Genomic DNA, 121,896 nt, shown 5'->3' on the forward strand with positions numbered 1-121,896 from the left:
ACTGATCAGAAAAGCTTGAAATGGTTGTTGCAACAGAAAATATCAACTCCATTTCAGCAGTTCTCGTTGTCTAAGTTGATGGGATTTGATTATGTTATCCATTACAAGAGTGGATCTGAGAATGTAGTGCCTGATGCTCTTTCTAGAGTTTCTGGTTCTGAGGTATTATGCTTAGCATTATCAGTTCTAGACTCCAATTTGAGCTCTCTTATTCAACAAAGCTATGCTTTAGATGATAATCTCATACATCTCATCTCTCAGTTGCAACAAGGAGTCACAGTAAACAAGTTCACTTATATTGATGGCTTATTGAGAAAGAATCATAAGCTAATAGTAGGTCCTGATGATGGATTGAAGATATAGATCCTAAAGTGGCTTCATGATTCAGGACAAGGTGGCCACTCTGGTAGGGATGCTACTTTACAAAGCGTTAAGTCTCTTTTCTTTTGGAGAGGTATGACTAAGTTTGTTACAAGCTTTGTAAGAAACTGTCAAGTTTGTCAAGCCAATAAAAATGAAGTTGTGGCTTCACCTGGACTCTTGCAGCCTTTACCTGTTCCTACAGCTGTATGGGTAGACATATCTATGGATTTCATCACTGGGTTACCTAAGTCACAAGGGAAGGAAGTTATCCTTGTTGTAGTGGACAGACTTAGCAAATATGGGCATTTCCTAGCTCTTAAACATCCCTACACAGCAATGGAGGTTGCACAGGTGTATTTAGACTCAGTATTCAAGCTTCATGGTTGGCCACAATCCATTGTGAGTGACAGGGATCCTGTATTCATAAGCCATTTTTGGTAGGCTTTATTCTCTATTCAGGGCACAGACTTGTTACTTTCTTCAGCTTACCACCCACAAACTGATGGTCAGACTGAGATTGTTAACAAATGTGTGGAGAACTTCCTAAGGTGTATGTGTTGTGATAAACCCAGGGAGTGGTCAATGTGGCTACCTCTTGCTGAATGGTGGTATAATACCAATTACCACACTTCTGCTTGTATCACACCTTATGAAATAGTCTATAACCAGCCCCCTCCATTACACCTTCCATACCTACCTGGTGAAACTAAGGTAGCAACTGTAGATAGATCTCTTCAAAGGAGAGATGCTATGATTAAATTGCTGCAATTTCATCTACAGAGGGCACAGCATAGACAGAAGGTCCAGGCAGATAAAAGAAGATCAGAAAGGAGCTTTGTGGTGGGAAATTGGGTATGGCTGAAGCTACATCCCTATAGGCAGAAGACACTGAGGAATATATACAATGAGAAGTTATCTTCTAAGTATGCAGGCCCCTTTGAAGTCATTGCAGCAGTAGGAAAAGTTGCCTATAAACTAAAGCTACCTGAAGATGTAGCTATTCATCCAGTGTTCCATGTATCCCAATTAAAAGCTTGTAGGGGTCCCTTACCAGCAATAGCTCATATTCCCTCCTGGTTACAAGGCCAGCCAGAAAATGTATCTCTACAGCCTTTTGCTCTTCTTGATAAAAGAATAGTCAAGCACCTCAATACAGCTCAGGTTCAATATCTCATTCAATGGGAAGGCATGAGGCCAGAAGAGGCTACTTGGGAGGTTGCTGAAGCCTTTGAGAAACAATTTCCTTCATTTGTTATTTCCTAAGTCATATTACTTGATTGATTGTAATAAACTAGGGGACTAGTTTTGTCTTAAGGAAGGAGGAATGTAACAGTAGCTTGTTACATCTGTTACATAGTCTGTTATTCTGTTATAACATAATATTGGCGGGAAAATTAGTTGTAACTAATTTTCTATAAATACCTGTTGTAGGCTGTAATTTGGGTATCTCTGAAATATATCTGATGATCCTCCTCCTCTATCTTTCTCTCTCTCTCTCTCTCTATCTCTCTTATCTCTCTAATTGAGGTATTCTATCTCCTAAGGTCAAGATCAACTCAAGTTGCTTGAGTTCTTGATTAATCTGATAGTAGCTAAACTAAGCTACTGTTACATAAGATACCTCTGTTCCTTTTAAATCTACACAATTCCTTTTAAGGTCACTCCTTTTTAATTGTTACACTGTTACTTTATCTATTTTTTTTATAATTTGTGTTGGTTTTTATTGATTAGATAAAGCAGTACAAGAGGAGCAGAGTCATATTACAAAGGCACTTCGTTGCTTTCTAATCTTTGACAAGATTCATTCTAAAGGATAATACATTTGATCACCTTCTACATATTGATCTTCCTGCCATAAAGTGAGAAGTAGATTTAGCACCATGCCAGGAACTCGTCTGCTCTGCTTAGGCTTATTTATCCCTGCTTATTATTTATTAGTATCATGTTATATTAGATAACATTATATATAAAAGGATAGAATAGTCTGTAACTAGTCATAGGCCTGTATAAAACACTATATATATTGAATGCCAGGTTAACCTACTCAGGTTAACACAATTATTCTCCACACTCGTACATCGTGTCAGAGCCTAGGTTTTTCTAAAAAAAATTTTCCCCTCAAAATAAAAATTTCTTTCTTGATGGATTTTTCCACTCACTCTTCCGCCCAACCGACCGCCGCCCAGCAGCCACCGCCGGCGTCGACCTCCGGTCAGCCGTTGCCTCAGCCGGCGGTATCCCACGCTGCCCTGTCGTCGTACTACACCACGACCCCAGCCTCTCTCGCTGCTGCCGTCAGCTACTCCAGCCCACCGCCAGCGACCACCCTCGCTGCTGCCGCCGGTCTCCCTGCTTTCATGTCGTCGTTCTCGTCGCTCTACACAGCCGGTCTGAGCACGCCGCGCCCCCAGCACCGCTCTACCTCGCGGTTCCCGCCTGGCTTCACGCATCATGCGTTACATTTTCCGTCGACTCCTTGATGATGGCCGGCCAATTTGTTCCCTTACATATGTGCAGTCTTCCGCAGTTATCTGCTCCTAATCTTAAGAATTTGGTAACCATCACTCTTTCTTCCCCTGAGGATTATCTTTTATGGAAAACTCAAATTACTTGCCTACTGTTGTCTCATCAATTACTTGGTCTTGTTGATGGTACTGCTATTATTCCTCTTGCTACCGTACTTGATGAATATGGTAATTCTGTTCCTAATGTGCACTTTTATGAATATCTGCGTATTTTGATCAGCAAGTAAAATCATGGATTTTTGCTACTTTATCTCGTGATTTTTTTTTTGATGTTCATGATTTGCACACGTCTGTGAATATTTGGAATAGATTACAATCTCGGTTCATGCATGCAAGTATGGCTCGTTCTATAGAGTTAAAGGGACGTTTGACTCATGTTAAAAAGAACGAATCTCAATCTATGGATGGTTATTTAAGGGAAATAAAGGTGATTGTTGATTCTCTTGCTGCTATTCAGTGTCCTGTGTCGAACCAGGATATAGTGCAGTATACTCTTTTTGGTCTGGATCATGATTTTGAATATGATCATATTGTTACTACATTGCTGCATTATCCCTTCCATATTAATTTTGATGATCTAAGACCTAAGTTGCTCCTTCATGAACAACGATTGAAAAATTCGAGGGATGGATCTGATTCCTCCTCTCATCATGCCTTACTTGCTGTTTAATCTACTGGTTCTGGATCAAGTTCCTCCACCAAGCTAGTCTAACTCTGGAAGGAGGAATCGGGGAAGAAATAATAGAAATCGTGGGGGGTAATAATAATTGTGGTGGTAACAATAATCAGAATGCTCGTGGTAATAATGGTGAAAATGGGGGAAATAATAATTCTCGTGGCTCTGGAAACAACAACAACAACAACAACAATGTTAATCGGGGACGCTCCAATGGTATGAGTAATTATTCTAACTTGTCATCCTATAGTATGCCTTGCATAGATTATATTACTAATGATTTGTCCTCTGCAAGGAGTAATCCATCAAGTAGCAATGTAAACTCTACCCCTACTTCCAATACTTGTGGTTTATGTTGGTTTCTAGGTCATCAAGCTGTATATTGTCCTCAACGCTTCAATTCCAGCTTCGTTCCCTCTTCCTCTGAAAGTGTCACTCGAGCCTTAGCTGCACTGTCTGTTGGTGGTGAAGCTAATGATTCAGTCTGGTACCTGGATTCGGGAGCTGTATCTCACATGACTCCTCAGGATGGTACGTTTTCTGCTAAAACTCCTTATACTGGGTCTAATTCTGTTATAGTTGGTAATGGTACCTTACTCCCTATTAAAAGTACTGGAAATTTAACCTTAAAAACTACAAGTCGTCCCCTCCAGTTGTCATCTGTCTGTCATGTTCCTAACTTCAAACATAATTTATTATCAGTTAACAAGTTATGTCATGAAAATGATTGTGTTGTGAGTTTTGATAAAAATTCTGTTTATGTTAAGGACCAGATAACGGGGGAGGTTCTGCTTCAGGAAACCAGTAAGCAAGGTGTCTACCCTCTTCAGCCCAGCATTGTCCCTCCTGAGCCTTCAGTTCCTGCTTTTCTAGCCACTAAGGAGTCGAGTGACATTTGGCATGCTCGTCTGGGGCATACTTCTTCTAGCATTTTAGGATCTTTGTGTTCAAATAAATCTATCACATGTACCTCTAAGTTTCATGATGATTGTGTTGGATGTAAGCTAGGATAGATACATCGTTTACCTTTTGATTCAGTTGAACATATTTCTACATATCCATTATATAAAATTCACAGTGATCTTTGGCAATCTCCTGTTTTGTCCAATCAATTAATTCGCTATTATGTTGTGTTTGTTGATGATTTTTCGCGATATTCATGGATATATCCATTACGTCGCAAATCGAAAGCTTATCTAAATTCCTTATGTTTCAAAAGATGGTTGAAAATCTATTTAATTGCAAAATTGAAATAATTCAAAGTGATGGAAGAAGGGAATTTGACAATTCTCCTCTTCTCCAACATTTTTCTGATCATGGAATAATTTTTCAAAAATCTTGTCCCCACACTCCAGCTCAAAACGGTGTTGCTGAACGCAAACATCGTCATATCATTGAAATGGCTCGTACTATGATTATTCATTCTGACTTTCCTGCTGAATTTTGGGTTGATGCATCATATACTGCCACTTACACTATCAATAGATTACCCAGCTCGATTTTAGGGGGTGTTTCTCCCTTTGAAATATTGTTTCATCGTCCTCCCTCCTATCAGTTTTTGAAAACATTTGGATGTGAATGCTTTCCCTTGTTCCTGAACTCTAAAAATCACAAACTGTAACCTAAATCTAAAACCTGTCTTTTTATTGGATAAGCCCTGGATTATAAAGGGTATGCCTTACACGTCGCCCAGGTCTTAGAGTTAGATTGGAATCCCACGAATGTTGCGTTGTCATGTGTGTCTGGCATTTCTGTGTCACATCCGGGACCATCGCGTTCCCCTCGCCCCCTGCACCCGAACCAACTCGTTTTGCCCACAGCCTTGGCCTCGTCAGCTCTTCTGTCGCTAGCCCCCCGCCTCCACCATCGGGTCTGCTGGCCGGTCCGCTGGATCACCAGTGCCCACTGACCCAGCAGCTTCACCCGCTGGCCTCGCCTCGCCTCTTGTGTCGTCTATCGCCTCGCTCGCTGGCTCGTCAGCACTCGCTGGCCTGCCTCGCGAGGCCGCTAGCTCCCCCGAGCCCCTTGGCTACGCGTCTCCCCTAGCGTCCTCTCCCCCTCCCTCGCTATCTACTCCTATGTCTTCCACTCCTTCCCCGCCTCGTCAGTCTACCACTGTTGCTATCCACCACCCCATGGTTACTCGTCTTAAGGATGGTGTGTCTAAGCCTCATGTCTTAATGAACTTAAACACTGAAATTATAGAGTCTGAACCTACTAAGTTTAAACAAGCTTCTAAATTGTCACGTTGGCGTCAAGCTATGTTAGATGAATATAATGCTTTGATTAATAATGACACATGGGAGTTGGTACCTCGCAACTATGATAAGAATTTACTTGGTTGTAAGTGGGTTTATCGGATTAAATATAATTCTGATGACTCTGTGGAGCGGTTCAAAGCTAGATTTGTGCTCTTTGGCAATCATCAGCAGACAGGTATTGATTACTTTGAAACCTTTAGTCCTGTTGTCAAACCTCCTACTGTTCGCTTGGTTCTCACTATTGATGTTTCTCTTAAATGGTCTATTCGTCAATTAGATGTCAAAAATGCTTTTCTTCATGGTTTTCTTAATGAAGAGGTTTATATGCATCAACCTCCGGGTTTCATTCATTCATCTAAACCTACTCATATTTGTCATCTCCGAAAGTCCATTTATGGTTTGAAACAAGCTCCACGAGCTTGGTTCTCTAGGTTCAGTAATTTCCTATTATCTATTGGTTTCAAGTGCAGCAGTTGTGACACTCTATGTTCACTCTTGAATATCGTGGTCATCTAATTATTCTTTTGTTATATGTTGATGACATTGTTCTTACTGGTAGTAGTCCTCCTCTTGTTGCCAAATTTATTTATGTTCTTTCTTCTCAAATTGTTGTGAAGGATTTAGGGGATCTTCATTACTTCTTAGGTGTCCAGGTTGTGCGTACTCCCTCCAGTTTATTTTTGTCTCAACATAAGTATGTTTCTGATTTACTCCGTAAATTTCATCTTCATACTGTTAAACCAGTTAGCACTCCTGTTGTCTCTAGAGTAACATTGTCTCTGCTTGATGAAGAACTTCTTGCTGATCCCACAGATTATCGTAGTATGGTTGGTGCATTGCAGTACTTAACTATGACTCGTCCAGATATTGCTTATGATGTTAATATGGTGTCTCAGTTTATGCATGCTCCTCGTACTACTCACCTTCATGCTCTGAAAAGAATTTTCAGATATCTGTAGGGCACTTTGGATTTTGGTCTTTTCTAATATAGCAACAGCTCTCCTACTGTTGTTATTGCCTATTCTAATGCAGATTGGGCAGGATGCCCTGACACGCGGCGATCTACTACTGGCTATGCTGTTTTCCTTGGGAAGAATTTAATTTCCTGGCGTTCGAAAAAGCAACCTACTGTCTCCAAGTCCTCCACTGAAGCTGAATATATGGTTGTTGCCTACACAGCTGCAGAAACTATTTAGCTCAAGCAACTTCTTGCTGACATTGGCCATTTTCTATGCCGTCCTGTGATTGTCTATTGCGACAATCTCTCTGCTACGTATCTCACTGCTAATCCAGTTCATCATGATCGATCATAGCAACACATATTGATGTTGATTATCACTTTGTTCGAGAAATGGTTGCCAAGGGAGGTCTTATTGTTCGACATGTTCCTACACAGTCTCAGGTTGCGGACATTTTTACTAAGGGTCTTTCTTCTGACTTGTTTACTAGACATCGTATTAATCTATCCGTTGTATCACCCCGTGAAGATTGAGGGGGTGTATTAGATAACATTATATGTAAAAGGATAGAATAGTCTGTAACTAGTCATAGGCCTGTATAAAACACTATATATATTGAATGCCAGGTTAACCTACTCAGGTTAACACAAGTATTCTCCACACTTGTACAATGTTAGAAATCTTTATTTATCATTATGTAATACTCAGCTTTGCTGATTACGTGTTTTGTTTGTATGTGTTGATCATGACTTTGCCTTATTGATCCTGTGATGACCCATTCTTGGTGAGCAGATTCTTTAGTGCATTGACATCTACAGGTGTGCAGATGTTGTATCATGGGAATTTGGGAATGGAAAGCTTCTGCGGTAGATTGATTTAACTATTGTTTTAGTAGATACTTCATATTTAAGTTTGGTTTGAAGTTAACATTGGTAGTGTTGTTTGGTTTTAAAGTTACTTTGATTATTTATTATATTTCAATTCTAAAGTTTAGTTATATGTTTTCCGCTGCAAATTTTTGAATAAGCCAATACGTTATCACACGGGCGACAATGGTTTAATGATTCTCTAATTTTATATTTGAAAAGTATTTTTGCAAAAGAGAGAATTATTGGGGTGTTACACTCAGTCGCCTCTCTCGCCGCCGGGTTCTTCGAGTTCTTAGCGAAGGATGCAAAATATTCTTTCACATCTGGCGAAGGATTTGTAATTGTTTGATTTTCAGTTTCTTATTTTTTCTTTTTAGGATCTCTTTTTGATTTTCAGTTTCTTTTTTTTAATATATTTTTCGTAATTAGTTATAACTGTTGTTTTTTTTTATTTTTACTTTTTCATTTTAATTTTTGATCTTTTGTACTATCTATCTAACTAGTTTTTTTATCGTTATATATTAATAAGATTCATTTGTCATTTCATCTTCAGTTCGTCGGTGGATAGTGGCTGGGTTAGTTGCCCTGTTTTAATCTTTCAAATTTGATAGCAAAATGCAAAAAAAAGAAAAATTACCTGTACCAGGACCTATCGCTGCGGTTTTGGCCAACAACCGCAGCAATAAGTCAAACATATTGTTGTTGTTCCTAGCCAAAACTGTAGCAATACATTGTATTTTTTTAATAAAAAATAAACCTACTGTTGCGGTTTTGGCTAGGAACCACAGCAATAGCTTGGCAGCAAAAACCACAACAATAGGTTAATTACCTATTGTTGCGCCCTTAATTGTTGTGCGGCCAAAATCACCGCATGCAATAGGCCACTTAATGACCACCGCAATAAGCATTTATTCTACTATGTTTCTAGTTATAGTCGTGAAAAATATCATGACTTACCCCTAAGGTTAAGTATATGTTACAATTATTATGACCTCTCCCTTAATCTCTCTACTTCCTTTCATGGAGACACCCACAATCCCAACCCTCTACAACCACCACTATCACTGAGCTAGCAAGCCTAGTCTTCCTAATCACAACCTAGCCAACGCCACCAATGTCTCCACCACAATCCTTGTGGAGGTGGGATTTATGATAAAGGAGGTAGGTAAAACGACAAATTTGAGTTACGATGGTGGTGGAGCGAGTGAGAAGAGAAGGATGAAGGAGTGAAGTTTAGGCAAAGGGTTTGGGGTCTTCTAGTTGAGAGTTGTGAGTGAAGTTCCAGTAGAAGAGAGATATAAGATAGTGAAGAGAAAATGGAATTTGGATAGAAATGAGGAGAGAAAAAGAGCTTATATGGCAATTGGTTGAAGGTGTGCACGGTTGCACGTAGAGGGAGAACCGCACAGTTCAAAACGCGGGTCAACAAAGCATAAAAGCAGCTTCATTATTCCAACCGCGCACGTAAACACCGCTTATGATTAGGAATGACAATGGGTCGGAATTGGACCGGATTATGCACAATCCGACTCCGACCCTACAAGAAGTCGAATTTCAATTCTGACTCCGAGAACTCGAATCCGACCCGACTTCAAATTCGAATATCCGACTCCGATCCGAATCCGATGATCCGACTAAAAATCCGAACATCCAACTCCGATCTTTTTTATTTTTTCACGATTTTATATTATAAAAAAAACTTATATGTATGTCAAATGATAGTTAAAAATCTTCCAAATTACATAATTAACTAAAATTAATTATTATAGATGAAATGATATGTGTATTGTGTCTGATATATATATATATATATATATATATATATATATTGCCACATATATTTTATATAGCATACATAAAATAAGATTAATATAAAATAAGATCAGTTGACTTGAAAGTATACATACATAATACATTAATATATAAAAAATAAGACTAATTGCCTCAAAGTCGGAGTCGGATTATGTCGGAGTTGGATCAGATGAGTCGGAGTCGGACTTTTTAAACGGAGTCGGATGGAGTCTCTCTCTTCTTCCTAAATCCTCCAACTTCTCTCTAGCTTCTATCTAACTTTCTCTTCAACCCCTCTCATCAAAATCTTCAAATTATTTATATTCTTGCACAATCTCATTGTAATCCCCCACATTTTTAAAGGATTTTCATAAATATATTAAGTTATTTATGTAATTATATTTAAATCCAAATGAGTTTGGAAAATGATTTGACTTTTAAATAGGGTTGACTATTTTAAAAGTCAACTAAAAATATTTTTCTTAGCTTAATAAAGTTTGTAATATTTTAATTAAGCGTGTTTAAATAAGAATTTAATTATTAAAAGCACATTTGAAAAGAAAACTTAATGGAATCAAAAGCCCAAAAGTAATAAAAAGGGAAAGGATGATTTGATGACTAAAGTCCTAATAAGCCCATCTTGTTAGTCATCAAAGTTTTAATTATTGAAATTCCTTTTCCTAAGCCCAATAGGATTAGCCTATTTAAATATCTTAAAAACCCAAATGTTTTGCCCTACACTTTATTTTCTCTCTCCTCCCTTGCACGTGACTTCCGAGTTTTCTCTCTCTCCCTCGACATTTTCTCTCTCCTCTTCCTCTTGAGCGTGAGTTTTATTTTTCTCTCAAAAATCGTTTCTTCTTCGCTAAGTAACGTTTCTTGTTGAACAAGAAACGTCACGAATAATTTCTTGAAGCCAAAACCTGCTGCCGCCACCTCCTTGCTGCTGTCACAGCCGCGGCGCTGCCCTTCCTCCTCTTATTTTGGTTGTTTTTCTTTACTTCTCCTTTAAGATTCCATTAAAGTTCTAATTTTTATTGTTATTTTATTATTATTTGCATGATTATGATTTGAGTTATTATTTTTATTATGAAGTATATATTTTCGGATCATATGTATAAAAGAAAAAAATTTCAGATTTATTATTTTTAGTTTTAATCATGAAAGATGTGATTTTTAGGGTTTTAAATCACTAGAAATCGTATATTTAAAGTATGAATATGAATTTGATTGGAATACGATTTTTATATGCATTTAAAATATTTTCAGAAGTTTAGAAAATTTTATAGATGCTGGAAATTCAGAAAGTTAATATTTTAAGGTTTTTAATGGTTTTTAATCACTAGAATAGTTGATCTATACTAGGGATTAAAAATAATGAGAGTTTAAATTATAAAAACGATTTTTAAAGAAGTTTAAAAGGGTTTGGGACGTTTTAAAGTTGCTGTATTTTTTTTAGTTCAAGTATTTACTTGATTATTTATTGTTCTAGGCGGAGATTTCATTTGGGGACTTTTAGAGCTTAAAAGTGGCCTACCGTTGCGTTTATACAAGGTACGTACATAGTCTACGTGCTATATGGTTAGAAACATGTCTAGGGATGTTTTTAATTTGTAGTATCATGTATAGGACCTTGTTGTTCATATATATGATTTACTGAGATGGTTTACATGTTATTTGCTTGTATGCTACATGTAAACTAAGAATATGTATAAGTAAGATTGTTTGTATGGAAGTTTGATGCAAGCAGCTAAGTTTAGTTTGGTATTAATTCGTGAGTGAATTAATGTAAGTAAATTGGAATCATGTGTTACATAGATTCTTTGAGATTATCTATTTATCTTATAAGAACCGAGGATCTTATTTGGTAAATATGAGTTATACCTATATAAAGGTACAGTTTACTGTTGGCTAGGTTCAACAGGCAAGTTAGTAAAGAATAAAAGAAGTAAAAAGAGTCTTGAATGCTAAGTTGTGAACACTTATTGATTCTAAGATTAAAAAGGAGTTTTTGTGATGTTATGTGATTATTAGTTGTGAGTATTATGTGCTTGGTTGGTGTCAACACAAGTATAAAATGAATGCAACGTAAAGTGAAACGAGAATAGGTTATAGACTTTAGACTGGTGCACGTATAGAGTTGGACACTAAGGGTTGGAGTACATGGTGGTAGCCCATGGCTTTCCTGGGATTGGTTTGATCACCTTTCCTCTTTAGCTCAAAGGTTCCTCGATATTGCAGGTCAATTTGGTTTACGGAGTCATGACCGTATTTCCTATTTCAGTATAGACAACTCGTCCCATAACTATTCCATTTAAAGGAGAAATAAAAGTTAGAGTCTAGTTCAGTAAGAGTCATCTGCAGTTGTTATGTTATTATTATTTTATTCTACAAGTTGTGTTGTAGTATCATGTTTAGGATTATTTTTGTCTGATATGTAGTACTCAGCTTTGCTGATTACGTGCTTGTTTGTGTGTGTGATCATGGCCTTGCCTATTGATCCTGTGATGATTCTTCTGGTGAGCAGAGTCAGTATTGCATTGACATTACAGGTTTGCAGATGCATCACATTGGGAATCTGGAATGGAGAGGCTTATACTTAGCGTAGTTTGAGTTGTTTTCGTAGGGACATCTTTACTTAAGTTTGAGGTTTATTTAGTTGGTGTGTTTTAGTTTTCAAACACTTGTCATTTATTTAATGAGTTTCAATAAAGTTGGTTTTTAGTAAATTGTTTTCCGCTGCAAAATTCTGAGTAAGCCGAAACGTTATCACACGGGCGATAATGCCTGGGTAATTCTCTAGATTTGTTATGAAACTATTTTCTAGAAAGAGAGAATTATCGGGGTGTTACACTCATACATGAAGTTGAAAACAATAAGCTGCAAAGCGAAATTGACAACATAAGGTACTAGATCTATGGATTTGATAAGAAACGAGAACATTTACATTTAAATTTTTCGTTTCTTTTGAAAATTGGATTTATGATGTTGATGTATGTTTGTGAAAAAATAAAAACAATAACCTTGCAATTGATGTCTGAATGAACAAAGGAGAGAGCCCAATGAACGAATGTGAGGAACGAGTTGGATATCAGCAAAAAATAACATGTAATATTCTTTACTATTCATAAATTTGCTTTGTATTATTATAATGTGTTCATTGAATTTATATTGGTCTTAAATTTGCTTTGTATTATTATAATGTGTTCATTGAATTCATTTTGGTCATATGCTCATTACATTATTTAGATATAAATTCATTGAGTGTTTGTTCATATGTTAGGTACAGTTGGTCATATGTTCATTGTGTGTTTGGCATATAGTAGCTGAATTAAATAACGTGTATTATGGCATATGTTCATTGTCAAATTAACATGTGTTTGCTAAAACACATGTTGGCATTTCAGTCATATGTTCATTATGTGTTTTAAATATATTGAATGAAATAATATGAATTAATGATGGACTAATTATCATGTATTTGTCTACAAATGTTATTTGTATGATTATATGATGTTTATTGTAGTATTTACAAATAATACAGCAACATGTGCATTTTTGGGCTAGTGATCATTGTATTATTAACATGTGTTCATTAAAATCATTTTAGTCAGATGCTCGTTATATTTGATCATATATTCATTATCTGTCTAGGAACATGTTTATTATATTAAGGAAAATTTGTCAATATAAATACCTTACTTTGGACACTTTTTTGAAATAAATACCTAGATCGTATGAAATTTGATATTAATACCAAAGTTAACTAAATTTTTTTGAAATCACTACCACTTACTGGAATCTTGCAGAAAACCTTACTTTTGCTCCGTCAGTGACATGTGAAATTACGATTTTACCCTTCCTCCACCATTACCATCGCCCCTATAACATGCAACAACCATAGTTTCCACTATTGCAGCCACCACCACCCACACTTATCCAAAAATCGACCCACCCACAACCACAACAAACTACAAAACCATCACCACCACCACCTCCACCCACTCAAAAATCACCCCACCCATCAAAAAATCAACCCACCTCACGATACTAACCAACTATGAAACCACCACACCTCATAATGGTGGTTAGGAGAGAGAAGGGGATCACAAGGGTAGTGAGTTTCGTGGGTTTGGTGGTAGTGGTGGTGGAGGAGATTAATGGAAGGTAAGAAGGTAATTTCACAACATGACACTAACGTAGCAAAACTAACGGTTTTTCGAAATTATGAAGTGGTAGTGATTCCAAAAGACATAGAAAATTGGTATTTATATAAATTTTCAAACAACTTAGGTATTTATTTCAAAAAAGTGTTCAAAGTGTGATATTTATTAACAAAATTTCCTTCTATTAAAATATGTTCAATATGGTGTGTTTGAAATATTAAGTTCATTGCATTATAAACTTAGAATTTTGTTTTAACTTCAACTATTTTCTTTCTTAAATCAATTAAGTTCGCCAAGATTAGACAAGTAAGGAACTTATGGTGTCTAGATCTGATAAATCAAATCAATCTGAAAAGCAAGAAGTTCGGAAGCAAGAATATATCTGTAATGAACTCAATAGTTTACAGTTTAATAAATGTTCTTTTGTAAGGCCCTAATGTTCATATGGGACATACTATATTATTTTAGATATATTTATGCCTAATTTGGATAGAAACTGCATCTTGAATGTACCATCTTTTGTAATTACTATTTTTTTTTGGATATTTATATAATTATTCAATTAGGATATTCATTACAGATAGTACGTTGTTTATCATATTTATTTATCACAAAGAATAATAACGACAACATGAATGTTCACCAAAATGAATATATAACTAATTTGGAAGAACATTTTGAATAACTCGAATGAACAAACTAACAATTTGAATTAACAGTTAGCTGAATGAACTGAAAATTGAATCAAATGAACAATAGTCAATTTGCGAAAATTCGTTAATGTTTTTTATTTTAGATTTTGAAAAATTCGTAAATATTATGGATTTTGAATTTTGAAAATCAATAGTAATTTTGAATTTTGTAAATTCATATACATACTGAATTTTGCAATATTTCGAAAAGGTTCATTCTAAAATTGCAAATGTTCATTCAACAAATAAAATTTGTTCATTAGACTACATTTTTTTTTTTGGAATCAACTAGATGTTCTTTTGTTTGAAAACATTTTAATATTTGAATATCTAATTCATAAATATTCATAGCAAAGTTGAAAATATTTAATCAATAATATTATGTGTTCATCATACTACAATGTTCATTGAAATAAACTGTATGTACTTACTTTTGTTTGCTGAGCACATGGAGTGAAAAGTTGAAAAAAGAGAAATTGAGATGGGTCATTCAAAACATAACAAAACGGTACCGTTTTGTATCGTGCGCATCTAAAGGAAGGTGCAACTGTGTACACATTCGAATTTGCGCTATGGCCATGAAAATATAATAAAGAAGAGAACAAGAAAGGAGCTTATTAAGGGTTAATTAGTCGCTAGTTAGATTTAATTGGATTAATTAGAGGTTAAATTATTTAAGTAAGTGATTAGGGTGAATGACTCAAGGAGGATTGAGGATCCTCTCAAATTATTACACCAAGGGTTGGGGTGTTTGGAGATTTCATCACAAATTCATCCTCTTCTCAGAGTGTAAATAGGAGTTACGGACATCGAGTGTACTAGAGAGTATCTTCACTCCTAGCAGAGTTGACTGTCGTTAGTCATTTATGTTATTATGATTATTTATATAAAACTTGGGAATATCTTGTAAATATTGAAAACGTCAAAGATATTTGGTGAATAAGTCGAGAACACGAGGGGGTGTGGTAGAAAAAATCCGACTTTTATGAGTCAAATCGGATATTCCAATTGCCCTTTACGATACTCATTTGCTAAAAACCGCCCTGTTTTTTCCTACTAACGCCCTGTATTTTTGTATAAAAATACAAGGGTCTTTCCTTCTCTTTCCCCTCCATTCCCCATTCCCTCACTCATTCCTTTTCCATTCCCCCCCCCTCCATTCCTCCTCACCTCTTCCATTCCCTCTCATCTTTCACTCTCTCTCTCTCATTACTTCCATTTCCTCCATTGAAGGACTACGAGATTTAAAAGATTTCCGACAAGTTCACATCTTCAAGTTTTTTTTTACCATCTTGTTATATTACGGGAAAATGCTAGTATAATTAAAAAAAATTCGAATGAAATTGATAGAATGTCTTAGACATGGTGCTTCGAAAAAATTAGCACGGGAGTCTCGCTGACCGGTCAGCGAGACGGGGTCCAAGGGCGAAATGCCCTGGTTTGGGGGTGTGGGGGTTTGGGGGTGTAAGCTGACCCCCGATGGGGGTTCGAGGGCAACACCCCCGAAACTTACGATACATGGGATTTAATGTAATCATTTTTTGTTTCAGTCTCTATTTTGGCTGATTTTATTTAGCTTTATTAGAACATCTCAAAGTAGAGTAAAATTTATCAGAAATTGACTTGAAAATGCCGAAAAAGTACATAAGTGCCTATTTTAGGCACCCAACCACAGGAACAGACACCTATTTTAGGCGCCTGAACCTGTGGTTAGGCGCCTAAAATAGGCTCCCAACCTCATGCGCCTAAAATAGGCACTCGAACCTGTGGTCAGGCGCCTAAAATAGGCGTCCAACCCCATGTACAAGCATTTAAAATAGGCGCCCAACTAACGGCACAGGCGCCTATTTTAGGCGCCTGACCACAGGTTCGGGAGCCTATTCCTGAGGTTGGGCACCTAAATAGGCGCTTGTACCTGTGGTTTGGCGCCTATTTTAGGCGCCTGTACCTGTGGTTGGGCGCCTATTTTAGGTGCCTGACCACAGGTTAGGGCACCTAAAATAGGTGCCTGGCCACTTTTTTGGCATTTTCAATTTTCGAAAAAGTTGCATGTATTGTAAACTCAAAGGTTGTCGGAAGAGTAGCAGCGTGATGATGCCATTCAACCTCCTTCATTATGTGATGAAAGAGAGTGGCCAGAAATTTGATCGGAAAAGTCGGAGAAGTCCTTGGATGATGAGATAGTGTGACGAAGTATGAGAGTGGGAGAGTGAAAGAGAGTGAGAAAATGTATATGTATAAATATATAAGAAGTATATATGTAAGATGTTAGTTGGAAAGAATAGGACGACATTTAGCAAAACTCGAACGATATCGTTCTGTGTAACATGTGGAGCTCATAAGATTTTGAGTTCGACACTGTAATGTGGACCATAATTCGAGTTATTCTGAGTTCAAAACTCCTCTCTCAATTCTCATTGCCATCTCTTCCCCTATTCCACCAAAACCCAGGAAAACCTGCATAACAGATTGCAACTCCAACTGACTCCATGGAACTCACACTTTTTTCTCACCACCATTCCCATTTCACCAATAAATCCACCCTTTTTCCTTCTTCAAGTACTCATCTTTTTCCTTCTCCTGTTATTCTGTTTCTTGTAACTCTTGGTGTACTGATTAACTATGATAATTGACATGCAGATAAGATACCCAGTTGTAGAAATGTAACAGTATTATGTTGCAGTTGTTCATCAAATCATACTGCTAAACCAATAACATTATCATTGTCTAATGACGGGAGAAGGGCATTCATGAATTGTTTTCTCATTGCAGGTTTTTTTTTATTATTTTCTGAATTTTCCCCTTTTTGATATTGTTCATGATTATTCGTTTTCATTTGTCTGTCAAATTATGTTAGATTGTGTGGTTTCATTTTGCAATGTTTTAAAAAATTTGATGACCTTTTTTTCTGCACTTATTAGAACCTGTTGAGGCGTTCGTGTTCATTAGAACTTAACTAAACATAATATTGGAACTAATTAGAGCTTATTGGAACTTATCCGAACTTAATAGACTTCAGATTGTTTTAAGGTGAAGAGAATGTAATCCATGTGTTCTTAAATTCTTAGGGTCATATGAAGACACCTCATTGCTAGTTTGCTGCTGGCAGTCTATGCTACATGGACTTTTCATTTTACCTCAACTACCCGATGTTGGATCAACCCGCTGACATGAGTATGAAGACTTTGAGACTGCATTTCTAAGTATGAACTTTTGTATTTCAATTGTGACAGTTAGAAGTGGACCACAAGTGGACCACAAACACAATTACCTCGAGTCCGAGTAACATAGCTGGTAGTACTTTTAGAGTACTGAATCCTTTGAGAGAGTCAATTCAAGTCATTGAGGATGTTAGTTTATCTCAGTGATCAACATCAAACCTTAGAGGATTATCACATTAGATTGGAGATAGGATGTCATTTGGAGGAATATACACATAGTTCTGCAAGTATCTTCGCCATTTGGTGTATAAGTAGATGCTGGGGCAGTGGAGCTGGAGTAGTAATGCTTGGTTTGTTTATGCTATAGGGATTAAGTATTCGTTGTCATTGTTAGAGTGGCCAGTGTCATGGTATAACATATTGGTCTACACATATAGGATAATCAATGTGTCATACGTTACTTCACAAATCTTTATGGACCACTGGATCATTATGTTGATACAGTGCCATCAAGACTGATGCAAGCTGACTACGAGTTGCTACGACCGAGATGACCAATATAAATAACATTTTCTATTACCGGCAACTCTTTTAGGTGACACTGGTGAATGACTCTTCTACTATGTGCCCCGATTAGTCGATTACCATGATTGGCTAATGTGCTCTGCTTTTAGTTGTAGTCCCCAATATTGTAATTTGGGAATCATAACTGGAAGAAGAAGATTTAGGACGTTGTGGTAATGAAACAACTATGATACTTAGAGAAGAATTCTAACTGTTGATGGATTTAGTAATCCTCAAGGAAAAAAGGAACCAGGTTTGTTAAAATTATTATCTCTTCAGAGATTTTGCCACACTACTTTCGCACACATCTTAAGTCTAAATTTATGTTCTTAAGCCTCTTCACTATATTACAGGGTCCTGCATCCTGGATAGATGTTTGATAGTCTTTCTATACTATCTCTGCTGAACATCATAGTTATTTGATGTACCACCAAGTGACTTTTTCATATCATGCAGCTGCTGGGTTGTGTATTGCTGATGTGGCTGGGGCTGTCAGCACAAGCAGAAGAGCTGTAAGGTTTCTGTATGCTTCTCCAATTTTATTTTTACTACTGCAAAATACCCCTATAGTTTCAATTTTCAATGGGCTTATGGATCTTTATTCTTACCTGTTTCACAGCTCAGAGGAGCAAAAATACCTGAGAGCGAATTTACAACCCTTTCCAATGGTCTAAAGTTGGTGAATCCACCTAAATTCTCTTTCCTATTACATCTTTCTGAATACCTTCAACTTTGTTGCATTATGAATGCTTTATGGTCCAATCTTATCTGCTGCTCATACATCCCTTTGCGTTGTACTAATGGATAAATAATTAGTTGTAGAATTTTGATGTAATGTCAAAGAATTTTGGCATATTGCATTAGTATAAATTTCATTTCTATGTATATAAAAAACCTCTAAAGTTGATATAGGCTTTCGAAGTTGAACTCTTGGCTTGACTTGTATTCAAGAAGTTAATTATTTGTTTATCTTGTTAAAGAACCGTTTTACAAGGTCTGTTTCTTTGCTCCTTCCCTCAAGTTTTCATGTATCACATTCTGTAGGTATTATGACTTGAAGGTTGGAGGCGGGGCACAAGCTGTAAAGGGATCTCGTGTAGCAGTACGGTTGTGACTCAATTGAATTAATTCTGTCACTTGTTATAAATGCATGATACTTCTTAAATATATACTTTGTTATGCTGAGAAATTAAATTATATTGGCATTTTAAGCAATTCATACAGCATAATTTGTCGTAGTAATATTCAATTTAGCGTCACATTATTCCAAGTTATCATATTTTTTCTCCATCTGTCCAGATATTTGTGTCTTTTTCTTCTCAATGCCGATCACTTAAGAACTATTGAAGCAAAATAGGGGCTAAAAGTGAATAATGCATATAAGGGTATATAAGTAGACGTTCCTCACTATCTTCTCATCTCAACTTCTTCAACTTGTTGTGTCCTAATAAGCTGATGACTAGAAGAACAAATGAACAATCTTAGAGTTGACAGTAATGCAAGATTTTGTATAACCACAGAAGGAGCGATGAAGCATAAGCGCTTTTGATAAAAGCTCCTAAATTGTAATTAAGTACTTTGGCTTTGGTGATGCATGATGATGATCTATCTCACCCAATACGAGACCTGTGTCTGCTACCTTGATAGGTTTTCTGCTTACAATTGTATTTTAGGCCTTCTTTGTGTTGTCAACTTCACTCACATAAAAGGTAGCAGTTTGTCAGATGCATTCAGTATGTTCAACTTGATCATGCGACTTTTTTGTAGAGTCTAGGCTATTTTGCGAACTATTTTTTTTACTTTTGTTGATCTCACCTAACATACATATCAATTTTTGTACTTCTAATTAAGCCTATATTTGCACATCCAAAACATATATTTACACATCTAGATAGTATGTCACCATATCGAAACTACACATTTGCACATCAAAACTACATATTTGCACTTTCAAAAACTATATTTGCATATCCGAAAAATATGTTTGGACAACCGGTAAGTATTCTTGTATATCCAAGAAATTAAATTGCACATCCATGCTGCATGTTTGCACATTCAAAGACTTGCAAATCTAAAAGTTATGCTTGCACATCAGGAAAAAAAAATATGTTTACAAATCCAAAGGTATGTTTGCACATCCAAAGACTATATTTGTACATCTTCAACTTAAAAAATTATGTTTCAGGTCCAATAAGTTCAGATAAGTTCAGGTAAGTTCAGAGAAGTTCAGATAAGTTGCAATAAGGTCTAATAAGTGCAATAAGTTCCAATCAGGTGCAATAAGTTCCAATCAGGTCTAATAAGGTCCAATAAGTTCCAATCAGGTCTAATAAAGTCCAATAAGGTCCAAATAGTCAATGTTTAATAAACATTTGTATTATTGTCCATTATTTTGTTATTCATAATTTCATATCACTATTAGCGGATTATGTTATTATTAGAATTTTAATTAAAGTACCACAATGATTATATAGTATAATACTTGTATTAGTGTCTATTATTTTATTATTTATTTGTATTATGTCTATTATTTTATTATTTATTTGTATTATGTCTATTATTTTATTATTCATATTACTATTAGCTGATTATGTTTTAGAATTTTTTATTAAAGTACCACAATGTATAGTATTATAGAATTTTTTCTCTTTGTTCTAGTAAAATTCACATAAATGAAAGGAGAAGAAAGTTGAAGAAATGAAGGAAGGAGTTGTTGTTAGCAATAAATGGTAATGCTATCTACTTACCTTCACATTAATGAAAGTGAAGTGAGAATTTTTATTATGTGCCAATTTTAACTTGTTAGCAATAAATGTTAATCAATTTTTGATTTTCTACTAGTATTTTATAAAATTAAAACAAGACTATTAGATATATTAGTGATGAAAGTTATGTATATGCAAATATATAAATAGTAAAAATTTTTTGTTAAATTAATTATCATAAGAGATCATTAATAATCATTATTTTTTACAGGACAAATTATAATAATTATTACTCCATAAAAAATTTTGAGGGGTAGTATTTACGTTAGTGGTAATATTTATGTTATTCATTGTCAATGTTTTTGTCTAATAAGGTCAAATAAGTTTCAATCAGGTTCAATAAGGTCTAATAAGTTTCAATCAGGTCCAATAAGGTCTAATAAGTTTCAATCAGGGCCAATAAGGTCTAATAAGTTTCAATAATGTCAATAAGTTCCAATAAGGTCCAATAAGTTCCAATCAGGTTCAATCATGTCCAATAAGTTGAATCAGATCCAATCAGGTTTAATAAGTTCCAATAAGTTCAGTTCAGGTTCAATAAGTTCAGTTCAGATAAGGTCCAATAAGTTCAGGGCCAATAAGTTGAATAGAACGCACCCCTAAAGGTTGATTTGTGAGTTAGTGAATCCGCTGATGTGCAAACATTGTGGGTGTATGTGCATCACATGTGTGCACTTATGCAAAATAGGAGAAATAGTTGGGGTCTTTTTATTCTAACCAGACATAAAGGCATAATGGTCTTTTCGTCCATTTTGTTCACCACTAAACACTTTGAAATTTAGCCTTTTCTATAAAATCGTTAAAATCAAAAAAATCCGCTTTATATTTTTGTTAGACAGAATAAATTTTTATACGATGTTTTTACAATGTACCCCTAAGGTTTACAATAACGCATAGAGTGACTCGTGCCACTAGTAGAATTTTTGCTTATTGCTGCGGTAGATTTGCTATGGTTTTACCCATACGCAGCAATAAATCGAAAATCAACCTATTGTTGTGGTTCTGAGTAGAAACCGCAGCAATAGATGTCAACGGGAATATTTCAAATTTTGTTGACTAGTTTGACCAGATCTATTGCTATCGTTTTCACTCAGAACCACAGCAATAGATTAAAATATTATATTTTTTTATCATATTTTGACTTATTGTTGCGCAATAGAGTTATTAGGGTTTTTTATATTAGTAGGTGTCATTCACTCCTCACATTATCACGCTTCCTCCCTCAACAAGTCTCTCTTTCTCCTCCTTCAAACCTCGAGTTTCCTGAATCTCACCTTGCCATTTTTTTTCTCCTCGTTGTCTTCAAGTCGCCAATCAACTAAGCGCGACGTCCGTCGTCTTCAAATATCGAGAAATCATCCCTCGTCGTTTCTCCATCACCTTCGCCTCTCTCACCGCCTCCCTCGCCTCATTCTCCCTCAATCTCGGTCGCCTCTCTCGCCGCTGGGTTCTTCAAGTTCTTGGCGAAGGATGCGAAATCTCCTTTCAGATCTGGTGAAAGAGTTGTAACTGTTTGATTTTCAGTTTCTTATTTTTTGTTTTTAGGATCTCTTTTTGATTTTCAATTTCTTTTTTTTAAATATATTTTTTGTAATTAGTTGTAACTATTGTTTTTTTATTTTTACTTTTTCATTTTAATTTTTGATCTTTTGTACTATCTATGTAACTAACTTTTTTTATCTTTATATATTAATGAGATTCATTTGTCATTTCATCTTCAGTTCGTCTGCGAATTTGGTGGATAGTGGATGGGTTAGTTGCCCGATTTTAATCTTTCAAATTTGATTGCAAAATGCAAAAAATAAATTACCTGTACCATGACCTATTGCTGCAGTTTTGGGCAACAACCGCAGCAATAAGTCAAACATATTGTTGCGGTTCCTAGCCAAAACTGCAGCAATACATTGTATTTTTTTAATAAAAAATAAACCTACTGATGCGGTTTTGGCTAGGAACCGCAGCAATAGGCCAAAAACCGCAGCAATAGGTTAATAACCTATTGTTGCGCCCTTAATTGTTGTGCGGTCAAAATTGCCGTAATAGGCCACTTAATGACCGTAGCAATAAGTATGTATTCTACTAATGTGTTTTCAGTTATAGTTGTGAAAAATATCAAGTATATGTTAAAATTATTATGACCTCTCCCTTAATCTCTCTACTTCCTTTCATGCAGACACCCACAATCCCAACCCTCCATACCCACCACTATCACTGATCTAGCAAGCCTAGTCTTCCTAATCACAACCTAGCCACCGCCACCAATGTCTCGACCACTTTTATTTGGCTTTAGCTACTGTTGTTTATCATGAAATGAGGAAAGGAGAAACCTAGTGGAGGTGGGATTTATGATAGAGGAGGTGGGTAAAACGAAAATTTTGGGGTACGATGGTGGTGGAGCGAGTAAGAAGAGGAGGATGAAGGAGTGAAGTTTAGGCAAAGGGTTTGGCGTCTTCTAGTTGAGAGTTGTGAGTGAAGTTCCAATAGAAGAGAGATATAAGATAGTGAAGAGAAAATGGAATTTGGATAGACATGAGGAGAGAAAAAGAGCTTATATGGCAATTGGTTGAAGGTGCGCACGGTTATATGTAGAAGGAGAAGCGCACAGTTCAAAATGCGGGTCAACAACGCATAAAAGCAGCTTCATTATTAATTCAACCGCGCACGTAAAGACCGCTTATGATTAGGAATTGCAACGGGTCGGACTTGGACCGGATTATGCATAATCCGACTCCGACCCTACAAGAAGTCGAATTTTAATTCTGACATCCAGCTCTGACTCCTTGAACTCAAAATCCGACTCTGCAACTTTTTTTATATTTGCACGATTCTATATTATAAAAAAACTTGTATGTATGTCAAATGATAGTTAAAAATCTTCCAAAGTATATATATATATATATACGAACCGTGAAAGCGTGGCCTAACGATCCTTTAGACCTTCGGAATTTGAAGCTAGAGGTGTCAGAAAAGTTACCACATGGATAACTGGCTTGTGGCAGCCAAGCGTTCATAGCGACGTTGCTTTTTGATCCTTCGATGTCGGCTCTTCCTATCATTGTGAAGCAGAATTCACCAAGTTTGGATTGTTCACCCACCAATAGGGAACGTGAGCTGGGTTTAGACCGTCGTGAGATAGGTTAGTTTTACCCTACTAATGACAGTATCGTGATGGTAATTCAACCTAGTACGAGAGGAACCGTTGATTCGCACAATTGGTAATCGCGCTTGGTTGAAAATCCAGTGGCGCGAAGCCACCGTGCGCTGGATTATGACTGAACGCCTCTAAGTCAGAATCCGGGCCAGAAGCGATGCATGCGCATGCCGCTTGATTGCCGTCCTACAGTAGGGGCTTCGGCCCCCAAGGGCACGTGTCGTAGGCTAAGCCAGCGCGGCAGATGCGCCGTGGGGGCCACCTTGTACAATTCCTACTGAGCGGCGGGGTGAATCCTTTGCAGACGACTTAAATACGCAACGGGGTGTTGTAAGTGGCAGAGTGGCCTTGCTGCCACGATCCACTGAGATTCAGCCCTATGTCGCTTCGATTCGTCCCTCCCCTCCCATCCCTCCAACAACCCCCCAAAAATCCTAAGTAAATATGACGTGAGGTTCGACTCTAACACTTTGTGGCACCAAACTTAACTTTTGTTATATGGCGAAGTACTACTTAGCACCAAAAGAATATAATGGACGTTTTGCATAGGCTATCTCAAAACAAGGGTCCAACCCGCGGGGTTCAACCGCTTTTTGATATTTCGACAGTATCTTTTGTACAACCATATACTTAGAACTTACCCCTTGGCAATGATTGCAATATACACGCATATGACATAATTACAATATACATATAAAAAATCACACACCCGTGTTGTAATACTCCGTATTTTTGGAATTAATTCGTAATAATTAAGAAATACCAAGAAGTTAATAAAAAGGTATTTTAGCATTAGTTACAGAATAATAAGAATATAATAATAATAATACGAGTCGGTTGTGTTAATTTCGTATTTATAAAGGTTAAACTGAGTTCACCGATCTAGGGATACCAGTTTTAGAAGGGTATAAAAAGGGAAAGTAAGAGGAGAAATTTTGTGAAACCCTAATTTTCCCTTTCTCCTCTTCAGCCGTCATCTCCCTCCCTTTCTTCTCTCTCCTCTCTCGCTGCTCTCCTCTTCTCTCTCGCTGTTCTCTCTTTCTCCCTCTCCCTCTCCCTCTCCCTCAGCCGCTCTGACTCTCGCTCTCCTCCCTTTTCATCCTTGGACCCTTTTTCCCTCTCTTCGTCCCTGATTTGTCGACGAGGGTGGTGCGAGGTTGGAGTCGGGTCGAGCGTGCGGGTGTGTGCGAGTGACTGCTGTGCGTGCGTGGGCGAGAGCGAGGTGTGTGCGACGAGGGTGCGAAGAGTGTGTTGTGTGTGCGAGGGTGTGCGACGAGGGTAGAGCGAGTGTGCGTCGTTGCGTGTGCTACGAGCCACGAGGGTGGACGAGTCGAGGTGTGCGACGCTGCGATTTGTGCGTCGGTGGTTCGAGGGCTGTGCGAAGAGTGCAGTGTGTGTGTGTGTGTGTGTGTGCGCGAGCCTTCGACGAGGCTCGAGCGGTGGTTACGCGAGGCTCGCTGCTGCTGCTGTGCGAGTCGAGTTTGTGCGGTGGTGCGAAGGTTGTACGAGGCGAGCGTCGTGCGAGCAAGTGCAGCGTCGTGCGAGCAGTTCACGCGACGAAGTTGTGCGCGGGTGTGTGCGAGGGGCGGTGCGAACCAGGCGGGGAAGTGCGTGGGGCGGTGCGAACCAGGCGGGGCTGTGCGTGGTCGTGGGGTCGTGCGACGAATCTGGTTGTGCGCCGTTGCCGGAGGTGGTCGCCGGAGTTTGGTTGCCGGGTGGTTAACGGTATAAAATATTTAATGTATTGAATATTATATTAATTTAATTATAATTTCTGTTTTCACAATTATGTTAAGTTATAATTAGTTAATTAATAATTCAAGTTAATCAGTTTTAATTTAGTTTGACTATAGTTGCGGATCTGACTTTTGGACATAAGACATGGTTGGACTTATGACTTAATTGGTTTGGTAAAGGTAATGGACTAATGACACTAACTTTGACTTCTAAAAGACGCTAAACTCATTTTAATAGAAAAGTAACGAAAATTCATGAACAAGGGGTTTAGCTATCGTCTAATTCAAATTATTAGATCCTAGTCTTAGTTGCACAGTAGTTGATAATGTTATCAACGACATAGCACTAAAGTTTTATTTAACGGTTTAGGTTCCAATTTCATAAGCGGCATGTTCGATTAAGACAATGAAAATTCTTTGTTACAAGGTACGTACGCGTACCAGTTTAATCCCAAGTATTAGTATCATGAGTAGGTTGCAATCTATGCTATTGGAACCTAGAAGCATGATAGGGATCGTTTGATTGATTGAGATGGTTTGTTAGACATTTGTAATTGGAAATCGATATGTTGCATTGGAATGCGTAATTCTATCGTAGTATAAATATGAGCATTATTAATCTTATCCATAGTGTAACAAGAGTGTTAAGAGATATGATTGAGCATTATAACTAAGAGAACATGTAAATGATTCTATGTATCCATAGTGTAACAAGAGTGTTACAAGAGATACGAATTGAGCATTGTAACTAAGAGAACATGTAAATGACTATGTGTTTATGACATGAATGGAAAGTATTAAAGAGAATTATGGCAATAGCTTGTAGCTAGACTCCCTACAAGTGATGAACAATGGGGGGGAATGTGGGACTTGTCCTACGCTCCTACGCAGGTCTACTGTGACGATTGTAGTGTTCTTATTTTTTTGACACTCAAGTTGGCGGAAGGTTCCGTTCGATCTTGGGGGTATGCATACTAAGGTGATGGGTGTGAGACGGAACAAAACCGTATTTGCATTTCATCTAATAGACCAAGTGTCTATTAAGGATTCAGTAGCCCGTATGATTCTAGTAAGATGACGGTGTCCGTTCGATGCCAAATAAAGATTAAAGATTAAAGGTTAAAGGTTAAAGGTTAAAGGATGTAACATCATGTATTATCATGCTTAAGGTTGCTCATGCGTGCATCATTTATGTTTATATGTATTCAATGGTTCATTACGTACTCAGCATAGCTGATTGTGTGTTATTATGTGTTTATTGAACTGCGATGAACCATTGATGCTACAATGGGGAGCAGACTAGGTGAGCTGGTGCTGCTGCATGATATCGAGCATACGGGGACTAGTTTTAGGTATTTGCATTTAAAGTATTTTGAAATAAGTATTATTGGTTTTTCTAGGATTTACATAAATGGTTTGTGGTTTGAATGAAAGGGGTCGTTGATGATTCCCGAGTTGTATTTATATTTTAATTCTGCTGCATTTTAGTTTTTGAGACAATGTTTTAAGTTATCGTTAACTCTTATTATGCCTTGCGTTCCATCGCGGCGGTAACACTCCCGAAGTCAATGCGACGTAGCAGTGGTAGACGCGTATGGATTTTGGGGGTGTTACACGTGCCTTAGAAGGGGGGGCATGGGAAGCCATTCGGAAGCCCTTCTAGGGCCGAGCGTGGGTCGAGCCACGGGAAGGCAAAAGTGGGAAGGAAATGAAGGACCGAGACCATATGGAGGATCCTTGGGAACCCCGGGGACCTTAGGGAGGTCCGGGACCAAAAAACTCATTGGATCTCGGGAAGTCGGAAAATGGCCCAAAAACAGGCAAAAAACGTGGATTATAGTACACGAATCCGGGCGCCCACGGGGCCCGGGCACCGGGGACCATGGGGTGCCTCCCAAGGTCATAGGAGGCCCTTTGAAGGCACACTTGTGTTGTGGAAGGGTCATATGGTCCCGTTCGGAGGCCCTCCCAAGCCTAGCAAAGATCGTGCCGAGCGAGCCACGGGAAGGCATAAGTGGGAAGGAAATGAAGGTTTGAGGCCCCATGGGGGATCCTCGGGAACCCTAGGGAGGTCCGGGACCAAAAAACTCACCGGGCCCCGGAAAGTCGAAAAATGGCCCGAAAACAGGCAAAAAACGTAAATTATAGTACACGAAACCAAGCTCCCGCGGGGCCCGGGAACCGGTGTCCATGGGTTGCCTCCCAGGGCCATGGGAGGCCCTTTGTAGGCACACTCGTGTCGTGGAAGGGTCATGTGGTGCCGTTCGGAGGCACTCCCAAGCCAAGCAAGGGTCGTGCCGAGCGAGCCACGGGAAGGCAAAAGTGGGAAGGAAATGAAGGTTTGAGACCCCATGGGGGATCCTCGGGAACCCCGGGGAGCCTAGGGAGGTCCAGGATAAAAAAACTCACTGGGCCCCGGGAAGTCGAAAAATGGCCCGAAAACAGGCAAAAAACGTGGATTATAGTACACGAAACCAAGCTCCCGCAGGGCCCGGGAACCGGTGCCCATGGGTTGCCTCCCAGGGCCATGGGAGGCCCTTTTAAGGCACACTCGTGTCGTGGAACGCTCATGTGGTGTCGGTCGGAGGCCCTCCCAGGCCTTGCAAGGGTCGTGCCTGGCGAGCCAAGGGAAGGCAAAAGTGGGAAGGAAATGAAGGTCTAAGGCTCCATGGGGGATCCTCGGGAGCCCCGGGGACCTTAGGGAGGTCCGGGACCAAAAAACTCATCGGGCCCCGGGAAGTCGGAAAATGGCCCGAAAACAGGCAAAAAAACGTGGATCATAGTACACGAATCCGGGCGCCCGCGGGGCCCAGGACTTGGTTCCCATGGGGTGCCTCCCAGGGCCATAGGAGGCCCTTTGAAGGCACACTCGTGTCGTGGAAGGGTCATGTGGTGCCGTTCAGAGGCCCTCCCAAGCCTAGCAAAGGTCGTGCCGAGCGAGCCAACAGAAGGCAAAAGTGGGAAGGAAATGAAGGTCTGAGGCTCCATGGGGGATCCTCGGGAAACCCGGGGATCCTAGGGAGGTCTGGGACCAAAAAATTCACCGGTCCCCGGGAAGTCGGAAAATGGCCCGAATACAGGCAAAAAACGTAGATTATAGTACACGAATTCGGGCGCCCGCGGGGCCCGGGCACCGGTGCCCATGGGGTGCCTCCCAGGGCCATGGGAGGCCCTTTAAAGGCAAACTAGTGTCGTGGAAGGGTCATGTGGTGCCGTTCGAAGGCCCTCCTAGGCCTAGCAAGGGATGTGCCGATCGAGCCAAGTGAAGGCAAAAGTGGGAAGGAAATGAAGGTCCGATGAATCCGGGGGATCATCCCGCATCGGAGGGGGGGCTTTGAAGTTTTTCCGAGGCGTGAAATATTTTCCAAGTAATTTCCCCTTATATTTCACTGTTGTTTGGCCTATTTTTGCCCATTTCACGTCAAAATGTGTTATTTTTCGAAAAAAAATATGTAAATTAAGTATATTGCTTATGAACTGACTTATTACCAAAATATTACTTGATACTCCATGAGCTTTTATTCTAAGCAAAAGGGAGAATATGAGAGGGGAATCACTGAGATTAATCATCTTTTGCTAACACATAGTTATCAAAATCAGCATCATACGAAAAATTACCTTATAGAGCACATTGCTCCCTAGCGATCTGCGTCTCACACTTTCCTTTCTTGGTTGACCTCTTGGATGCACGCTTCTGGCGGCGTCGTTTCTTACCTCCAACTTCTTCATCTGAGTCCTTTTCTGGATCACCTCGATCATTGCCTGATCTTTCCTCAAGCTCTTGCTTCATCTCTTCCAGGAATCGTTCCTCGTCTGCACGGTGTTTCTCCTCTGTGTATGGATGACCAATCGCTTTACTCCAAATGAGAAATCGCTGGAATTCTTGGTCTCTCAGTACCTTTCTTTTCCTTTCTCTTAGTTCAAAGGGAAAAGAGGAGAGGTATTCCTCAACTCTTGACCACATTAGACCTTTAAACCCTTGAGACTTGACCTTACTAACTACATCAGACCGAAAATCCATCGTTGGCTTAGAGGTTGATTCAACAAGAATCAAGAAAGAAAGAGACATTGAGAAAGATTTATCAAGGACAAATAATCAGAGATGATCAAACAACTCTTTTAGAAGGTAGGAGCGAAGTCTCTTAGCTGCCTTTGGCGTTTTTATAACGGAGCTCATCCGCATTTAACATGCTTCACCAACTTTTGCACTCTTGTAATTTTGTCCATTTAACAAGGGTAGAGAAGTCCTTTCCATGATTCACTTTTCATTAGTCAAACCTTCTTGGTTTGAGCGACACATACAAAACTACAAAACGCCATCATTCGATTCATTCCTCTTTTTAAACAACAGTATTTCTCCAGAGCCTCTCTTTCCTAATTCCACACATAAACCGCTAAATCCATTTCTATCTTCATCAGGGAATTATCGCAAGAAGCACTCCGCCAATGCAAAATCTCATCCCTTCCAATTGACCAGGCCTTGTTGTGCCTATTTATTGAACATTACAAGGATTCATTTCGCCTAGATTTATTTTGGCGAATTACTTGCTCAGGGAAAAATGGCATGGCCTCCATTGGTCCTCCATTTTCATTTCGTTTTGAAAATGAAGAAGATAAAACAGGAGATGGCCCCAACACTTTCCAAGTGTATCCTTAGCAAGGACGGTTCTCGGGCAGCCGCATATACTCATTTACGGTATGTTCAAATAGAGAAAGGAACACATGCACCTCGTGGGCGCGGCGCACCATCGAGCACCACGCAATTCGAGGAATCAAGCTATCATGCGCCACCAAGAACTAAATGGGTCTCAACCGTTTCATGCACCGCAAGGGCACCACGCAAGGTGCAAGCACCAAGCACCAATCACCAAGCAGCCATGGCCCATGGGCAGGCCTAGAGCATCACCAATCACTACCCCCTAAAGAGGTTTAGTGGGGAATAGGGCTATTCCCCTAACGAAAACACTTTTGACAGTAGAATCACACGGCCTTTTACTCACAAAAATCGTCCTTGCTAAGGATACACTTGGAAATTGTTGGGGCAATCTCCTGTTTGAAGTTCTCCTTATCTTCTTCATTTTCAAAACGAAATGAAAATGCAGGACCAATGGAGGCCATGCCCTTTTTCTTGAGCAAGTAATTCGCCAAAATGAATCTGGGCGAAATGAATCCTTGTGATGTTCAATAAATTGGCACAACAAGGCCTGGTCAATTGGAAGGCATGAGATTTTGCATTGGCGGAGTGCTTCTTGCGATAATTTCATGATGAAGATAGAAATAGATTTAGCGGTTTAAGTGTGGAATTAGGGAATGGAGGTTCTGGAGAAATACTGTTGTTTAAAAAGAGGAATGAATCGAATGATGGCGTTTTGTAGCCTTGTACGTGTCGCTCAAACCAAGAAGGTTTGACTAATGAAAAGTGAATCAGGGAAAGGACTTCTCTACCTTTGTTAAATGGACAAAATTACAAGAGTGCAAAAGTTGGTGAAGCATGTTAAATGCGGATGAGCTCCGTTATAAGAACGCCAAAGGCAGCTAAGAGACTTCGCTCCTACCTTCTAAAAGAGTTGTTTCTTGATCATCTCTGATTATTTGTCCTTGATAAATCTTTCTCAAGGTCTCTTTCTTTCTTGATTCTTGTTGAATCAACCTCTAAGCCGACGATGGATTTTCGGTCTGATGTAGTTAGTAAGGCCAAGTCTCAAGGGTTTAAAGGTCTAATGTGGTCTAGAGTTGAGGAATACCTCTCCTCTTTTCCCTTTGAACTAAGAGAAAGGAAAAGAAAGGTCCTGAGAGACCAAGAATTCCAGCGATTTCTCATCTGGCGTAAAGCGATTGGTCATCCATACACAGAGGAGGAACACCGTGCAGACGAGGAACGATTCCTGGAAGAGATGAAGCAAGAGCTTGAGGAAGGATCAGGCAATGATCGAGGTGATCCAGAAAAGGACTCAGATGAAGAAGTTGGAGGGCAGAAGAGACGCTGCCAGAAGCGTGCATCCAAGAGGTCAGCCAATAAAGGAAAGTGTGAGAGGCAGATCGCTAGGGAGCAATGTGCTCTCTAAGGTGATTTTTCTGATGATGCTGATTCTGATAACTATGTGTTAGCAAAAGATGATTAATCTCAGTAATTCCCCTCTCATATTCTCCCTATTGCTTAGAAGAAAGCTCATGGAGTATCAAGTAATATTTTGCTAATAAGTCAGTTTATGAGCAATGTAATTAATTTACGTATTTTTTTTTCGAAAAATAACACATTTTGACGGGAAATGGGCAAAAATAGGCCAAACAATAGTGAAATATAAGGAGAAAATATTTCACGCACCGGAAAAACTTCAAAGCCCCCCCTCCGATGCCGGATAATCCCCCGGATTCATCGGACCTTCATTTCCTTCCCACTTTTGCCTTCCGTTGGCTCGCTCCGCACGACCCTTGCTAAGTCTAGAAGGGCCTCCGAACGGCACCACATGACCCTTCCACGACACTAGTGTGCCTTTAAAGGGCCTCCATGGCCTTGGGAGGCACCCAATGGGCACCGGTGCCCGGGCCCCGCGGGCGCCCGAATTCGTGTACTATGATCCACGTTTTTTGCCTGTTTTCGGGCCATTTTCCGACTTCCCGGGGCCCGGTGAGTTTTTTGGTCCCGGACCTCCCTAGGGTCCCCGGGGTTCCCGAGGATCCCCCATGGGGCCTCAGTCCTTCATTTCCTTCCCACTTTTGCCTTCCCTTGACTCGCTCGGCACGACCCTTGCTAGGCCTAGAAGGGCCTCCGAACGACACCACATGACCCTTCCACGACACGAGTGTGCCTTCAAAAGGCCTCCCATGGCCCTGGGAGGCACCCCATGGGCACCGGTGCCCGGGTCCCGCGGGAGCCCAGATTCGTGTACTATAATCAAAGTTTTTTGCCTGTTTTCGGGCCATTTTTCGACTTCCCAGGCCCCAGTGAGCTTTTAGGTACCGGACATCCCTAGGGTCCCCGGGGTTCCCGAGGATCCCCCATGGGGCCTCAGACCTTCATTTTCTTCCCACTTTTGCCTTCCTTTGACTCGCTCGGCACGACCCTTGCTAGGCTTGGGAGGGCCTTCGAACGGCACCACATGACCCTTCCACGACACGAGTGTGCCTTCAAAGGGCCTCTTAAGGGCCTGGGAGGCACCCCATGGGTACCGGTTCCCGGGCCCTTCGGGCGCCCGGATTCGTGTACTATAATCCACGTTTTTTGCCTGTTTTCGAGCCATTTTCCGACTTCCTGGGGCCCGGTGAGTTTTTTTGGTCCCGGACCTCCCCGGGGTTCCCGTGGATCCCCCATGGGGCCTCAAACCTTCATTTCCTTCCCACTTTTGCCTTCCCTTGGCTCACTCGGCACGACCCTTACTAGGCCTGGGAGGGCCTCCGACCAGCACCACATGGCCCTTCCACGACACGAGTGTGCCTTCAAAGGGCCTCCCATGGCCCATGGAGGCACCCATGGGCACCGGTTCCCAGGCCCCGCGGGCGCTCGGATTCGTGTACTATAATCCACGTTTTTTGCCTGTTTTCGGGCCATTTTCCGACTTCCCGGGGCCCTGTGAGTTTTTTGGTCCTGGACCTCCCTAGGGTCCCCGGGGTTCCCGAGGATCGCCCATGGGGCCTCAGACCTTCATTTTCTTCCCACTTTTGCCTTCCCTTGGCTCGCTCGGCACGACCTTTGCTAGGCCTGGAAGGGCCTCCGAACGGCACCACATGACCCTTCCACGACACGAGTGTGCCTTCAAAGGGCCTCCCATGGCCTTGGGAGGCACCCCATGGGCACCGGTTCCCGGGCCCCGCGGGCGTCCGGATTCGTGTACTATAATCCACGTTTTTTGTCTGTTTTCAGGCCATTTTCCGACTTCCCGGGGCCCGATGAGTTTTTTGGTCCCGAACCTCCCTAGGGTCCTCGGGGTTCCCGAGGATGCCCCATGGGGCCTCAGTATATATATATACTAGCATTTTTGGCACGCGATGCGTGCGTGCATAGATTTTAGCATTTGTTTTGGGCACGCGTAATCATTCACTTATGCTTAATCATAATTTTATACGCAACATAATGTGCATGGAATAAAAAATGTCATTTTTGAATTGACATGTTTTTACATGTAAAACCGTAGATCTTGAACTATTGTGTTCTTTAAAACAAATTATAGTGAACTTAATATGTTTAAAGGGTAGAGTGCTAATGTTTTATAACTAATATCACTACCTTACCATTCCTTATATGATAGAAATTGTAAATAGTAGGCAATAAGCAATATTTTATGAGTTGCATAAGTTCGATATTCTGCAAAACAATATGCGGTGAAAATGTAATGTTATTGTTATCAATAGTTGGTAACCATTTTTGAATTGAAGATTCTCATTTTATCAATGATCTTGAAACTTTCATTTTTTTAACTTGTGTCTTAATTAGGTAATTATTTGTTTTAATCTTAGCTTGTTTAATATGGAAATAGCTTCTATCTTCTTTCTTTCCTAATATTTTCTTTTTCTTAAGAATATTTTTGTATTTTCAAATGAGGACACCATACCTCCCCCTTCATTTATATAACTAGCCTTTTGTGCACGCGATGCGTGCGATGATATTTTTAGGCCTAATACTAAGTAGTAAACAAACTGAAAATGCAAGTTAGTATGTAAGTTCACCTCTATTTTGTGAATAAGATTCTTCCATGTTCTTTTTCTGTTGTCATTCATTTTTGTGATTTTGAATAGTTTTTTGTTTCTCAAGTCTTATATGCGCATGTTCTTTTATAATCAGTATGATGTTCTTTACTATATATCGTCATGTTCTTTTTTTTTTGGTTTTATTCATTTTTGTAATTTATAATAGTTTTTTATATGGATTTCAGTAATTTCTCTATGATCCCAAAATTGTAACCGAAAAGTATAATACAATTTTAGTTTTTTTTCCTTGTCTAACTTCTAAATTCTGATTTCACAGATATTTAAGAATTTTCATCATTTTAATTTTTTCTCCTTTTCTAAATGTTCACACTTTGAGTTTCAATTATATTTGAAAGGAAATTTAAGTTTTTCATACACAATCTGATTTTGCATGAAATGGTCGTTTTTAATTTTTCTCCTTTTCTAAATTTGAACACTTTGATTTTCAATTATAGGTGAAATGAAATTTCAAATTTTTCATACACAATCTGATTTCGCATGAAATGATTTTTGCAAAGCATTTTATAGAAATAAAATACCGTTATTTGTTCATTATTTATACTTATTTATTAAAGTGTTTTTAAATAATATTTGATTGTAGTTCAAAGAATCTTATTTCTACAAAATGGAGGTGAACTTAAATACTAACTTGCATTTTCTTTTTGTTTACTACTTAAAATAATTAGGCCTAAAAATGTCATCGCACGCATCGCGTGCATAAAAAGCTATGTATGTGTAGTCGTCAATGATAATAACATGAAACATATTTGTTGATCAGTGAAAGTAGAAGCTAATCAAGCAGGTATTTTATTTCTATAAAGTTATAATAAGAGGAAACTTTAATTTTCCTCATATAAGCTAATCAAGTAGAAGCTAATCAAGCAAGTATTTTGTAATTTAGAAAGGAAAGAGGGGCAAAATAGTCAGTTCAAAAAAGGACACCGTTGCTCCCCCCTTCCCTTATGTAATAGAGATATATATATATATATATATATATATATATATATATATATATATATATATATATATATATATATATATTATATATATATATATATATATATATTAACTAAAATTAATTATTATAGATGACATGATATGTGTATTGTGTCTTGCTAATAGCTATATATATCTTTTACCACATACATTTTATATAGCATAAATAAAATAAGATTAATATAAAAAAGGAAAAATTATTTTAAATAAGTCAACCTTTGCGTGGTCTTCCCATTTTAAGTCTACCTTTTGATTATTCCTGACCAAGTTTACTTTGTAGATTCATTAACTTTAATTAGGTTAGATTAAAATGTTACCTAGATTAAATTTTTGGGTGGGCATTTAGTTTTGGGTGGGTTTTTGGGTCGGTTTTTGGGTGGGTATTTCATTTTAGTTGGGTCTTGGGCTGGTCAATGGGTTTAGTAGAAGTCAAACTTGCAACTATTTTTTTTTTATGACCAGCTAAACCGGTAAACGGTCATATAGCTTAATCAAAGTTAACTAAGCTACAATGTCAACTTGCTCAGGAATAATCAAAAGATAGACTTAAAATGGGAAGACCACGCAAAGGTTGACTTATTTAAAACAATTTTTCCTATAAAAAAAAACTTGAAAGTTAAAATCAAAGTTAGAGTATACATACATAATACATTAATATATATATAAAAAAATAAGACTAATTGCCTCAAAGTCGGAGTCGGATTATGTCGGAGTTAGATCAGATGAGTCAGATTTGTTATGAGATCCGACTCCTAGCCTACTCCGACTCGGAGTCGGACTTTTTAAACGAAGTCGGATGTAGTTTTTCTTCCTTGAAGTCGGCTTGGATTTTTTGCCTCGGAGCGGATCGAACCATGATAGGATTCGGACTGGATTGTCATCCCTACGTATGATATTCAGTGAACACCTAAAAAACATAAAAGCTATTTTTGAATTCATTACTTTGATTTTCCCATATATATTTCCAGAGACTTTCTCTCTCTTCTTCCTATATCCTCCAACTTCTCTCTAACTGCTATCTAACTTTCTCTTTAACCCCTCTCATCAAACTCTTCAAATTCTTTATATTCTTGCACAATCTCATACATGAAATTAAAAACAACAAGTTGCAAAGCGAAATCGACAACATAAGGTACTAGATCTATGGATTTGATAAAAAACGAGAACATTTACATTTAAATTTTTCATTTCTTTTGAAAATTGGATTTATGATGTTGATGGAGGTTTGTGAAAAAATGAAAACAATAACCTTGCAATTGATGTTCAAATGAATGAAGGAGAGTGCCCAATGAACGAAGGTGAGGAACGAGTTGGATATCAGTAAAGTAACATGTGATATTCTTTGTAGTATTTATAAATTTGCTTTGTATTATTATAATGTGTTCATTGAATTCGTATTGGTCATATGCTCATTATATTTAGATAATTCATTGGGTATTTGTTCAGATGTTAGATATAGTTGGTCATATGTTCATAGTGTGTTTGGCACATAGTAGCTGAATTAATAACGTGTATTATGGCATATGTTCGTTGTCAAATTAGCATGTGTTTGCTAAAACATATGTTGGCCATATGTTCGTTACATTTCAGTCATATGTTCGTTGTGTTTCAGTCATATGTTTATTATGTGTTTGTAATATATTGAATGAAATAATATAAATTAATGATGGACTAATTATCATATATTTGTCTACAAATGTTTATTGTAGTATTTACAAATAATACAGCAACATGTACATTTTTGGGCTAGTGTTCATTGTATTATTAACATGTGTTCATTAAAATCATTTTAGTCAGATGCTCGTTATATTTGGTCATACATTCATTATATTGTCTACGAACATGTTTATTATATTAATGAAAATTTGTCAATAAATACCTTACTTTGGACACTTTTTTGAAATAAATACCTAGGTTGTATGAAATTTGGTATAAATATCAAAGTTGACTAATTTTTTTGGAATCACTATCACTTACTGGAATCTTGCAGAAAATGTTACTTTTGCTCTGTTAGTGGCACGTGAAATTACAATTTTTCCCTTCCTCCACCATTACCATCGCCCCTACCACATGCAACAACCATAGTTTCCACTATTGCCGCCATCACCACACACACTTATCCAAAAATCGACCCACCCACAACCACAACAAAGTACAAAACCATCATCACCACCACCTCCACCCACTCAAAAACCATTCCACCCTAACACCCTAACCAACTACGAAACTACTACCACCTCCACCCATCAAAAAAAGTCAAAACACCTCACGATACTAACCAACTATGAAACCACCACACCTCGTAATGGTGGTTACGAGAGAGAAGGGGATCACAAGGGTAGTGAGTTTCGTGGGGTTTCGTGGTAGTGGTGGTGGAGGAGATTAATGGAAGGTAAAAAGTTAATTTCACAACATGACACTAACGTAGCAAAACTAACTGTTTTTCGAAAATATATGGAGTGGTAGTGATTCCAAAAGACATAGTAGAAAATTGGTATTTACATAAATTTTCAAACAACCTAGGTATTTATTTCAAAAAAGTGCTCAAAGTGTGGTATTTATTAACAAAATTTCCTTGTATTAAAATACGTTCAGTATGGTGTGTTTGAAATATTAAGTTCATTGCATTGTAAACTTGAAGAATTTTGTTTTAACTACAGCTCTTTTCTTTCTTGTATCAATTAAGTTCGACAAGATTAGACAAGTAAGAAACGTTATGGTTTCCAGATCTGACAAATCAAATCAATCCGAAAAGCAAGAAATTCGGAAGCAAGAATATGTTTTTAATGAACTCAATAGTTTACAGTTAGTAATAAATGTTCTTTTGTAAAGCCCTAGTGTTCATATGCGACATACTGTATTATTTTAGATATATTTCTGCCTAATTTGGATAGGGTCTCCATCTTGAATGTACCATCTTTTGTAATTACTGTTTTTTGGATATTTATATAATTATTCAATTAGGATATTCATTACAGATTATAGTATGTTGTTTATCATATTTATTTATTACAAAGAATGATAATGACAACATGAATGTTCACCAAAATGAATATATAACTAATTTGGAAGAACATTTTGAATAACTCGAATGAACAAACTAACAATTTGAATTAGCAGTTGGTTGAATGAACTGAAAACTGAATCAAATGAACAATAGTCAATTTGAAAAAATTCGTTAATGATTTTTATTTTGAATTTTGGATTTTGAAAATTTCGTAAATATTATGGATTTTGAATTTTGAATTTTGAAAATCAGTAGTAATTTTGAATTTTGTAAATTCATATACATACTGAATTTCGCAATATTTCGAAAATGTTCATTTTAAAATTGCAAATGTTCATTCAACAAATAAAATTTGTTCATTAGACTACATTTTTTTATTGGAATCAACTAGATGTTCTTTTAGTTGAAACTATTTTAATATTTGAATATATAATTCATATATATTCAATGCAAAATTGAAAATATTTAATCAATAATAGCGTGTGTTCATTATACTACAATGTTCATTGAAATAAATTGTTCTTTTGTTTGCTGCACACATGGAGTGAAAAGTTGAAAAAAGAGAAATTGAGATGGGTCATTCAAAACATAACAAAACGGAACTGTTTTGTATCGTGCGCATCTAAAGGAAGGTGCAACTTTGTGCCCCTTCGTGTTTGCGCTTCTATGGCCATGAAAAAAATACTCCCTCCGTCTTTTTTTATTTGCTACATTTTGCCATTTAGGGGTGTTTCAATTTATTTGCTACATTTGCAAATATTTCCATATATAGTACATAGGTCCCACATTTTATTTACAAATTTGCCATCACTCCCTTCTTGATTTTGTAAATGTTTCCATATATAATACATAGGTCCCACAATTTACCTATTTGCTTTTTTGTTAATTCCATTTATGTCAATGGTCCCCACTCCCTCCTTGGTCTTTGTGAAAAAGTGCTTGTAGCAAATAAAAAAAGACGGAGGGAGTAATAAAGAAGAGAAGAGAGAGCAAGAAAGGAGCTTATTAAGGGTTAATTAGTCGCTAATTAGATTTAATTAGGTTAATTAGAGGTTAAATTATTTAAGTAAGTGAGTAGGGGTGAATGATTAACAGAGGAGTGATGATCCTCTCCAATGATTACACCAAGGGTTGGGGGTGTTTAGAGATTTCATCCCAAACTTATCCTCTCCTCATAGTGTAAATAGGAGTAATGGATATCCAATGCATTGGAGAGTAACCTCACTTCTAACATAGTTGACTGTCGTTAGTCATTAAGATTATTATGATTATTTATAGAAAACTTGGGAATATTTTGTAAATATTGAAAACATCAAAGATATTCGGTGAATAAGTTGAGAACTCGAGGGATTGTGGTAAAAAAAAATTCCGACTTTTATGAGTCAGATCGGACCATTCCAATTGCCCTTTACGATATCGTTCTGTGTAACATGTGGAGCTCATAAGATTTTGAGTTTGACACTGTAATGTGGACCATAATTCGAGTTATTCTGAGTTCAAAACTCTTCTCTCATTGCCATCACTTCCCCTATTCCACCAAAACCCAGGAAAACCTGCATAATAACAAATTGCAACTCCAACTGACTCCATGGAACTCACACTTTTCTCTCACCACCATTCCCATTTCACCCATAAATCCACCCTTTTTCCTTCTTCAAGTACTCATCTTTTTTCATCTCCTCCTGTTATTCTGTTTCTTGTAACTCTTGGTTTACTGATTAACTATGATAATTGACATGCAGATAAGATACCCAGTTGTAGAAATGTAACAGTATTATGTTGCAGTTGTTCATCAAATCATACTGCTAAACCAATAACATTATCATTGGCTACTGATGGGAGAAGGGCATTCATGAATTGTTTTCTCATTGCAGGTTTTTTTTATTATTTTCTGAATTCTCCCCTTTTTGATATTGTTCATGATTATTCGTTTTCATTTGTCTGTCAAATTATGTTAGATTGTGTGGTTTCATTTTGCAATGTTTTAAAAAATTAGATGACCTTATTTTCTGCACTTATTAGAACTTGTTGAGGCGTTCGTGTTCATTAGAACTTAACTAAACATAATATTGGAAGTAATTAGAGCTTATTGGAACTTATCCGAATTTAATATACTTCAGATTGTTTTAAGGTGAAGAGAATGTAATCCATGTGTTCTTAAATTCTTAGGGTCATATGAAGACACCTCATTGCTAGTTTGCTGCTGGCAGTCTATGCTACATGGACTCTTCATTTTACCTCTAACTACCCGATGTTGGATCAACCCACTGACATGAGTATGAAGACTTTGAGACTGCAATTCTAAGTATGAACAACTTTTGTATTTCAATTGTGACAGTTAGAAGTGGACCACAAACACAATTACCCCGAGTCCAAGTAACATAGCTGGTAGTACTTTTAGAGTACTGAATCCTTTTCGAGGAACCCTAGATGCTGTCGGAGTAAAGGATCGTCAACAAGGGCGTTCTAGTGCGTTGTAGATTCTTATCCAATACTTGTACCATTTGATGATGCCATGTCAATCGCTAGAAACATGTAAAGTGTATGGCTAACCCAATAACGAAAGTTTCGTAAGGGGACTGGAGCAGGCTACCATGAGACGAAAGATCTTCTTTCTAAAGGGATTTTGAGAGAGTCAATTCAAGTCATTGAGGATGTTAGTTTATCTCAGTGATCAACATCAAACCTTAGAGGATTATCACATTAGATTGGAGAAAGGATGTCATTTGGAGGAATATACACATAGTTCTGCAAGTACCTTCGCCGTTTAGTGTATAAGTAGATGCTGTGAGCAGGGTTCAATATGTAAACTTTTACCATGGGAAAGTTGGTACTATTTGAATGGTGTTAGATGGACAGAACTCAGAAGGGCATTCTTTTTGTGCTGGGGCAGTGGAGCTGGAGTAGTAATGCTTGGATTTTTTTATGCTATAGGGATTAAGTATTCATTGTCATTGTAAGAGTGGCCAGTGTCATGGTATAACATATTGGTCTACACATATAGGATAATCAATGTGTCATACGTTACTTCACAAATCTTTAAGGACCACTGGATCATTATGTTGATACAGTGCCATCAAGACTGATGCAAGCTGACTACGAGTTGCTACGACCGAGATGACCAATATAAATAACATTTTCTATAACCGGCAACTCTTTTAGGTGACACTGGTGAATGACTCTTCTACTATGTGCCCCAATTAGTCGATTACCATGATTGGCTAATGTGCTCTGCTTTTAGTTGTAGTCCCCAATATTGTAATTTGGGAATCATAACTGGAAGAAGAAGATTTAGGACGTTGTGGTAATGAAACAACTATGATACTTAGAGAAGAATTCTCACTGTTGATGGATTTAGTAATCCTCAAGGAAAAAAGGAACCAGGTTTTTAAAATTATTATCTCTTCAGAGATTTTGCCACACTACTTTCGCACACATCTTAAGTCTAAATTTATGTTCTTAAGCCTCTTCACTATATTACAGGGTCCTGCATCCTTGATAGATGTTTGATAGTCTTTCTATACTATCTCTGCTGAACATCATAGTTATTTGATGTACCACCAAGTGACTTTTTCATATCATGCAGCTGCTGGGTTGTGTATTGCTGATGTGGCTGGGGCTGTCAGCACAAGCAGAAGAGCTGTAAGGTTTCTGTATGCTTCTCCAATTTTATTTTTACTACTGCAAAATACCCCTATAGTTTCAAATTTCAATGGGCTTATGGATCTTTATTCTTACCTGTTTCACAGCTCAGAGGAGCAAAAATACCTGAGAGCGAATTTACAACGCTTTCCAATGGTCTAAAGTTGGTGAATCCACCTGAATTCTCTTTCCTATTACATCTTTCTCAATACCTTCAACTTTGTTGCGTTATGAAGCTTTATGGTCCAATCTTATCTGCTGCTCATACATCCCTTTGCACTGTAATGGATAAATAATTTGTTGTAGAATTTTGATCTAATATCAAAGAATTTTGGCATATGGCATTAGTATAAATTTCATTTCTATGTATATAAAAAACCTCTAAATTTGATATAGGCTTTCGAAGTTGAACTCTTAGCTTGACTTGTATTCAAGAAGTGAATTATTTGTTTATCTTGTTAAAGAACCGTTTTACATGGTCTGTTTCTTTGCTCCTTCCCTCAAGTTTGCATGTATCACATTCTGTAGGTATTATGACTTGAAGGTTGGAGGCGGGGCACAAGCTGTAAAGGGATCTCGTGTAGCAGTACGGTTGTGACTCAATTGAATTAATTTTTGTCACTTGTTATTAATGCATGATACTTCTTTAAAATATACTTGGTTATGCTGAGAAATTAAATTATATTAGCATTTTCAACAATTCATACAGCATAATTTGTCTTAGTAATATTCAATTTTGCGTCACATTATTCCAAGTTATCATATTTTGTCTCCATCTGTCCAGATATTTGTGTCTCTATTTCTTCTCAATGCCGATCACTTTAAGAACTATTGAAGGAAAATAGGGGATAAAAGTGAATAATGCATATAAGGGTATATAAGCAGTTGTTCCTTACTCTCGTCTCATGTCAACTTCTTCAACTTGTTGCGTCCTAATAAGCTGATAACTAGAAGAACAAATGAACAATCTCAGAGTTGACAGTAATGCAAGATTCTGTATAGCCACAGAAGGAGCAACGAAGCATAAGGGTTTTTGACAAAAGCTCCTAAATTGTAATTAAGTACTTTGGCTTTGGTGATGCATGATGATGATCTATCTCACTCAATGTGAGACCTGTGTCTGCTACCCTTATAGATGTTCTGCTTACAACTGTATTTTAAGCCTTCTTTGTATTGTCAACTGTCACTCACATAAAAGGTAGTAGTTTGTCACATGCATTCAGAATGTTCAACTTGACCATGTATCAACTTGATCATGCAAATATTTTGTAGGTGCATTATGTTGCTAAATGGAAGGGCATCACTTTTATGACTAGTAGGCAAGGGATGGGAGTTGGTGGTGGAACGGTAAGATATTTCCTTTCCTCTTACATGTAATTCTCACTAGTAATATCAATGAGAATAGAGTAATGGATAACTAATGTGTGAACCCGTCTGACCTGCATTACCTTTCTTTGGCTAGATGGCCTTTCCATGTTCAGTAACTTCCCTCTCATGGTACCACTCTAAGCATCTGGTCTCTTGATTCTACTGATTATGACCTGTTCCTTTTAAACCTATATACTAAGACCTAGCCAAGTTATGCAACTATTTGAAGCCAATAAGATTAGAGTTACACCCTCAATATTTGCTCGTTTGTAAAGATTACATCAGGATCTGTTATCTTTTGTTATTTACATGAATTTACATTGGTTTCATGTGCTTCTTGAATCTGTGCTATTAAGAATTCATGTTCCGCTGACAGTTCTGCCTGAATATGAAGTTCCTTTCTGTTCCCATTACTTTACTTTATGCATATACCTGAAAGCTATTGTATTTCTACAGGTGCAGGAAATATTTAGAATCTAATATTTTCTCAAGATCTCGACTCTCTTTCTTGTTTTTCATGGTTAATGTTGATCTTTTTTCATGTTTGCAGCCTTACGGCTTTGATATTGGCCAGTCAGAACGGGGCACAGTTCTTAAGGGTTTAGATCTTGGTGTTGAAGGCATGAAAGTGGGCGGCCAGGTGAGACCCTCTGTGATTGAAGTTCTTTTATCTAAACGGAAACAAATGTGTCAATTACTTATTACCAAAAATGTGACGAAAAAAGTGCAGCCTAAGTGCTTTCTGGAATGATATATAGTCTTGATTGCTCAATTGATTTTTCATGTTTCTTTGCACAAGTCAGGTTCCCCTTATGCCAAGTTTTATTAGCCTCCATTTCCTCTTTCCTAACTGTGGAGCTCACTACTTAATATATGCAGCGATTGTTGATAGTTCCTCCTCAACTAGCATATGGAAGCAAAGGAGTCCAAGAAATCCCTCCAAATGCCACGATAGAGGTAAGTTAAAATCAGACTTCTAAAAGATCTCACTACTGAATATGGGTAACAAGCAACTTGTGACTTTTCTCTGTGTAAATTTGCCTCCTTTGCACATTCTAAACAGTCAACAACCAATTTCTGTTCTTTTACGAATAAACCAACACATGTGGAACAGGGTGTGCAATTGCTACTTTTCCGTTTGCTCTTTTGCACTTTTTAAACAGTTTCTACACCCACGTCTATTTTTTCCGCGTGCTTCTCTTCTTGCTCATGTTCTTCATTTCAAGAAATTTCTTAGACAAGTAGTATCAATTTCCTTTTCTCCGCACTGCAAATGGGAATCGTAATCTTTACTCCTATTTGTGCAGCTGGATGTGGAACTATTATCCATCAAGCAAAGTCCATTTGGGTATGCCATTGTATAGTCAATATAACCAATCTTCTACTGTTCTCAGTATTGATAACTCATTTTTGGCTTTATTATGTTTTTGAAACTGCAGGTCTCCAGTAAAGCTTGTGGAAGGATGAATTGGTTCATCACTTCATTGGTATCTGCAATATCTTAGTTGCTGTGGTAGAAAAAGTAAAAGTATCACATATATTCTTTCTTGTAGATGAAGAATCTTCTCAACTTTATCCATTTGTTGTAAATTTATAGTTCGACATTCTGAATATACATCTGCAGAAATAACTGTACAAGTAGGGAATATTTGTTTATATTCTAAGTTCGAAATTTTCCTATAGCATGCTAGTAAGTACTTGCAGGACACAAACATGCATGATGCATATATTGAAAAACCTCTCCCAAGTTATACCTAAACTCGTGTGCTAATCTAGAATGCCCAGAAAATAGTTGCACCTTTACTAAAATAGACATTACTTGTGGTTATGATTGTGAACATATACCCTAATCTGGGGGGTAAATAGAAGATGGGAAGGACGTAACTAGTTTAAATGGATTCTTAAATCATAGTGAATCCTTCATAAAACCTAATGGTCATAATTTTAACCTTGTAATAATACCAGTGTACCATTTTAGCACCAGTATCATCTAGAAAAAGTTTATTGAACTTTTTGTTTTTATTTTGATCTTTCTTTTTTGGTAACAAAAGCAGGAGCATTTAGTACCAATCTAGGTAGTACTAGGTATCAAATAATGTCCCATCGAACAATTTGATGCCTATCCAAGCTCAAGAGAGTAGAATGAAACTCGACATATTAAATTTGATGTTGGTGCTCTTCCTACAATGATTTATCTACTAATTGTCATAATAAGTGTGAAGTGTGACTTGCGAAGAAGGCAGAAGCACCATCGCGAGTCGCGATGTGCTTCGTGAGTCGCGACAGGGCCAGATTTCCAGCAGCGAGGCAGAAGCCTCATCGCGAGTCGAGACAGGGAGGGCGATCCCTTCGCGACCTTGCTCGCGGGTCACGAGCTGGGCTCCGTTTTCGCGGAGCGCGAGGGCAATTAATTCGTCCGGTTTTTCTTACGACTTACGACTTGTACCTTAGACTTCATATAAATATGTTTTGTCATATTTAGGGCTTTTTACCACAAATATTAGAGAGAGAGATTAGAGAAAACACAATAGAGGAGATTAGAGAGAGTCTTTGAGATTCAATATAATTGAATCTTGCCTATTGTACTTGTAATCATCTCGTTCATAGTGAAACAATCTTTTCCCCTGCCGTGAGGACGTAGCTATCAAATTGATAGTGAACCTCGTTAAATCTTGTGTGTTCTTTTATTCGTTTTCTTGAGTTTATTGCTTTGATAATCGCTTCCGTTGCAACAAACTTGGTATCAGAGCTTGAGATTAAAATTAGCGTTAGGGTTTTGGGAATATGAATACGATGAACTCAAAGATTGATAAGTTTACGGGAGGAACAGTTTCGGGCTATGGCAGATAAAGATGCGTGCTTTGTTGAAGCAACAAGGCATCTGGAAACCTCTTGTCAAGAGTGACAAGAGTGGAGCGGCTGGAGGCCCTAGTGAGGCCGAATTGGAGGCGATGGAGGAGAAGGCTCACTCCACGATTTTGTTGTGCCTGGCAGACGATGTGATCACAGAAGTTGCAGTGAAATCACTGCGGCTGGTCTGTGGGCGAAGTTGGAGAGTCTCTACATGAGTACATGACGAAGTCACTCACCAACAAGTTGCTTTTGAAGCAACGGTTGTTTGCCTTGCGTATGCAAGGAGGTACGTCTCTAAGAGATCATTTAGATCAACTTAATACTATTTTACTTGATTTGCGTAATATAGATGTTAAGATTGAGGATGAAGATGCTGCTTTGATTTATCTTGTTTCACTTCCACATTCATATGAGAACTTTGTTGAGTCATTTGTTGTTGGGAGAGAGACTGTGACCCTAGAGGAGGTGAAGTCAGCACTTTTTACTAGGGAGTTGCGCCATAAGGCGGCAACGACTGAGAGTGGTGGAGATTCAGGGGCTGGGTTGGTGGTGAACTCGGCTAAGGGGAAGGGTCCTAAGAAGAAGAAAAATTCTAAGGGTAAAGAGACCAATCCTAGGAATGTCTGTCACTTCTGCAAAGAATTTGGCCATTGGAAGAATAAATGTCCCAAGAATCCTAAAGCTTCCAATGCTAACATTGCACAACTGGATACGAAATATGACTCCGAAGAGGACTTAGCACTAGCTGTTGTTGTGCCTAGTCCGCCTAATCGTTGGATTTTAGATTCGGGGTGTTCTTACCATATGTGTCCACATCGTGATTGGTTTACTTCTTATGAGTCTTGTAATGGTGGTAATGTTACTATGGGTAATGATGCTGCTTGTAAGGTTGTAGGGAGGGGTTCCATCAAGATAAGGACTACGGGGGGTGAGATTCGTACATTGATGAATGTTAGACATGTTCCACAGTTAAAGAAAAATCTGATTTCTCTAGGTGTCTTAGATGAAGGAGGGTTTACTTTTTCTGACTCGGATGGGGAACTATGTGTATGGAAAGGTTCAAAGTTGGTGCTTAAGAGCACTAAGTTGGGTACTCTGTATGTGTTACAAGGTACTACTCTGACTGGTTCTGCTAATGTTGCATCTACGAGTTCTGAGGAAATGACTAAGTTGTGGCATAGACGACTTGGGCATATGAGTGAGCGTGGGATGCAGATATTATCCAAGATGAACCTTCTTTGTGGCCACAAGGTGAAGAACCTTGAGTTTTGTGAGCACTGTGTGTTGGGTAAGCAACACAGGACTAAGTTTGGGAAGGGACTGCACATAACTAAGGCGACGCTGGATTATATTCACTCAGATTGCTGGGGGCCTGCTCGGGTAGAAGGTATAGGAGGATTCACTTATTTTGTGACTTTTATTGATGATTTCTCCAGGTACTGTTGGCTTTATTGTTTAAAGCACAAGGAGAGGCTTTTAAGACTTTTGTGCACGGAGAGTCTTAGTGGAAAATCAGACAGGCAAGAAGGTTAAGAGGCTACGTACGGATAATGGTTTAGAATTTGTTAATGATGAATCCAATGAGCTTTGCAGGGACGCAGGGATAGTGAGACATCGCACTGTCTGGAAAACACCACAGCAGAATGGTGTTGCAGAGCGCATGAACCAGACTTTGCTAGAGAGAGTTCGATGCATGCTCTCTAATGCAGGGTTGACTAGGAAGTACTGGAGTGAAGCCGTGAAAACGGCATGCTACTTGATAAACCGTGGTCCTCATACAGGTATTATGTAACAGCCCGCTCTTTCGAACTGCTAGCGAAATACACTTGACAACCATAAACTAAAATCCAAATCTTAATTAATAAAATCGCAGCGGAAAAATATCCTCAAATACACCAATAATTGAACTAAAATTCCCAAAATATATATACAACGAATAATAAAAACCAACTATCTAAAATACAAGCTTAATCCTTAATCTAGGACGACACCATAATCTTGCTTCACTTCGAATTCCGAGCTCTGAATATCAAACCTGCAAATTAAGAGGAGAAATACAAAACAAACAAAATTCCAAAATGAGTGGAAAACTCGTAACCTTTACTTCAGCCCGTTATAAACATTTTATTTCTCAAATCATTTTCATTTCGTTACAACGCTGACATAGCTCATTCTCTTAAACAATCAGTGGCAAGTATGGGCTTTGGACAAAGGACAAACACTGCCTCCAAGGTTCGTTATGGAGCCCAGCAATACTACCCCCAAGGTTCGTTATGGAGCGTAGCCGACCGTTTCAGGTCAAAAAGTAACCATCCTCCACCCATACCTTGCCCACTTTCTATTTTCAGTTCATAAACTAAGCCAGCAAAACAGTTGCGTAATCATAATCAATCAATAACATTTCATCATCACATTCATATCTATGGCCATAGTACGAAGTTATTTACGAAAACAGAACACAGAGATCACACACACATGGGCATGAGTAAATAATTTTACTGAACATAAAAGTTACCTGAAGTGCAATCCAATTCCAACACCACCTTCAATAATCTTCATCTCCAAATGATTCAATTCCATAATCCTTCTCCAACAATTTACCTCATAACAATAACAGTAATCAATAACCAATCTTAACTAATCTAATTAACTTCTCTTAATACAACCACTATGCTAATCAAACTAATAAATCTCACAAATAAAAACTAACTAATTTAATAACCTCTACACTTATCTTCAAATATATCAACTCTAACCACACAACATCAACCAGAATACCACTCACCCAACAACACCTACTACAACGCATAATCAACAACAAAGCATCACCACCAACAGCAATAATATAACAGCAACACCAACAACCATAACAGCAACACCAACAACCATAACAGCAACACCACCCCACCTCCACCACCAACAACGGAACAAGAACCAATAACTACTACTCTTATAACTAAATTTAACAACAGTAACAACAGCAGCACTGCGGTGGCACGCGAGCAGCACCGCGGCGGCAGGACACGAACAGAGGAGAAAGACGCGAGCAGGGAGACACGCAGCTCCGGCGAAAGAGGCGGCGAAGAGCATCAATAACAACAACGACCAAAACAGATGAGAGAGAGAGAAAATAAGAATAGTAACGTCGCTCGCTCACGACGGCGAGACGAGCCGAGGCTCCGGCAAGCTTGGGTTCCGACAAGAACACAAGGAGAGAGAGAGAACTGGGTTTCGGGTTTTGGGGTTAGGGTTTTGGAGTTTTCCAGTTTTGGGTTTTAGGGGTTAGAAGACACGGGGAGAGAGAGAAGTAATAAGGGTTTGGCTTTGTTTAACTAAACCGACAAAGAAAATATTTGGGCAAGCATATCTAACCGACAACAAAAAGAAAAAGAAATGACTTTGGTTCTCTAATTTGCGAAACACCGCTCAACTAATTGCACAAACCAAAATATAAAATAATAATAATAATCTCATAAAATTAAATAAATAAATACATTATACAAGACAATATAGAAATAATACTCCACAACTCAAATAAAATAAGATTTTTGGAACATAATTAACTCAATAATTATAATTAGCTTTTAATTAAATGCTCTTAAAAACAGGGCTATTACATACTACCACCCTTATTTAAAGTTTCGTCCTCGAAACTTGAAAATAAAACCAAAATCTCAAACTCATAAGATATCAGGTATCAAACCTCAATTCTACCATCAGCTTCTGTATCTCCACTTCAACTCAAAATCATAATCGAGGAGCAAAGAAAACAAAACGGGCAAAATTTTCGGAATAGGATTCCAATCATCTCATTCGTAGAGATCTCGTTTGAAATTCGTTTACTTAATTAAATCAACATTTTTCTCAAAACTGATGACAGCATTAACAACACAAGAGACTATACGTTTACATAAACGAAATCATATAGCACACGCAAAAGCGCAACACTTACACATTCAACCTTCAACATTCCTAAATCCTGATCATCAATTCTTAACCACTAATAATCGCGAATCGATTTCGAACTATCCCAAAGATCTTTTACCCTCGCTAGGTAGCCAACTAGGCATACGGTCGCAAGGTTGCTCTGATACCATCTGTAACAGCCCGCTCTTTCGAGCTGCTGGCGAAATACACTTGACAACCATAAACTAAAATCCAAATCTTAATTAATAAAATCGCAGCGGAAAAATATCCTCATATACACCAATAATTGAACTAAAATTCCCAAAATATATATACAACGAATAATAAAAACCAACTATCTAAAATACAAGCTTAATCCTTAATCTAGGACGACACCATAATCTTGCTTCACTTCGAATTCCGAGCTCTGAATATCAAACCTGCAAATTAAGAGGAGAAATACAAAACAAACAAAATTCCAAAATGAGTGGAAAACTCGTAACCTTTACTTCAGCCCGTTATAAACATTTTATTTCTCAAATCATTTTCATTTCGTTACAACCTGGCATAGCTCATTCTCTTAAACAATCAGTGGCAAGTAGGCTTTGGACAAAGGACAAACACTGCCTCCAAGGTTCGTTATGGAGCCCAGCAATACTACCCCCAAGGTTCGTTATGGAGCGTAGCCGACCGTTCAGGTCAAAAGTAACCATCCTCCACCCATACCTTGCCCACTTTCTATTTTCAGTTCATAAACTAAGCCAGCAAAACAGTTGCGTATTCATAATCAATCAATAACATTTCATCATCACATTCATATCTATGGCCATAGTACGAAGTTATTTACGAAAACAGAACACAGAGATCACACACACATGGGCATGAGTAAATAATTTTACTGAACATAAAACTTACCTGAAGTGCAATCCAATTCCAACACCACCTTCAATAATCTTCATCTCCAAATGATTCAATTCCATAATCCTTCTCCAACAATTTACCTCATAACAATAACAGTAATCAATAATCAATCTTAACTAATCTAATTAACTTCTCTTAATACAACCACTATGCTAATCAAACTAATAAATCCCACAAATAAAAACTAACTAATTTAATAACCTCTACACTTATCTTCAAATATATCAACTCTAACCACACAACATCAACCAGAATACCACTCACCCAACAACACCTACTACAACGCATAATCAACAACAAAGCATCACCACCAACAGCAATAATATAACAGCAACACCAACAACCATAACAACAACACCAACAACCATAACAGCAACACCACCCCACCTCCACCACCAACAACGGAACAAGAACCAATAACTACTACTCCTATAACTAAATTTAACAACAGTAACAACAGCAGCACTGCGGTGGCACGCGAGCAGCACCGCGGCGGCAGGACATGAACAGAGGAGAAAGACGCGAGCAGGGAGACACACAGCTCCGGCGAAAGAGGCGGCGAAGAGCATCAATAACAACAACGACCAAAACAGATGAGAGAGAGAGAAAATAAGAATAGTAACGTCGCTCGCTCACGACGGCGAGACGAGCCGAGGCTCCGGCAAGCTTGGGTTCCGACAAGAACACAAGGAGAGAGAGAGAACTGGGTTTCGGGTTTTGGGGTTAGGGTTTTGGAGTTTTTCAGTTTTGGGTTTTAGGGGTTAGAAGACACGGGGAGAGAGAGAAGTAATAAGGGTTTGGGCTTTGTTTAACTAAACCGACAAAGAAAATATTTGGGCAAGCATATCTAACCGACAACAAAAAGAAAAAGAAATGACTTTGGTTCTCTAATTTGCGAAACACCGCTCAACTAATTGCACAAACCAAAATATAAAATAATAATAATAATCTCATAAAATTAAATAAATAAATACATTATAACAAGACAATATAGAAATAATACTCCACAACTCAAATAAAATAAGATTTTTGGAACATAATTAACTCAATAATTATAATTAGCTTTTAATTAAATGCTCTTAAAAACAGGGCTATTACATATTGACTGCAAGGTACCTTATGAGGTGTGGTCTGGGAGAAGTGCTGAGTATTCTGGTTTGCGTGTCTTTGGTTGTATGGTCTATTATCATGTGAATGAGGGCAAACTTGAACCAAGGGCTAAGAAGGGTTATTTTTTGGGGTATGGAGATGGTGTGAAGGGTTACAGGATTTGGTCCCCATCAGAAGGGCGTGTTATAATTAGTAGAGATGTTACTTTTAATGAAAACACTATGTTTGTATCTGCTAACAAACCTATAGGTGAAACTGATGAGAGCACATATGAAGGATCTGAGCAAGTAGTTGCTTCAGAACCTACTCCACAGCCACAGGTTCGAACTCAGGGGAAGGATGATGATGCTCCAGTGAGTTCTCCCATTGTGGGATCTAGTCAGAGGGATGTAGCTGTTGTTGATGAAACATCTGATGTTGAGTCTGATCATGAGGAAACTATTGTTGAAGGTCAGAAACAACCTAGGAAGAAGACGCAGAGACTGATTGAACAGATAGAGGGCCGGAATGTTCCTGGCCGAAACTGCTGTGTGGAGGAGATGATTGGTTATGCATTACATGTAGCAGAGGATATTGAGTCACCTGAGCCTGTAACACCCCCAAATTTCTCTCTTTTTGAAGAGTATATTTTAATATAAACACTTGAGAAACTTGAGAGTATTATCGCCACGTGATAACGTTAAAGGCTAAAACTACTAACTACTAACTTAACAATGCAGCGGAATTAATAAAAATAACTTCTCTTTATTGATAAATAAAATTTATTGTTTCAACTAAAACAAAGGGAAATATAAAACATAATGACTACTAAACTAAGCTATGTGGTACTCCTCACTAGCTCCCCATATGTAGTATGCATCAATCAACCTGAAAAATCTGCTGACCAAAAGGATCATCACAGGGACAAAGCCATAAAACAAACAAAACAAAAAGCGTGTCAGTAAAAATACTGAGTACATGTATAAGCGGAAATTTAAATACTTTGCTAAACATTCAAAATACTCATATAAACCTTCCTTGGATACTTGAAATAACTTGTATAATATAAAGTATATAACTTTAATAAAACTCATTTTCCTTGCCTAGGTACCTTTCCTAAAGTGTGCACACCCCCAAGTTTAGTATTCCTTAATGAGTCTATTACGAGGGGAAACTACCTTGTCCACATGACTTATGCAAAAAGTACATGGGTGAAATATAATAGCTACCGTTCTTGCTAATAAATAACAAGTCGTGGCCTCTTTATAAATTGTGATCATAAAAGATCATATAACTAAGAAAAATCTTTCGGAAATAATCCTCCTTTATAAGAATAGTAATTCTTTTATAAAACTTTAGCCATGTAAAGGCATATAAAATATATAACTTGTTCATGAGATAATCTTGAAAGATCTTATTGATCATACATGAAATAATAATTTTCATGATAATACTAATATGAATAGTAATAATAATTATGCTAATATAATTAGGTAGGCATATAACAAGATAGATACTTGAGCTTTGAAAAAACTAATGATACTAACATACTAGTGTAAGCTAATACCCATGACAATATTGACAAACAAAATTCAGTAAAATTGCCGCACCAAGTATCTAACAACCATGTATACTGAACATTAGTGATCACCTACTATTAAGCTATTTCGTAATTCCGTTATTAGCGTCAGTAGAGGTGAATACCAAAACATAACTCATACAACAAGACTATCCTTTCCTAATTACTATAATCACATGAACACACCTACTGCCTTCTTATCTTTTAGATTGATATAATACCAAAACATATTAGTGTACATAAAACAACTCTTATTTTTAAATTAACAACTTGCACGTATTATTCCAAAAATTATATCATTCATAGTTAACTCAACTGAAACGTAAAACATGTATTTTGATCCAAATAACCAACTTAGAAACATGATACTACACATGCCAAATATATATTAAGAATCTACATATACACGCACCTTAATTAATAATAACTACTAGGGAGAAAAATAGAGAAGGTAGGCTAAGAGGGAGAGAGAGTTTAAACTTGAGAAAAGAGATTTATTCCTCAAATTTGGTGTGAATAATATGGTGGGTGGAGACCCCTATTTATACTAGTTGGGTAAATAGGATAAGAAAAGGAATATGGACTAAAAGATAGATTCTTGAGAAAGATAATTAATTTTAGCTAGGATAAACTATCTTTTATAATAATATATCTAGAATAGAGGAATATTCCACAAGATAAATAGTCTAGATGCTAATTACCAAAAGATAAAACAACCAAATAACCAAATTAACCAAAAAAATAAGCAACCAAACCAAGTTATCACAATACTATCTTTTAGTCCATATTCCTTTTCTTATCCTATTTACCCAACTAGTATAAATAGGGGTCTCCACCCACCATAATTTAATACTTTATAAACCTTTTTGAAATTTCTTTTAAAATTCTTTTCTTCTTTTTTTTTCTTTTTCTTTTATAAACCTTTTTGAAATTTCTTTTAAAATATCTTCTAAATACTTGGATTACAAGATGTAAACTTAGGCCCAGTATATAATTTGGGCTAGAGTTTTTTGAAAACCCCATAATTTAATACAAAGGCCTATTTAAAACCTTAATAATTAATAAAAGCCTTTTTAGTATATAAAACCTTTTAAAAAATTATAACTAATAAGTTACTAAATTACGGAGTATTACAAACTACCCCCCTTAAAAGAAGTTTCGTCCTCGAAACTTACAGCAAGCAATGCAAGAGACAAAGCAAGTAAGTCACATATACCACCAACTTCCTATAAAAGTAAGTTGATTCACATAATAACTCATAAAATATGCCAAACAATATGGTTCTAAGTCAAACGCGCGAAACTCTATCGTATTCTACCCCCCTTAAAAGGAGTTACGTCCCGGTAACTCTACTACTAACCTTTAGCAAACAACTCTGGATATTTCTTTCGCATGTCAGCCTCTGCTTCCTATGTTGCTTCTTCAGACTTCTGATTAGACTAGAGCACCTTAACAATTTTAACATCTTTGTTTCGGGTACTTCTAACCTTACTGTCTAAAATCTTAATAGGCCTTTCTTCATAGGACAAGTTCTCATCAATTTGAATTGTTTCAGGCTGAACACATGCGATTTATCTGGATATACCGTCTCAACTGAGATATATGGAACACTTATGAACACGGCTTAATTCAGTGGTAGGGCTAGTCTATAGGCCACTTTTCCAACTCTATCCAATATTTCATATGGCCTATAAACTTAGGGCTGAGCTTCCCTTTCTTTCCAAACCTCATCACACCCTTCATTGGTGACACTTTCAAAAGCACTTTTTCGCCCACTTCATATTCTTCTTCCCTACGCTTCAGATCAGCGTAGCTTTTCTGACGATCTTGGGCTGCCTTAATCTTTCCTTGGATCATCTTAACCTGTTGCACGGTCTCTCAATCAATTCAGGCCCAAGTACAACTGTTCTTTCTATATCGTTCCAACATAATGGGCTTCTACATTTCCTACCATATAAAGCCTCGAATGGTGCCATGCCTATACTTGAATGATAACTGTTATTGTAGGAGAACTCTATCAAATCGAGATGATCTTCCCATGAACCCTGATATTCCATGACACAAGCTCTTAACATATCTTCTAAGGTTTGTATGGTCCTTTCAGTCTGACCATCAGTGGCTGGGTGAAAAGCAGTACTCATTAATAGCTTCGAACCAAAGGCTTGTTGTAGCTTCTGCCAGAAGTTAGACAAAAATCTAGAATCTCGATCAGACACAATATCTTTCGGTACTCCATGTATTCTCAATACATGCTTGATGTAGGCCTTAGCTAGTTGGTCCATCGACCATGTTGCCTTCATAGGTATGAACACTGCAGACTTGGTCAACCTATCGACAATTACCCATATCGTATCATTCCAGATTTACCCTTAGGTAAGAACAACGAAATCCATCGAAATAGAATCCCACTTCCATCCTGGCACATCTAAAGGTTGGACTTTTCCTTGGGGTCTTTTATGTTCACTCTTCACCTTTTGACATGTTAAGCATTTGGAAACAAATTCCGCTATGTCCAACTTCATACGAGCCCACCAGAAATTCTTCTTTAAATCCTTATACAACTTATCACCCCCTGGGTGCATCGAATATGGAGAATTATGACCTTTTCCATGATTTTCAATTTCAAATCTTCACAAGCTTCGGGTATACACCACCTTCCTTCCATTCTTAAACTTCCATCTTCATGAATTTCGAAGTCTCCAGCATGACCCTCCCTCACCTTTTCTTTTATCTTTTCCATCTTTTCATCTTTTAATTGAGCTTCCCTAATTTGATCAAACATCGAGGGTTGGATGGTCAATGCACTAAACATTTTCTCTACTTCTCCATATTGCATAACTTCAAGATTCACCTTCTGAAAGTCTAAACACATTGATCTGCCACCACCATAGTGCTTAAGGTATGACTTGTCTTCCTACTTAAGGCATCTGCCACTACATTGGCTTTCCCTTCATGGTATTGGATATCCAAATCGTAGTCTTTTATGAATTCTAACCATCTCCTTTGCCTCATATTCAAATCCTTTTGGGTGAAAATGTATTTCAAACTCTTGTGATCTGTGTATATCTTACATGTCACCCCATACAAATAATGACGCCAAATCTTTAAAGCAAAGACTATTGCGGCTAACTCTAAGTCATGAGTAGGGTAGTTGACTTCATATGGCTTCAGTTGCCTTGATGCATAAGCAATGACTCTTCTATTTTGCATTAAAACACACCCTAGACCATGTTTAGATGCATCACTATATACTTCATAAGTATCACTCCCATCAGGCAAGGATAACACAGGGGCTGTGGTTAGTCTTTCCTTTAGGATGGTGAAGGCTTTCACATTCTGGGCTCCAAATAAACTTGGACTCTTCTTCATAAGGTTGGTCTTGGTCGGGCTATTTTTGAGAAATCCTTAACAAAACGTCTGTAATAACCTGCCAGACCTAGAAAACTTCTTATATCAGTCACATTCTTTGGAGTAGGCCATTCACTAACGGCTTCAATCTTTGCTGGATCAACGGCAACACCCTCCTTAGAAATGACGTGGCCTAGAAATGCCACTTTTTCCAACCAAAACTCACACTTCGAAAACTTGCATACAATTGCTTCTGTTGGAGGTTGACAAAATTATTCGGAGGTGTTTCTCATGCTCTTTTATTCTTAGAGTAAACCAATATATCATCTATAAATACTACCACAAATTGGTCTAAGTATGGCTTAAAAATTCTATGCATGAGATCCATAAATACTGCTGGCGCATTAGTCAATCCAAAAGGCATTACTGTAAACTCATAATGGCCATAACGTGTCCTAAAAGCGGTCTTAGCAATGTCCTTATCAGCAATTCTTAACTGATGATACCCTGACCTTAAGTCAATCTTAGAGAAAATTCCAGCTCCTTTCAGTTGGTCAAACAAATCATCGATCCTTGGGAGAGGATACTTATTCTTAAGTGTACTTGGTTAACTCACGGTAGTCATGCACAACCTTAGACTACCATCCTTCTTCTTTACAAACAAGACAGGCGCACCCCATGGGGATACACTAGGCCTTACGTAGCCCTTCTCTAATAACTCTTCTAATTGGGTCTTAAGCTCATTCATTTCAGCTGGAGCCATACGATATGGTGCTTTAGATATTGGGCCAGTTCCAGGCATTAAGTCTATGGTGAACTCCACCTCCCTTATTGGAGGCATTCCAGGGATTTCTTCTGGAAAGACATCCAGAAATTCATTAACTACAGGAATATTCTCCATCTTCTCTCCTTCTACTCCCAACTTTTGTATACTACACAAGTACAATGGATACCCCTTTCTTATACAGTTCTTGAGTTGCATAGCAGAAATCATTCTTGGACTGGGCTTCTGACTGATTTTTCTATAGGTTACTTTGACTCCTTTTGGGCCTTTCAACGTCACTTTTTGGGCTCTGCAGTCTATTTGGGCTTTGAATCTTCCCAACCAATCCATTCCCATAACAACATCTAGGTCATCTAACTCGAATTCAATTAAGTCTGAAGGAAATTCTACCCCTGCTATAGTCACTAAAACATCTCTATATGGCTTAGAAACGTTAATGACATCTCCAGAAGGTATGACTATATCCATGCTTATAAGTTCGGGTTTTCCCAACTTAAGTTTCTCCACTAAGGTTTTGGAAATAAAAGAGTGAGAAGCTCCTGAATCAAATAAAATCTTAACTGGAATAGAAGAGATGAAGAAAGTACCAGTCACTACGCTGCAGTCGTTTCAGCCTCACGATTGCTCATGACAAACACTCGACCTTGATTATTTGTCTTAGCCTGATTGTCTCCTCCGTTCCCATTCTTAGGAGGAACACGATTATGGGTCACTGATTGCTGTTGGAGTCCTTTGCTCCCATTACCTCCCTGATTCTGGGTCGGCTTAGGATTTGCTGATGTTGAGTCTTTCTGGAAGCACTCATATTCTCTATGGCCTAACTTGTTACAGATCCTACAAGTTACTAGATTTCCTTCAAGTCCCTTCCTGGGTGGTTTCTTGGCATCTTTTGCAGTAGTAGACTCTCTTGGACTTTCCATTTTCAGATTGACTACGATTGTTGTTATTCCCATTACTTTTATCATCCTTTCCTTGCTTGAATCCTCCATTAATCTTTTGACGTTATCTCCACCTTGAAACCCATTACTAGACCCTTTCCTTTTATCTCCAGGATTCACTTCCAACTCTCTTCCCTTGATCCCGAATAGATGGGCAGCTCTCCCATACACTTCCTCAAGGCTATTAAAGTTAGCCCCTCCCAATTTCCCTTGAATGGACAAGGTCAACCCTTGCTCAAATCGTTGAGCCTTCAAAACTTCAGTTGGAACCATTTCAGGTGCAAACCTCATTAACTCTATGAACTTAGAGTAGTACTCATTGACAGTCATGGTCCCCATCCTTAGGTTGGTAAACTCTAGGCACTTCTTTTTCCTTAAGTGAGGTGGGTAAAACTTGGTTCTCAAAGCTTCCTTAAATTGCTCCCACCCAAAATCCTCTTGAGTCGCTAAAGACTCCTTCCTTTGGGACCACCATAAATCAGCTTCCTCTCTTAGATAGTATGTAGCATTGTTGATTTTCAACTCATCATCACACCTAACAGCAGTAAATAGTTTATCAAACTCTCTAATCCAGTTCTCAAGACTGGTTGGGTCCTCTTTTCCATCATAGACAGGTGGATTCCTAGAGGCTACTTTCTTAAACACCTCGCCAGCTTGGTCAGGTTCTTGTTGACGGTTCAGTTGAGAAGTCATAGCCTTAGCCAAATTCTTGGTCAGAGAGGTCAACTCCTTAAGAGTTGCTCGAGTTTTGGGTAAGAAACGAACTACTTATTAAGTTATCCTACTAAATTTGTAATTCATACAACAATCATGATTCATAACATGATTGACAAATTGCACATAACATAAAAAGAACAAACTAGAATTTTATTTATTAATCTTTGAAAAGGAATGCTAACATTTATAAGGAGTAGTAGTCTAGTTACAGAACTACTAATTATTGAAGCTACTAAAAAAAAATTCCTTCCTTATGAAAATTAATAATATTTTCATACTTTGCTAGACAGAATGTCATACAATTATTCATAATAATAATAATCTGATTGTAATTAAGGAAACAAAGAAAAAAATTCAAACTATTTGTGTTTTCGAAAAATTTAAGTATATATATATATATATATATATATATATATATATATATATATATATATATAATAAGTTTTTATTTCGAATACTAGGTTTTTCGTGTATGGAAAAATTAATCGAGGGAGTTCCCAGGAAAGAGAGGTGCGGCACAAGCGGCCAACTTAAGTACCAAGTCTTTCCTTAGCCAGAACTTTCCTCAGAAAAATAAAGCCACACACTTATTCCTTTCTTCAAAATATATAAATTAGAAAATATTTATACTTGGAAATATAACTTTTTAAGTAGGATAAAGAAAATTATGCAAATAAAATGCAAAAAAATTTATGCCCGAAAATGCGAAACTCTAACTTATATGCCCTTCCTAAATCTACCCAAACTCTCATTAATAAACCTAAAGGCTCTTGATACCACTTTGTAACACCCCCAAATTTCTCTATTTTTGAAAAGTATATTTTAATATAAACACTTGAGAAACTTGAGAGTATTATCGCCACGTGATAACGTTAAAGGCTAAAACTACTAACTACTAACTTAACAATGCAGCGGAATTAATAAAAATAACTTCTCTTTATTGATAAATAAAAATTTATTGTTTCAACTAAAACAAAGGGAAATATAAAACATAATGACTACTAAACTAAGCTATGTGGTACTCCTCACTAGCTCCCCATATGTAGTATGCATCAATCAACCTGAAAAATCTGCTCACCAAAAGGATCATCACAAGGACAAAGCCATAAAACAAACAAAACAAAAAGCGTGTCAGTAAAAATACTGAGTACATGTATAAGCGGAAATTTAAATACTTTGCTAAACATTCAAAATACTCATATAAACCTTCCTTGGATACTTGAAATAACTTGTATAATATAAAGTATATAACTTTAATAAAACTCCTTTTCCTTGCCTAGGTACCTTTCCTAAAGTGTGCACACCCCCAAGTTTAGTATTCCTTAATGAGTCTATTACGAGGGGAAACTACCTTGTCCACATGACTTATGCAAAAAGTACATGGGTGAAATATAATAGCTACCGTTCTTGCTAATAAATAACAAGCCGTGGCCTCTTTATAAATTGTGATCATAAAAGATCATATAACTAAGAAAAATCTTTCGGAAATAATCCTCCTTTATAAGAATAGTAATTCTTTTATAAAACTTTAGCCATGTAAAGGCATATAAAATATATAACTTGTTCATGAGATAATCTTGAAAGATCTTATTGATCATACATGAAATAATAATTTTCATGATAATACTAATATGAATAGTAATAATAATTATGCTAATATAATTAGGTAGGCATATAACAAGATAGATACTTGAGCTTTAAAAAACTAATGATACTAACATACTAGTGTAAGCTAATACCCATGACAATATTGACAAACAAAATTCAGTAAAATTGTCGCACCAAGTATCTAACAACCATGTATACTGAACATTAGTGATCACCTACTATTAATATAAGCTATTTCGTAATTCCGTTGTTAGCGTCAGTAGAGGTGAATACCAAAACATAACTCATACAACAAGACTATCCTTTCCTAATTACTATAATCACATGAACACACCTACTGCCTTCTTATCTTTTAGATTGATATAATACCAAAACATATTAGTGTACATAAAACAACTCTTATTTTTTAAATTAACAACTTGCACGTATTATTCCAAAAATATATCATTCGTAGTTAACTCAACTGAAACGTAAAACATGTATTTTAATCCAAATAACCAACTTAGAAACATGATACTACACATGCCAAATATATATTAAGAATCTACATATACACGCACCTTGATTAATAATAACTACTAGGGAGAAAAATAGAGAAGTTAGGCTAAGAGGGAGAGAGAGTTTAAACTTGAGAAAAGAGATTTATTCCTCAAATTTGGTGTGAATAATATGGTGGGTGGAGACCCCTATTTATACTAGTTGGGTAAATAGGATAAGAAAAGGAATATGGACTAAAAGATAGATTCTTGAGAAAAGATAATTAATTTTAGCTAGGATAAACTATCTTTTATAATAATATATCTAGAATAGAGGAATATTCCACAAGATAAATAGTCTAGATGCTAATTACCAAAAGATAAAACAACCAAATAACCAAATTAACCAAAAAAATAAGCAACCAAACCAAGTTATCACAATACTCCACGCTGTGCGTGGGTTTGTGATAAGGTGATTTAAAATTCTTTTCTTATTTTTTTTTTCTTTTTCTTTTATAAACCTTTTTGAAATTTCTTTTAAAATATCTTCTAAATACTTGGATTACAAGATGTAAACTTAGGCCCAGTATATAATTTGGGCTAGAGTTTATTTGAAAACCCCATAATTTAATACAAAGGCCTATTTAAAACCTTAATAATTAATAAAAGCCTTTTTAGTATATAAAACCTTTTAAAAAATTATAACTAATAAGTTACTAAAATACGGAGTATTACAGAGCCAATGTCTTACAAGGAAGCAGTTTCAAGCAACGAATCAGCTAAGTGGTTAGTTGCTATGAGTGAGGAGATGGAGTCTCTTCACAAGAACCAGACATGGGAACTCGTGAGGATACCACAGGGTCGAAAGGTGGTTGGTTGCAAGTGGGTTTTCAAGAGGAAAGAGGGAACTTCAGAGGGTGAAAGTGTCAGATATAAAGCCAGGCTAGTTGCAAAAGGGTTCAGTCAGAGGGAAGGGGTCGACTACAATGAGATTTTCTTGCTAGTGGTTCGTCATACTTCTATTAGAGTGTTGTTAGCAATGGTAGCACATTTTGATTTGGAACTTGAGCAGTTAGATGTGAAAACAGCTTTCCTACATGGGGAGTTGGAGGAGGATATTCTGATGAGTCAGCCAGAGGGGTTCGTTGTTCCAGGAAAAGAGAAGTTTGCTTGTAGTCTAAAGAAGTCCTTATATGGACTTAAACAGTCACCCAGACAGTGGTACAAGAGGTTTGACAGCTTCATGGTTGAGCATGGATTTGACAGGAGTCCGTATGATTGCTGTGTTTATCATAGCAAGGTGGAGGACAGTTCATATATTTATTTATTACTATATGTTGATGACATGCTTATTGCAGCAAAGAAGAAGTCAGGCGTGTTGAAGTTGAAGAAGCTTCTGAGTTCTGAGTTTGACATGAAAGATTTGGGAGCAGCAAGGAAGATTCTTGGCATGGAGATCTGTAGAGATCAGGGACGGAAGAAACTTTTCCTTTCTCAGAAAAGTTATATCTTGAAGGTACTTGACAGGTTTGGTATGAGTACTGCAAAATCTATTGATACTCCTGCTGCAAATGCTCGTCTTTCTGTTGTGCTTTCTCCTCAATCTGATGAGGAAAAGGATTATATGTCTAAGGTTCCGTATGCTAGTGCTGTTGGTAGTCTGATGTATGCTATGGTTTGCACTAGGCCAGATTTAGCACATGATGTTAGTGTTGTGAGCAGTTTTATGACTCAACCAGGGAAGGAACACTGGCAGGCAGTGAAGCGGATTTTCCGCTACTTGAAAGGAACAGCAGATGTGGGTGTCATTTATGGGAATGATACTGAGTGTTTGGTGACCGGATATTCTGATTCGGACTATGCAGGTGATATAGACACTAGAAGATCGATGACTGGGTACGTATACACTCTATGAGGGTCTGTGGTTAGTTGGAAGGCTACTTTGCAGTCTTCAGTGACTTTGTCTACTACGGAGACTGAGTACATGGCTTTGACTGCTGCAGCAAAGGAGGGTATATGTAGGGCTGGCAATGATGCGAGTCGAGCTCGAGTTTGACTAAACTCGACTCGAACTCGAAAACTCATACTCAAACTCGACTCGACTCGAAAACTCGCGAGTTTCAAATCTTCAAGCTCAAACTCGAACTCGAAACCTAAACTCGAACTCGAACTCGAGCTCGAACTCGTTTTAAGCTCGAACTCGAACTCGTTTCAAGCTCGAACTCGTTTCAAGCTCGAACTCGAACTCGTTTTAAGCTCGAACTCAAACTCGTTTCAAACTTTTTGGTCATTTGATATAGTTCTATTTTTTGTAGAAGAAATTCTTTACTTTGCTCTTTGGTCATTTTATACACTTTTTCATTTTTTCAAAAAAGAAAAGTACAAGTATTTTTATAGGAAAAAATAAAGTTAAAATTTCTTAAAAAAAGTAAAATATATATATATATTATATATATAATTATATATATATTTATTATAATATATATATATAATATATATATATATATTATATTAAATTTTATCGAGTATCTCACGAGTTTCTCGAGTCGAGTATTGAGTTCGACTCGACTCGACTCGTTAACCTGTCGAGTCGAGTTCGAGCTCGAGTCGAGTTCACTCGAGTCGAGCTTTGACCGAGCTTTGACCGAGCCGAGTTCGAGTAGCTCACGAGCTGTCTCAACTCATTGCCAGCCCTAGGTATATGGTTACGTGGTTTGGTTAGTGATCTGGGTCTATACCATGATCGTGCGACTGTGTATTGTGATAGCTTGAGTGCTATTTGTCTTGCCAAGGATCAGGTGCACCATGATATAACTAAACACATTGATGTAAGGTACCATTTTATGAGGAGTGAAAAGAGGATAGTGGTGAAGGAAGTTGGGACTGCAGACAACCCAGCTGATATGTTCACTAAGCCAGTTCCAGTTCGCAAGTTCAAACATTGCTTGGACTTGTTGAACGTTGATAGTCACATATGACCTTGTGAGAGGTTGTGCCTCAAGGTGGAGGCAATCCCGGGCCCGGGATAAAGTGGGCAAGCCCGGCATCAGGTCAAAGATGCAACTGCGGGAGGGGAAAGAGTATCTCGAGTACTGTTGAAGAGATACGTGCTTGGTTGATTGTTTCGAGGTTGAGTTGTGTGGTAGATGCAAGTCAAGGTGGAGATTTGTGAAGTGTGACTTGCGAAGAAGGCGACCCCTTCGCGACATGCGACCTTGCTCGCGACAGGTTTCGTGAGTCGCGACAGGGCCAGATTTCCAGCAGCGAGGCAGAAGCCTCATCGCGAGTCGAGACAGGGAGGGCGACCCCTTCGCGAGTCGCGACCCCTTCGCGAGTCGCGACCCCTTCGCGAGTCGCGACCTTGCTCGCAGGTCACGAGCTGGGCTCCGTTTTCGCGGAGCGCGAGGGTGATTCTTTTGTCCGGTTTTTTCTTACGACTTACGACTTGTATCTTAGACTTCATATAAATATGTTTTGTCATATTTAGGGATTTTTACCACAAATATTAGAGAGAGAGATTAGAGAAAACACAATAGAGGAGAGAGAGTCTTTGAGATTCAATATAATTGAATCTTGTCTATTGTACTTGTAATCATCTCGTTCATAGTGAAACAATCTTTTCCCCTGCCTTGAGGACGTAGCTATCAAATTGATAGTGAACCTCGTTAAATCTTGTGTGTTCTTTTATTCGTTTTCTTGAGTTTATTGCTTTGATAATCGCTTCCGTTGCAACAATAAGCATGCATAAAACATGGTTAGGATAAACGAGAACAATATCCACTCCGATTCTAAAGAAGAGCTAGAAGGCCATCTCTTATTTGGAACTCTACAAATGAGAAGATGTGTGAGAAGAGTAAGGTAGGCTCTCACTTCTCCCATTCTTCTTTCGTGTTCCCTTATTACTTAGTTATCTCTTGAAGGTATCATATTGTACAAGTGTGGAGAAATAATTGTGTTAACATGTTGTAGGTTAACCTGACATTCAATATATATAGTATGTACAATATACACCTATAACTATGAAAGTATCATTCTACCCTTTACAATATAATATTATCCCTCTACATATAATATTATCCAATACATATAACGAATATAACAGCTCTAAATCATTGAAGTCAGCTTTGGAAATCTAAATTGGGCCCAAAAGTCTATGCTTCTTTTCTAAGTGCTCAGCTAGTGTAATCTTTTTTACATGGGACCTAAATTTGTCCACAGTTGATAATTTGGTTTTAAATCAGAAGAAGTCTACTGGATTTTGGTTCTCCAGTTCAATTAATTACACTGTTACTGTTTTTTCATTGTTTTCTTCATTGTCAAAGATAACAAGCAGGGCCACATGATTCTGCTAATTAATTACATAACTTATCTACAAAATCTGTTGGATGATTCTTGCCATGTGATATCCACCTTGCTCTTAAGTGCTAATCTTTGTGGGATTTTGGATCATGTTTCTTACATCTATATACTAATGCTTTTTTTTGGTGTAATTGAACGACTAAGCACGGTAATGTAAATAGAATTCGATTATAAGTCTTGGGTACTACCTCCATATACTTTACCAACTAAACTAGATAACCTTCCTATACAATGTATGAACAACAAATCTCCTGTTCTCCTAGCAAGTGAAATTGGGCTTTTGGAGTGGCGCTAATAGAGTGACGTGGAAACTTTTTCTTAAGGAAGATCGTTAACCTCAAAAAAGATAGGACATTACTTTGGGATTTTATTGGTTTGTTTTGTACTTCTGGCTCTGTAGGTGGTGTTCTGTTTTGTTTGAAGTCTTTTCATGATTGAACATAAATAATTTTATGTATGTTTTTCTTTTCCTTTTTATGTTTCTCCCTGAATCTTCTGGTGTATAATTTATTGCGAAGAAGATATGTTGTTGATGATTTAAACATTAAATTAGTGATATGGGTGATAGCTTACAGCCAAAAAGAAACAGGCAACACAGATAATTTGGATTGACATTTGAAACCGAGCTTTTAGAACCTAAATCTTTCAACTTTAGACCCGTGATAGGTCTTCATCTTGCATGGGTAGCATGGCATCTTCTTGCAGGCACTCTGATCTGTTTGTATACTTGATTTCAGCTATGATGATGCCAAATTTTGCTTTGAGTTCACTCAACAAAAGCTTACTATTAGTAAAGAGTCGATAATAAGGTGATAGCATGTCATTTTCGGGTCGAAAATATCAACATGAACCTAACCTTTTTATTTAAATGGGTTACTCGTGTCAAGCCATAGGCATTACTATTTACCGTCCGTATTTACTAAAAATCGCCCGTATTTTTTTCAAGATTTCCTTAAACTAATCCTATGTATACTCACTCACTCTCTCTCTCTCTCCTCCTCTCACTCTCATTCTCACTTTCTATCACCTCACCCCAAACACCATATCAAACACCACCGCCACAGCGTCGACCACCACCACCGCGTAAACCACCATGACAGAGGCAACATCAACACCATTCTGAGACCATCAAACTTTTTAACGTTCCTAGGTGGTGGAATTTTTTTTAAAGACTAACCACATTTCGTTGATGGTTATCCGCGACAGTGAGGTGGTGCTCTGGTGGTGGTGGTGGTTCGCAGTTGTGGTGGTCTACGATGGTGGTGGTAATGCGCGAGTGTGAGTCCGGCTGTGGTGGTGGTGGTATGTCGGTGGTGGTACACTGGTGGTGGAGGTCTGAGAGATGGAGTGAGATGGAGGTGAAGTTGGATGAGACGTAAAAGAGTAAGAGTGGGGTGAAAGGGGGAGGGATATGGGGGGCATTTCAAGGAAAAAATACAAGCAATTTTTAGCAAATACAGGCGATAAATAGCAATAGAGTTACTTAAATGGGTCAAAATCCAAATCCTAACCCACTTATTTCGGATTATCGTCTCAGGTTGTCTACTCTTACCATCTCTAAGTAAAATAGACCGATCAATGCTTGGTCAATTTGTAAGTTTTGTGGGAAATTATTTATTATTTTTCTTATCATTACTTTAAGACATCCTTCTATTTGATTTATTTTGACATAATTCAGAATAAATAAGTGCATATAACTTCTAATAAATCAAATAAATTCCCATAATTTATACTACCTCTATATCTTTTTAGTTTATATAATTTGACTTTGATGCTTGTCAATGTAGAATTTTGACCATTAGTATTTCTAATTACGTAACATGTAAAAACTATATAAAAAAAAAACAATACGTACTCTCTTCATTTCTCAATTGCAACATTTCTATTATAAAAGTTTCATATTAATTGCAACATTTCTTTACTTGGTAATATTTTTTTATATGTCTATCTCCTATGACATTCCTTTCACCAAAGTAATCATTGTTGACCCGCGCAATGCCCCATGTCATTTCATGTAACTTTTTTTTTTTTGAAGGAGAAATTTCATTAATTGAAGGTCAAATGGCATCTACAATAGATATTAAAGAAAAACAAGATACAATCAAACAAGGTTAAATCAAATTCGTCTTCGAAAAAACTACAATGAATTAGATCTAGAAATACAGCGCAGCCCCCTTGTATTTGCTGAATCAAACAGCTATTGATGAGGAAGCCTATCATTCTGAGATAGTTTGGGAAGAACAATCTTGATCGAGCCATGTTTACCGCATCTGAGATTCCAATACCTTCATGTCGAGTCTCGAATTTCAACCAATGAGAACAATTTCTCATACCTAAAAACAAGAAAACCATACTCACAACTCCCGTAGGGGAGAAGGAGATCTCCACAGCAGAGCGAGAGTACTAAAAAAATCCCATAAAGAGATACTAATTTATTCAACAAAAATAAAAACTGAAAATAAAATAGGGAGAGGGGCTTACCATGGATGAAAACATCCATGGTAGCCCCCTAACTGATGAAGAAAGGGTAAGGGATGCTAGGGTTTAGAGAGAAAAAGAGAGAAATTACGTTTACTTAGTTCTTTTGTGTAACTTGATATTTATTTATTTATCAAATCAAGTGAAATATTAATTCATTCTATAAAGTTTGATATTAAAATTAGGCGCTTGTAGTTTGAAATTATAATTTTATCTCAAATATCATTAAAAAATAAAATTGTAAGTTTTCCGATCATAACTGAGAAAAAAACATGGCAATCATTAGTACTCCCTCCGTAACGAATTACTAGCAACAATTAAATATTTTACCTCTCACAAATAATACCAAATGTTGCTAGTAATCATTACGGAGGGAGTAGTTTGTATTTCTGATTTAATTTTTTCATTTGTACTTTTTTTTTTTTTTGGGCCCCCTTTGGCAACCCCTTGGTAAGAAGAATGACCATAATGGACCAGCACTAAATGTGATCGTGGGCCAGGCCGGACTTTGGCCAAAAAAAGTGGTCCGTTTCGGGCCAAAGCTACGGGTCGGGCCAAAGGTTGGGCCTAGGAGTGGTTGATTGAGGGGTGTGACATCCCGCTAGTTGTACTTCAGTTTTTGGAGGCACTCGAGGGTAATGATGTCGGCGGATGACCCGCTATCTACTAACACCCTTTTTACCCTTGTGTTGGCCACCTTGAGCTCGATGACCAATGGGTCATCATGGGGGGTACATAGTGTCCGACTCGACTCTTTGAAAGTCATCACAGGGCAGTCGGGTCGGGGATTTTGTACATCAATCATCTGGTGCTTGGGACTCTGAAAGTGGGCTTTACGGGCTTGGCCGGTTAGGCCTCCCGAGGCAAAGTCGTCAGCTATGACGCCGATGAAGCCTTCAGTGTCCCCGTTGTTCAACTGGCCCACCTTTTGCTTGCCCTTCTCTTCACTGATATGCTTTAGATAATGGTTCAGCTCGCCTTGCTCCGCTAGGTTGTCCAAGGACTTTTTGAGTTCTCTGCAGTCCTTGGTGGTATGCCCACACTCTTTGTGGTACTCACACCACATGCTTTTGTCCCTTCAAGAGGAGGACGTCCTGATGGGCGGTGGTCGGGGGAGCCAAGTTTTATCATTGATGTCCAGATAAATCTCCCTCCGATTCTTGCTGAATCGAGGATCGTTGCCATGGTCGCTGAATTAATCGGTCTGACCGACCTCCTGTTTCTGTTGCTTTGGCTGATCCTTATGATTCCCATCATCTTTCCTCTTCTTGCTTCCATCATCCGAGTGGCGACATATGTCTGTCGCCTGGATGAACCTTTGGGCCTTGGTCATGGCTTCCGAAAAGGTTTTTACTTCACTCTCGACCAGGGACTATCTGAGCCGACCAGGTTGAAGCCCAGACATCAGGGCGGCAAAGGCTACCGCGTCTTGCAGGTCTGTGACCTTTAACAATAATTCATTGAACCTCTTTATGTAGTCGGCCAAGCTCTCATTTTTCTCTTACCTAACCCCCATGAGATGGAGGTTGGTCTTCTTTTCACCTCTTTTCTGCCACAAACTGATGGATGAACAGGTCATCCAATATCGAGAAATTAGTAATGATTCCCGCATGGTCTGCACACTCATTTGGGGCTTGTAGCGGCCATATGGTCATCCGGGTCGGTTAAGCCCGCGAATTGCTCAATGAGGGGGTCTTAATTTTCCCAGGGGTGGGAGTCCCCAAAATTTCTTGGCTGAACGGGATCATGAACTTAAGACCGCCACTACTCAACCGATGTGGTTTGGAGTAGGCTAAGTCACCCTGCCCTTCTCGCTCATTGGCTTTTTTGCTCAAGAGGTCCCGAGCGTCATGACCCTGGCTGAGGCGCTTCTGGTTAAAAGAATGTATGGCGTCTTCGGGCTTACGTCTAGGGTCTCCCCTTGGAGATTTGGAAATGTGAGTTTCTTTGCGCTGGTGGGCCGACCCCTGGCGAGCCGATTTCTCCCTGGGCAAAACATGCTCGCCCAGGCCTGACTTTTCCCTGTCTTTGCGACTAGGCTCCCTGGCATCGGATCGTTGCCGGCTAGGCGGACCCCAATGCATGTAACACCCCGATAATTCTCTCTTTCTAGAAAATACTTTTATAACAAATCTGGAGAATTACCCAGGCATTATCGCCCGTGTGATAACGTTTCGGCTTACTCAGAATGTTGCAGCGGAAAACTTACAAAAAAATCAACTTTATTAAACTTATGAAACCAAATGACAATGTCAAAACTAAACACACCAACTTAGACTATTGTCTGAAAAATATAAACTCCTAGAAAACAACTTAAATAAAACTAATGTCACAAGAGCCTCTCCATTCCAGATTCCCCAATGATATGCATCTTCGAACCTGTAATGTCAATGTTGTCTTGACTCTGCTCCCCCGAAGGATCACCACTGGATCAATAGGCAAAGCCATGATCACAACACAGACAAGCACGTAATCAGCAAAGCTGAGTACTACATATCAGACATACATAACCCTAAACATGATACTACAAAATATACTTGCAGGAATAAATAATAATAAACATATAACAAACTGCAGATGACTCTTACTGAACTAGACTCTAAACTTTATTTCTTCTTTTAAATGGAATAGTTATGGGACGAGTTGTCTATACTGAAGTAGGAGATATGGGAGCTACCACATATTCCAATTGACCTGCGATATCGAGAAACCTTTGAGCTAAAAAGGAAAGGTGATCAATCCAATCCTAGGAAAATACATATCATGGCGGACATGTATCCCAACCCTTAGTGTCCAACTCTAGACGTGCACCAGTCTAAAGTCTATAACCTATCTCGTTTCACTTTACGTTGCATTCATTTTAATACTTGTGTTGACACCAACCAAGCACATAACACTCACAACTAATAATCACATAAACATCACAAAACTCCTTTTTATCTTAGAATCAACAAGTGTTCACAACTTATCATTCAAGACTCCTTTAACTTCTTTTATTCTTTACTAACTTGCCTGTTGAACCTAGCCAACAGTAAACTGTACCTTTATATATGATAACTCATATTTACCAAATAAGATCCACGGTTCTTATAAGATAAATAAATATCTCATGAATCTATGTAACACATGATTCAACTTACTTACATTAATTCACTCACGAATTAATACATGAACTGAACTTATCTGCTTGCATCAAACTTCCATACAAACATACACTCATAATACTTCTAGTTTACATGTAGCACATAGGCAAAATATCATGTAAAACAATTCAGTAATCATATATAGAACAACAAGGTCCTATACATGATACTAATAAATAAAACATCCCTAAGGATGTTTCTAAATCATATAGCACGTAGACTATGTACGTACCTTGTGTAAACGAATCGGAGGCCACTTTTGCTCTAAAAGTTCCTACTATGAATTCTCCGCCTAGAAAATAAAATAATAAAATAAATACTTTGAACTAAAAATTTACAGCAACTTTAAAAACGTCCCAAACCCTTTAAACGTCTTTAAAATCGTTTTTATGTATTAAACTTTCGTTATTTTTAATCCCTAGTATAGTACAACTATTCTAGTGATTAAAAATCATTAAAAACCCTTAAAATACATACTTTCTGAAATTCCAGCACTTATAAAAATTTATAAATCTTCTGAAAATATATTTAATGCATATAAAAATCATATTCTAATCAAAACTCATATTTATACTTTAAATATATAGTTTCTAGTGATTAAAAACCCTAAAAACTATATCTTTCATAATAAAAACTGAAAATAATAAATCTGAAATTATTATTTTTACACATATGAAAACCGAAATATATTTTCCATATAAAATAATAATTTAAAATATACATGCTAATAAATAATAAAATAATGAAAAACTAATACTTTAATGGAATCTTAGAGAAGAAGAAAAGAGAAACAACCAAAACAAGAGGAGGGAAGGGCGCCGGAAAGCTTGTGACAGCAGCAAGGGGCGGCGGCAGCAATGTCTTGGCTCAAGGAAAGATTTGTGACGTTTCTTGTTCAACAAGAAACGTTACTTAGCGAAGAAGAAACGATCTTTGAGAGGAAAATATGAAACTCACGCACAAAGGGAAGAAGAGAGAGAAAATTGTGTGGAATAAATAATTGGGTTTTAGGATATTTACATAAAGGCTAATCCTTTTAGGCTTAGGAAAAGAGATGAGATTTAACAAGATTTGATGATTAATAAGATCAACAACTTAGGACTTTAATCATCAACATGACTCTTTTCCTTTTTATCCTTTTAGGAGTTTCGATTCCATTAAACTTCTTTTTCAATATGCTTTAATAATTAAAACTCTTATTTAAAACATGCTTAATTAAAATATCACGAATTTTATTAAGCTATGAAAATATTTTTAGTTGACTTTTAAAATAGTCAACCCTTTTTAAAAGTCAAATCATTTTCCAAACTCATTTGGATTTAAATATAACTACATAAATACTTTAATATATTTATGAAAATTCTTTAAAATTGTGGGGGATTACAATGCAAGCGAGGATTGTGCTCTTCTCTTTGTGAACGCACCAACGCGCTCTATCTTGGCTCAGGCGGGTTAGGGGGGTTGAATTGGGTTTGCCCCTGTTGGAAGGCAGCCATCATATCCATGATATTGCGCTGTAGAGTTTCTTGAAGCTGAGCCGTAATGACGATGATATCTGATGTGAGCATCGGTTGGGGGTCGGCATGATGTATCTGCCGAGAAGGTGACCGACGATCCCCTTGGGAGAGCTCCTCGTTAGGGTCCATGGTTTGGAAAGTGGGAGACCGACGAGCCGTGGAGGGAGCTTGTCCGGATCTCCTGTTGTACGAAGGCGAGTGGCCCCTCTCGGACCTCTGAGCTTGGCGGAGGGTTGCTTGCCACGAGTGTTTTTGGTTGGTGCCGTTATTGACTGGCAACGAAACCGGAGTTGATGCTGAGTAGCTAATGAAGTGAATCTTACTGAGTGGTGGCGAAGTAACTTCTTATACACTCCCCACAAACGGCGCCAAACTGTTTCTGCTTAGAAATTGAGTACGTGTAAAGTATGCTAATTAGGTACCGGGTCAGATATCACGTCCTGAGTCAATTTTCCGTACATCGGAATCCTGCAAAAGACAAGATTAGACTGCCCCCACTACTACATTAAAAGGCAAAGGCAACACACCAAAATCGTTGCAATAGGGCTAAAAGACGTTGCAGTAGACCTACTGCAACGGTTTTGTACCGTCGCATTTGTTGGCGTTGCAATAGGCCTACTGCAACGAATTTTAGCCCTATTGCAACGGCTAAATGTGTCGTTGCCTTAGATCATATATCTTTTGCAACGGCTTTGTTAGTGGCAGGTTATGCAACATTCTTGGCTACTGCAACGCCTACTATTTAAGCTATTGCGACGGCTTGAAGCTACTGCAACGGAATTTTTTTTCCCATTTTTTGGTGATATTGCAACGATTATTAATGTAACATGCTGAAAACCTATAATATTACAGCTCTTGATATATATTAAACGATGCAACAAATGCAAAAATAGTCTTGAAATGCCAAAAATAATTGTCATATATATATATATATATATACATATATGTATATATATATATATATACTATATGTATATATATATACATATATGTATATATATATACATATATGTATATATATATACATATATGTATATATATATACATATATGTATATATATATACATATATGTATATATATATACATTACATATATATATATATATATATATATACATATATATATATATATATATATATATATATATATGTATCATAATTTCCAAAACTAATTAAACTAAGAGTACTATACATAACAAATCCTAATTAACGAAAATTAACGTACTTAATCAAACCCAACTAATAAATATTTGTTTTAGTACCAGAACATTGATGTTTACCTTTTACAAATATTCTCCAGTAAGAAAAAGAATCTTCAACGTACATAATGTAATTTATCCAACCAAAATGGAGACACAATATTGAAACACTACTTGACTAAACCTCAATTGTCAAAGTAACACTACAGCAGAGTCAGAGACAATGTTGCACTACGAAGTTTCACACCATCATCATCCCACTTGGACTCTGGGGCAGTCCCTCCAGCAACAACTGCCTACACCATTAGTAAACAAGCATAAACATTATCATATTGTCGAAATTAACAAAATGAATCCTTTCAGTCTTCATTATGATTCAAGAAGCATGTGCCTTTGCAATGGCTGCAGTTACATTGATTATAAATGCAATGCCTTATTCAGTGAAATCAAGAGTACATCTTATTATGCAAGTGACTAGAAGTCTAGAAGGAAGCTAGAACTGTAAACATTTTCTAGATGCATACTCTCTGCGTTCGAAATTAAGAGGCACGTAATGTTTTAGGATAAGCAGAAAAACAGCCACCTTTCCAATTATTGTAATGATTTATGATTAAATTTTGCAATGAGCCACTAATTTTATCAAGTGATGGGGGTGACAGAACTTACATCACTGCTATAAAGGATCTTTTGTTAGAATAATGTCATACCGTTGTGGATAGAGTATTATATTCCTCATTATGACTTCAACTCAAAGCATAAATACCACATCTTAGTACAACAAAATACCTTCCCGCCACTAACAGCAGCCACAAGAGCGACATGTTGTTCATCTCTGCTGAACTCATAAAAATAATATGTCCTGGGAAACATGAGAGACAACAAACATGAGAATAATTACTCTGGGAAGAGTCAAAACAATGTTCACATTAATGGTCAGGTTGATGCCCCAACCCAAAAATACGCCTAATGTAACTTTTGGAAGAAATCTCATCTACATTATCAAAATGCCATCCATCAAGAATAAAATTTCCTTTTTAACCTCTTGTTCATAGCCAAGATAAAGAAAAGAGAAGTGAAGGATGTTATTGTTTACAAGTTAGCACCACTTAAACAACATATAATTACCTGAAACCTTCATCTTCTTTCATTTTTATTGTACGTGCGGAGTACAGTGATGACCCACCTGCCAACTGCCATGCCACCAAGCAAATAATAAACAACAATATTTTTTGAAAAGTCTTACTACGGCATAGCTTAAAATCAGGAAGTCGTGAACCAGCAAATCGAAGCAAAAGAGCATCAAATCAAACATCTGCATGTCTGACATGTACTGGAAAACTCACCTTATTCCCAAACTTTTATCTTGGTGAAAGGAAGGAGACGAGAATATACCTGGAATGAAAATCTTTGTTGCCTCTTTTAAAGAACCTAAATCAGTAATGTCTTGAGCCTACAATATCAAGAAAACGTTTATCAAGATAGCAGTCTGTAGGACAGAAAGCAAGCGAGACAAGGATCACTATGATAATACGATGGGAAGTTAGAAAAGCTTAAAATGGTAGGTGTAGTCGTGTAGAGTCGATCGGGCCACATTAGGAAATCAAGTCCCAAAGCCAAAGACATATAAAGAGAACCACTATCGGTGCTCCAGCAACTTAATATGGCAATAAATGTTAGGTACACAGCTTTAACAATACCCTCATCAAAATAGGTGTCGGCTGGAAATTATATAATAGAACAAAATAACATAGCCAAAAGAAGACAAATTTGTTAGAAAATCTTGAGAAGTAAATTAAGTAAAATAAGACACAAACCTCCAAGAAGGTGATTTTCAGTTGGTTGCATGACTTAATAATAACACTCACTACCTCGAACCTGCATCATGAGGACGAATTTAAGTACTCCCTAAAAAGTGATAAGCTTGATGACAGAGATAAATCTCTAATTCCTTATAAAATCAAATTAGAATGTTGTTTCCTTCCAGTGCAATTATAAAGCAATAACTAACAACAGTTATAACCAAAATTACTCTACTTATTGGGCATAGACAAATTCCTTTTAAGTACACATATAGATCATTTTGCTTCTAAATATCGCTCCACTTGATCTATTTTGCTGCTCTCCTGAGTTTCACTAATTAACCAAAGGTTGTCCGGCTCGGTTAGATCCCAAATCTTCGGGAATTTCACCAAGTCTCTCATGAAAAACAAATATAGATGTTGATGATTGCCTTAAAAACAGAATTCAGAAAGTTTCTTCCAAAAAATAAGAAGTAAAAGTATATAGATGTTGATGATTGCCTTCAAAAACAAAAATCAGAAAGTTTCTTCCAAGTACGAGATATCTGTGGCTATTACCATGTATAGTTAAAGAATGAGGCTGATGAATATGCAAAAAAAAAAAAAAAGTGTATAAAAAGTGGTTGTGCATTGGACCTCTTAGGCAGTAGTAGCACACAACATAAATTTCTGCATTTTCATTCTATAGTCTTCAGGCGTGCAGTCAGCTATAGTACAATATGTAGTAGGAATTTCACTCCCTCTTTTTCCACCTGAAACCATACAAGAAACATATAATGGCACCAATCTGAGTAAATTATTAAACTTTCTGGCTGCTATAGCTGCTGCCTTTTTCAGAAAAGTAGACATATGTGAAGAAATGCTGAATAATATTTAGAGCTTAGACAGTGGCAGATTCTAAGTTGCTTCCCTGACCTAGTGACCAACCTACAACAGTACAACTATAGTTTCTATTTCAGCATAAAGATGTAAATCAACGATCTTAGGTGCAAATTACGAATATCAATAACAGTAGCAATGCACACACAAAATATAGGTGGGACGCCCAATTATAAGAAAATATACCCATCTTAAGAACACTCTTCAATGTCTTCAGAGTTCAGTGTCTTCATACTCATCATACCCACCCTTGGCTGTGTTTACACAACACGATCCTTTACATGGTTGTTCCTGTGTGCACCACAACACACTAATGGCCCATTTTTTGGGGACCCAGCATCCTAATGCTGCCTACCTTAGGGGATATTCTGGTTAAGTTCAGTTTCCAGAACAAAATTTGGCACCTATTTCGCTGCTAATCTTTGCTGTGTCATGTTATAGGGATTCTTCTTGCTTCCTGAAGAAGCTAAGGCTCGCCATAACATTCGGACAGATAATATTAGCATATCAGCACGGCACCCTTGCTTTAGTAACAGGTGAATACCATTTTTTGTTTTCCTTATCATAATTATAAATTGTTGTGCCTCTAGTTCTCCTCACCTATGACTTGTTACTGTACCTAATATCTCTTCCCATTAAGTGCTAAGGCCTGATTTACCGCTAATTAGTTGAGAGTTTGAGACTAGTAGACAGCATCATTGTATGTTGAGACTAGTAGGCAGCATAGTATTTAATGTACCAGACAAAATATACTTCCATTTTCTCTATTACATGGAGATAGTGCATCTTAACTATAGCCCTTTGTTATGAGCTGAGTTTTTTTTCTCCGTCACCCCCTTAATCATGCACTTGAGATCGATATATAGCTACTGCTATAGTGCTATAGTGTGCTCACCTAGCTTTAAAACATCCTGCTTTTTCAGGTGGCAAGAAATTCTCATAAATAGAGTTGTGGGATATGACACTATTCTGATGAACAGTTTGCTTGATTCTCCTGGACAAGGTACCCCTCATAGTATAGTTCAGTTTGTATTTGTGGTTTTTAACACATCCTTCCCCCCTCCCTGCGACCTGCGACTCCCCACCCCCTCACTGCCCTGCCACTAAACACACTCACTGCCCCCCTCCGTGCACTGCCATTTCCCCCTCCCTGCACTACCACTCCCCTTGCACTGCCTCCATTCTTGCACCCCTCCCTCACTGCACACACCCCCTCCATGCCCTGCACTCCCTACACTCACTGCACACACACCCTCATTGCCTTGCACTCCCCACACTCACTGCACACACCCCCTCCCTGTCCTGCACTTCCACACTCACTGCACACACTCACTACCCAACCTCCCTGCCACTCCCACACACTCACTGCCCACCCCCTCCCTGCCCTGCCACTGCACACACTCACTGCCCACTGCACACACTCACTGCACAAACTGCCCACTCCCCACCCTGCCACAGCCAGTCCCCCCCTCCCTGCACTGCACAACCAGTCCCCCCCTCCCTGCCCTCTCACAGTAACTCCCCACATCTAGATCCTGCATCCTTGAAAAATTTGGTTTGGGCATTGCCTTATTAACTCAATACTTGTATATGTTATCTAATGTGAAGTTGTGAACTGCAGCTTCACTGGTTTACAAATTTCTTTTGGCTCTATCATATATGAGATCTTGTGTGATTATTCCATGGCCTTGTGCTATATGGTGTTTTATTGAAACAGCTGACTCTAAAATCTCAACTCTATAATTTACTCTTTTCTACTTACGATGTTGAGATTTCAAGAAAATTCTGCGAACTACATTTCAATAACATATCACATAGCAGAATTTCAATACATTTCAATAAAAATTCTGCTAACTACATTCCAATAACATAGCAGAATTTCAATAACATTCGTAACATAGCAGAATATCTTGAGATTTCAATAACATAATGCTAACATTCCCCAATTCAGAAAATATTAAAATATGATAGCTTACAACAGTTTTGATAAGAAAGAGCCCCCATGGACTTGATTGCTATAAAAAACAAAGGAGAGGAAGCCAGGGTTCTTCCTCTTCCTTTAGATCCCTACTATCCTCTGAAATTCACAGTTCCTTTGTTTGTATTACTTTCTTCCAGGAATTGGATCAAATTTATGAGACTGAAAATATAAAGAACGCACATCATCTCTCAGTTCACATAATTTTCCTCCCTCTATGCATTCGGCCACTACTTTAAAGTTATGTGGAGGATATTGATAAAACATAAAATTCCTAAAACATAAAATTCCTAAAACATAGCAGAATCTCAATATCCACGAATTTCAATAATCTCAAGAATTCCTAAAACATAAAATTCCAATAACAATTGATTGAAGAACATACCTTATGAAGCTCAACTAATGATCCGAAATTTTCACTTTTTGTTGGGTTTTCTTGAATTTCGACTCTTTGGTGTCTTTTCTTTGAATAATTTACACTCTAAATTTATATCCTATTACCATGGACCAAAACAATAACTTTAATATTAGATAATTTCCAGAAATTGATTGAAAATTTCCATAATTCACAAAATTCCAGAAACTACCTTAACTTTGGAGCTCGACTGGATTTTGTGGCTTTTGAAGGATTTCCAGAATTCCCAAAACAGAAGAACGCACCTTTGAAGTTCGAAATTTCGCCTCTTTGCTTGTTTTTCTTTGAATTTCACCTCTGTGAAGTAGTGTTCGTGAATTTCGCCTCTTCCTTCTTCCTCTTAGTATATAATTGGGTAAAATTCAGTTCGTGATTTCAGTTCATAGGAGAGATTTGGGATGGGAGATTGAAATTTGTTGGCAAACATGCAATTGATAGGGTAAAATTCAGTTCGTGATTTCAGTTACCTGATCATGAGCAATGGGTTTCCTTGTTTTAGGGAGATAAGGCGCTAGCTGTTCAAACTTTGAGAAGTTTTAAACTTTCGTGAAATAAATTGAGGGATTATTGTTGCGCGTAATATTTTGTGCGTGGATGGAGTACGTGGCAATGCAACATAATATCTAATGCAACGATCATCCCAAGTCGTTGCAATAGATATATCTAACGCAACGACCATCACCAAGTCGTTGCAATAGATATATCTAATGCAACGGTTACTATAAAGTTGTTGCAATAGCCAAATCTATGAACCTAAATTGAAATGGGTCATTGCAATAGATGATCCTACTGCAACGGTATAAAAAATAACCATTGCATTAGCTTATATTAACCATTGCGTTTGATTAAAAATGTAGTAGTGGGCCCGGAGGTGGTTCTGGGATCGACTCCCCGACGCTCAAGTTAGTTGATGATCAAGCGAGAGAGATAAAGTCTAGAGAGAGATGCTCTGGTTTGTCAGGTAAGAATTCAATACCTGTTCATTGATGAGAGAACTGGTATTTATAGTGCTCCAGGACTCCCGACTGTGAACTAGCTGGAAGGCACTTACAGCTCGAAGTCACCTCTTGGGTGGGCTTCTTGAGGCCAGATGGCTAAATCATCTGTTGGGCCTTTTCTTCCTTATAATTGGGCTACAGCTTAAAATAAGCCCAAACATGCGACATTGGAGATGATATATATATGTGTAGTAATATTAAACAATAACTATTCTATAATATTGATACTTATAAAGTAGTTATTGGTAATTTTTCCTAATTATATTCTTGATTATGAGATATGGCAATCCCTTAATCCATTTAATTGCGTTTTCTTGTTGGATAAGAAAGGTTTTTAGCCTATAAAAAAAGGATTTTTCTAACCTATGCTACAAGGCATAGGTTAAGAGTATAAAAAATCCTATATAAGATATCTTTATCCAGAAAAGATTCTATTTTAAAATCCAACCAAACTAAAAAAAAATTTTACATGATTGTCTCTATAACTTAATTAAATATCTATCCTTATGTCTTAAATTAAAATAGAATCTTGATGTAATATATATTTTTTAATGAAATTTTGATACTCTCAACTTAAACCTTGTGAGATAGGTAAGAAAAATCCTAAAGGAAGAAAGATTTTAAGACTAATCCGGAAAATATTTATTCATTTTCTCAAAGAAAGAAAGAAAGGGATTATCTTAACAAAAGGCGGCGGTGCGGACAACAAGTACTGTATAAATAAGGTTAGGTCATCACTTCAGACAACAACTTCATTCTTTTGATCCCCATTTGACGACAAAATTCAACGGCAAAACAAGAACGACAAAACAAGAAACTAAACAAGAAACTTCATTTCTAGGTAAATGTATTTCCTTAATCTCCTTTCTTTTAATGTTGTTCGTCATTAGTTTTGTTTTATGCAAGTGAGAAGTTAAAGGAATGCTTAGTTAATAAAGATTTCGTATAAGTTGTTTCTAAAAAATATGTTGATCGAATTATTATGCATTTTATTCATGAAATCTCTGCAGTTAGATTTTTTTTACTTCCTAATGCTGTTCAAACATTTGTTTCTTTTCATAAAATTATGAAATTATTCATTTCTCAATAGAATAATTATTAAATTCAGTAATGAAGATACTAATATGTTATTATAAATATATAATATGAACAAATTAACGATTGCGACTGAATGAGAATTGGTTTATGAAAGGAAATATACATTATCATGTAACTTTAATTATACGTGATGCATGGAAGATATAAATGGTAGTTAGGGTTGACTTTCGTTAATTTTGCAATCAACTAACATAGAAGGAGTAATAAATGTTGTGATTTTTGTATGTACATTCTTGAATCTTAATGGCCTTTTACATTTAATTCATCTCTACATGAAAGATTAATTAGTTTATCTTTAAGAATTTGTGTTAATTATTCATCTTTATATAAAATCTTTTGTTACAATCTAATATTCGTACTTGACTCCGTGCTAAAATAGATGCTAAGGTTTGGTTGTGTGTGTCCATGGCATCATCTCTAACAATCTGCATTTTTTTCTCATCAATTCCGTGAAAGATTACTTCGTTTACATCTAATATGAGTAGTTCGATCATATAGCATGATAATCTTTATTCTTAAATAATGATGCAGATAAACGGAAAGAAACGATGGTGGATCGGATTTCAGAATTGCCAAATGAAATCATCCACAGTATTCTATCATTTCTTCCGATCAAAAAGATGTTGCTCGAACCCGAACTCTTTCTAAAGCCCGGGAAAATAGATACCGCAATTCACACGAATATTTCAGAACTGTGCATTACGACCATCACTCATATGCATTGGAAAAACTGCTTAACACTGAAGGTGGGCAAGAAGAGCCAACAATTCAAGAAATAAGGGACAATTTCATGGATTATGCATCTAATGACTTGCTCCGAAAAAATCACGAACAGACTCTTGTGCTAGAATTAGTATTCAAAGTAGCTGTAATTGGCTCTGAATTTGATGGTGTTAATCAGTTTATTGAGTTGCTTTAAGGAGCTATGGTTGATGAGCTGAGAATATTTGTGCAATCACAAGACTTTGGTATTTTACAAGGTTTCTTTGAGCCAACAAATATATCTTATGACTTTCCCTACTCATTTTTACTGGCTTATAGAAGGTTGAGATATCTTTATGTAGAGGGATGCAAATTCATGGCTGATTTATCTATAAAAGAAGCAACGCTTATCATGAAGGCGGACAAGTTTTCTTCTCTGCGAAAGTTGTGTCTAGTTTATGCTATGTTGCCGGACCAAACAGCATTAAACAACATAGGACGTTGTTGCCCAGAACTTGAACATATTTCGTTTAGCAGTTGCAGTATTTGTTTTGATACCCTTAATCTGTCACGTTTCCCTAAGCTTAAGACAGCTTTTATATTAGGTGCTCAGCAACAGCCCCGTTTCTGAGATTTTGAAAGCCCGAGGGCGAGCCTATATATTAGGGCCCTGATTAAGTCCAAGTTTTTTGAATGTTTTATTTTTCGGTCTAGATCGAAAAATAAACAATTTTTTGGTCTGAAATTTTTGAAAGGGTAAGTACTTGATAATAATGAGGTTTGTTAAACATCGCCCATAAAATACTTAAAATCGCCCAAATTTTCACATGAATATACTATACTACCCTTACTTATGTTTTCTGATTTTTTACCCTCTTCTCTCTCATCTTCTCTCTCACTCATTTACTTTCCCATTTTTTTCTTTCACTTCCCATCTTCTTTCTTCACTCTTCCATCCATTCACTGAACTTCTAAAAAAAAAGTCTGGCATTGAGGAAAATCCAAAGAAGAAGAAAAAAATTATCCTCTGCCTTGCAACAGATTGCACTTGCAAGGGCTGCAGAGGCAAGACGACAACAAGAGGAGGCGAAGGATAGTTCTTCATCGGGACAAGGAACAACCGAAATGGACAACCACATGCTTTTCTCTTCGTTTTTCTCCTGATTGCTGAACATAAATCACGAAGTTCTTTTTTCTAGCCACGATCACAATCTAGATATTGATAACTCTTTTTGTGACTGGTCATCACAAAAAAAAAACCGAATTCAAGAGCAATCTTCCTACACCACTCGACAGCATCATCACGAGTATTAAATTGAGGACAATTGTCGAAATATCGATTATAATTAATCACATCATTAACAAGCTCCTGAAAGAAAAACAAATAAATTATCGTTAATTTAAAAAAAATCAGAATATTCAAAACAAATAAAAAAATCAGAATATTCAAAACAAATAAAAAAAATCAGAATATTTAAACATTATTTTAACCTAATTAATCTTAATAAGTTTATAATAACTAATTGAATTACCCCATTGAACCAACGTCTAGTCAGCACGTTGGACCCATGGGTCGAACGTGTGGCCAGAACGATTGCCCCATGGGCCCAACGTCTGGCCAGGACGTTAGGTCCATGGGTCGAATGTTCTGGCCACACGTTCGCCCTATGGACCTAACGTCCTGGCCAGACCTTGGGCCCATGGGGCGATCTTTTTATCCACATGTTCGTTAGTTTGTAAGCGTTTAAAAAAAATACCTTAGAAGACGAAAACGAAGACGACGACATTTCGTATCAGAAAAGTGAGAGTTAAATTTTGAAATACAGTAAAAATTTGAATGATAAAGTAAAGGGTTAGTAAAATAATATTGGTAAAAAACAAACAAGGATATAATAGTCCATTCATACCTAAATTTTGATTTTAAGTATATTATGGGCAACGTATAGAAGTTCAGGATAATTTGATATGTCAATTAGAAAACAAAAAAAAAAGAAATTGAAAAGATGCACAATTAAATAATTAATAAAAAAATTACCAATAAAGTTGCAGTTTTGCAAACCAAAAAAAAAGTTGCAACCATACATTATGGAAGGACCAAAGGTGGAAAAAATTTAAGTTGGACTGAAATAAAGTGATAAAAAATAATTGAAATTTATATCAGATAATATCAAAGTTTTATTAAAAAAATTTATGGATTAAGGTTCTATTTTTTTTAATTAATTTGTTTTGCACTGTTTTTAATAAAATATTATGAACTAATCTAAACTAATTAAAAAAAAAATAGGGGTAAAATTAAATTTATCATTTCACTACTCCGATTCATTTATATTACTAAAAACTAAAGAAAGATTAAAATTTATATGCATTAACAACCTTTAAGGGTCTACAACATGACATAAAAATAAAAACATATCTTCATGGCCTAATCTGTCGACTTTTATGTCCCAATCTATTTTCGAGTTCAGTCGTTCATTAAAATTAATCAGCAACAATCTGATTTCACAAAACTTATTCAAGTTTTCACAAAAATTAAATTGATTTAATGTATAATACTTATTACTATGAAAAAATACAGTGTGTCATTGAAATTCTCAAATAATTATAATAATTCTTGGTCGAAAAATGAAGTAATACAATTCAGAATTTGCAAAACCTAAAAAATGGAATAAAGAACAAAAATTGCAAAGAAAAGAGAGAAATTATCCAAAAATTTTGAGCGTTTGACATTGAATTGAAAAACAAGTGGGAGAATTGAATAAGAAACTTAATTCGCAATAAGCTTAATTGTCGGCAGCATTTGCAATTTTGCAGTGATCTTTTCTTTTCCATTTTTTTCTATTTTTCCTTTTATTCTCTTTTCCCTTTACTTATTTGGGTTATGTGTTTTGGGGCCTGGACACCTGCCCCTCTCGCCCATATGTTGACATTATCCAAAAATTTTGAGCGTTTGGGCCCCATTAAATATAGCCCTGCTCAGGAAGACCTTCTCCAATATGTTGACATTAGATAGACTAACTTGAGAAATTTGTTTTGGAGGTTGTTTGTGTTTGATCAGTATGCCTGCTTGTCGTAATATCATGAAGCTCGTGCTTCAAGGATGCTCAGTAAACGAGCCTTATATGTTAAAGGACCTTACTTGTTTTCCACTCCTTGAGAAAGTAAAACTTGAGGAATTGACAATAAATCATTTTTGTTGGATCAAAGCAGCCAATTCTCATATGAGGAATTTCGTGTATATTGGCACAGGCTTTCAGGATATTCATTTTGAGTGTCCAAATCTTAAGACGTTTGCTTACTTTAGCAGCGACCATACACTCCCTGTGACGATCTCACTTTACTTACCAATTGAGGTAGATCTTTACTTCTCTTTAGACGTGCTTTTTTCACGTACCCCGTTGTGGTTCAGCTGCTTAAGGATTTTCGTCAAAGAGATACAAGGACACAATACTGTTTATCTGCACCTTATGGTTTCAGCCAATATGATGGGTAATTCAAAATACTCGATTTCTTAATTAACTTTTGCAGATATACAATTAAGTTATTCACTTGTGTGTAATTTGTTTACTTTTTGCAAGGCTGACTTTTATCTTGAAGCATGTGGAAAGACTTGCCAACCCAACGATATTAACATATAACTAGAGATTCTAGAAAATGGATTCACAAAAACTCCAACAATTGTTGATGTGGATGGTCTGATCTGGAGCACCCTTCAGTCTTATTTACATGTAATCATACACCTGCTTTTTAATTTTTAGATTATGGACACAAGTTCAGTAAGTTCTAATTATGGTATTGTCATGTAAACCGATCTATATACTTCCTACATATATTCCAGTGGTAAACTAAACTGACAATGCATTAAGATTATGTGTGACTTGTATGAAATATAATTATCAACTACATAAGCTCCCGACTCATTTTTACTGGCTTCCAGAAAGTTGAGATATCTTTATGTAGAGGGATGCAAATTCATGGCTGGTTTATCTATAAAAGAAGCAACGCTTATCATGAAGGCGGACAAGTTTACTTTTCCGCGAAAGTTGTGTCTAGTTTATGCTATGTTGCCGGACCAAACAGCATTAAACAACATAGTCCGTTGTTGCCCAGAACTTGAACATATTTCGTTTAGCAGTTGCAGTATTTGGTTTGATACCCTTAATCTGTCACGTTTTCCTAAGCTTAAGATAGCTTCTATATTAGGTGCTCAGGAACAGCCCCGTTTCTGAGATTTTGAAAGCCGAGGGCGAGCCTACATATTAGGGACCTCATTAAGTCCAAGTTTTTTGAATGTTTATTTTTCGGTCTAGACCGAAAAATAAATAATTTTTTGGTCCAAAATTTTTGAAAGGGTAAGTACTTGATAATTTGATATGTCAATTAGAAACAAAAAAAAAAAAAAAATTGAAAAGATACACAATTAAATAATTAATAAAGAATTTACAAATAAAGTTGCAATTTTGCAAAACAAAAAAAAAGTTGCAACCATACATTATAGAAGCAACAAAGGTGGAAACATTTAACCTATACAGAAATAAAATAATAATAATTAAAATTTATATTAGATAATATCAAAGTTTTATTTAAAAAAAATGGATTAAGGTCCTTTTTTTTTAATTAATTTGTTTTTGCACTGTTTTTAATAAAATATTATGAACTAATCTAAACTTATTCAGAAAAAAAAAATGGGTAAAATTAAATTTATCATTTTACTACTACGATTCATTATGCAATTATACAATATACAAATATCAAAATTTTATATTACTAAAAACTAAAGAAAGATTGAAATTTATATGCATTAACAACCTTTAAGGGTCTACAACATGACATAAAATCTATTTTCGAGTTCAGTCGTTCATTAAAATTAATCAGCAACAATCTGATTTCACAAAACTTATTCAAGTTTTCACAAAAATTAAATTGATTTTATGTATAATACTTATATACTATGAAAAAATACAGTGTGTCATTGAAATTCTTAAATAATTATAATAATTCTTGGTTGAAAAAATGAAGTAATAAAATTCAGAATTTGCAAAACCTAAAAAATCGAATAAAGAACAAAAATTGCAAAGAAAAGAGAGAAATTATCCAAAAATTTTGAGCGACATTGAATTGAAAAACAATTGGGAGAATTGAATAACAAACTTAATTCGCAATAAGCTTAATTATCGGCAGCATTTGCAATTTTACAGTGATCTTTTCTTTTTCATTTTGTTCTATTTTTCCTTTTATTCTCTTTTACCTTTACTTATTTGGGTTATGTGTTTTGGGCCCTGGGCACCTGCCCCTCTCGCCCATGCCCAAATACAGCCCTGCTCAGGAAGACCTCCTCCGATATGTTGACATTAGAGAGACTAACCTTGAGGAATTTGTTTGTAGAGGTTGTTTGTGTTTTATCAGTATGTCTGCTTGTCGTAATATCAAGAAGCTCGTGCTTCAAGGATGCTCAGTAAACGAGCCTTATATGTTAAAGGACCTTACTTGTTTTCCAATAAATCATTTTTGTTGGATGAAAGCAGCAAATTTTCATATGAGGAATTTCGTGTATATTGGCACAGGCTTTCAGGATATTCATTTTGAGTTTCCAAATCTTAAGACGTGTGCTTACTTTAGCAGCGACCATACACTCCCTTTGACGATCTCACTTTACTTACCAATTGAGGTAGATCTTTACTTCTTTTTCGACATGCTTTTTTCACGTACCCCGTTGTGGTTCAGCTGCTTAAGGATTTTCGTCAAAGAGATACAAGGACACAATACTATTTATCTACACCTTATGGTTTCAGCCAATATGGTGGGTAATTCAAAATACTCGATTTCTTAATTAACTTTTGCAGGTATACAATTAAGTTATTCACTTGTATGTAATTTGTTTACTTTTTGCAAGGCTGACTTTTATCTTGAAGCATGTGGAAAGACTTGCCAACCCAACGATATTAACATAGAACTAGAGATTCTAGAAAACGGATTCACAGAAACTCCAGCAGTTGTTGATGTGGATGGCCTGATCTGGAGCACCCTTCCGTCTTATTTACATGTAGGCGGTTATTGTCACGACTTCGTGGAGGTTCTCCCATATATCATACACCTGCTTTTTAATTTTTAGATTATGGACACAAGTTCAGTAAGTTCTAATTATGGTATTGTCATGTAAACCGATCTATATACTTCCTACATATATTCCAGTGGTAAACTAAACTGACAATGCATTAAGATTATGTGTGACTTGTATGAAATATAATTATCAACTAGTGCTTAATCCCTATTGTATTCTACTTTCCATGTTGAAACATTTATTATGGCATAAACGCATTGAGTGATGAGTAGTAGTAAAATAAATATACCCTTTTGAAATGCAGGACTTGTGTCAAAAATTAGAGCAGAGATTCCAAAAAGAACACTGTAATTGTAACCAAAAGCTATGCTATACTTATTGGTGGCATAACATAAGAGATTTCGGAGTAACGCACAAGAATGTGGACATGAAGCATAATTTGGCCTCTTTGGTGAATATGTGCATGGCAAATCTTCCATCTTCATCTGATCCGGATCGTATTGATCGTCTACCGATTTGCTTCGAATTTGAGTGGTACTACACCACTGATGAAGAGATCATAGCTCAGTTGCCAGGATTAATTTCTGATGAGGAAGAAGAATGATATAAATTGGTGCAGTTCTAGTCTACTCAAAAGTTTATTTGTCATTTGCTATACATGCATGCATGTTACTAATTGATCTTGTAAATACTAAATAGCGATAGGTGATTCTAAAAACTTGTGTCTTTTCTTTGGTAACATCTAATACTTTAGTTGGTAAAGAGTGGATATCATCTAATATTTTAGTTGGTAAAGAGTAAAGACTAATCTTGTGGAGTGGACAAATGGTACTTAAGACTTGAGATTCTGAATTCGTCTACATTATTGCGCTTAGTTGCTCTTTAACACCAAAAAAAATATTTTTAGAGCCTGTGTAATTACCAATCGTTGATTGTAAGGAACGGTAAGAGTATCTGTTACATTTACGACACCGGTTAGATAATTATTTTCTGTTAAGGATCACTCGTATTCTATGATCTCAAAAATGATCAAGTAGTGTACCAAAATTATTTTGTTTTAGTCTTCTAAAAGAAGAATTATTTTCTTTTAGGGCCTATTTTCCCCAACTTAATTTCAGTTCAATTCAATTCAGTTGCAATCAGTTGAGTTCAATTTAGTTCAGTTAAGTTGCAATCAGTTCTGTTCAATTTAGTTCAGCTCCAATTATCATTTCTATTAGTTATAATTTAATTCAGTTCAGTTCCATTCAGTTCAGTTCAATTGCAATCAGTTCAGTTGTTTTATGACGAAGAGAACATGTCCTTAGTGGATATCATGTAGCTTAGTTGGAAAAATGTTGACTCTTGTAGGAGGGGTATTCAAAGCATGTGATCAGATCACGTATACATAATTGAGTTTAGTCACTCTCTAAAACTAAAAAGTTTATTTTCTTTAATAAAAGAAAAATGTATGGTGATTAGTATATATATGTATAGAGATGACAATGGGTCCAGGACCCTCCTCGAACTCGCCTAGACCCTACCCTAATTTAAGGGTACGTGCCGTAATTTTTTGGACCCTCTAGGTAAGAATAGGTATGGGTCTTAATATTGGTGGATAAGGTATATAAAGGATCCACTTCTCAAATACTCAGATCCTACCCATTGATCCGTCCTAACTAAAATACATAATTTTATTTTGGATCTTTCGCCAATTACAACCTTTTATAATAGCGAGTTTGTTAACTGCAGCCTATTTTTTTTTTTTTTTTTTTTGAAAGAAAGAAAAGGGATTTCATTAATATTTCGCCAAACGGCACTTACAAGTCATTTCTGAAAAACATAAAATTCTAATAGAAATACATATCACCCTAAAAATATAAACGTCGCAGATTTGACTTAATTTTGCCTTAATAAAAATCTTCATCTGAAGCAATGCAATCTGTGAGTTCGCTCTGGTTCGGCATACGATCTGCAGATGCGGAAATTTTGGGATGAACGTACTCCAATAGTCTTCCATAATTTTACAGAAGTTGTGAAACCCTAATTCTTCATGTTGAATATCAAACTTCAACCCATGAGAATAATTTCTCATACCTAAAAACAAAAGAACCATACTCACAACTCCCATAGGGAGAAGGAGATTTCCAAAACAGAAACTAAAAACCCCATAAAAGGGTTTGAGAAAATCTCATAAAGAGATACTAATTTATTGAACAAAACAAGGAAATGAACTAAAAACTGAAAATAAAAGGGAAAAAGGGGCTTACCATGGATGAAAACATCCATGGCAGCCCCCTAATTGATGAAGAAGGGGTAAGGGAGGCTAGGGTTTTAGAGAGAGAAAAGGAGAGGGGAGGCTAGGGTTAACTGCAGCCTATTCATTTCAAACTCTCCAATTGCAGCCTTATAAAATCAAGGTACCTTTAAGTTGCAGCCCAATTTCATTTTCAGGCCAAATGAGCCTGATTATGACGTCATACTTAACAAAAGTCTCAACCCTTTTCCACTTCCCTCCAAAACCCTCGACTTCTCTCTCTCCATTTTCTCTCTCCTCTAACCTCAATTTTCTCTCTCCTCTAAGTCTCAGTGTCACCTCCCAAATGTCCTCCTCCACTAGTACCCTCATTCGACACCCTATAATTTCGAGTATATTCATCCTCACAAATGCATCAAGTTTTTTGTGCTTTTTTCGTGTTCTTACACCCAATCGGATTCCATTCCCGCCCTTATTAGGTGAAATGGACGCCGATTGAGATTTTCGCATGACAAAATACTTATAAAATAGAGCAAAGACACCTATTTTCGGAAATGCCAGCAAAGAGAGGAGAGAGGAGAGATGGGAGAGGAGATAACGGAGAAGATAAAGATGATACAGGAATATGGAGGACCAAGCACGGCAAACAGAAAAGACAATGAAAATACATGAGGGATTGAATTCCAAACATTATACCTAGATTCAGGGCTGATGAACTAAGCTTAATTAGAAGCTCCTGTAATTGATTTGTCCCCTACTCCCCCTCCCTCGTTCACAAACAGCAGAAATTACCAAATTACCAAAAAGTATTCCATGAGCTTAATGTTAGCAGATTGAGGATTTAGAGCAATCCATAGAAAAAACTGAAAGCAACAAATAAGTAAAATAGACCATAATAGACGCAAACATCAGGTAACAAGATATTGGAGCAGGATTCAGAAGTGCTTGCCTGTAGAGAACTAAAGCCTCTTGTTTTGCAGAGTTGTATCTGTATTTAAATTCTGTAATATTCATCGGTCCTACCTACAAAATCAAACTTCCTCAATTAATATACACGAACACGACTAACTGTTCTGTTTCCAATAAGCTTGACCAACATATGAGCGAAGTACCATCTCAGAAAATATTTTGAAGCTACCAGCCAGGTTCTTCGGGCATAAAAGTTGCAAGCACTGCTTCCATCCGCAAGTTCAGTGACTAATCTCAATCTATCAAAGTTCATATTTACCCCACTTGTGATTACAACAACATTTTCATTCTATTGCTGTACATGAATTTACATTACATTGGTTTCATGTGCTTCCTGATTCCTGAATCTGTGCTATTAAGGATTCATGTTTCGCTGACAGTTCCGCCTGAATATTAAGTTCCTTTCTGTTCCCATTACTTAACTGTATGCATCAGCATATACCTGAAAGCTATTGTATTTCTGCAGGTGCTGGAAATATTCAGCATCTAATGTATTCTCAATTTCTAGACTCTTTCTTGTTTTTCTTGGTTAATGTGGACCTTTTTTCATGTTTGCAGCCTTACGGCTTTGATATTGGCCAGTCAGAACGGGGCACAGTTCTTAAGGGTTTAGATCCTTTGTGATTTTGCAGAATCTCTTTGCACAACAAAGGTTTCCCTTATGCCAAGTTTTATTAGCCTCCATTTCCTCTTTCCTAACTGTGGAGCTCACTACTTAAAATATGCAGCGATTGTTGATAGTTCCTTCTCAACTAGCATATGGAAGCAAAGGAGTCCAAGAAATCCCTCCCTCCAAATGCCGCGATAGACTTCTAAAAAGATCTCACTACTGATGATGGATTCATGGGTAACAAGCAACTTGTGACTTTTCTATATGTAAATTTCCCTCCTTTGCACATTTTAAGTAGTCTCGACAACCACTTTGTATTCTTTTACGATAAATCTATACATGTGGAACAGGGTGTGCAATTGCTACTTCTCCGTTTGCTCTTTTGCACTTTCTAAATAGTCTCCACACCCACATCTATTTTCTTCATGTGCTTCTCTTCTTTCTCATGTTCTTCATTTCAAGAAAATTTTCAGACAAGTAGTATCAATTTCCTTTTCTCCGGCACTGTAAATGGAAATCATAATCTTTACTCCTATTTGTGCAGCTGGATGTGGAACCATTATCCATCAAGCAAAGTCCATTTGGGTATGCAATATCTTAGTTGCTGTGGTAGGAAAAGTGAAAATCTCACATATATTCTTTCTTAGCTTGTAGATTAAGAATCTTCCAATTTTATCCATTTGTTGTAAATTTGTAATTCGATATTCTGAAAATACATCTACAACTAACTGAATAAGGAGTATTTGTTCATGTTCCGAGTTCGAAAAGTTTCATATAGCATGCTAGAAAGTACTTGTAGGACACAATCATGCATATATTGAAAAACATCTCCTAAGTTGTAAGTGGACTCATGTGCTAAACTGCTAACTTATAATTGCGAACATATACCCTAATCTGGTGGTGGATAGAAGATGGGAAGGACACAACTGGTGTAAACGGATACTGATTCTAATAGAATCAGTGAATCCTTCATAAAACCTTGAGGAAATGTCACAATTTATGTTGTAGAGAGAGCAGGGAAGCCCTCCGTGTAAAATGCGATATCTATTTGATAATGAAGAGGTTTTTGCGATTTCAAATTGCTCTCAGATGGGTACCAAATGCACTTCGTACCACAAAAGGAAACACAACTTCCAGAAATAAAATCAAACCTTCTATTAATATCCAAATTTCTCACAAACTGTACCATTTTAGCATCAGTATCATCTGGAAAAGGTTTGGATACCATTGAACTTTTGTTTTTATTTTGACCTTTCTTTTTGGTAACAAACGCAAGAGCATTTAGTACCAATCTAAGTGATACTAGGTACAAAATAGGTGTGTTAAATACCGTGTTGAATCAAATAATTTGATAATTTTAATGTTGGTGCTCTTCTTACAATGATTCTCTGATAATTGACATAATAAGCATGCATAAAACATGGTTAGTATAAACAAGAACAAGATCCACTCCGATTCTAAAGAAGAGCTAGGAAGGCAATCTCTTATTTGGAACTCTACAAATGATTACCACATACTCCCTCTAGACTTTATTAGTTACCCCTTTCTTTAGTACACATTTACTGAGACACTCATTTGAACCTTAATATCTCTAATTTTCGATAAGCAAAAATTACAAAAAGTTGATATTTGGATAATACACAGTGAGACGAATCTAACAAGATCTCACGTGAATAGACTTTTTCCTTAAATACAAATTATAAGAGATAGTCAAAGTCATCTATGTGAATAGTATCAAAAGTCAAAACGGATAAACTAATAAAGACCGGATGGAATAACTTATAAACCTTACCCTCTTTCCTGAGCACTGCTAATTTTGTCTTCCACTCCTCCCCCCAACCCCCTTGCTTGACTTACTTTTTTTCTTTCAAAAACTTTTAATGAGAATACAAAACTTCACCATAGAACTTCTAAATAAATCACTTCATCATCTCACATCAGAACTAGAAGGAAAACGAATACTAAAAGAATGTAACAGGTACTAAATAATAAATTAGCATCATGTGTATCGATGAAAGAAGAGTACACTATTCAACTAGAGTTACAATTAAAACAAAATTTGTTGATTTATATACAATTCCTCTAGCAGTCAATTTTACCCATCTCTGGACCAGATTCAAGCAGGTCAAGTTGTAATAACATAGCACATGAACAGCAGCGATATCTTCACCTCCGATAACGATACCGCTTAAAGTTGAAATACACATGTAGGATGCCTCTTTCAAAGGTGCATTTGTAACCTTTTTTATGGGAATACTCCCACTCTTTATTAACAATCCGGAAGGCCTGCAAGTGAAAATCAAAGACATGAGTTGACAAGTTCTTGGTAGTATTAAGAAATAAACTTCAAATACCAGCGATAAGAGGTAAATTTTCAAGACACTAGGACAGGAGAGAAAATGAAGGAATATAAAAGGAGATCAGATACATACTATGTCTTCATAAGGAGGGCCAGCGTGGAACCGAATAATACAGGTCTCACTGCTGTCGCCATCTTTCTCAATAAAGTACGTAGGAGCCTTAATTTTATCAACAAGGTCTGGGTAGAAAATATTGAACTTGTAGCCTTGGACAATCTTAGGAGGAGGGTTATCATGGTCATAATGTGTCTGATTATACTTGTTCCATTCATAACCAGTATGAACTCGGTTAAAATACTTCGGCTTTCTTGGGCGATATTTGTCATGCCACCAATAAACCTGTAACAACAACAGCTAATTAGTCTCTTACTCAAGGAACCTTGAATTGCAATACTGGAAGCAAAAGGGCAATAACATTGCCAAAGCACCCAACGTACGATACCTGTGAATCCAGATTGACTTCAGCACCAGAGCCAAAAACCACGTCACCATCCTCCATGGATCCCATAAGTTTTTTCGCCCTAACCTCAAAGTCATCCTCCGGCTGAGCACGTGGTTTTGCTGAAACCATTGCTTCCTTCAGCCTCTTTTGTTGTTCCTCCAATACAGCTAAACGCTTCTTCTCCTGTTAATGCAGTAACTTTAGTGTAAATACACAAAAAGGGAAAAGCATAATCAACATAATAAAGAGTTAAATAATACTAGATCACAACATCAGAAAACTTACTAATATAACCCTGTCCTCATCAGGATCAATTGCTTCTTCATTGTCTTCACCATGTAAGAGCTCTGGAGAAAATGAACCATCCTCCGCTTCCGACTCCTGAGCTTCTTCATATGTGATGGGTTCTGGAGATAATGCTCTAACATCTAGACAAACTAAATGATTCAGCCAGCTATGCTAGAGCAAATTATCCTCAATTACGGGAAAGAAAAAATTAACACTCAGGAATGAAATCATACCTTCAGCTTCTTCCTCACTTTCGTCCTCTTCTATCTTCTCCTCCTCAGACTTCATCATTTCATCTTGGAGAGGCTGTTCAAGGCGGTGCAAATGTTTCCTTAGCATCTTGGCGTGGATTTCCTTAAGACAAGCCTGCACATATTGGCAATTAATTTCAACTGAGAGACTGTTCACTGTTTTCAAAAAATAGACTCAAAGCTTTAAAATTAAGCAATGAAGTGCCAAACAACCTGGCATACACACCTTTGCCTTGTAAATGTGAAGCCGTTTAACTACAGCTTCCCAATACTCAACCACCTTGGCTTTCCCGGATCGCATCTCTGACTCAATTTGTGCTTGTAGTGCAACCAAATCTTTGTAACTCTTGCCTTCCAGGAAATTTCTGACATCTGTCTCAATGCTCGAATGCAGACCTCTTTCTTCAGCAAGTAACTCAGCAGGAGGTTGCTCCCCACGCACTCTAGCTCGATCAATTGCATCTTTTCTCCTAGCTTCACCCAACTCCCACTCGCAAACCACCATCAATGCCTGCCAAATCATACAGCGATAGGTGAGTCAATTAAGTGTGCCTCAATAGTCCAAGCATTAATATCAAATAGCCTATAAGGAATAACAACCAGGATAACTCCTCCATATCCCCTCTACACTACTGCTTTACCAGACGTGAGTAGCATAAGAGTCTAGTGCTCAGCACATTGATAAGAAGATGAGCAAAGCGGACAGGAGACATGATTCAAGAATCAAATCAGTATAAGACAAAAGCTGTAAGGAACTATGACATAAGGGAAGGTACCTCACATCCGCCAAGGGTTCATAAAGGCTAGCCAACAAGCAAGGTGGGGCACTTAGGATGTAACTGAGCAGAAATTGAAGCCCAATAGATAATTTCAAAGCATTCAAACAAGAGCTTGGGAAAAATTCTCTACTTCCTTGGCATACAGGCTGATTTCTAGAGGAATCCACCAACAAGTTGGGCTGGTGATAACAAACACCTAATGTCTAGAAACCCCGTTGAGTGATGGTTCATGTTCCTAAGCAATGGAATTGTGACAAAGCCATTGCATTACATACAGGCCATTTCATAATAGGTTTTCAACTTGTCATTCTGTGTAATATTATTTCATAACATGTTTTAACTCATGCCACAAGATCAGTTATAACCATCGATTTTCTGAATCAGTCATTATATTCATCATTGAAACTGTTTAGCACATTGAAACAACTTTATTCACATATATGATAAGTTTTACACTCGCTTTAATCACTAACAAATGTTCAAAACTCTAACATAACAAGGTTTCAACAAATATGTCAAGCCCAATTTGCAAGCCACGGAAACATTCCTCAATGAGGATTGTTGAAGTTGGTAATTGAATAAAGGGTTGAATTAAGACAAATCAATATAAAGATATTAAGCATAAAAGACATATTATTCTTATTATAAAAATAAAAAAAAGTCCTCTTCAAAAACATGTTATCAACAAAAAACTGTTCAAAACAATTATGAAACAAGCACCACTCTTATGCGAAGCTTCTTTTATTTTTGTTTCTTTTTTCCGCTTCAAGCGAACAAATTCTATAAGCTACCAGCACTACCATATAAGACCCAGGAAATTTCCTCATTCTGAAACGGTCTGGATGAAATTATGCTCAGAACAACTATTTGTTGCATATTCAACCACAAATGTTGTATATTGAACCATATTTATTGTATATAGAATCATAAAAGATGTATATGAAAATCAGTTATGAAAGTTATATAAGATGGTGAACTTTCATATACAACATTTGTTATTTGATACGCAATATTTAGGATTATATACTGAACAATAGTCGTTCATCAAAGTTTGAAAATAGGCACAGCTCTATAAGACACTTATTACTTCACATAAAAAATGCAGAAAATTCTAATTAGTAAGAGTAAAGTATTTACCTCCCAATACTCCACATGAGTTGGCGTTGCCCTATCTAGACCAAGATGCAGTTTTATATCATCATGAAGCTCCTCAATTTCTTTAACAGTCAAACCCTGCATAAATCCAGCATATCAAAAAACAACACTTCCAAAACCGGAACAAATTCAATCAAACAAGCGAAAATCAACACACAAATATTGCAGAGACAATTCAAATTGCTCGAAAACAGAAATAAAACAAAGAAATCGTTACCTTGAAGACCATGTAAGGCTCATCCAATTCGACATCGAATTCATCCGAATCATCAAGATATTTAGTAAGAACATCAATTGGCTTAGTTCGACCTTCGAGCAATCGAATCCTAGACCTAACCTTACTCTGATCAAAATGAAACTCCTCCTCTTTCTTCTCAAAATCATCAGCTTCAGCTCTAGCTCTTTCTCTCTGCAACAACATCATCTCCTCTTCTCTTTGCGCCTTCTCCAACGCTCTCTCTTCTCTCCTCTTCTTAACTTTCTCAATCTCCGCCATCCTTTCCTTCTGCCTCTTCTTCTCCGCCTTCACAGTGTACTCATCCAACGGAACTCCATGAATTACATCCTTCTCAATTTTCTTCCTCCAAACAAACTTCTCATTCAGGTTCGAGTCTCCGAAAGGATTTGAATCGTTTGAGTAACCGGAAACCGTCTGAGTTTTCATCTTCTTCGCTACTCTCATTGCCTTCTTCTGTGCCTTTTTAGCGAGGTACTCTTTTATCTCTTCTTCCGAAACCTTTTTTCGCTTGCTCTTACTTCTGGTGTCGCCGGAATCGGAGGATTCCGGCGATGATTCTCGTCTCCGGCGACGATGGCGGCGGTTGCGGGAGGAATCTGAGGAGTAATCGGACTCGGAAGGTGAATCGGCTGAGTCGGAATCGTCGTTGGACCGTCGGCGTTTGGTTTTGCGAGAGGAGGAGGGTTTCTCTGATCGACTACTCTTGCTTCTCTCGTGTCTCCCCATGTTTGGTTTGGAAAAAAGTTGGGAGATTGAAGCTCAAAACCTTAGCGTAGTTAGCGAGAAACTACTTTTGCAAGTGGAAGAAATAAAGAATGGCGGTATGTGATATGTTTGAGGTTTTATAGGTCACTACTTGACGTCTCCGATTCATATTACTAGTTATACTTCTCAATTCACTGACTTTTAGGCAAAAAGAGAGATATAGAGAATAAAAAGAAAATAGACTTATGTGAGAAGAGAGAGATAGAGAGAGTTTATTGATCAAAAAAGAAGTATAATAAGTAATGTGAAACTTCCCACAATAGAAAGTGTAGCGAGTATTATGAAATGGAGGAAGTATATGGCCCTGTTTGGCAAATAGAGTTTAGCTGTTAGAGTCTAGAGTTTGCTTTTAGAGTTTTAACTTTTTTTCAGTAGATTTGACTGCTGATTTGACAACTTTTTTTATAAATGTGTTTGGTAAAAGTTAACTGATTACTAAAAGCTTATTGCCATTTGTTTGTGTAAAATGACATTTATAGACATTTTAATACATATGTGTAGTATTATTATTAAGGGCAAAAAAGTCATTAAACATATTTCTACCTAATCCTCTAAAAAAACTCCTAATTTTGAGAGTTTTTTTTCATTTTGAGAGTTTTCATTCCAAAACTCTCTCTAAAACTCTCTTTTACCAAACACCCTTTTAGAGTTTTTAACTAGTCAAAACTTTAAAAGTGGTCCAAACCTCTCTTTTTGCTCCAAAACTCTAATCGCCAAACACCCCCTATATTTAAAGAAAAAAAAAATTTGGGAGCATAGAGCGCGCATGTCATCAAATTTTATTTTAAACTTTTACAAAAATAGAGTTCTACATATATGTAAATACATACGCATAAAGAGTTCTAGATAAGCTAAAATTAGAGTTTGATTTTGCATGAACAACCTAAATATATATAAATTGTGTACAACTTTTGCTACGTAATTCAGAATATTATAATTTTTGTTCCATTGGATAGTGTTCGAAATATGCTCTGAAATAAGATTCATTTACAATATAGTTCTACAACTTATGAAATAGAGAGCGCCGCGTAGGATTGCCATGTCATTAATTTTTATTATAAATATTTTAAAATATAGAGTCTTATATATATTTAAATACATAAAAGGAATTTTGGATAACGAGCAATTAGAGTTTCATTTTGAATAAACAAACTAAATTATTATATTATATAAAATTGAATAAAAAAATTTCTACCTAATCCAAAACATTATAATTTTTCACCATTTGATAGTACTTGAAATATACTTCAAAATAAGATCCATTTACAATATAATTTTACAACTCATAAAAATATAAAGTATTTAACTAGATGAATAATAAGACATTATTTAGTTTTTCTTTTAGAAAAATATATTAATAGTTATAACTATAGTGTAATGTATGTGACTATAGCATTTTATCATAGGTTTAACTTATATGATTAAACATATTATCTTTCAAAATCTCAGTCTTACGAGTTCGAATCCTCTAGAGTTTTAATAAAAGTCTACAAGATATAGTTGTATACTTGTATATGAACCATACATTTTAAAATCAATAGCGTGTATTGGTAAAAGGGGACAAAAAAGAGGTAGATTTTGATGAGATAAAATAGGAAAAATTTTGGAAAGAAAATATATGAACCATTGATTTTTTTTTTATTAAATGTTTGATATTGCTCAAACTCTACCTTGTAGAGTTATTTTACAACTCTAGAGGATCCAAACACGTCTGAAATAACATTTCTTTCGTTGAACTCTAGAGAGTAACAAATAGGTTCGTCATTTAGAGGTCGTTTGATTCACCTTAAATTCCACTGGAATTTGTATTTCTTAGGAAGTAGAAAATAAAGTATTTTGATATGAAAATAGAATTTCCAAGAAAATAGAAATTCCTAAGAAATGTAGGAAATTAATCACCATCCCCTTAGTAATTAGAAATTCTTTTGTCAATTACAAATTCCTATACTCAACCAAACACCCAAAGCCACTTTAGGAAATGGAAAAAGGTATTTACTTCCCATGAAATAAAACTTCTCATAGGAATTGAATTCCAACAGTAACCCGAGTCCTTAGTAAATTGAATGCAAACAGCGCCAAATGACATTTCAAATATGAACACTTCTAAAAAAAAAAAAAAAGAGTATACACAATCGCTTCGCAGCTATAATTAGACACAAAAAAAAGTAAAAAACAATACAAGTTGTTTCCCTCTATTTCTGGAGCAAATCTCCTGAAACTCGAATAAGATGACTGTATTCTACTTCAACAGCCGTAATCCTAATTCTACAACACCTGATAATTTACATTCCTAGCACTGCTCCAGACCTCCAGTCTTCAAACCAGTGATCCGGGGCGCATGCACGCGACGTACCAAAGAACAGGAAAGTTACAAATTTATCTTAGAGAAAACTACCATGCATTGCCAATCAATGGTAATAACAATTGACAAAGCAAAAGATTGGGTAATAATTAATCTGAAATGGAAGGAAGGTTAGCTACAAGATCAGAAAGGCTATAATCTGTGCAATAAGAGCCTCAAAGAGCGGAGGTATTAGACCAAGGAGAAAATTTTTGGATGAGCTGCTAACGCTTAGTTGCCCTGCATTAATGAATTCGTCCCTGCCAAATGTAACCGAGACATTAACAGACAAGGAACCTGAAAAACAAAGATCACAAATACATCAGTGAGATATCTTCTATAAAAAGAATCAAGACTCAATTCTGTTTGGAACTTACAGTCATAGTTAGCCCATCCAATTCTCTGATGAGCTAGATCATAAACAAAGATCTTATCCTTCAGAACGAGGTCTGCACCAGCCCAAGTTTATAATCAATTACAGTTCAGCAGAGTCGCACAATTCAAAAGAAACAAGAAAAGATGCTGCTGAATAAAAGATATGCAGATCTTTGTTGCTCGGATAGTTAGTATTAAGCTATGTTACTCGGATTTGGGACACGAGTACATGTACATGTGTCCGACTCCGCTAAACAATAAAATTTTCATGTTTGTGGCTCAAAATGGTGTCGAAGTGTCCACATCCAAGTCAGAGTGTCGAGGATCTCACACGGGGTCTAAGGTAAAATGAAGACTATGGGCAACATGGGTTGAAGCATATGGTCAACATAATTAATGACAAAGTTTAAGTGCAAATTCTAGGCTTCAAAACTTCCTTTTTGTTTCTTACCAATGTAGCATACCCTTATATCTCTCTAGAGTTGGCCGACGGAGAGAATCAAGCAATCGTCGTTTTTTTAGAGTTGCTAAACTCTGCTATCCAGCTCCACATTCAACTTAAATAACCTTCTTAGATACTTGAACTAATTAGAGCACATGCATATGGAAGTCTTTTAAGAAGACAAATTAGCCTTCAAAATGACAATCGTGCTTGATCCTTGACCCCATGTCTAGATAACCAAAGAACAAAAGAGGAGTAAATGGTCTTTAATGTCTGACTAGCCTCCACTAACATTACAAGGTTTGCTGGTCGGACATTGTTAATAGATTAAAACACAACTGCTACATTACCCGTTTCTTCTCCTTGGTTACAAGTGCCGACCACTCAGCCCACCCCAGCATAAAAAGAAACACCCAATTGCAATTTTTCTACCAAATTAAGCCAATCCCGCTGCTCTTACCAGGTGATTGCATGTAGAACTATTTTCATCAATTTTGACGGTCCTTATTCGTCTTTAATAAGAACGATAGTAACATCAAACATGTAAGTGACTAACCTCCTAAGATTGTTACTCCTTGGTCAACTTTCTGAAAACCCATGCACCATAGCGCAGCACCATCCTGTTTTATTAGCAAATGGCACGAATCGTCATGCTGATGATACACGCATAAAAAAATATAAAAGAAGTCCAAATTTCCACACAATTAAGGCTGAATGACTCACGACAAAACCCATATGTACAAGGTATTCTTCTGGTCTCAATACCATGGAAGCACCACCCGCAAAGTTCAAGCTCACAGATGGAAATATATCACTTGCACTAAAAACAGAGATCAAATCATATTCAGAGCTTCAAACCAATACTCACAACTTTACGAAGAAAAGTTGAAAGATCCATGAGCCAACGAATAAACAGACCTAGCATAAACCATGTAACACTGGTTTCCTTTAAAAAAAAGAGGTTTCGTAGATTGTGAAACTGCACCAGTTACCTGCACATATTATAAGATAATCAGAATACGGAGACCAGATCCATTAGCTCCATTAAATGTCTAGAATCAAGAAAGAAGACAGAAGTTTCAAAATTTGAGTTATCTCCCCTCCCCCTTTTCATTTAACTATGAACTGAACAATGTTGCAGTAATTCCATCTTTGTTATACCAAAAAAATACTGAAAACAAATTTGACACAAAAGACTAACTGCTGCAACGAAAGGATTGTAAGCTTCTTCGACCAGATATGCCAATGTTGTTCCAGAGTCGATAATTGTCCCTCGGTTGTTTGATGTTGTAAACACCGACTGATCAATTGGCAACAATCGGCCATTGACTGCAATGCTCTGCAGATCCAAATTATAATGAGGCCTGAAAGTATTTGGATGTAGAGTCAATTAACAAGAAAGCTGACATATAAAAAAACTGAGGCTAAAGACTAAATAGTCGATATGGCCAACTTGTATGGTACCAAAAATGGAAGAAAGATTATTCTCTACAAGATCTGTGAAGACAATGGAGCAAAGTTTTGGCCATCCTAACAATTCCAGTGTTCTTAAGCCACACTATAGCATTCTCATTGACACTGATGGAAACTGTGGACATGTCAAGGCAACGAGGATCTGACCTGGGAAAAACAAAATCTGCCTAGGCAAAGAGAATCATAGAAGGCTACATGTGATGACTGGCCATTTATTCCTGGTAAGTATGCCACTTTATGAAGAATGTGAATATTATAAAATCTGCCAGATACTTGATGGAAAAACAAAGGTGATTCTTCTTTCATATAGCAGAAAATTAATGGACATTATACAGGACCAGTCTGAGAAAAGCATCTAGAATGTAACAACTTTAGGAAGCCCGCTTTTTAGCAAGTAATTTCCTTAATAGTTAACAAATATAAAATAAAATTTCTTCAACAGGATTAATCTAATACTATTATTTATAAAAATAAAAAAAGGAATACACTATTATGAAATATAGCGTGCTTCATGACTAATTCTTCTATTTTTTTGTCCTTTCTCCTTCCAGAAATCAAATGTTGACAAGAAAATCAGATTAAGATTTGCCCATCAACTGGCTGCTCATGAAGACACATTGTTCATAGATTTAGTTTAATGAAGTTCACTGTTGTCAATTGTCAGCAGGACTTGAGGGAGCATCAAAGATCAGAAAGGAAAAGGTGCAGGCAAGACATGGTTAGGGTGAAGGTTGATGAAGATCCAGAGCAGATAACACCCAATCAAGGAAGTAATGTCGATTACACTACAAAAACGAGAAAGTAGGCTACATTCTGAGTTACTGAAACACTGCAAAAAATGTTTCATGCCAGAGGAGTTCATCCAAGGATATACGAAATGTGATGTTAATTTGTTATTTGTGCATATTAGGAGGACTTCAACTAACGTTTTTCTCTAATTCATTCTTCATTAACAATAATTTTTTATCACTTTCCTAATTCAACAGGATTTAGGCCCTTCTTTTTTTAACATTATACCTCAAATGAAAAAAACAAGAACAAGACAACCTAATGGGCGCATCCCACAGATAACTGCGGTTTTGATTGTAAAACACTGAAATACACTTTCCTATAATGGACTGTTAAACACATCAAAAGAAGGAGAATAATGCAAGAAAGATAATAATTAGGAGAACTCCCAAGTAAGCTTTTTCTTAATAAAGAAAAGACAAAAGAGCATACTGTGATGGCACAAGTGGACTGTACACAAGACGTGGGTCCAAAATCTCGCCAAGGACCAGAATACCCCCACCATTTCCCTCTCCTTTCAAACAATGGGAAAATGACCGAGGTGTGATCCCTCTCGAAGATAATTGGGATACAACAGACAAGCCCTGCTGACCAAAACCAAAGATCCCATCAATAGCACGATCAGACTTGGTCAAATCCCCAGATTGATAGGTGCTGCAGCTGCACCGAAAAATAAAACCAACGACTTGAAATTAAGACATAATATCCTCGACAAAAATTTTGCAAATCACAAACAAATTCAAACAGGATATCAATGCGCACCCGAAAACAATAGAAGCAGATGAGTTAACAACCATAGAGTTCCCGAGGATCATATCAAAGTAAAACATATCAGATACATAAAACCCTGATGTCCCACTTCCATCACCATATTGGAACGAGTAACCACACCGGTTAGTCTCAGCTGAGCACTGAGACGATGTCGTCGGGACCAAATTAGTACATATTGGGTCCGAACACGAAACCATGTTAGCAGTTGAGGAGCCAGTGGTATCATAAAAATTCAGCTCAACCTATTAGCATTCAACACAAATCAAAATGAGCACCAATCAAATCGAAAAAACAAGCTCTACTAACACGCAACAATGAGCAAGAAAACATTACCCCAAGGCCACTCGTCCGTGGACAGTCATTACACGAATTGCAATTAATCCACAATATATCGCTTCCGGTGTCGATCTGCACATTGTATTCCCTGGGAGGGTTTCCCAATCTGACTCTAGTAAAATACAACCTATCTCATCCCAACACCACACAACATAAAATTAAATCAGCAAACAAAACAAAAAAGACATTAATCAATAGAATTACAAATGCTAAATGCAAAATCACACAATGAAATTCTCCCTTTCTTCATCTTAGATTAACCAAAACAAAGTACAAACTACAGTTCTAAGTTCACACTCTCCACCAAAATTCAAAGCTAAAATGGTAAAATTCAACATACTAAATCAAAAAAAAACAGCAAAAGAAACCTCATAATTCTTCACCAACCCACTAAAAAACAACACACAAAAACCCCAAATTCACATCACAAAACACTAAAAAATAAATAAAGCACAAGAATTAATTCAAGAAGAGAAAATTGAATTACCCAACAAGGTAAGGATCAGAGGTACCCTGAACAACAAAATCAACCACCCCACCAACCCCACCTCCACCTCCACCGCCGCCGCCTCTGCTGCCACTTTGCAAGATTCTTGCGTGGCGTGCCGCGTCTCGTGCACGAAGAACTTCCATCTCTACCTTCTCATTCACCGGAAAAGCTCTCTCAAGTCGGAGAATACTTGCCGGAAAACTTGTGGAATTAACCGTCGCTGGAAAAATCACGGCGGCGATTAAAAGCATAATCGCCGCCGTAACCGGTGGTTCTAGAAACATCCCACAATTTCTCTTACTAAATAAGTTTAACTTCTGTGTGAATTTGTTTTTTTTTTTTGTTTGTTTGAAGTTTTAATGGCGCAAATTAAACCCAGAACTTGTTTAAACTTTTCTTTACTTCCATTTTTTTGCTTTCTCTTTTCTTGTTTTGTTTTGTTTTGTTTTGTTTGTGTGACAAATGTTGTTGGTCTTCTTACTTAAGTATGTTCTTTCAAAGGGAGTTTACGTTGGAAAAATATAGTGTGGGGTCAACTCTGGTCTTTGTAGAGATGACTAATGAAAAGACGTGAATGCCCTTTGTGAAGTTGTTTTTATAGGAAGACACGTGTATCTGTGGAGGGTATAATTGAGTTTTTATTGCTTTCCTTTCGACTATGTTAGAGAGGAGACATAGAAATCTTGTGTTATGTGAAAAATATGGAATTTAGTATTATAATTAAAAGTTTGAAAGATGACGATGATTAGGAGAAATTTGGATATTGTTTATACACACGCCTTCATTTCTTGACTGAAAGTCTGAAATCTGAATAAATATGGGTATAAGAAATTTGTGGGTGGTGGTGGTGAAACTTGAAAGAGTGGAATTTTTTTTTTTTTTTTGATGGGAAAGGAGTGCAAGTTTTTAGTGATAAGAGTTGGATCCCATAAAAGGAATAAGCAATAAAAATAATTGTGTTAGGAGAAAAGAGATAATTTTTTTCGCAAGAAGGAGAGAAGAGAAATCACAAAGTAATTGAGTGATAAGGTCACAATATTTGAGTATCTTAAGATATTAATAACGATTCATTGAGTCCATACTCACGAGTAATTCATCTTTGATAATTAAAAACAAGACGTGGAGTAAATATCAATTATTATCAAGATCGAAGAACATTTCATTAATCACACTTTACTTCAAATAATCCAAAGAGAAAGTCAGAATGGATCCTTAGAGCCCCATCCAACCCACTAAATAGCAAATGATAGACCCGAGAGCCCGGCCGGTCTATCATAATGTAACCTGGGAGCCCTGACCGGTTTACCAATAATATCAATGGCCAATCACCTATAGTGTGCACACCCCCTTCTCAAGCTTTTATGTGACCCGAAAGCCCCGGCCGGCCACGCTAAAGAAGAGAACAATTTAGTATCTTGCCACATGCAGCGTATCAATCAATCCAATATCTTCCAATTCGGGCGAAGATAAAATAACAAAGCATCAACATCTTTCATTTTCTATCCTTAGTATTTTTTTAAGAAATCAAGAGCAAGAAAGGTGCAATCTTTCTTTCATAAGGATCCAGTAATCACAACCTTCTTATGTATCGACCAAATTAACAAGATTCTCAAGATTCCAGAATCACACAAGCTAATCAATCTACTTAATACTCCCTCCGTTTCATTTTAATCTACACACTTTGACATTTTACACTATTTACAAATTTTACTTTGACCATCATTTGTGATTTATACGCTGATGAAAATATAGTCATGTGGGATCTTGTTAAATTCATCATAACATGTATTTTATTAATATGTACTTTTTATATTTTTTACAAATACAAAACTAAAGATATATGTCCTCAAAGTTTTGCATTGACATGCATGAAAAGTGTAAGTGTGTAGATTAAAATGAGACGGAGGGAGTATTATTTATCCAGTATAATAGTTGTAAAAAGTTTGTTTCTAACTTGTCGAGAAATTACATTATCCAACATATTGATTTTTACCCTTGTAGATTATACGCATAAAATATAATGACATGGTAATTTTACGTGGCGCGCTCTATGCTCCCGAAAAGTTCCTCATTTATATATATACTTCCCTCACTTCGTTTTAAATGTAACAAAAGGGTATTATTTGTGAGATATATAATATTCCTTTGTTGCAATCAAAACGACACGGATGAGTATATTGATTTGGGGCGAATTGTGTGAAAAGTTGATATCTACTCCCTCCGTCTTTTTTTATTTGCTACATTTTGCCATTTAGGTGTGTCTCTTATTATTTGCTACATTTGCCAACATTACTACAAATGATAATAAAACAAACATCCAAAAGTTCAGCCCAAAAAATTAGCCCACTTAATCAAATTCCCTAAACCTACCCAACCCACCTAACTCTATTTATTACCCCACTCCCTCCATTTAACCCTACCCCAACCCCCCTATAACTACTCCCTCCAAAACCCTAATCTCATAACTTCCGTCATTTTCTTCTCTCTCCTTCTGACTCTCTCTCTCCTTCTGACTGTCACTTTCCTCTCTCTTCTTCTTCTTCAAACCCTCAGATCTAGGGTTTTTTACTCCAAAATTGTTGAAAAATACAGTAGATTAATTATCTACTCTTTTCTGCGATCATTATAAACCTAGATTTTGTCATTTTGGAGTGATTTCAGAAACGAGTCCCCTGTTTCTTGGGTATTTTGAGTGATTTTGGGTAGTTCATGGATGAGTTAACTCCGAAATCAAAGAAACGGCTCTTTGATTTGATGGACGAGTTAGATGCGGAGGCTAAAAATTCTAGGGTTGCAAAAAAATCCTTGGATTTTGGTTCGTTTTGTTGGTCTTGTGGCGCGCCTTCAAGAAAACCACCAGATCTTCAATTTGGTGGTGTATTTGAGGGCAAAAAACCTGAAAACTTGGAAGATCCACCTCCGGAAGGCTTTAAATCATGGCGAGCTTACCTCTCTTGGTATAAAAACCATCTCGAAATGGTTTCGGAGAGTCCCCTTTCAAATTTTGACTCAGATCGGTCCACTCCTTAACTTAAATCTTTGTTTTTAAAATTTTAGGAAGTTTTTTTAACATGCTTTGCCTGTGGGGTTGCGTTTGATTAGATTGCATGTTTAGGTTTTTGTGTTTTTTTCATGTTTTAGCCTCGATTTGTTTATACGCATGTTGTTTATGCCTCGATCTGTTTAAAAACTTGTTTATTTTGCCTTGATTTGTTTAATTTCTGTTTATTTTGCCTTGATTTGTTTAATTTCTGTTTATTTTGCCTTGAGTTGTTCTGTTTATATGATATTTTCACTTAATCTGTTAAAACATGTTCATTTAAGCCTTGAGTTGTTCTGTTTATATGATTATTCACTTGATATGTTAAAACATGTTCATTTAAGCCTTGAGTTGTTCTGTTTATATGATATTTTGCCTTGATCTGTTAAAACATGTTCATTTTGCCTTGAGTTGTTCTGTTTATATGATATTTTCCTTGATCTGTTAAAACATGTTCATTTAGCCTTGATTGTTCTGTTTATATGATATTTTCACTTGATTGTTAAACATGTTCATTTTAGCCTTGATTGTTCTGTTTATATGATATTTGCCTTGACTGTTAAAACATGTTCATTTTAGCCTTGATTGTTCTGTTTATATGATATTTTCACTTGATTGTTAAAACATGTTCATTTTAGCCTTGATTGTTCTGTTTATATGATATTTTGCCTTGATTCGTTAAAACATGTTCATTTTAGCCTTGATTGTTCTGTTTATATGATATTTTCACTTGATCTGTTAAAACATGTTCATTTAGCCTTGATTGTTCTGTTTATATGATATTTTCACTTGATCTGTTAAAACATGTTCATTTACCTTGATTGTTCGTTTTATATGATATTTTGCCTTGATTTGTTAAAACATGTTCATTTAGCCTTGATTGTTCTGTTTATATGATATTTTGCCTTGATTTGTTAAAACATTCATTTTACCTTGATTGTTCTGTTTATATGATATTTTGCCTTGATTTGTTAAAACATGTTCATTTAGCTATCTTGTTCTGTTTATATGATATTTGCCTTGATTTGTTAAATATGTTGCATTTTGCCTTAATTGTTCTGTTTATATGATATTTTGCCTTGATTTGTTAAAACATGTTCATTTAATCCTTGAATTGTTCTGTTTATATGATATTTTGCCTTGATTTGTTAAAACATGTTCATTAAGCCTTAATTGTTCTGTTTATATGATATTTTGCCTTGATTTGTTAAAACTTGTGCATTTACCCTTGATTAGTTCTGTTTATATGATATTTTGTTATAATATGTTCATTTGCCTTTATTTGTGTGTGTGTTGGTGTGATCCTCTATGATGAAATAGGATGTTACATCCAAATTGTTACTCCATTTTGCATTTAATCAGTGGTAAAATGAATAGAATTGTAGTATAAAGAATTGATGAGGCATTTGTGTTATATTTTGGTTTTTGTTTGGCTGTCCAATTTAGTTTTAATGACATATAAAAGTTTACATGAGAGGTGCACTATGTTCCTCAATGATGAATGAGGTCAGATGATTTATACTAAGGACATTATGCCTTTTAAGACCAGTATACTCATGTTGCCACCAATTTTTTGTGCTCTTCTTTTCAACTTTTCCTCTGTTTTAATAGCATGTGTTGAGTAATATGGATGAGTGGGGACTCCCTGAGAGGAACTTAAATCATGCCTTGATCTGTGTTTTTATTGAAATTGGCCTTCATTATCATTTTGTCTTAAATATGATCGAGAAAAAAATGAAATCTAATTGAATTTTTGTGAAACAATGTTCAATTTGATTTTCTTTTTTTCTCGATCATTTGTTTGATACAATGATACCCTGTTTTTTGTTCTTAACCTCACATGAACTTTTATTTTTACTAACTGTTTTTTGCACTACAGTTTTTGTAAACCTAACTAAACTTGAACTTTTATTTTTACTAACTGTTTTTTTATGGATGTTATATCAAGTGTTTTCTTTTTTTTAACTTAACATAACCCAACATGTTTACATATTATAAATGTAAGATTTAGTACAAAATGTTTTTAACTACATATACAAAATGTTTAACAACCTATATATGTTGTATTTTACTTACAAAATGTTCTTGCACTCTAATGCCCAAAAAATTGGCCTTCAAATGCCCATTGCTTGCTGTTTTTGCTTTATATATCCCAAACCATCATCTGAATCTTCATCCCCATAGTTTGCTTCTTCTTGATCATCTTCAAGATGACCTTCTTCTGCCCATTTTCTGCTCTCTTCTACTAATTGTGGGCTAATGACAATACTTGTTGGTAACTCACCCCTCCTCTCAAGTGATTTCTTCCCCATATGTGGTATGTGGTAATTGTTGTTACCCTTAACTATTAGAGTCTCCTTCATCACTTGTTGTAGAGTTAACCAAATGTGATTGCATAGCTTAGGATCATAGTTGTCAAATGCCTTGTTCACTGCCTTCACCAACTGTTTCACACTCCTAGGTGCTATTTGATCTTTTAAGGTTTGAATTGCATTAAAAAAACCAAGATCTAACACATTCATATCTGGTGACTGTGCTGGCTGATTGATTAATCTGATATCAAAACCATCTTTTTGTGCTTCCAACATGAACTGCTCATCAGTACTTGCTATGTGTGGCCTTGCATTGTCTTGGACAATCCATATTTGCTTGCATCCATTATCTGGCCACTTGTTTCTTATAGATGGCAGTATGTGATTTATGAGTTTCTCCCTTATGACATCTTTTGTGATGCTTAATTGAGCTTTGGTTTCAATCACCCCAGCATCTCTGTTACAACTTGACCTCTTTGCTGCCACCTCTTCTATGAATGGGAAGATTCCTATCTTCCCATCAAAACTGACCTCTCCACTTAGTGCTATGTGTGGCCTTGCTAGTGCAGCTATGAACATCACTTTGACAATGAACCTCTTGCTTTTGCATCTTCTATATGGCTCTGTTTCACCAGGAGCTAGGTAGTACCTTTGAGAAATTTTGCTCATGCAAAACCATTTCTCATCCACATGCACCAAATTATACATGTTGCTGAATTTTGGTATTGTTTGGATAGTGTTTGGTATGATAGAACCCAAACACCACAAAACCCTTGCAATTTTATGTGCTGGAGTCAGGTGTGGTTTTATGGCATTAGTGTGTTTTTTGATTGCCCCCTTTTCACCAATCTGTGCAATGTAGACCTGTGTATGCCTAGGGATGCTGCTGTTGCTCTTATAGTAGTCCTCTTTCTTAGAGGAATTGCCATTAACCTTTGAGGATCTAATTGAATTCTTTTTCTTCCTACCCTCCCTGTTTTTCTGTGATTCACATCTATTCTTGCATCTTCTTGAAGTTGTTGTCTTAACTTCTTCCATATTCTTCCAATTGTCCACCTTGAAGTATTCAATTCAATGGCAATTTTTTTGATAGCCCCTTGAGGTATAGTGAATATGCCATTAAATTTTGTGTAAGCTACTTGTTGTAGCCTGTTTGCAACATGACATCTTGAGTTGTTGTGCAAAAAATGTGTGCTGTTGACCACTATTTCTGGCTGTTGCTGTTCTTCATGTTCTTCATGTTCTTCATGTTCTTCCTCTGATTCACTATCTGTCCAATTATATTCTGAGACGTGTACATCTGAATCATCATCTAACCATTCAGCCACCAACTCTTCTTCATCATTCCCATGTTCCATTGCTGAGAAGTTATTTTCTTCTTCTTCACTTGATTGTTGGTGCTCTGTTAAGATCAAAGGCCTCTTGTTGTGGTTGAACTTGTAAGTCTGTAATGGTTGTTGTGGTTCTGGTTCTGGTTCTGGTTCTGGCAGTGGGTCATTCAGATCAAAATTGGGTAAGTTGGTGGTGAATTAAGAGCTGATGGGGATGGTGTTGAAGTGTTATCAGTAGAACTGTCTAGGGGGCCATAGCTAAGCTATGGATGCCAGACATGTTCAAGCTGAGAAAGCTTCCACACTTTCCTCAAGTGAAGCTATGAAATCAGAAATGGCTTGTATAAAACTCTATGATGATTTTGCTCTGAGAGTTAATCTACCCAAACCCCCCCCCCAAGGAAATGGCTACTGGTGGGTGCTTTTTATGGTGGTTTAAGCTGCTGGTTGGTGTCTTTGATGGTGGTGGTGGTGGCTGGCTGCTGGTTGGTCTGTTTGGTTATGTTGATGGAAGTGGTGAAAATAATAAATGCAAGTGTAAAAGTGGTTGTGTATATATAGTCCACAATTTGTTAGGATTTTTTTCATGTTTTTGGGGGAAAATTCAATTCCCCCTTAAGTTCGAATTTTTGGTAAAATTTCAATACCTGTTATGTAATCTACCTTTAAAATTTTGGAGGGAAAATTTTTGTTCCCTTTGGTTGTATAATTGTAACAGAATATTTAGTTGTATTGTTGTATAAAAATTTTGGAGGGAAATGAAATCCCTCTTTCTATAAAATGGCGCCTTCCTTAAAAAAAATGTGGGCCAACTCTTTTTTTTGCCTTCTAATCTGCTTTTTCACAACTTAATTAACCACAATTACTTTTCTTCAAAACACCCACTGCACACCCACTGTACACCCACTGTACAGTGGTCCCCACCCTTTTCCTTGGTCTTTGTGAAAAAGTGCTTGTAGCAAATAAAAAAAGACAGAGGGAGTATATTTTTATCTAATAAATAAACTAAACAATCAAAGCAATTGAGCTCCTTCTTGTGCGTGTGTTCTCCTTCCATGTGCCGCCATAACAAAAAAAAAATTCCTCTTTGCTTTTCTTCCTCATTGTCTCTTGAAAATTAAATCCTCATCCAGTCATTTTTTTAAGAAATAAATACTAAACAACCATAAGAAAATTGGTAAAAGGCAACACATTTACACATTATACATCAAATTATTTAAACATTACACCATTTCTCTCAAAATTTAATGAGAGCATCAACACCTGTTCATCAATTCTATTGCATGTTCGTCGGTTTGTGAGAAAAATGATAAGAAAGAAGAGAAATAGGCGAGTTATAAGAAATTTATCTTCACTTGGTTTTGGGATTTTTTTTCCCGAGGGGACTTTGTTTTGGGATTTGATTTGATAGGAAATTGGATGGAAGTTTTGAGACGTTATCTTCAATTCTTTGGGGTTGATTGATTTTTGCTCACTCAACAACTCCATTGATTAAATTTGTTGTTGGGTTTGGTCTGCCACCAGTCGAAAAAATTGTATGCTACCTGTTGCGGGCTATTGCGTGTTGTTTCGAGTTTGGACCACCACTATATCGCTGCTGAATTGTCGTTGGTGTTCTCTGGGTTTCTTTTTGTGAAATCCTTATATCTTGATCGAGCATCATATGAGCATTATATAGTAAGGATTTTTTTAAAAAAAATTATGAAAATAAAATGAAGGATCAATCTTTGATAGCCGAAAATCAAATAGGTTTTGTGAATGATTTTTATTTCCTTAAAGGTTACACTTATGTGGCAAGTAATTGATTTAATTTTAAAATCCTAACATAACTGGTTCATCTGACATGTAGGCAGAATGTTAAGATGGAAATATTTTCTTACTTATCTATACTAATATATTAAACAGCGTTCCTAAGAACGTATATGTGCCACGTGTCACCCTCCCTCATCCAATAACATTATATCCACGTCTTGTTCATATAATAAAAAAAAAAAGAATTGTTTACGTAAAGATTCGAACCCATAACCTCAAGTATGAAAGTAAGAAATCCAACCATTACTCCACCATACCATTATTGATTTTGTAATCAAAATTAATGATGACATATGAATGGGAAACGTTTGAAATACATGTAATGAATAAGATGACGTTTTTAGATGAGTATGAGAATACTTATTTAACTACTAATAAATTATAGCAAAGAGAAAATCTGGGGCATCGCCCGGGCCTAAATACTAGTTATTAGGAGATATCAGTAGCGCTGTCAGTTTGGTTGAAAACCGATGGTTAAACTGCAAACTGATGATCAACTGAACTGAATAAACTGAACTGAATTGACCCATAACTGAAAAGTTAAAAACGATAGTCAATCAGATTAAAGTAAACCGCAATTAACTGAACTGAAACTGAACTAAAACTCAACCGAAAAGAAACTAAACTGAAATTAATTGCATGGAAAACCGATTTAAACTGAACAGAAATGAACTGAATTTAACTGAAAACTGTTTCAAATTGTTTTTAACTGAACTGAATCAAACCGAAAAAAACTGTTTTTAACTGAACTGAATCAAACTGTTTTTAGCTGAACTGTATAAAACTGTTTTGAACTAAACCGAATCAAACTAAATAAAACAGTATTAAATTGTACATAAATTGATCTAATTAATTTCAATAAATCAAAAACATCATTTGTCGCAAGACAATAATAAAAAATGTTATTATTCTTCAAATATAATTCATGGAATTCATACTTGTTAAATGTTAATATTTCTGCCATAACACAACCCGACTCTAATTGCTAGTTATTTCGTGGTCCTGTAGTGCGGTGGTGGTTTTGAAGCGAAGACAATCTGAGATTTGAGCCGAGAAGGAGAATTGTATATATCAACGGTTTCAATTTTTAATATCATGTACTTGTTTAAAGATATTTTTATGAATACATTGTTTTATGTTATTTTTTAACATATGTTGTATGCCATTAATCTCAAATAAATTGCTTACAATTTTATAAACTGAACAAAAATATGTACTAAAATCAAGTGAGAAGTTATATAATGCAAAAGAAACAAAAAACACTACAAGAAAATGTGTCATCTACGACAAGATTTCTGGTCGTTAAAGGCTCAAATCTCGTCGTAAAAAGCCTTTTACGAGGAGAAACGCATGTGGTTGTCACTCGTCGTTAAAGACTTGGTCGTAAATAACTTTACAACCAATTTCACTCTCTCCTCCTAATTGCTCTTTTGCAACCAGATTTAATTCTCGTTGCAATAAGTTATCATCTACGACCAGAGTAAAGTTAATTAATTACTTAACTTCTAAAAATTACATAAACTTTAAACAACTACCAAAAATAATAAACAACATTTCCATCAAAAAAATCAACAACATTAAATTAATAAACTATATTTTTATTAATAATTTTGATGAACTTGGTACAACAAATAAAGAGAAAACTAAAATCTAAGAACTTAAATTTATACAAAAATATATAAAAAACTTTGCAAAAGTTTAATCTTCAATTGCAATGCACATCAATCTGGAAATTTCTCAATACTTTTGATCTTCATAAAGCTTAGCCAAATCTTGATATTCAAATACAACCTCTATACATGCATCTGCTTTCCCCTAAGGCCAATCAAAGTGCTTGAGAACTGCCCTTTCATCAACCTTCACCAAAAATAGATAAAAAATGAGACTTGCAAATAATTAAAAGCACTTTAGAATTAACCAAATGTAACACCCCGATAATTCTCTCTTTCTAGAAAATACTTTTATAACAAATCTAGAGAATTACCCAGGCATTATCGCCCGTGTGATAACGTTTCGGCTTACTCAGAATTTTGCAGCGGAAAACAATTTACTAAAACCAACTTTATTGAAACTCATTAAATAAATGACAAGTGTTTGAAAACTAAAACACACCAACTAAATAAACCTCAAACTTAAGTAAAGATGTCCCTACGAAAACAACTTAAACTATGCTAAGTATAAGCCTCTCCATTCCAGATTCCCAATTGATGCATCTGCGAACCTGTAATGTCAATGCAATACTGACTCTGCTCACCAGAAGGATCATCACAGGATCAATAGGCAAAGCCATGATCACACACACAAACAAGCACGTAATCAGCAAAGCTGAGTACTACATATCAGACATAAAAATCCTAAGCATGATACTACAAACATAACTTGCAGGAATAAATAATAACATAAGTAAACAATACTCTACAACAACTTTTACTGAACTACATTGACCCAACTTTTATTACTTTAATGGAATAGTTATTGGACGAGTTGACCAACCAAAAATAGGAAATACGGTCATGACTCCGTAAACCAGAATGACCTACGATATCGAGGAACCTTTGAACTAAAGAGGAAGGTGATCAATCCAACCTCGAAAATACATATCACGGCGGACTATGTATCCCAACCCTTAGTGTCCAACTCTAGACGTGCACCAGTCTAAAGTCTATAACTTATTCTCGTTTCACTTTACGTTAAATATATTTTATTACTTGTGTTGACACCACAACAACCAAATAACACACAATTCTAATCAACAATCATAACAACATTCTTTTTATCTTTGATTAACAAGTGTTCACAACTTATCAATCAAGACTCCTTTTATTTCTTTTTATCCTTTGTTGAACCTAGCCAACAGAAATCCGTACCTTTATATAGGTATAATCCATACTTACCAAATAAGATCCACGGTTCTTATAAGATAAATAATAATCTCCAAGAAATCTATGTAACACATGATTCCAACTACTTACATTAATTCACTCACGAATTAATACCAAAACTGAACTTATCTGCTTGCATCAAACTTCCATACAAAAGTATACTCATACATATTCTTAGTTTACATGTAGCACACAGGCAAGTAACATGTAAAGCAATTTCAGTAAATCATATATATGAACAACAAGGTCCTATACATGATACTAATAAATAAAAACATCCCTAAGGCATGTTTCTAAACCATATAGCACGTAGACTATGTACGTACCTTGTGTAAACGAAACGGTAGGCCACTTTTTCGTCTAAAAGTCCCCTACTATGAATTCTCCGCCTAGAAAATAAAATAACAAGATAAATACTTAAACTAACTTTAAAAAACGTCCCAAACCCTTTTAAACGTCTTTAAAATCGTTTTTATGTATTAAACTTCGTTATTTTTAATCCCTAGTATAGTCAACTATTCTAGTGATTAAAAATCATTAAAAACCTTAAAATACAACTTTCTGAAATTCCAGCATTATAAAATTTATAAACCTTCTGAAAATATATTTAATGCATATAAAATCATATTCATCAAAATTCATATTCATACTTTAAATATAGATTTCTAGTGATTTAAAACCCTAAAAAATATCTTTCATAATAAAAACTGAAAATAATAAATCTGAAATTATTTATTTTTATACATATGAAACCGAAATAATTTTCATATAAAATATAATTAAAATCATAAACATGCTAATAAAATAAAATAATTAAAATTAATACTTTAATGGAATCTTAGAGAAGAAGAAGAAAAACAACCACAACAAGAGGAGGAAGAGGCGCCGGCAGCGTGTGCAGCAGCAAGGGGGCGGCAGCAGATTTTGGCTTCAAGAAAATATTTGTGACGTTTCTTGTTCAACAAGAAACGTTACTTAGCGAAGAAGAAACGATTTTTGAGAGGAAATAGGAACTCACGCACAAAGGAAGAGGAGAGAGAAAATGTCGAGTGAGAGAGAGGAAGAAAAATATGAAGGGGAAAAAATAATGGTGGGATAAAATATTGGGTTTTAGGATATTTAATAAAGGCTAATCCTTTTGGTTAGGAAAAGAGATAAGATTTAAAAAAATTTGATGACTAATAAGATATCATCTTAGGACTTTATCATCAAATAGACTCTTTTCCTTTTTATCTTTTGGGTTTCGATTCCATTAAGCTTCTTTTTCAATAAATACTTTTAATATTAAACTTTTATTAAACATGCTTAATTAAAACATTTCAATTTTATTAAGCTATGAAAATATTTTTAGTTGACTTTTAAAATAGTCAACCCTTTTTAAAAGTCAAATCATTTTCCAAACTCATTTGGATTTAAATATAACTACATAAATACTTTAATATATTTATGAAAATCCTTTAAAAATGTGGGGGATTACAGTCTACCCCCCTTAAAAGAAGTTTCGTCCCGAAACTTAACACAAAACCCTCGTACTTTCAAAAGTTTGAACTAACATTTCGAAAACTTTTGGAGAAAAGGTAGTGCCTCTCGTGCACTTTCCCATTTTTAAAACACTTGTGTTACTTATGAACACTTTTCTTATGCGGAGACTCTACTTCTTTTGCACTAACATGTGCAAATTGCCCAACATAGGCATACATATGCATGAAAATCTCATAAAAATACACAAAAGCGCGAAATTTATCGCATTCTACCCCCCTTAAAAAACGAGTTACGCCTTCGTAACTCACCTCAAGGAATAGGTCTGGATACTTTTTCTTCATATCCTCTTCGGCTTCCCACGTTGCCTCTTCTGACTCGTGGTTAGACCAAAGAACTTTGACAATATGAACATCCTTGTTACGCGTACTACGCACTTTCCTGTCGAGAATCTTGACAGGTCTTTCCTCATAAGTGAGGCTACTATCTATCTGAACTCGTTCAGGCTCTAACACATGGCGCTCATCAGGGATATAGCGCTTCAAGTTGGGATATATGAAACACATCATGCATCTTTTCAAACTCCATTGGCAATGCCAATCTATAAGCTACTTTCCCAATGCGCTCCAAAATCTCATATGGGCCTACATATTTAGCACTCAGCTTGCCCTTTTTCCCAAATCTCATAACGCCTTTGGTGGGTGATACTTTCAGGAATACTTTATCACCTACAGCGAACTCATCTTCGCGCCGTTTTAAGTCTGCATAACTCTTCTGCCTATCTTGCGCAGCTTGAATTCGAGCCTGAATCAATCTAACGTTCTTGACGGTCTCCTCAATGAATTCGTCCCCAAAACTATATTCTCACTAAGTCATTCCAGCAAATGGGACTTCTACACTTCCGTCCATATAACGCCTCAAAAGGTGCCATCTTTATACTCGCATGGTAACTATTTTGTAAGAGAAACTCAATCAAATCTAATTGGTCCTCCCAACTCCTTGAAAATCATATAGCACAAGCTCGCAACATATCCTCCATAGTTTGGTTAGTCCTCTCAGTCTGACCATCGGTCGCAGGGTGAAAGGCGGTACTCATCTTTAATGTTGTCCCAAGGTTTGATTGGACCTTTTTCCAAAACTTAGATAGAAATCTAGAGTCACGATCCGAGATAATGTCCTTTGGAACTCCGTGCAACTCACTACATGCTTGATATAGGTTGTAGCGAGTTGCTTCTTCTTCCATGTCTCCTTAATAGGTATGAAAACAGCGGACTTGGTCAGTCTATCCACTATAACCCAAATGGTATCATTTCCACTCCTCGACTTGGGTAAGGCAGTCACAAAGTCCATAGAAATGAATCCCACTTCCATCCAGGAACCTCTAGGTTGGACTTTCCCCATGGGTCTCTTATGGTCTATCTTCACTTTCTGACAGGTTAGACACTTAGACACATACTCAGCTACTCTCGCTTCATGTTCGGCCACCAATAGATCACCTTAAGTTTATACAGCTTGTCACCCCCAGGGTGCACAGAATATGGAGTTTTCCCTCTCCATAAGACGTCTCTTAAGGTCATTGCACTTCTGTGGTACACACCACCTCCCTTTAAACCTTAGACTCCCATCATCATGAATCTTGAAGTCTACTTCCTTACCTTGCTTCATTTTTCCTTATCTTGTCTAGATGCTCATCCCCGACTTGACCCTCAATAATCTCATCGAAAACTGACACTCCCAAAGAAAGATTACTAAGTCTAGCCTCACTTTCCCCAGGATTTAAAATTTCTAGGTTCAACCTTTGCATATCTCTACAAACTCCTCAGGGACTATCAAAGCACTCAAGCTATGACTCGATTTTCGACTCAAGGCGTCAGCAACCACATTTGCTTTCCCCTCATGATACTGGATGTCTAGATCATAATCCTTAATCAACTCTAGCCATCTTCTTTGCCTCATATTCAAGTCTTTTTGGGTAAATATGTACTTCAGACTCTTATGGTCTGTAAATATCTTGCAAGTTGCTCCATAAAGATAATGTCTCCAAATCTTCAATGCAAACACTATGGCAGCTAACTCTAGATCATGGGTAGGGTAATTAGCCTCATAAGGTTTCAATTGACGCGACGCATAAGCTATTACCTTACCATTCTGTTGCAACACACAACCCAAACCATTCTTTGAAGCATCACTATAGACCTCAAATCCCTCATTCCCATCAGGTAGGGTTAAGACAGGTGCAGTGGTTAAACGATCCTTCAAGATCTGAAAAGCTTCCTCACACTTCTCATTCCACTCAAACTTGGACTCCTTTTTCATCAAATTAGTCATAGGTCTTGCTATCTTCGAGAAATCTCTCAAAAATCTCCTATAATAGCCAGCTAAACCCAAGAAACTCCTAATGTCAGACACACTCTTTGGAGTTGGCCACTCACTCACAGCTTGAATCTTAGCAGGATCTACAGAGACTCCTTCCTTAGACACAAAATGACCCAAGAATGCTACTTTCTCCAAACGAAACTCACACTTAGAGAACTTGGCATATAGTTGGTTCTTCCTCAAGGTTTCCAAGATATCCTCAAATGTTCATCATGCTCGGTTTCATTCCTCGAATATATCAAAATGTCATCAATGAAAACCACTACGAACTTATCTAAAAACTCATGAAAGATTCTATTCATCAAGTCCATAAATATAGCAGGAGCATTGTTAACCCAAATGGCATTACAGTGAACTCGTAGTGACCATAACGCGTTCTAAAGGCAGTCTTAGGTACATCCTTATCGACTACCCTCAATTGATGATATCCTGAACGTAAGTCAATCTTCGAGAACACACTCGCTCCATTTTGATCGAATAGGTCATCTATTCTAGGCAAAGGGTACTTGTTTTTATGGTAACATTATTCAACTCCCTATAGTCTATACATAATCTCATACTCCCATCCTTTTTCTTCACGAACAAAACAGGAGCTCCCCAAGGCGATGCACTAGGTCTGATATAACCCTTATCCAAAAGTTCTTGCAATTGTGTCTTTAACTCACTCATCTCAGGAGGTGCCATTCTATAAGGTGCCTTAGATATAGGTGCAGTTCCAGGAACTAAGTCTATGGTAAACTCAACAGCTCTTGCAGGCGGCATACCTGAAATTTCACTCGGAAATACGTCCATAAACTCACTATTGGAACATCCTCAAGTTTTAACTCAGCTTCTTTACTCACATCTTGCACGCTACAGAAAAACAGCTCACACCCCTTTCTCATCAACTTTTGCACTTGCATAGCAGAGATCACTCCAAAGTTTTTAGGTTTCCCAAATCGTCTATATGAGGTCAAATTTCCCCGAAGGGTTTCTCAACACTCTCTTTTGAACTTCACAATCATCCTGGCCTTGTAATGACTCAACCAGTTCATCCCAAGAATCACATCTAGGTCTCCCAAATTGAATTCTATTAAGTCAGACGGAAATACAAAGTCTCCTATCTTTAAAGGCATTTCTAAACAACTGGTATACCTTATGATTTCTCCAATAGGTATGCTAATAGGCAAATCAATCACTTCAAAATCTACTAAACCCAATTGAATTTCCTCAATCAAAGCTTGCTCAAATCATTGAGCCTTTAACTCCTCAGTGGCTATTACCTCAAATGCAAATCTAGACAACGCTATGAACTTGCTATAATACTTAGAGATGGTCATGCTCTCCATCTTAAGG

The 121,896-nt window shown here is 36.7% G+C and overlaps 5 protein-coding genes and 1 long non-coding RNA gene across 13 annotated transcripts; 3 read left to right on the top strand and 3 right to left on the bottom strand.

The window, feature by feature from the left end:
• The first annotated feature begins 2,872 nt into the window (after nt 1–2,872).
• Nucleotides 2,873–3,558, top strand: LOC125491719 (uncharacterized). The gene is made up of 2 exons (XM_048633811.1): nt 2,873–3,111; nt 3,198–3,558. The coding sequence occupies exons 1-2, from the start codon at nt 2,873–2,875 to the stop codon at nt 3,556–3,558; spliced, it is 600 nt and encodes a 199-aa protein (XP_048489768.1).
• Nucleotides 3,559–16,658: 13,100 nt separating this feature from the next.
• On the top strand, nt 16,659–19,297 carry LOC109135582 (peptidyl-prolyl cis-trans isomerase FKBP16-4, chloroplastic). 5 transcript variants are annotated; one of them, XM_048633693.2, is made up of 5 exons: nt 16,660–16,861; nt 16,943–17,074; nt 18,484–18,544; nt 18,647–18,706; nt 19,072–19,297. In XM_048633693.2, exons 1-4 carry the CDS (start codon nt 16,792–16,794, stop codon nt 18,699–18,701), a joined length of 318 nt encoding a protein of 105 aa, XP_048489650.1. In that variant the 5' UTR covers nt 16,660–16,791; the 3' UTR covers nt 18,702–18,706; nt 19,072–19,297. The 5 variants fall into 5 exon arrangements, with proteins under 5 accessions (XP_019106322.2, XP_048489650.1, XP_048489648.1 ...); XM_048633691.2 differs by having other exon boundaries at nt 18,484–18,539; XM_048633692.2 differs by having other exon boundaries at nt 18,647–18,702; nt 19,072–19,250.
• Nucleotides 19,298–39,349: 20,052 nt separating this feature from the next.
• LOC104898567 (peptidyl-prolyl cis-trans isomerase FKBP16-4, chloroplastic) lies at nt 39,350–92,789 on the top strand. Of its 3 annotated transcripts, XM_019250778.3 has the most exons (10): nt 39,355–40,025; nt 40,110–40,241; nt 41,954–42,009; nt 42,117–42,172; nt 42,538–42,595; nt 43,282–43,356; nt 43,928–44,017; nt 44,257–44,334; nt 44,685–44,725; nt 44,817–45,059. In XM_019250778.3, exons 1-10 carry the CDS (start codon nt 39,956–39,958, stop codon nt 44,842–44,844), a joined length of 684 nt encoding a protein of 227 aa, XP_019106323.2. In that variant the 5' UTR covers nt 39,355–39,955; the 3' UTR covers nt 44,845–45,059. The 3 variants fall into 3 exon arrangements, with proteins under 3 accessions (XP_057252204.1, XP_048503895.1, XP_019106323.2); XM_057396221.1 differs by lacking the exons at nt 44,685–44,725; nt 44,817–45,059 and adding an exon at nt 92,579–92,789 and having other exon boundaries at nt 39,350–40,025; XM_048647938.2 differs by lacking the exon at nt 42,538–42,595 and having other exon boundaries at nt 39,352–40,025; nt 42,117–42,176.
• Nucleotides 74,473–77,290, bottom strand: LOC125499353 (uncharacterized). Its single transcript, XR_007276175.2, has 5 exons — nt 76,107–77,290; nt 75,685–75,742; nt 75,418–75,475; nt 75,079–75,151; nt 74,473–74,588 (listed from the first exon to the last, which is right to left on the bottom strand). It is a non-coding gene; the product is annotated as an uncharacterized LOC125499353 (long non-coding RNA).
• A 1,207-nt stretch (nt 92,790–93,996) lies between the features above and the next one.
• On the bottom strand, nt 93,997–98,364 carry LOC104898569 (splicing factor Cactin). Of its 2 annotated transcripts, none has more exons than XM_010685663.4 (8): nt 97,527–98,364; nt 97,292–97,387; nt 95,602–95,886; nt 95,358–95,490; nt 95,122–95,264; nt 94,837–95,019; nt 94,467–94,733; nt 93,997–94,320 (listed from the first exon to the last, which is right to left on the bottom strand). In XM_010685663.4, exons 1-8 carry the CDS (start codon nt 98,271–98,273, stop codon nt 94,201–94,203), a joined length of 1,974 nt encoding a protein of 657 aa, XP_010683965.2. In that variant the 5' UTR covers nt 98,274–98,364; the 3' UTR covers nt 93,997–94,200. The 2 variants fall into 2 exon arrangements, with proteins under 2 accessions (XP_010683965.2, XP_019106327.2); XM_019250782.3 differs by having other exon boundaries at nt 95,122–95,273.
• Nucleotides 98,365–100,435: 2,071 nt separating this feature from the next.
• Nucleotides 100,436–105,871, bottom strand: LOC104898571 (aspartic proteinase 36). The gene is made up of 10 exons (XM_010685664.3): nt 105,327–105,871; nt 104,837–104,966; nt 104,495–104,745; nt 104,165–104,392; nt 102,672–102,834; nt 102,389–102,462; nt 102,194–102,290; nt 102,027–102,090; nt 101,031–101,102; nt 100,436–100,950 (listed from the first exon to the last, which is right to left on the bottom strand). The coding sequence occupies exons 1-10, from the start codon at nt 105,611–105,613 to the stop codon at nt 100,790–100,792; spliced, it is 1,527 nt and encodes a 508-aa protein (XP_010683966.2). The 5' UTR covers nt 105,614–105,871; the 3' UTR covers nt 100,436–100,789.
• Between the last annotated feature and the right edge of the window lie 16,025 nt (nt 105,872–121,896).

Source organism: Beta vulgaris, chromosome 7 (assembly GCF_026745355.1).
Source record: "Beta vulgaris subsp. vulgaris cultivar EL10 chromosome 7, EL10.2, whole genome shotgun sequence".
Lineage (NCBI taxonomy): Eukaryota > Viridiplantae > Streptophyta > Magnoliopsida > Caryophyllales > Amaranthaceae > Beta > Beta vulgaris.

Coding starts and splice junctions, on each gene's coding strand:
- LOC125491719 (XM_048633811.1), top strand. CDS start 2,873: ATGTGCAGTCTTCCGCAGTTATCTGCTCCTAATCTTAAGAATTTGGTA. Junction 3,112..3,197: donor CTGCGTATTTTGATCAGCAA/GTAAAATCATGG, acceptor TATTTGGAATAG/ATTACAATCTCGGTTCATGC.
- LOC109135582 (XM_019250777.3), top strand. CDS start 16,792: ATGGAACTCACACTTTTTTCTCACCACCATTCCCATTTCACCAATAAA. Junction 16,862..16,942: donor CACCCTTTTTCCTTCTTCAA/GTACTCATCTTT, acceptor ATTGACATGCAG/ATAAGATACCCAGTTGTAGA. Junction 17,075..18,483: donor GAATTGTTTTCTCATTGCAG/GTTTTTTTTTAT, acceptor CATATCATGCAG/CTGCTGGGTTGTGTATTGCT.
- LOC104898567 (XM_019250778.3), top strand. CDS start 39,956: ATGGAACTCACACTTTTCTCTCACCACCATTCCCATTTCACCCATAAA. Junction 42,173..42,537: donor ACGCTTTCCAATGGTCTAAA/GTTGGTGAATCC, acceptor CACATTCTGTAG/GTATTATGACTTGAAGGTTG. Junction 42,596..43,281: donor TAAAGGGATCTCGTGTAGCA/GTACGGTTGTGA, acceptor AATATTTTGTAG/GTGCATTATGTTGCTAAATG.
- LOC104898569 (XM_019250782.3), bottom strand. CDS start 98,273: ATGGGGAGACACGAGAGAAGCAAGAGTAGTCGATCAGAGAAACCCTCC. Junction 95,274..95,357: donor AAGTGAGGAAGAAGCTGAAG/GTATGATTTCAT, acceptor TGAATCATTTAG/TTTGTCTAGATGTTAGAGCA. Junction 94,321..94,466: donor GCCCTCCTTATGAAGACATA/GTATGTATCTGA, acceptor TTTCACTTGCAG/GCCTTCCGGATTGTTAATAA.
- LOC104898571 (XM_010685664.3), bottom strand. CDS start 105,613: ATGTTTCTAGAACCACCGGTTACGGCGGCGATTATGCTTTTAATCGCC. Junction 104,967..105,326: donor TCTGATCCTTACCTTGTTGG/GTAATTCAATTT, acceptor GGGATGAGATAG/GTTGTATTTTACTAGAGTCA. Junction 102,835..104,164: donor AGTCCACTTGTGCCATCACA/GTATGCTCTTTT, acceptor AAATACTTTCAG/GCCTCATTATAATTTGGATC.